The sequence below is a fragment of the Lithobates pipiens genome, unplaced genomic scaffold, assembly GCF_037356315.1.
Source record: "Lithobates pipiens isolate NorthernLeopardFrog02 unplaced genomic scaffold, aLitPip1_a1.2 Scaffold_1, whole genome shotgun sequence".
Lineage (NCBI taxonomy): Eukaryota > Metazoa > Chordata > Amphibia > Anura > Ranidae > Lithobates > Lithobates pipiens.
Genome location: NW_027507685.1, coordinates 201432059 through 201571826, shown reverse-complemented (window position 1 = coordinate 201571826; position 139768 = coordinate 201432059). Strand labels below are relative to the sequence as shown.

The following is a 139768-nucleotide window of genomic DNA, read 5'->3' as shown; positions in this document are numbered from 1 at the left end:
AAAATTATAGAGTTAAATACATATTGATAAGCCGCTGAGGGCTCATCTTGATTCGGGCGATACTGTACCTGCTAAAAGAAGTGCCTCCACTTATAAGCAACAGAGACTGAAGAATCAGTGTATATATTTTAGAACATGGATATAATGGTTGGAGATAGAAAATGCTTTTCCCCTCGTCTTCTCTCTTTCCCTGGCATGCATGGAATCGAGCAGACATGTCAATCTGATTAAATCTGATTAGGTAGCCCGGAGAAGAAGATTGGCAAAGATAAATAAACGATAACGGGATGGTAGGGGCTAACATACATCCGTAGGCCTAAGCGCGGGCCGGAAATACCTGGAGTGGGAATTCTAAGGATACCGCCACAGGATATTGATAGACCGGAGGGATAGATATGTATTATATCCGCAGCGGACAAACTGAATAATATAAGACAGAGTACCTCAAATATACAAGACACTGTGCACAATTAATAGCACGGTGGAAAATCGCATGAGTTGACTCCGTGAGTGGCCCCCAGATCAGTGCATTTTGCCCCACGGACTCCGTGCTACATTTTCCTCTTTCTCCCTTTTTTTGCCTGTTTCTCGTTTTTTTTCTTTTTTTCTTCTCCCCTCTGAGCGGTGAACGTCTGAACAAGGCCTTGAGGCCAATTTCTACAGCCGGCCCTTTAGCCCTCCTTGTTCTAGGTATGACACATTAATATGATGCGGTGTTGATGATACACGACAACATACTGGTGTGACACGGTGCTCCCCAGAGTTACTCAGGTTCCCGCCTAGGGGAGGGGTGGCGTACCTAGAGGCTTCCCATTGTACATAGGTACATTCCGAGAGGAAGGGGGATAACCTTTAAGCAAATCGGGAAGCAAAGAGAGTAGTAGAATCAGTTTGCCACACAAAGTGAGTTGTAGGAGGTAACGACTTTGTCGAGGTACAGGATCAAAGGGAAAGAGTTATTGGGGCGCTCGGTTCCACAGGAGTTTGAAATAGACTGAAGATGAGTAAATCAGCGAACAAAATGGCGAAAAGTGGAGCCTCACGAAATTTAAAGGATAAGAGCCACGACACGACCATTCAACAATACATGACACAAGGGGCAAGCCCCAAAGAATCGGGAACGGATAAAAGGCAATCCACCATTTCAGATCACAAAAAGGGATCTGGTAAACACAAGGGTGGAGGCATACAGCCAGACAGCGAGGACATAACATCACACAGTGAGTGGGAGAGTAGCAAAGTGGAAGAATCTAGGACAGAAGATCTCCCCCCCTCGAAAGGAGAAATGGCAGAGATGCTGCTAAAACTAGAGAATGCAATTAAAACAGATATTAGGGGACTTCGAGAGGATTTGGGTGGACTATTGGAAAGAGTAGAAGCTACAGAAAACCGCCTTGATCTCCAAGCCCTAGAGTTAAACAAAGTCTCAGATCAATTAAAAATGCTACAACAAACACAAAGGAATACACTATATAAACTGGAAGATCAGGAGAACAGAAGCAGAAGGCAAAACTTGAAGCTCCGCTTGATACCGGAAACAAAAGGCGAAGATTTAAGATCACTACTAAATAGCATTTTATCCCCCTATTGGGGGAATGAGACCAGAGCCCCTTTAAGGATCGATAGAATCCACAGAATTGGTAAAGCAAGACCGGGAGATATGGACAGACCAAGAGATATAATAGTGCGGTTCACATTTTTTGAGGATAGGGAGGCAATATGGAAAAAATTAAGGGGAAAAACCCCACTGGAATATGACGGTAGAGAAATACAGATATTTCCGGATGTTGCACCCGAGACGCTCCAAAGGAAAAAGCTCCTGAAACCGCTGTTAATGGAACTGCACACCCAGAATATTAAGTACAGATGGGGTTTCCCTGCTTGCTTGATAGGAATTAAGGATGGTATATCGGCAAAGTTAACTTTCCCGGAAGATCTGGAAGATTTCTGCGAGAAAATGGGTGTACGTAGGCCAGCACTTCCGGGCTGGCAAGATAAAATAATGGGTTCATCGTGAAGGAGGGGGGGGAGGGGGCGCGGGGAAAGGAAGAGGGGTGAAGGGAAAGGAAAGAAGGAAGATATGGACAAAAACATGGAAGTGGAATTCAATACCTCCCGTCCTATGGGTAGAGGCGGGAGAGGCGCAGGCGGGATACCCCAACCCACATAACAAAGAGTTTAGGAGATGGTAGGGGTATGTACGACCATCAACCTAACAAGGGCCAGAAACAGGCCAAGGGGGTTGGGAGGAGGGGGGCGGGTGAGGGGGAGAGGTGGGGTGGGTGGTCGGGGGGGGGGGGTGGGGGGTAAGGGGGGGGGGGAGGTGGGAAGGTGTAAGGCTGGGGAGGGGAAGTAAAGTAGAAAGAGGGGTTAGGGAGGAAAGAGAAAGAGAGACAGTGTGGACCACCCTAGTGAGTAGGTTGAAAAGTGCTCGTGTTGGGCTGGGGAGCCCTAGGACAAATAGATGGGTAACAGTAAAAAAGAAGGTTTGAAATTCATGTCCTATAATGTTAAGGGCATGAATACTCCAACAAAACGTTATAAGATTTTAGCTGAGCTGAAAAGGTACGAGGCCGATGTTGTATCTCTCCAGGAGACGCATATCTCCCTGGCATCAAACATAAGGTTATACTCCAGTAACTACCCGGTCTGGTATTATAGCGACAGCATTTCGGCTAGAAGCAGAGGGGTAGCGATAGGGTTTTCTAAAAACACAAGATTTCAACTAAGCGAAAAATTGTGCGATGCAGAGGGAAGATATTTGTTCCTAAAGGGTACATTAGAAGAACAGAAATGCACTTTGGTAAATTTATATGCCCCTAATAGCAACCTAATCAGTTTCTTAAACAAGATATTAAATAAACTTATGAATTTTAAAGCAGGATACGTAATTATGATGGGAGATTTCAACTTTGGCCTCAATCCGGTAGTAGACAGTTCATCGGAGGTAAAGAAGGGAAGAAGCTCGGCACATAAAAACATACTACAAAAACTATACAACAACCAATTAGTAGATATATGGCGAGCTAAGAATCCTCTGGTACGCGATTATTCCTTTTACTCCACAGTCCACGGAACGTATTCCCGGATCGACTATATTTTTATAGACCACGGGCTGTTGGAATATGTGACGGACACCGGGATAGAAGTTATGACCCTCTCGGACCATGCCCCGGTAAATTTATGTCTGAATATTTCAAGGTTAGGGAGGAAAACCTCTACATGGCGGTTGAACGAAGAACTTCTGCTTGGGGAGGAGGATAGAATAAAAATAGCGAGTGAGATTGAACAATATTTCATACACAACGACACAGAGGGAATTAAAAGCTGTACGCTATGGGACGCACATAAGGCCTACATAAGGGGAATACTGATATACATGGGGTCTAAAAAGAAAAAAATGAGAACCGAAAAAATCAACAACCTAATGAGAGAGATACACAAATTAGAACAAGATCATAAAAAAAGTAGATCACAAAAAGATCTGGTATTTAAAAAGTTAGTAACAACTAGGATAGAGTTGAAGGATCTTTTGGACCAAGAAGCTAGGATGGTGTTTAAGGGGTCAGCCAAGGAACAGTATCTATGGGGGGACAAATCAAGTAAGTTTCTAGCAAGAATGTTAAAAAAGAGAAAAGGGAGAAATTTCATTGGGGCAATCAAGAACAAAAATGGAAAAATGGTTTATTCCACTAAAGATATAGCAGAAATCTTCAGATCATATTTTGAGGGGATTTTCTCAGATAGTAATATAGGTGCAAAAAATGGAGGGAAAGAGAAGAAGATCAGGGAATTTCTAAGGAACACTATATTAACTAAAATCACCCGTGTTGAAGGGGAGATGCTTGAAAGGCCAGTCTCGGAAGAAGAAATAGTTAAAGCACTACTAAAATCAGTTGCAGGGAAGTCCCCGGGACCAGATGGTTTTACAACATTATATTACAAAACATTTAGAGAGGCCCTTGTCCCCCAAATGTGTCGGTATATGAATGGTCTGGGAGAAGAGTATGGAATGAGTAGGGAGGATCTAACGGCAACAATTACACTAATTCAGAAAGAAGGCAAAGACCCCCTACAGTGCACTAGTTACAGGCCGATCTCGTTGTTAAACGCTGACACAAAACTTTATGCTAAAGTACTTGCGGAGCGAATGAAGGACTTAATGACAACTCTGGTGCACCCAGATCAGACAGGTTTTATAGGTGGCCGGGAAGGAAAGGATAACGGAATAAAGACTCTTCTCCTGCTCCAGAAGATGAGACTGGGTGGAACCCCCAGTCTACTTATGTCGTTAGACGCGCAGAAAGCCTTTGACAGAGTAGACTGGGGGTTCATGTTTAAGACACTAGAGAAGATGGGAATAGGACCAAAGATGATACAGAGGGTTAAGGTATTGTACGACCATCCAAAGACACGTATAAAAGTTAACGGATGTGAATCGGAGGCGTTCGAGATGGAAAGGGGTACTCGGCAGGGCTGCCCGCTTTCACCCCTCCTATTCGTGCTCTCATTAGAACCACTTTTAGCAGCAATAAGGGGAGACCCTGGAATAGAGGGGGTGAAAGTGGGAAAAATTGAATACAAATATTCCGCTTTTGCGGACGATATATTATTGTATGTACACAACCCTAAGACATCTATGCCAGCATTACTAAATCTACTAGACCAATATGGGGAGGTGTCAAACTCCAAAATAAACAGGTTAAAAACGGAGATAATGAACATCAATATAAAAACGCGAGAGGCACAAAGTTTGCAACAGCAGTGGAAATTCCCGTGGAAGAGTGAACTTAAATATTTAGGGATAAAATTAGCAAAAACAGAGAGAAAAATGTACCGCTACAACTACATCCCGTTATTAGATGAGATACAGGCAGAATGTAAAAGGTGTAGTTATAGACCACTATCGTGGTTGGGGAGAATAAACTCACTAAAGATGATAATATTTCCTAAGATATTATACAGGTTTCAGATGCTCCCAATACCCTTGCCTAATGTTTACCTGTCAAAATTAAAAACCATCCTATTGAAATTTGTGTGGAAAGACAAAAAAGCCAGGGTGGCCTGGACGATACTCCGACAACCAAAGAATAGGGGTGGAGTGGCAATGCCAGACGTACAGTTTTATTATGAAGCAGTTGTTGTATCTAGAGTGAGCGAATGGAATATAAGGGACAACACAGAGAAAAGGTGGGTGAGACTGGAACACGAATTATGTAGAACACAATTGGATAAGCAAATTTGGAACCCCCCTAAGAAGAGAAGTATAGTTTTGGAAGGAAACAACATTACACGGAACACGTTGAGGATTTGGGATAAGATATATAGGAAATTTAATGGGAAATATAATTCACCACTGATAGCACTAAAACAAAACAATTTCTTTTTACCAGGGTGTCAGGAGATAGGAGGAAATTGGGTAAAGCAAGAAGTAAAATTAAAGGATGTTATGAAAGGGGAGGGGATTGCACCATATCACGAGTTGGCACAAAAAAAAGAGTTGATGACAATTGATGGGTGGAGGTACGCACAGCTCTCGAGCTTTATTAAAAGGCTCCCCCCACAGATTAGATCTGCGGAAGATTTAACCCCTCTGGAACAGCTATGTACTTTAAAGGTCTCAAAGAAAATAGTTTCAAGATGGTATAAAACGCTGCTGGAGGGAGTAGAGCTGTGGGTACCTCCGTACATCAAAAAATGGGAGAGGGAATTAGGTACACTACCAGATAGCACAATATTAAAGAGAATATATAAACTAGTGCACAGCTCAGCGGTAGACGCTAGAACGGCAGAAATGAGTTTCAAATGTGTGACGAGATGGTACTTCACCCCCGAGAGGAAAAGTAAATTTCAGCAGGATGGCGCCAGGGAATGTTGGCGGGGTTGTAGTGAACTGGGCACGATGACGCACTTATGGTGGAGCTGTCCAAAAATAAAAGCGTACTGGAACCAAATCCTAGCCTGCATTAAAGAAATTACAAACATAGAGGTGGAAGTGGACCCTTGGGTAGTGCTATTCCACGGGACAAGAACTGGACTGAGACAATATAAGGAATCAATGATACCCCATCTATTGAATGCAGGCAAAAAATTAATACCAAAAAAATGGCAAGAGAAGGAGGCCCCTGCAATGTGGGAATGGGTGGATTTGGTTGAAAAGACCCACAAGATGGAGTGTTTGAGAGGCAGTCTGGAAGAGCGGAGTAGTACACCAATGATAGAGAAATGGAAGTGTTGGGTAGACTTTAGGAAGAAATGGCTTATATCAGAGGGGCTGAAGAAGCCCTAAGATAGGTGCAGATAGGTTATAACAAGGCGCAAATCAGCGAAAATAAAATTAAAAGGCCCCATAGGATAAACAGGATAAGGTGGTCCACAGATAGGTAGGATGGGGGGGGGGGGGGGGGGGGATTTAAGGCTAGAAGGGGGATAATATGGGAGTATGACACCGAGAGGGATGAAACGGTTATTAAGTAGAGTTGTAGCTTGGAATGAATACTTTCAAAAAAAAAAAAATCTATTCTCATGGTTTTCGCCACGATGATGTGACTGCTTGGTAGGGACGCTGAGCTGTAAGCTGAGGTGGTCCCATGGTTATTAAATTGATTTCACTGAGTGGAAAAAAAAAAAAAAATCCAGTTTAAGGCTCCATGCACACTGGAGCTCATAAACGGGCATTTTTGGGAGTTTGGGTGTTTTTTTTTTTAACAGCCCATAAACTCCCCTCTATTGCCCTGTACACACGGTCGTACTTTCCGACGACAAAATCCGTCTGATTTTTTTCTGACGGATTTTGGCCCAAATTTGTTAAGCATACACACGGTCGCACAAAGTTGTCGGAAAAAACTATCGTTCTGAACGCGGTGACGTAGAACACGTACGTCGGGACTATAAACGGGCCAGTAGCCAATAGCTTTCATCTCTTAATTTATTCTGAGCATGCGTGGCACTTTGTGCGTCGGAATTGTCTACACACGATCGGAATTTAAACGATCGGATTTTGTTGTCAGAAAATTTTAGATCCAGCTTAGTGTGTCAAATTCTGATGGAAAAAGTCAGATGGAGCCCACACATGATCCGATTGCACATTTTCCTTCGGAAAATCCGACCGTGTGTACAGGGCATATGTGTCTATGCACACATGAACGTTTTTGGATGTTTATCAGCAGTGGAGTTTATGGGCTGGTTCAGGAGATGTTTTTCTGACCACAAAAAAAGCCAAAAGCTCATAAACGCTGATAAACATCGATAAACGCTGAAAAACGTGGCTCACCAGCGTTTTTAATGTTTTCGATCCATTGAAAATAAAATAAATAAATAAATAAACAAAAATGCTAACATTGAAAAACGCAAAAAAACACTACTAAACGATATTGCAAAAACGATAAAAGACTCACTGCAAAGCTACTGGCGTTTTTATAATATTATTTTAAAGTGGTTGTAAACCCTTACAAACCACTTTGACCTACAGGTAAGCCTAGATTAAGGCTTACCTTTAGGTCCAAGAACTATCTCCTAAACCTATACGGTTTAGGAGATATTTACCTGAAGACAGCCACCGCTGTCGGCGGCGCGCAGGCGCACTAGGCAAGCCGCAGATCGTGGCGATATGCCGCGAGTGTCGGCTTCCGTGCGCATGCGCGGGAGTGATGTCATCGCTGCCGTCAATCACAGCGCCGGAGCAGCGAGACCCACCAAGAAGATGGACGCTCGGAACTACAGGGGACAGCGGTGACTTCGCTGGCTCATGTGTCAGGTAATTGACACATAATGGACTACTATGCGATGCATAATAGTCCATTATGCTTTACCTTTGCAGGGAATCAAAGAGGAAGTAAACCCATTAGGTTTGACTTCATCATTTATTGAAGTGTGTATGGCCACTATAAGGCTTCATGCACACTGGAGCTCAGAAATGGCCATTTTTTGAAGTTTGGGTGTTTTTTTTTTTAACAGCCCATAAACTCCACTCTATGTTATCCTATGGGGGTCATTTACAAAATGAAAATCCACTTTGCACTACAAGTGCAAACTACAAGTGCAAAGTGCACTTGAAATTGCACTGAAAGTGCACTTGGAAAGTAAAGTCGCTGTAGATCCGAGGGGGGCATGCAAGGAAAATAAAAAACAGCATTTTAGCTTGCACATGATTGGATGATAAAATCAGCAGAGCTTCCCCCATTTTCAGATCTACCCCTCAGATCTACAGCGACTGCACCTACAAGTTCACTTTCAGTGCAATTTCAAGTGCACTTTGCACTTGTAGTTTGCACTTGTAGTGCAAAGTTGATTTGCCTTTCGTAAATAACCCCCAATGTGTCCATGCACACATGGACATTTTTGAACTTTTATAAGCAGTGGAGTTTATTGGCTGTTTTCTGAACACCATAAAATTGCATTTCTGATCACAAAAAACGCTCATAAACACTGATAAACGAGAATAAACACTCAAACGTGCCTCACCAGTGTTTTTTTTTAAATGTTTTTGATCTATTGAAAAAAAAAACGCTATTGCAAAAACGTTAAAGAAACGTTGAAAGACTCACTGCAAAGCTACTGGCGTTTTTATAATGTTATTTTAATGTCCAGTGTGCATAGAGCCTTGGACGGAAAAGTATAGAGGGGCTTTGCTCCAAGTACATGCGCTTTAAGTGCACGTGGTCTTCTGTATAGTGGGCTCCTGGGATCCAGATTCTCCTCTGTTACCAAGCAATGGATTCCAAGGAGATGTAAGCATTTAAACCAATTAGGTATTCATAAAAATGTTACCTATTACTTCAATAAATACATGAATACACCTAGATATCATCTGCTTATAATAATTTTTAGTCTGCTAAGTTTATTTTTTATTTTTATTTCTTTAAGTTTGCAGTCCGGAGTCCAATGTGTTTCTGTTCACGTGCAAATTTTTCCCTGAATTCGCACCTGAACTGGACCCCAAAAACACACAGGACCCTTTTCAAAACTGCACCACGGCCAAAATGAAAGACTCATGTGGCTTGGCATGTAATTGCCATCATTTCTTTATATATGAAAAAATGATTACTTTAGGCTCTATGCACACTGGACGTTAAAGAGGAAGTAAACCCTAGCTGATTGATATTCTACATACAAAGAAATGGATTTTGATCAATAGTTAAGATATGACCATAAGTTCTTTATCTGTTCTGTTTCCAGCATATAATCTCATTACCTGCTCAACTGAATTTTTGAGTTTGACCAAATTTGATTTACATTGATCATAAGGGAAATTATGACTTATCGGTTGTTTTCAGATTCAATAATTTTATCAAATCATACATCGATTGGATAGTAAAATAAAAGCGTCTATGGCCAGCAGAGGAGCTAACTGGCCACTGAGGCTCTTACACTGGTCTGTTGAATGGTGGTCTCTTTCATAGACCTCAATAATTAGCACTTCTGTCTTGCAGCACTGAGGTCTCTGGTTCAAGTCAGGTCACTATCTACATGGAGTTTGCATGTTCTCTCTGCCTACTCCGGTTTCCTTCTGCTCTCCAAAGACATGCTGTTTGGTTAATTGGCTCCTGTCTAAATCAACCCTATTATGTGTATGCGGGGCCCACCTTGTGTGCATGTCAGGTAAGGGGCCTTAGATTGTAAGCTCCTTGAGGGCAGGGATTGATGTGAATATAAAGTATGTAAAGTGCTGCATAGATACAAATTTGGAGGTTTGTAGCAGAAGGCTTTGAACTGGACAATACATGAACTGTAAATATATTTCTAATATGTAATGGCCACATGATCAAAATGTTTTTAATACAAAGTAAAAAAATTATACATTATACATTTTTTGCAACTGTGTAAATAAAATGGTTTTATATTATATATGTTATTTATGTTGATACTGCTTTATAGCTTTGGTAACACTTATTATATAATCAATTATTGGAGCTTCAAGGGGTGTTCCAGCTAAAAATAAAAGTAGCTGCTGGCTTTTAACCACTTAAAGTGGTTGTATAGTAAATTTTCGGACTTTTACCTACAGGAAAGCCTATAATAAGGCTTACCTGTAGGTAAAAAAAATATCTCCTAAACCTGTACGGTTTAGGAGATATTCCCCTCGCAATGCGCCGTTGACTGCAGCGGCGCATGCGCACAGGGGGTTCTCGGCTGAAAGTCCAGCAGGCGCCGGACCCTGCCGGGAAGAAATCTCCCACGCGCATGCGCGGGAGTGACAATATCACGGCTCCGGCCACTCACAGCGCCAGAGCCGTGATACCTGGAAGAAACGCTGAGGGAACATGTCAGCTCCCTCGGCGTGGATCGGGCCAGATGTCGGGGCCTCGTTCTAAGGTAAGTATTTCAGAATGAGCTAGTATGCAGTGCATACTAGCTCATTATGCCTTTTCCTTTGCAGGTGAATATATGCATGTTTTGCGTTACTCATATATGCTTTCGCTTCTGCGCGTGAGCTCGTCCGAACGGGGTGTTTGTTTTTTTTGTTTTTTAATTCTTATTTATTTTACTTGATTTTATTTATTTTTACACTGTTTTTAAAAAAAACAAAAAGGATCATTTTTATTCCTATTACAAGGTAAACATCCCTTGTAATAGAAAAAAAGTATGACAGGTCCTCTTAAATATGAGATCTGGGGTCAAAAAGTCCTCAGATCTCATGTTTGGACTTACATGCAATTTAAAAAAAAAATTGTCATTTGAAAAATTTACATTGAAAAAAATGTGCCTTTAAGAGGTATGGGCCCTGCTATGTTATAGAGACGAGTGGGGGCTTTACTCGTCTCCATACCACAGACAAGACAGGTCCCAATCGCCTTCGCCGCTACCGAGAGCTCCGGTAAGTGGTAGAGGGCGTGGGAGAGCGGGGGAGGGATGCGAACCCACTGCAGAGACCACCATTATTGTACACACGACCGGCGCCTGAAGAGATGGATGTCTCGGTTGTGGCAACAGCTGCTACCGTTACCGAGATATCCCTCTTCATAAAGTGGTTAATAAGGACACTTACCTTTCCAGGGCACCTGCGATGCATCCCTCAGCTCTCGGGTCCCAGCGCCGCCATCCTCACTAAGGGAAACAGGCAGTGGAGCCTTGCGGCTTCACTGCCCATTTCCTACTACGCATGCGCGAGTCGCTTTGTGAATGGGATGCACTGTGTTAGGAAACACACGGTTCCCAGAACACAGCATGCCCCATTACCCAGAAGACAATGCGAGGAGGAGAGAAGGCCGAAGATCACCGCGGAATAGGAAGAGGCAGATTCGGAAGACTGCCTAGCAGCAGGAGTTTCTGGTAAGGTAAAACATTTTTTAAGAATATAAATGCTGTTTTTTTTGTTTTGTTTTTTAGGGTGGCTCTAAATACCTTACACAGCCCCCTTCCTGTTTCTTGTCTGGTCATTAGCCTAGGCCAGTGATGGGGAACCTTGACACCCCAGATGTTTTGGAACTACATTTCTCATGATGCTCATGCACTCTGCAGTGTAGTTGAGCATCACGGGAAATGTAGTTCCAAAACATCTGGAGTGCCAAGGTTTGCCATCACTGGCCTAGGCTTATGACATCATGCACAGCTCTCTCTCACACTCTCTGAGTGTTTGCCAAGAAGGGAGGGGGGTAAGTCATTAGAGGGTCAATGAGAGCTGCAGAGCTGGAGGTGTGCCTCTGTGAGAATCCAGGAAGTGAACAGGCAGCAGCTTCAGCTTCCTAAAGTTAAAATGGATGCAGCCTCAGACTCATGCAGACTCAGTGGAGGGAGATTTCTACAGCATATTTGGCACAGTACAAAATCACAGTATATATAAAATAATATGCAAAGTGGTTGGAGGGAAGCTTCAGAATGGCAAAGATGTTTTTTTATTATAAATGATGTGAGCAGACTGCAGTTCCTCTTTAACAGGAGAGATATTGTTAGGACAGGATCATTATGTTCTGACACCAGGCTGTCAGTGATATGTGGTTTTAACAATGGGAACTGCATATCTTTCCTATGAGTGCACCCCACTTGGTCTCATACTTGCCTTCACCCCCAATCTAGAGAATGTCACAGTGAGGCCCCTTGAGGAGCTGAACAACCTTGCTTCATAAAATATCCTTGTCAGCTCCCTTTCCACCTGCTTATGCTGGCTGTGCCCCCATTCATTCCTATAGAGAGAGTCGTAGCAGGAATGCTGCAGGCCACCATGTGTACCCGTTCCTATAGGAATGAACAGGGCTGCACTGGATCAAGCACAAAAGTCAATATAAAACCAGGTTGGATGCATCTAGGGCAGTGATTCTCAACCAGGGTTCTGTAGAACCCTAGGGTTCCTCCAGAGGTTGCTAGGGGTTCCTTCAGCATTGGGCCATTTCTGCCTCTCTGATAAGTTCCCACCGACACCATTGATCTTTTTAGCCATCTGTAAGGAGGTAATTCTTCCCAATGACCACAAGTGTAAGGACCATTCTTCCAACTGACCATCACATCAATGTATCACAAGTTGTAGATTTCTAATTTTTAGAAGGGGTTCCTCAAGACCAGAGAACTATTTCAAGGGTTCCTCTGTGTTAAAAAGGTTGAGAGAGGCTGATCTAGGGGTTACTGTATTCAATAAAGTACCAAAGGTAGAGTTGTCCTTTAACCACTTCCCACCCAAGATACGTACCTGTATGTCCTCAGGTTTCAGTGGTTATACTGGGATGATGCCTGTAGGTATCATTCTTTTCAGCCCGTGATTCTCTTTCAGGCAGAAGTGATCTAAGTGGCTAATTAGCCACTTGATCACTTCTGCGGGTGGCGGAAAGGGGTCCCATCAACCTCCCACCACCTCGGCCAGGGGCAATGACTGCCCTGCACAGAGAGAGATAGGAACTGATGTCGTTCTTCTCTCTCTGTCACCTTGAAAACCCAGGAGCGACGAGTAGTTCATCACTTTTGGTTCCACCATTTTGTTTACCTGGCCACCAGTGGCCAGGAAAGCAGCCAATCAGAACGATCTGTGTCTGATCAGCTGCTAGGGGGGCCAGGGGAGAGATTTGGGGTCTAATAGACTCCAAATCTCTCCATTAAAAGGACCTGACACAGCCAGCAATAAAGTTAGTAAAATAAAATAAAAGTGTAAAAAAAAAAAAAAGTATAAAATAAATAAATAAATACCGGTAGTAATAAAAAAATTTAAAGAGCCCCTGTCCCACTGTGCTTATGCACAAATGTAAACGCAATATGTTACTCCTACACGCATATGTATGCGGTGATCGCACCACACATGTGAGGTATTGTCGCAAATGTCAGAGCGAGAGCAATAAATCTAGCACCACACCTACTTTCAACTCTAAACTGGTAACCTGTAAAGGCGTTTAAACCTTGCCTATGGAAAATTTTAAGCACTGTCGTTTGGCACCATTCTACGGGCAGACACGATTTTAAAGCATGACATGTTCTGTACAGGCATTCCCCACTTTTAAGTACACAATGGGTTTTATTTACTAAAGCTGGAAAGTGCAAAATCAGGCTCACTTCTGCATAGAAACCAAAGAGCTTCTAGGTTTTATTACCAAAGCTTGAATGAACAAGCTGAGGTTAGAAGCTCATTGGTTTCTGTGCAGAAGTGAGTCTGATTTTGCACTTTCCAGCCTTAGTAAATAAACCCCATTGTGTACTTAAGGCGCCTTTTCACACTGGGGCGGTGTGGGTGTCAGCGGTAAAGTGGTGCTATTTTTAGCGCCGCTTTACTGCCATTTTAGCGGCGGTATGCAGCCACTAGTGGGGATGTTTTAACCCCCGCTAGCAGCCAAAAAAGGGTTAAAACTGCCCGCTTTGCCAGCAGTATAGCCACGCTGCCCCATTGATTTCAATGGGTAGGAGCGGTTTAGGAGCGGTGAATACAACGCTCCAAAGATGCGGCTAGCAGGACTTTTTTCACTGTCCTGCCAGCGCACTGTTCCAGTGTGAAAGCCCTCAGGCTGAACCTCCGCTTTTTGGAACCCTCCTCCCCTCCGGTGTCACATTTGGCACCTTTCAGTGGGAGGGGGGTGCAGATACCTAAGACAGGTATTTGCACCCACTTCCGGGCATAGACTCCCACGGGGGTCTATGCCTCTTCCTGTCCCACCTCGCTGTCTGCTGGGACACACACGGGTCCCAGAGACAGCAGGGACCATTCGGATTGCGCTGCGTGACTCACGCATGCGCAGTAGGGAACCGGGAAGTGAAGCCACAAGGCTTCATTCCCTGATTCCCTTACCAAAGATGGCGGTGGCAGTTTCCGAGGACTGGGTGCTGACATTGCTGGACCCTGGTACAGGTGAGTGTCCTTATTTTAAAAGTCAGCAGCTGCAGTATTTGTAGTGTGTAAGGCCTGGTTCACACCTATGTATTTTTTTTTAGTGCCTTTTCAGTTTGGCAGAAACACACTACAGACCATTTAACATGACTTTATATGGATGTAGTTCACATCTGTGCATTTTATGGAGAGGGCCAGGGATTTTTTTCTGATCTTTGGTCCCATAGACTTTAATGGATCAAAAATGTGTATTGAAAAATGCAAAATGCACCTGCAATATGCAAACTGCAACCTACATAGGTGTAAGACTGGAATCACTTGTTCCATAGGAAACCATGTTAAATGGACTGTAGTGCAAATCTGCAAAATGCAAAAAGCACTAAAACTGCATAGGTGTGAATCCAGCCTAAAACCTCTCTATGTGAAATGGGTTATTTCCATTGAGCTATCAATCCTTTCTTGAAATTCAAAGACATTTCTTATTATTCTGGGAGCAGTAAAATAGTTCATTACCTCTTATTAGAAATCCCTTTCCATATTATCCCCCTAACCAAATCTAAAATAGATTCCATTAGCCTAAAGGGAAAAACCGCACTTGATCACCAGTTTCAGTGTTACGTGTACCCATAGGGGGAACAGCTGGTAGGATCATGTAGGTAGTGGACCCTCTGGGGTTGATTTACTAAAGGCAAATAGACTGTGCAGTTGCTCCAGAGCTTAATAAATGAGAGGAATCTCTGCTGATTTCCGTCATCCAATCATGTGCAAGCAAAAATTCTGTTTTTTTTTTCCTTGCATGTGATTGGGTATTCTTCGTAAAGTGAATCTTTACCTCATTTACTAAGCTCTGGAGCAATTGAACTTGCAGAGTGCACCGTCTATTTGCATTTGGTAACTCTGTGTCGCCAAGCAAATGTAGACCCTAAAGATTGCAGAAGTGAAGGTCTAAGGCTTACCATACACTATACAATCTCCTTCAGATTTATCATTGGTAGTGCGTATTCAGTGCATACATGCGGGTGCTTTACACAACCCCTGGCACAATAACTGCGTACAGCTGCATCTTCTAATTGATATCTATGGGCAGCTGTATGCAGCATTTGTGGGTTCCACTTTGTACCAATTGATATTGCAAACCTAGATATTACCATGTAAAACGGTATAGTGACAAGGGCGTAGCTAGAGCATTTGCCACCCGTGGTGGATTCTCCCTCACTGATCATGACTGTACGCACTCAGCCCCCTCATACGTGTACGCACTCAGCCCCCTCATACGTGTACGCACTCAGCCCCCTCATACGTGTACGCACTCAGCCCCCTCATACGTGTACGCACTCAGCCCCCTCATACCTGCTTGCACTCAGCCCCCTCATACCTGCTTGCACTCAGCCCCCTCATACCTGCTTGCACTCAGCCCCCTCATACCTGCTTGCACTCAGCCCCCTCATACCTGTACGCACTCAGCCCCCTCATACCTGTACGCACTCAGCCCCCTCATTACTGGTACCACAGGAAGGCACACAAAATTGAAATACAAATGACTTTATTTACAAAATATAAAAAAAATAATAATATTAAAATTGGGGATCAAAGACGGATGGCGATGGCGATACGTTCACCATCCATCCAGCAATCCGTCATTCAATCTCCCCATAGAAAACAGCGGGGCTCTGACGGGTCCGTCCCTGCATAGTGAGAAGCGATGGACCTGTCATCCACTTGCTCTGCAGCAATCCCCCAGCTGAGCTAGCGGAGTCCATACAACAGATCCGCTCCATGTGAACCCAGCCTAACAAGCCAGGACAGTATACATACCCCCCTAAATGACCTATTTTTGTAAAGTAGACAGTCTCAGGTATTTAGTAAGAGGCATGGTGAGTTTTTTGAGTTGTATTTTTTCCCACAATTCTTTGCAAAATGAAGATTTGTTTTTTTTCACAAAATTGTCATATTAGCAGGTTATTTCTCTCACACAGCATATGCATACTTGCAACTACACCCCAAAACACATTCTGCTACTGCTCCTGACTATACCACATGTGTGAGACTTTTTCACAGCCTGGCCACATACAGAGGCCCAACATGCAGGGAGCACCATCAGGTGTTCTGGGGACATAAATTACATATCTAATTTCTTGACTACCTATAATACTTTTGAAGGCCCTGGAGCACCAGAACAATGGAATTATCCACACAACGACCCCATTTTGGAAAGCAAACACCCCAACGTATATTCTATGAGGAATAATGAGTCTTTTGAGCATGTCATTTTTTCCCACACGTTTTTGGAAAATCTGATAAGAAAATTAAAAAACACTTTTTTAATGCATTTTTTAGACATTGTTTTGGCACTGACGGGCATTGATGAAGATCCACTGATAGGGTGGCACTGATGAGCACTCACTGATGGGCACTGATGTACACTACTGGACACTAATAGGGCACTGTAGTAGCATTTATGAGCACTTTAGTGGCACTGATGAGAACTCACTGGTGCCACTGATGTACACTGTAGGGCACTGATGAGACTGATAAGCACTCAATAATGGGCACTCACAAGAGGTGGAACTCACAATGCCTAAATCAAGTTCTCCACCAGATCCTGCTGAACTGCCTGAATTCAGAAGGTCCACTTGGACTACAAAGGGGATACCACTCCGCAAGCTGTCATACACTGTGAAAACACACAGCATACTTAATCCAACTCCCTTGAAAGACATTGAAAAACTGCCAAAGAAGCCAATAAATGAAGAAAGACAGCAGAAGAAGAATTAAAGTCACTTCAAGAAAATAAAACCTGGACACTCACAGAGCTCCCTCCTAATCGCAAAACTATAGGAAGCAAGTGGACTTTCAAAGTAAAGTCAAACACACAAGGGAATATCCACAAATACAAAGCCAGACTAGTTGCTAAGGGTTTCTCCCAGAAATTTGGTAAAGATTCTGATGAAACATTCGCTCCTGTGGTAAAACACTCCACCATCAGAGCGATTCTTAGCATTGCAGCCAGAAAGAGCATGCAAGTGAAACACCTAGATGTTAAAACTGCTTTCCTTTATGGAGACATTAAGGAAGATCTCTACATGGAGCAACCATCAGGATTTGAGCAAGGAGACAACCTTGTTTGGTAAAACTTCAGAAGAGCATCTACGGCAGGGGTGACCAACCTTTTTAAGAGCAAGGGCCACTTAAGCAGCTTGGTAACCAGTCGTCGGCCACAATGAGCGGAGTGGGAGGATGACAGGTCTGTGTACAATCCGCATATGCAGAGCGGACCTGGACATAGACCACTCTACTCTATGGGCCCTCCAATCTGCCCATATGGAAGATCCGTTTTGTTTTCTTTTTAGCGGATCGGATTGAAGGTATGAAGGTATGCAGGTGTAAACGGACACAAGTCTGTATACATTTGCTGCTACATAGAGGTGAATGGAGGGTCTGATTGGGTCGGACCGATCAAAGTGAGCTGCACTTTGTCATAGAATTCTATTATATCCTGCAGGTGTTGTGCACTTTCTGGAAGCGCACTAAACCCATAGGTAATAACAGAGGTCTATGGCTCAGGGCAGTTTGAAAGCAGCCCACTGCAGAACAGATATGCCCATATATAAACTGTGATTATAGTATTAAACATACCTTTAATAACAGTCTTCAATTCGGGTATCACCACCTGTTGCTGTTCCAGGCAGAGTGCATTTGGTATCACTCCGTCTGTGACAGGAGGTGGCGCTATACAGGAAGCATCGTCTTATGTGGCTCTGCTATGCAAACGGTTGCTTCCTCTACCGCCGGCTTCATTTACAACACTGATGCTCTGGGATGCCGGGTCGGGAACCCGTTATCTGGGCTTGCCAACCAGCCATCCCAGAGCAGGAGGTCGCGAGCCACATCAGAGGGCTCCGTGGGCCACATGTGACCCCCGGGCCACTGGTTGGGCACCCCTGATCTATGGTCTTAAGTAATCTGCAAGGATGTGCAATGAGAAAGTGAATGAAGTGCTTACCAGAGAGGGATTCTCAAGAAGTAAAGCAGACCCCTGTCTCTATTCCAAGAATCAAGAAGATGGATATACATCCTTATTTATGTAGACGACATTATAACTTATTTTGAACAAGAAGGGGATTATAATCAGATAGTTCACAAACTGAAAGAAAATTTTGAAATTAAATAGCTAAGGGACATTAGCTAATATCTGGGAATCCAAATAGAGGGAGAGAAGAAGATGGAAGTTATCTTCTGAATGAACCTCAGAAATTTTGGAAACATAGCCACAGCAGTGGGCATACTATACAGGAAAGTCTCAGCTCCCTGTCAGCGTGACTGGAATGCAATAAAAAGAGTGATGCAATACTTCAAAGGAACAATTCAAATAAAGTTACAGTTACCAGCAACATCAAATCCACAACTGGTAGGGTATGCAGATGCTGATTGGGCCGGTAACTGCACTGACCGCAAAGCCACAAGTGGATTCATCTTCCAGTATGGGGAAGGAACAATAAGTTGGTCTATCTTCAACTGAAGCTGAGTACATTGTAGCAGCACATGCTTGTCAAGAAGCGATATGGATTTGTCAACTTTTTGTGGACATTGGGATAGACATGTCAAAACCAATTCCCATTTTTGAAGACAACCAGGGATGTATAAAGCTTACACAATCTCAGAGAGGGTCAATCCTAGGACTAAATACATGGATGTCAGGTATCACCTATCGAGTGACAATCAAAAACAAGGTGTTATTGACTTTCAATACTGCCCATCAGAAGAGATGACTGCTGATGCACTCACCAAGCCTTTGTTGAAGGAGCGTCCTAATTATAGCCAGAAGAACCTGAATGTAATTTGACAAAGCACATGCTGTTGAGGGGTGTTGGAAAGAACAACAGCATGGTTGCTACTAAACCGACAATACTGTATTCATTATACCTATGTGTGCAGCAGGTGCCGCTGCAGCATTATAGTGTGTATTCTATGGTAAGGTAATCAGAGGAAGTACCATCCTTATTGTGTTATATGCACTTGTTTGTTGTTCTCTTCCTGTTCATGTTTCTAATGCTGTAATGCCCCGTACACACGAGCGGACTTTTCGACATCCAAACTCCGACGGACTGAGTCCGGCGGACTATCCGATCGTGTGTGGGCTGCAACGGACTTTAGCGAAGCTAAAGTCTGACGGACTTTAGAAATGAAGCATGCTTTAAATTTTCCCGACGGAACTCCGCCGGACCCGGTCCCCTTTGAAAAATCCGCTCGTGTGTGTGCTACTCCGACGGACTAAAACCGACGCTAGGGCAGCTATTGGCTACTGTCTAGGAACTTCCTACGTCGAATCCAGTCGTACGTCATCACGTTCGACTCCGTCGGAGTTTGGTGTGATGGTGTGTGGTCAAGTCCGTTCGGTCGAAAAGTCCGCCAGAACTCCGTCGGAACTCCGGCGGAACTCCTTTGGAGGTCTGTCAGACTTAATCCCTCTCGTGTGTACGGGGCATTAGACATGCATTGCAAATCCTCCATAAAAGTGAAGCCGTTTGCTGCATCCAAGAAGCTTCCAGCACATAATTCAATACCCTGCTAATAGTGATAAATGGGGAGCACTTGGAATGGTCTGGTGTGGAATGTGAGGTCCCCCAGGGTTCTGTTCTGGGACCAATCCTATTTAATTTATTCATAAACAACCTGGAGGATGGGATAAACAGCTCACTCTCAGTAACAGGGTGTGGATACCTTGCAAGAGGATCTAAACAAATTATGGGGGGTGGGCAACTACATGGCAAATAAGGTTTAATATTGAAAAATGTAAAGTAATGCATTGGGGTGCTAAAATTCTGAATGCAATTTACTCACTAGGGGGAGAACCTCTGAGGGGAAATATAGGATGGAAGACCACCTGGGGGTCCTAATAGATGACACACTCAGCAATGGCATGCAATTTCAAGCTGCTGCAAGCAAAGCCAACAGAATATTGGCATGCACTCCAGAGAAAAAAATGGTAATTCTCCCAGTCTACAAGACTCTGGTCCGGTAGGGTTGCCACCTGTCCAGGATTCACCCGGACAGTTCGGGTTTGGAATCATGAGTCCAGGTTTCAGACTGTCTGAAACCCGGACACATTATTTAGACTGGACTATGGCTTCCCAGCAGGGTTGTTGGCTGCAGTTTTCACTGCTGAGAGTGTCTGTTACACTCTCTTTCACACTGCCCAAAGCCAACACTAACAAACCATACCCTCCACACCCCCACCAACACATACAGACGGGAGAGGAGAGAGGGCTTGATCTGCACCTCTTCCTCCCCATCCCTACCCCTCTGTGTCTGCCCACACTCCAATCCCCGGCGCTATGCCTCAGAAAAGGAAATTGGGGCCGGAAATTAGAAGTCCAGCAGCCTCAGATCCATCTGAATGAGAGGTGCTGACTGCCAAGGGGTGAGTGAGCTCATCATCCATCCCTGTCTCTGAATGAAGTCTCCCCCCTTCCCTCTCCTGCCTCTGAGTGAGTACACTAAGTCAAATCAGGGTTCTCAGAGCACACCTTACATCAGACTTACCCTTTACACCAGTGTTTCCCCTTACAGCAGAGTCCTCTCCGTACATCAGAGTACTCAGTGTTCCCCATAAATCAGGGTTCACAGTGCATCCCTTATGTCAGAGTCCCCAGAGTTCTCCCTTACATCAGAGTATGCAGAGTCCCTGCTTACAGTGAAAGAGAACTCTTTCACTGTAAGCAGGGACTGTAAGCAAAAGGGGGACCCCCGAGTTCAGAGGTAAAGGGGGGACTCTGATGTAAAGGGGGGCTCTTGTTATTAACTTCATATGATTAGAAATGTTATTTAGTAGCAAAATATATGTATAGCTTATACTATAAAAAAGAAATTGCTGTGCGCCGCAAAACTGTTCGGGTTTGACTTGAAGAAAAGGTGGCAACCCTATGGTCCGGCCGTACCTACAGTATGCCATCCAGTTCTGAGCACCATTCCTTAGGAAGGATGTGCTGAAACTGGAGAGGGTCCAGAGAAGGACAACAAAACTAATAAAGGGACTGGAGGATCTCAGCTATGGGGAAAGACTGAAAGTACTGAACTCGTTCTGTCTAGAGAAGAGACACTTGATAGGGGATATAATATCGATGTACAAATACCATACCGGTGACCCCACAATAGGGATAAAACTTTTTAGGCCGCGTACACACGCGCGGACTGTTGGCCCAACCTTGTCCGCTGAACAGTGTTTGGGCGGACAGTCCGCTCGTGTGTGGGCTTTCAGCGGACAGTTTCAGCGGACAGTTGGACGGACAAGGTTTTACGGAAATTCCGAAAAACTGTCCGCTGAAACCTTGTTTCAACGAACAGTCCGCCCGTGTGTAGGCTTGTTCGTCAAACTAAGTTCCGCGCATGCTCAGGATTTTCAAGCCGAAAGTTACAATGCAGTGTATAGGACGTCGTATTTTGCGTCCCGTCGTACGTGCCGTTCACGTCATCGCGCACGGTTTCAGCAAACTGTTCGTTCGTCGTGTGTGGCCATGTCCGTCCATGCTAAGTTTGAGCGGACTGTTCGCTCAAACTGTTGGACGGACAAAGTTGGGCCAACAGTCCGCGCGTGTGTACGCGGCCTCAGTGAAAGGGAATTCAAAGACAAGCACCCATTCACTAAAATTAGAAGAGAAGCAGTTTAACCTTAAACTGCATAGAGGGTTCTTTACTGTCAGAGCGGTAAGGATGTGGTCTCAGTGGGGAGCGTCAATAATTTAAAAAAATGAATAGATGGATAACTTAACGACCACAACATACAGGGATATACAATGTACTATTAACATATAATCACACACACAGGTTGGACTGGATGGACTTGTGTCTTTTTTCAACCTCACCAACTATGTAACTGCATCAATGTGGAACTCAGTCATGTCACCAGCCTAAACGGGAACATAGAAAAGGATTAACCACTTGTGTACTGGGTAGTTAAACACCCCTTCCTGCCAAGGGAAACTTTCAGCTTTCAGCGCTGTCACTCTTAAAATGACAATTGTGCGGTCATGCAACACTGTGCCCATATGAAATTTTTATAATTTCTTTCACACAAATAGAGCTTTTTTTTGGTGGTATTTATTCACTACTGGGGTTTTTATTTTTTGCTAAACAAACAAAAAAAGACCGAAAGTTTTGGAAAAAGAAAAACTATTTTTAAAGTTTGTTATAAAATTTTTCAAACAGGTAATTTTTATCCTTCATTGATGTGTTCTGATGAGGCTGCACTGAACCGTCTTTCGGGCATAGCGCGGGCGTGAAAAGGCTAATAAAGAAGCTGCATAAAATTCTTCATACAAGTGAGGAATTAACCACTTCCGGACCACCAACCGTCATTATACTTTAGTACTTTGAAGAGGATGGCAGCGGGCTGCCATAACCCCGGTATCCTCTTCTTCAGCGGGTGGTCCGCTTCAAGATAAAAGTGGTCTCCGCGCTCCGGTGCCCTCCGTCGCTTACCGCAGCCGTCGGCATTGGTGGAGATTGGATCTTCTCTCTTGTGTGACATGGAGACGAGTGAGGTGGCCCCCTCCCACCCCCATATCATTGCAGGGCGGAAGCAACATCAAAACGTCACTTCCGCCCATAGCTCTTAACCGGTTCCCGACCGGCGCACGCCGATGTACGTTGGCAGAATAGCATGGCTGGGCAAATGGGCGTACCTGTACGTCTCTTTAAATTTGCTGCCGTGCCATCACGTGCACGCCCCGACCAGGACCTCCGGGAGCGGGTCGCGGGTCCGTGGACTCGATCACCAAAGGGGATACCCGTGATTGCCTCACGGAGAAGAAGACCGGGGAAATGCTAATGTAAGCAAGCATGTCACCGTTCTGCCTAGTGACAGTGTCACTGATCTCTTCTCCCTGGAGCGGTGTGGTGCGGGAGAGGTGATCAGTGGCGTGTCACACGTAGCCTCACCCCCCACAATTAGAATCACTCCCCAGGACACACTTAACCCTTACACTGCCCCCTAGTGGTTAACCCCTTCACTGTCAGTGTCATTTACACAGGAATCAGTGCATTTGTATAGCACTGATTGCTGCATAAATGACAATGGTGCCAAAAATGTGTTAAAAATGTCAGATGTGTCCACCATAATGTTGCAGTTACGATAAAAATCTCTGATCGCTGCCATTACTAGTAAAAAAAATATTCATAAAAAATGCCATAAATCTATCCCCTATTTTGTAAACGCTATAACTTTTTTACCAAAAATATGTAGAAAAATGTGTTGGCCTAAACTGAGGAAAAAAATTTTTTTTATATATTTTTGGGGGATATTTATTGCCATTTTTTGTCGCTTTTTTTTGTTTATAGCGCAAAAAAAATAAAAACCTGTAGGGGTGATCAAATACCACCAAAAGAAAGCTCTATTTGTGTGAAAAAAAGGACGTCAATTCTGTTTGGGAGGCACGTCGCGACACAGTGCCGAATCGCAAAAAGTGCTCTGGTCTTTGGCCAGCAAAATGGTCCAGGGCTTAAGTGGTTAAAGGACCATTTTTTTTTGTCTTTTTTTAAATGCATTTTAGTGTAAATATGAGATCTGAGGTCTTTTTGCCCCCCTGACCTCATATTTAAGAGGTCCTGTCATGCTTTTTTTTATTACAAGGGATGTTTACATTCCTTCTAATAGGAATAAAAGTGACACTTTTTTTTAATATAGAAAAACAGAGAAATTTACCAGCAATTCAAAAAACCACCACCACATCCCAATATAATAGAACCAATAGAAAAGGAGAAAAATGCCCCAAGGGATTGAATGGGTGGGGTTTATAAGTTAATTTGTAGGAAAGTTACTGCGTATATATCTCTTTTTTTTTTTGTTGTGATCATTATCTATTTTGATGTACAAATAAAATTTGTTATATTTTGTGAAGATACCTGATACAATACAATACTGAATACAATTTTTCTAATAATTAACTTATAAACCCCACCAATACAATCCCTTGAGGCATTTTTCTCCTTTTCTATTGGTTCTTTTTTTTTTTTCAAAGAACAGTGTAAAAATAAAAAATAAAAGGTAAAATAAATTTACAAAAAAAAAAACTTTTTTAAACACGCCCTGTCCCGACAAACTTGCGCGCTGAAGCGAACGCATTCGTGAGTAGCGCCCGCATATGAAAACGGTGTTAAAACCACAGACGTGAGGTATCGCTGAAATTGGAAGAGCGAGAGCAATAATTCTAGCCCTAGACCTCCTCTGTAACGCAAAACATGCAACCTATAGAATTTTGTAAACGTCGCCTATGGAGATTTTAAAGGGTAAAAGTTTGTCGCTATCTCATGAACGGGCGCAATTTTGACGTGTGACATGTCGGGTATCAATTTAGTGTAACATTATCTTTCACAATATATATATATATATATATATATATATATATATATATATATATATATATATATATATATTGGACTAACTTTACTCTTGTCTTATTTTTTAATTAAAAAAACTGTATTTTTTCCCAAAAAAGTGCGCTTGTAAGACCGCTGCGCAAAGTATTGTGTAGCACTAGCCCCCGAAGGAGCTGCTGGTTAGTTTTGGGCCTACTGTTACCTCCTGTTTTTCTCGTTGTACGTCTAGGGGTTCCCGTGGTAGATGGCCCAGTAACTTAGAGACTGATAAACGATCCACTTGAATGGATTTTATTTGCAATAAACGTAGACAATAAAACAGTCTCTTGAATTGGGATCAGAGGGCTGGAAAGGAAAGTTCAGGCACTCTAATGCCGCGTACACACGTAGCCGACTATCCAGCGGACTTAGTCTGGCGGACTTCCCGCCGGACTGTCCGTCCGACTTTCCAAACGGGGCTACTTGCCCACACACGGCACTTTTTCAGCAGACTAATACGGCATACTAAGTCTGCCGTACTATCCACCGTACTTTTGAAATGAACGGACTCGCCCACACACGCGGAGGAAAGTCCGCTCATTTCGAGCGTGTCTCCAGGTAGGCGGGGCCCGCAAAGGAGACGTCGCTGGCCTCGCCACCTGGTATGGACTTAAAGGGGAACCCCAACGCCGAAAAAAATCAGCGTGGGGTTCCCCCCAGGTCCACATCAGACCCTTGTCTGAGCATGCTACCCGGCCGGCCAGGAAAGGGGGGAACGAGCGAGCGAGCGCCCCCCTCCTGAGTCATACCAGGCCGCGTGCCCTCAACATGGGGGGTGCCTTGGGGAAGGGGGGCCGCGCGACCCCCCCACCCCAAAGCACCTTGTGCCCATGTTGATGAGGACAAGGGCCTCTTCCCGACAACCCTGGCCGTTGGTTGTCGGGGTCTGCGGGCGGGGGGCTTATCGGAATCCGAGAGCCCCCTTTAATAAGGGGCCCCCGGATACCGGACCCCCACCCTATGTGAATGAGTATGGGGTACAATGTACCCCTACCCATTCACCTGTGAAAAAAAGTACAAAAAAAAAACACAACACAGGGTAAAAATAGTTTATTGCACAGCTCCGGGGGTCTTCTGTCTTCGGGGGTCTTCTCGCCGGACTCCTCCGCTATCTTCTGCTAGCTCTTTTACTAGCAGAGGAGCCGGCTTTCTTCCTCGCCGCCAGCCTCTTCTTCCGACTTCGGGGGTCTTGTCCCCCTCTTCAGTTCTTCTGCGGGGCCACCGCGCCTTCTTATAGCTCTTTTACAGGCGGTGGCCCGGTCTTCTGTCGCCGCTGTCGTCACCGCCTTCTGTTCTTCTCTTCAGATGTTGCCTCGTCGCATCCTCCGCTCACAATGGCTCCGACACGTCGCATCCTCCGCTCACAATGGCTCCGACGCGACGCGCGGCGACTTATATAGGGACATCACCGGATGATGTCCCCGCCCATTGTGGTGTCACAGTCCCAGAGGATGCTGGGACTGTGACATCATAATAGGCGTGACATCATTAAGGAGGCACTGTGACCTTGCAAGTCTCGGCAGTGCACGGGCACTTCCTTCCCCAGGTGGTATGCAGGAGTTTGGGGACCGTTGTACCAACATGGCAGAGTGCCTTTTAAGTGTAGGCAAATTCACAGGTTTAGGGAGAGTCACATTTACCGTGATTGGGGTCTTCCGCACTCTGCGTTCCACCCCCTGAGGTTAGAGGTAGCCAGTCCAAAACATCTTTACAAGTGGCGGCTACATCGTCCCCTCCAGCCCACAACAACTCCTGAGACAATGTCCCCAAAATATCATCATCTCCAGTATCTGACAAAGATTCTAACTCCGAATCTCGATATTCCTCTGCCAGTAAATAATTCATTAAAGGTTTACTCACAGTCAGACTTTTTCCCGCAGCAACCTTCTTCTGCCGATTGGATCCAGCCAGACTCTGTGTCGGTCCTCCATGTTCGTTCCGGGAAGACTTTGTACACCCCCACTTTCTCCAAAGGAGGCATGATAATTTCAGTAATGGTAGTAGAAGCAGTGTCCATCTGCTCCAAAGTGGTTTCTTTGGCAGTCGCAGTGGTAGAAGCAGTGGCGGCTCTCTCAGGGATATCAGCAACGACAGGTGTCACCGCAGTGGAAGGCCTCACCAAAGGGGCAAAGATGGCAGACTCCTCGGTTGTCACGCCCGTGGTCCAGTCCACGCGGTAGGCCCGAGGCAAATCAGTGGGCTGCTCCACTTTAAAGGTGTACTCTCCACACCTTGCAAATGGTCGAGGGTTGGCGATCAGGCCGTCACACTTCCCGCATTAAACATGCCAAGGCCCTCGATATCTCCAGCGGTATATAGGACGAACCGCCCCTGCGGCAGCAGGTGAATGCCCGTGTCTGTGAGCATGGTACCGGGCATCTGCATACCTGCGGAACCCCTTCCAGTAGGCATCCTGGGTCCTAACACAGACTGCATACCCGGAGCACGGTACATTCTCAAAGAAAAATCTTCTCTCCAACACTTTGAGAGAAAAATCAACTGGTCTCTTCTCCTTCCGCAACACACTCTCACGCGGTGCCTTGTGCAGGAAAATAACTCAGACTCCTCCCACTGTAATGCTTGGGCTGCATAACTTCGCTGGCTTTTCGGCAAGGGCTCCTCCCACACTTATGCACCTTAGTGAAAGTCCGAGTAAAGATGGCACTGATGGCGCAGTTCAAAAACACAACCCTCTGTCCTATGCTTTACCACCTGTACAGTTCTTTGCAGGGTAAAAGTAAATCCCCGACTGCGAGCCCCCACATGTAGCACTAGCCCCCGAAGGAGCTGCTGGTTAGTTTTGGGCTTACCTCCTGTTTTCCTCGTTGTAAGTCTAGGGGTTCCCGTGGTAGATGGCCCAGTAACTTAGTGACTGACAAACAATCCACTTGAATGGATTTTATTTGCAATAAACGTAGACAATAAAACAGTCTTTTGAATTGGGATCAGAGGGTTGGAAAGGAAAGTTCAGGCACTCTAAGCCCTTGTACACACGGTCGGAGAATCCGTCGGAATGTGTCCTATCGGACCGTGTTGTTGGATAATCCGACTGTGTGTGGTATGCATCAGACTGATTCCATTGGAATATCCGTCGGATCCAATTTTACAAAATGTTGGAAATATTTCCCGGCCAACTGGTTCGATCGGACATACTCCCATCATGTGTAGAGAATTTTGATCGGACCAAGTGTCACGCATGCTCAGATCAAATTCCTACATCAAAGCTATTGGCTACTAGCCTGAACGTAGTCCCGTCCTAACGAAATTACGTCATCACGTTCTGAATGATCAGATTTTTCAACAACTTAGTCCGACCGTGTGTATGCAACAGTTTCGGACAAGATCCGACGGACAAAATCCGACGGACAAAATCCGACGGATTTGGTTGTCGAAATCTCCGACCATGTGTACATGGGCTTAGTGTCAAAGTCAAATTTGTTGAAGAACTTGCTTACTTTGACTGCATCCAGAGAATAGCCATTCACAACTGGATGATCACTCAGGTTGGACAGTCCCTCTCTCACAAGGCCTAGCAGCCAACAAGGTGCTTACTCAGGAACAAATCTCTGACACAGACATTGTTGTAGGCTATACAAGATAATGTCTCTGCCACAGATGTTGTTGTAGAACACGTAGGAAATCTAAGCTTGAAACACTTGTAGGATACCTGGATCTTTCAGCCAGCTTGGCGATATCCACAAGACCAGATTCTCTCAGTTACTTCAGCCATTCCAGGCTCTTACTTAAAAGCCAACCCGTACGTGGTCTTCCTCTGAAGAGTCCTCCTCTGGAATGCTTGAAGTTACTGGGTCTCTCCCGAACCGGAGATGACACTCAACCACCTCAGAATCCTTCATTTAGTTTCCTTGCCTCGGGCTAGCCTGCCCCGAGACATTAAAGTCGGGTGGATCTGCACCCTAGGCCATAGCCTTCCTGGGGGCTGGTCAAGAGGACCAGGACCATGAAGTCAGTACATCATTCTGGACCAGAACCCCTAACCACGTGACGTCTGCATCTTAAATACCCTCTCCCCGAAAGCACAGCAAGAGCACCACTCCCACTGGGCGGGCTCCGAGAGAGAGTAACTTAAGCACCCAACCAGACCATAGTTCCATGCCTGCCAGAATAGACAGCGCCCCCTGTGGCCAGGCTGAACATCTCCAGTCCAGTTAGATTGATGCTGAAGTCTAATTTAGACAATTGTACCCAACCAAACTGCAGTTTAGGCAAAGCTTTAACTTTGGAAAAATGCATAGCGTGTGCTCTTCAGGAGCCGACGCTACAATTGCCATTTTATTCTCTAGGGCAGTGATGGCGAACATTGGCACCCCAGATGTTTTGTAACTACATTTCCCATGATGCTCAACTACACTGCAGAGTGCACGAGGATCATCGGAAATGTAGTTTCAAAACATCTGGGGTGCCAAGGTTCGCTGTCACTGCTCTAGGGTGTTAGGGGCCCACTGACAGGTGACCACGCATACTCTATATGTCTGTGGGCTGTCATGTGGTCATCTGGGGACTGTATCACGTGCTGGCAGACATATGACTTATTGATCACTGACTGGCTCCTACTTTTTGATATCTTATAATGTCAGCCCATAAAGAGTGGATTCTGCATTATTTCCCACCAGCGGAGTCTCAGTTAGCCCCTCCCCGTGTATGAGTCACCCTGACCCTCCACAATGACTCCCGGACACAGCTGACTGCCCTCAACTTCTTCCCATCACAAGACAATAGTGCGGCTTATGAATCCTCTCCCGGCCAATCAGAAGACGCCTTTCCTTCGACTGACTCTCCTCCACTGGTTGGCCTTCCTGCTCGCACTGGAGGCTGGCCCGGCCAATGGGCGCAACCCTTCCAGCTCGGTGGGCGGCCCCACTCAAGGCGTACGGCGTTGCTGGGCAGCGAGCGCTTTGGGAGTTCGGAGTCCCCGGATGTTGTAGTTCGCAGGACAACATGGCGCCCGGGGCCGGAGGACGGTGAGGAGACTGGAGACTGCGGGAGTTCAGGTAAAGGAAGGGAGACTGACAGAGGTCCGCGGTGCCGGGCTTCGTCCTGAGTGGGACTGTGAGGTGAAGGGTTCAGGGGGGAGGGAGGGAAGACCCCTGTGTGTGTCACACTTCATATGGCTGTCATTACACATCCTGTGCTGGGGAGTTCCTGCTGTCACTGCACCTTCTTTCCAAGAACTATAGTGTGATGTATGGAGAGCTCTCAGTGTGGGGGGGACTGTCCTATGGAGCAGAATTATTGAGGGGCCTCCAATGTGACCCCAACATTTCCACAGGGACACTTACTATTGCATCAAGTTAGGCAACCCATACAAAACGAATGGCGAGAACACACCGCAACTCGCTGACAAACCGCAACTTCCAGGAATGTCTTTTTTTTTTTTTTTCTTTTTTTTTTTTTTGCAGCGTATCGCAATGTGCACTGAAGAAGATAAAGTGCAATAACCCCTATGATTGGTGCCAGAGATTGCCGCAACGACCCCCGGCGCTTGTGCCAGAGATTGCCGCAACGACCCCCGGCGCTGGTGCCATTGAATGGCGCAAAAACGGCCCCCGGCGCTGGTGCCATTGAATGGCGCAAAAACGGCCCCCGGCGCTGGTGCCATTGAATGGCGCAAAAACGGCCCCCGGCGCTGGTGCCATTGGATGGCGCAAAAACGGCCCCCGGCGCTGGTGCCATTGGATGGAGCAAAAACGGCCCCCGGCGCTGGTGCCATTGGATGGCGCAAAAACGGCCCCCGGCGCTGGTGCCATTGAGCCCCCCCCCCCCCCCCCAATACATGATGCAAGCTGTGCAATCTCATTTTTAGACTTTGCCATCACCTATGTAGTGTAAGAGCCAGCCTTGCTACTTATTGAATGAACTGTTTAGATTTGTCCTCATATTACATAGCTTTGGTGGATCTAAAGAAGTTTGAACAATCAGATTGTAATTTGTAAGGCCAGACATAGATCAGGTGTCATGGTGTACATGTTTTCTAAATTGTACCGTCATGTATTGGATATTGTTCTCTCTGCTTTTCTGATGGTACATTATGTCATTATTGTGTCTTTTTCCAGGCAGTGCAGTAGTTGTAGATTAGAGATGGGGGTTTGATTTTACTAAAGGCAAACCCACTTTGCACTACAAGTGCACTTGGAAGTTGCTGTAGCTCTGAGGGGAAGCTCTGCTGATTTCCATCATCCAATCATTTACAAGCAACAATGCTGTTTTTTATTTTCCTTGCATGTCCCCCTCGTGTCTACAGCGACTGCACTTCTAAGTGCAAAATGGATTTGCCTTTAGTAAATCAACCCTATGGTGTCCTATTGGCCTTCTTTCCTAGTAGTGTGATCGTTTATTGGGTTCAGTTTTCTAATATCTCTGTAACTTGATTGTGTATTAGATACGGTGTCATACTCCCCATATTTCCAGGTAGTCCGATAAAATATTTATTTGGTATGTGAACTCATTCGGTAACCAGAGCGAGGTACTAAATGAAGAGCACTTGGCGTTTTTCTTTCTTCACTGTTCTATTATATTTGACAGCATGATTTTTCAACATTCTTACCTCCCAGAACTTCAAAGTATAATTAAAGTCAAAACTTTTTTTTTCTTTAGTTCTGAATAGTGAAGATGGATTAGACCCCCTGTCATTTCTTTAGTGCTGTCTGTACCCCCGTTAGGGAGATTCCTCCTCTCTATTTGTCCTGTTTACCATTATCTTTGAAAGTAAAAAAATAAAATAAAAATTTGGGTTGTCCCTAGAAAAGTAATAGAGGGCTTATGTTCCCATGGGGACACTAGTTCTGGTGACCTGGGGGTCCCCAAGTTATTCAGTTTATTTGCAGGGATTCCCCCTAACTTCCTGTTTGGTTATGGGACAGAAGGTGAAGAGAAATCTCCGCAATGGGACACTGTCTGACAGAGGTTATAACCCTATCAAAATGAAGAAAAAAAATATTGCCTATAGCTCTACTTTAAGTTTACAGCTGGCTCCTGCTCTCTCAGTGCTGCTTCCCTGAAATTCTGGTCGTCACAAGAAAGCGTTGACAGTGCAGTCTCAAGTCAGTCTTTTAGCTTGGAGAAAGGAGGGGTTAGGGGCTTTGGGCCAGTGGAAGCAACCACAGCACGCAGTAGAGGACCAGACATTGGATATAGACGTGTTCCACCTACATCAGCTTCCTAAGCTGCCAACTACACCAGCCATTACTTAGTGCCGGTTCACACTAGCGCGATGCGAGAACCCTGCGAATCAACTGCGGGTTCCCGCATCGCACTCGACACGCATGGCAGTTCACACTGCCATATGTGAACTGCTGGGGAGTGTCATTATATGTTTACGACACCCCCATTTCAGATCGCATATCGCACTGCGAACTGACAGTTCGGACATGAATCGGATCGCATTCTAAGGTCCCTAGAGAGTTGAGGTTTTGCCTGATCTGACCATTTAGGCTGGATTTATACATGCATCGCAATCTGCACTGAAATCACTTTTAAGAGGGGATTGACAGGTGATGATGTGATGCCTCCTTACTGCCTGTTTTGACCCCATTTTTACAGACAAATTCATCGCAACCATGTGCATTGCATGTGTTTGCGGTAGGGCTGCACGATTCTGGCCAAAATGAGAATCACAATTTTTTTTGCTTACAATAAAAAGATTGCGATTCTCCCACGACTCTCGTGACGTAAAATCTTTCACATATATATATATATATATATATATATATATATATATATATATATATATATATGTGTATATATATTGGGCTAACTTTACTGGTTAGTTTTTTATTTATTAAAGTAATTTTTCAAAAAAAAAAGAGCGCTGCACAAATACAGTGTGGTATAAAATATTGCAACAACCACCATTTTATTCTGTAGGGTGTCTACAAAAAAAAAAATAAAAATAATGTTTGGGGGTTCTAAGTAATTTTTTTTCTAGCAAAAAAAGAAAATATTTTAACTTGAAACCAACAAATGTCAGAAGTGTTTAAGTGGTTAAACTTTTTTCACTTACAAAGTCTATTCCATTGACAATTAATACATTATTCATTCAGTATAAACGTTACAATGTTTATACTGAAGTTCAACTGATAAAGAATGTTTTGATTCTTGGCAGACTGCCCAGTTTTTCTCTTCCTTTCTTTTAAGGGCTGTGGCTTCAGAAGAGCAGAGAAAATTCTTTGCATAGAAAGAATTGTGAAACACTTTAGTCAAGATCGCGATAACGATTCTTGACGATTAATTGTGCAGCTCTAGTTTGCGGTGCTTCCCCATATGCTTGAACGGGTTGCGACCGTGTGTATGCTCCATCAGAATTTAGCTGTCCGAATTCCCGCCAGCAAAAATTTGAGAGCATGTTCTCAATTTTTCCAACGAAAAAACTTTTTGGGAAATTCCGATTGTGTGTGTGTGCAATTCCGATGCGCAAAAACTCACGCATGCTCAGATTCAACTACGATATGGAAACTATTGGCTACTGGGTATTGAACTTCCTTTTTCTAGTCCCGTCGTACATGTTGTACGTCACCGCGTTCTTGACGGACGGAATTTGGTGTGACCGTGTGTATGCAAGACAGCTTGAGCAAAATCCCATCGGAATTCCATCAGGAAAACCAAAGCTTTTTCCGATCATGTGTACGCAGAATAGGAATTTTCGTTCGAATTTCACACAATTAGTGGGCTGCAGATGATTTTTGTGCAGCAATCAAATTTGAGTAATCGAGCATGTTGGAAATTTTTTGAAAAACAAACAATATTCTAATCAATGATGGGTAATTGTGCGAGCAATGTAATAGAAAATGGAAAGCACGAGTGCAAGAAAAGAAAATTCCCGGAAAGAAAAGAAGATTTCCGGCCATGAAAATTCTTTTCTGTAGCAACATGAGGTGAAATTGAAGGCTTGGTTGGTCGAATTTCGAAAATCAATGGTGGTATCATCGGATCACAAAACGCACAAAATTTCCGAGTTTGAAAAGAAAATTTGTTCAAAATTCAAGTGTATGGGCCTGCCTTAGTGGGGCACTAAAAACACGTTTACTTTAATTTGTTGTTGTTTTAAATCTAATACTACAATTGACACTCCCTTCCCCCTGACTGACAATGCTGCTGTCTGCTGTGCCTCCTGTGCTCCTTCATCAAGAGGGGGGGGGGTACTCTTAATACTGGAGGTGTGTTACTGGCCAGATCACCAGGTGAAAACATAAGGAAAAAAGCCAAAGAAAAGAGAACTGATGCAGCCACCACATCTGATTGGTAAGCTGTCATATATTACATTTTTGGTTTTGAGTTACCTGCTTCAGCCCAGGAAGATTTTACCCCCTTCCTGACCAGAGCACTTTTTGCGATTTGGCGCTGTCGCTTTAACTGACAATTGTGTGACGTGGCTCCCAAACAAAATTGACGTCCTTTTTTTCCCCAAAAATAGAGCTTTCTTTTGGTGGTATTTGATCACCCCTGCGTTTACAAAATAGGGAATAGTTTTATGGCATTTTTATTTTTTATTATTTTTTACTAGTAATGGTGATCTGGTTTATCGTGACTGCAACATTATGGCGGACACATCGGACATTTTTGGGACCATTGTCATTTACACAGCAATTAGTGCTATACAAATGCACTGATTCCTGTGTAAATGACACTGGCAGTGAAGGGGTTAACCACTAGGGGCAGTGTAAGGGTTAAGTCCTGGGGAGTGTTTCTAACTGTGGGGGGCATGGCTACGTGTGACACCTCACTGATCTCTGCTCCTGATCACAGGGAGCAGAGATCAGTGTCACTAGGCAGAACGGGGAGATGAATGTGTACATTAGCACTTCCCCCATTCTTCCTCCCCCGTAAGACGTTCGCGAGTATCCCCGTGGCGACCTGACTCGCAGAGGTCCCGACCGGCACTCACGCAATGGCTCGGCGAATTTAAAGGAATGTACAGGTACGCTCATTTGCCCAGCCGTGCATTCTGCTGACGTACATCGGCGTGCGCCGGTCGGGAACCGGTTAAACACTGCTTTAAATATAGGGCTCTAAATTCTCTTATTTAATTAAGTAGAAACCTGCATAAATCAATGATTACCTCAAAAATGCTTGTGCTTATATTTGTGAACCCTTCACTCCACAAACACATACGCTAATCATTACCAGTATATTTCTCCCAACCAAATATAGTCCATCAATTTTAATTTCTATGTTCCTCTATTACCATCTCTCCATATACTCAAACAACTTCTCCTAATTTCACCTTCGTGCACCACCTCACTTGTGCTCCAGCCCTCTCAGTGGGATCGGAAAAAAAAGTTTATTCTCACTTTGTCCCCTTCAGGAGTTGTGTGTCCAACCTTCCCTCGGGAGTAGGTCTCCTGAATTCCCAGGCTTTTTGCTCAAGCCCAGGGATGAGCTTGGGTTTGTTTGGATAAGTCTGATCCTGCCAGGAAGCAAAGTGAACAGCCAGTCACAGGTGGCAGAAGCATTCCCCACCCCACATCTGTATGTATACACACCCCTTGCATACATGTGGCTGCAGGATGGGTCATGCCTTAATCCAGGGGTTGACAAATTTGCTTGGAATCTAGGAGCCAGCTAAAAAAGTTAGGAGCCGGGTCCGTGATGGCGATCCGGACCTGTCCCTGGCCTGACATGGAGACAAGTGAGGGGAAGATAGCCCCAAGCCCCCCACCTGTCTCCAAGTCATTGCCCCCCATAGCTCTTAGAGGGACATTTTATTTATTTTTTTCAAATGACAATTTTTTTTTTTAAATTGCATTTTAGTGTAAATATGAGATGTGAGGTCTCTCTGACCCCAGATCTCATATACAAGAGGACCTGTCATGCTTTTTTCTATTACAAGGGATTTTTACATTCCTTGTAATAGGAACAAAAGTGACACACATTTTTTTTTTTTTTTTTTTAAAGAACAGTGAAAAAAATAAAAATAAAAGTTAAAATAAAAAAAAAATATTTTAAACGCGCCCTGTCCGGCCAAGCTTGCGTGCAGAAGCGAACGCATATATGAAAGCGGTGTTCAAACCACACATGTGAGGTATCGCTGCGATCGGTAGAGTGAGAGCAATAATTCTAGCCCCAGACCTCCTCTGTAACTTAAAAAGTGCAACCTGTAGAATTTTTTAAATGTCGCCTATGGAGATTTTAAAGGGTAAAAGTTTGTCGCCATTCGATGAGCGGGCGCAATTTTGAAGCATGACATGTTTGGTATCGATTTACTCGACGCAACATTATCTTTCACAATATTAAAAAAAATTGGGCTAACTTTACTGTCTTATTTTTTTTTTTTTTATTAAATACATTTTCCCCAAAAAAGTGCGCTTGTAAGTCCGCTGTGCAAATACGGTGTGACAAACAGTATTGCAACGACCACCATTTTATTCTCTAGGGTGTTAGAATAAAATATATATATAATTTTTAGGGGTTCTGAGTAAAGGGAAGAAAGATAGGCTGGCAGACAGGGAAAATTAGCATTACATCCATTAGCATTGCTGGTTGTAATTCCAACGGCCACCACAAGAGGGCGCCAGATTACAGAAGGAACCATAGGATCGTAGAAGGCCTCAAAGCCGGGGGCTAAATTACCGGCCGGCGGCGGCGCGGCCCGACGCGATCGCGCCGGGGGGGGCCACGGAGACAGCATACCCCCAGCTGTGCTGCCCCAGGCGCCAGGTCTGGAATTCTAGTCGCAAATGCGACCGGGCGCCCGGGTTTTGTCGAGCCCTGCCTTAATCTATGATTGGCTGTCCACTTTGACAGCTTCTCGGCGGGATTGTTCAGACTGGTTTGGGCCCATGTCTGAATAATGCCTAAGCTTACCCCTAACTCAAAACATATCATGATCAAATAGTACCTTCTGTAAAAACTAAATAAATATAATTATATATTAAAAGATGTGTGTGTGTGTTTGTGTATGTATATATGTGTATATATATATATATATATGTGTGTGTGTGTCTGTGTGTGTGTGTATATATATATATATATATATATATATATATATATATATATATATATATATATATATATATATATATATATATATATATATATATATATATATATATATATATATAATTTTTTTTTTTTTTTTCATTAAACCCAGGATAAAAAAAAAATGCTCCCATTTTATCACGTACCATGACTTGTGCACTAGGATCACTTGCATTAGGTATCCTGGGATTCGGCTCTAACTTGGAGCTGAGACTCCACTTCTACAGTCACTCCTAGCTTGTCCTTGACATGTTGGCTATAAATAAGATATCCGTGTGGCACATGTGCAGAATGACCTGGACCAGTCATTGGTGAGTGACTAAAAGCTGATCATCCTGTGCATGCGCCACCTAAAGAACTTATTCAGGACCAACGTGTAAACAACAATGGTGTGTAATTTGTGGTGTTAGGGCCACTGGCTTTAGACTATTGATAAGTTGCTCTGAGCCACAGCCAATAGTTTACATGTGTTGTCAATGCTGATATGCGCAGTCTGGAAGCTCTGGTGTGTGTGTGTGTGTGTTTGTGTGTTTGTTTATTTTTACACTGCCAAATACTCCAGAACTTGTTGCTGCCCAGTGATGGTGTGAATGAGCCCACAGGTTTCCGTACTGCCACTGTATCCTGTACATGGCCCTTTTAATGACCATGTGAAGGAGCCCTTATATAGAGACTGCCTGTAAAACTCTGTATGTGTCAAGTGAGGACAAACTCTGCCAGCATTAACCACTTGTCACCCTGGCCAATTCTGACATTTCTCTCCTACATGTAAAAATCCAAATTTTTTTGCTAAATGAAACCAAAGTACCAAACTTCGGTACTTAAAAATCTGCATAGGCGACAATTTAAATTATTTATTTTTTTCCTTTACTGGTTACATGTTTTGAATTACAGAAGAGATCTAGGGCTAGAATTTTATTGCTCTAGCTCTAACGTTCGCAGCGATACCTCACATGTGTGGTTTGAACACCGTTTTCATATGTGGCCGAGACTTGCGTATGTTTTCGCTTCTGTGTGCAAGCACACGGGGGGGCAGGGGTGCTTAAAATCATTACTTGTAATGGGAATATGGCATGACAGGTCCTCTTTACAGAGAGGTATGGGTTCAGTAAGACCCCACATCTCACCTCTAGGCTGGGAAGCCGGGAAAAAAAAAAACGATCTTGGCTTTCCAGTTTATTTCAATGCAGAGGCCAGGCGTGACGTCATAACATTGCGCCCTTCCTCCAAACGATCATAGAGACTCTGGCGACCATCTAGTCCAGTGATGGCGAACCTTGGCACCCCAGATGTTTTGGAACTACATTTCCCATGATGCTTATCCACTCTACAGTGTAGGAGAGCATCATGGGAAATGTAGTTCCAAAACATCTGGGGTGCCAAGGTTCACCATCACTGATCTAGTCTACCAGAAATCTCTATGAAATCTCTCCGGGGATGGTGGATCCTGTCTCTGGTGGAAGCGGAGAGTCGGTAAAAGCATGGGAGGGAGGGGCGTCCCCTCTTGCCACCTTTAAGAATGATCATGTGGTGGAACAGCCACTATGATCATTCTTATGGTGGAGGGAATCTCTGGCTGAAAAAGTCGATATCTGATCTGTACATTTAGCCTTCTAATACGCTTTTCATGGTGCTTGACAGAGGACATTGAAGTGTTCACATCCGTCCCTGCCCTGAAGGAGCTTACATGCCTGTTACCACAAACGCACTCACTTGGTCATTTTTAGATTGAGGCAAAAAACCTACCAGTTTGTTTTTGGATTGTGGGAGGAAACCCACCCACATTACTCAACAATCAGCTGTACCGCTTGTCGAGAGCCTGGTGACTGTTATTTCCTTTGTTGTGTTATAGTGTGGAATGGGTGCATTATTTGTTGACTGTAGTCCTGACTCCTTTCCTGTTGAACTATACAGTGGTCCAATATGCAGGAGGGTTAAAATGACAGTCGCTGGTGAGGTGTGTCGGAGTCCTGTACTTGGCACAGTGCTGCTAGATTATGATTTGGGTGCGGTTTCGCCTTGTTTAAGACCGAGACAGAAATCTCTGGGAACTCTTAAATGACAGTTAAATGTAGTTTGTGCATTCATATTAAAATGAACTTTACCAAATACAGTTTATACTTTTATGTCTGGAATCTTTAAAGCGCATGTTATAACCATTTTGTATAAACTACAAGGATTCCTGTGAAAGAAACTTACTTCTGGGGAATTCTTAGTTTGGAATCCATGATGTTTTGTGTGTTCTCCTCTGAATGCCAAACACTAAGCTGGGTTCAAACGATTGCGAATTGGATGACGGTTTTTCTGCATCCAATTCACATGTCGGGAGATTGTGACCAGCTCTCAGTGGAGCCGGTTTACACATCCCCGGGGCGCCTGTGGAACGAATTGACAGGAGGTCCTGTGAGTCTTCCGGTCCGTTTCAGGTCCGAATTTAGCCAAAAATTCAGACTGAGAATGGACCTGAAATGGAGAACAGGGACAAAACCGCACCCCTGCTGTCAGCTGCTCCAAACGGCAGTGTGAACCCAGCCATAGAGATCTGACCCATGAGAAGGCATTATTTATAATGGGGCGCATACAGTATATTACACCGCAGTGGTTGCTCCACACTGTGCCATCATTTTGTATGATGTGTCCCACGGAGTGCTGCATCATGTAGAGAATAGTCTGTGATTGGAGAAGAGTGTGGCTGTGGCGCACTAATTTTCCCTTTTTTTTTTTGTGATTAATAAAAGTATTCTGATTCTGAAAAGGTCTTCACATGCACCCTCCCAGCCCCCCATTTTTTTTTTTATATTCAATTTGTTTGACTAAGGCTGCTTTCACACTGAAAGCACCAGCTGTTAGCGGTAAAGCGCCGCTTGTTTTAAGCTTTTGCGCCGCTTTTTGGATGCTAGCGGGGTGCTTTTAACCCCAAAGAATGGGTTAAAAACTTTTGTGTTGCAGTGCCTGAAAAGCGTTTTGGAAGCGCTGCCCATTCATTGCAATAGGTAGGGGCCTTTTGGGAGCACCGTATACAGCGCTCCCAAAACATCCCAAAGATGCTGCTTGCAAGACTGTTTCTAACGTCCCAAAAGCGCACCGCCCAGGTGTGAAAGCACCCATTGCACAGAATGTGAGGCAGTTTTCAGGTGCTTTACAGGTGCTATTTCTAGTGCTAAAATGCCTGAAAACTGCCTCAGTGTGAAAGGGGTCTTGGGTTCATGCACACTGGGCTTAAAAATTGCTGCTTCTGCAGGAGTTTTTTGCACTTTGCCTGTAGAAGCAGCTTAATGTTATCCTATGTGTCCACGCACATTAGGATATTTAGAGACAGAAGAAAATATACCTTTTTGGTTTGTGTTTTTGAGGAGTTTTCTGGTAGAAAAAAAACTGTATAAAAACACTTTATATGAGCGGCTTTTTTTCTGGTGTTTTTTAGGCCCAGTGTGCATAGGGCCCAAGGCTGGTAATTATACAATTTTCTTGTACAGTTTTACCTTTTTAGATTTACCAAATCCAGTCCTTCCGATCAATATGTTTCCTATCGGAAGTGCATTCCCTCTAGGAAAATTTTCCGTATATGCGGGAAAACCCATGCCATTAAGTATTTAGGAGTGCACCTTACTTCCTGATACGAATACCTATATGACGTCAATTTTAGACCCCTCTTTACATCCATTAGGTCCCTTTTGTCCAAATGGAGACATTATCCAATTTCACGGTTTTGGACGCATTGCCTCAGTTAAAAATGACCATTTTACCTAAGATCTTGTACTGGTTTTTAAACCTCCCCAGTGCCCATTTCATCTGTACAGCTCAGAAAACTTTAGATGGACCTTCTAAACTTCACGTGGAATTATAAACAACATTGAATAGCCCATTCAATACTTTATGCCTCTCGTAACAAGGGGGGCTTGGCTTTCCCAAACCTTCATTACTATTGTGCAGCCCAACTGTGAGCTATAGCCTCTTGTGTTACCCATCCGGCCTATAACCGCTGGCTCCCAATGGACAAACTGTGATTAGCCCCCATCCACCCAGAACAATTTATTATGGAACACTAATGCTGACGTTCCCTCCACTTCCCTACTATATACTATGAATCTGCTACATACTATTTGGAGACAATTAAACCGTGCTACCCCTCTTCAATCTAAGGGCTCCTTAGTCACGGCTTTTGTCTACAACCCTAAACTACCCACTAGCTTAACCTACCAGATGATTTCACCTTGGCTGCAGAAGAGCCTTTCTCATTATGACCATGTGGTGAATCCAGTAACAAGGTTTTTACTATCCTTTGAGCTTCCCCGTAATGCTTTCTTTGTTTACCTCCACAGCCTGCATTATGCTCTTACCCTCACCCCCCAACCTTCCATTCCCCACACCATCCCCGTCCTAGTCCTATCTTGTCTCACAAAACGGATTGACCTCGGACATGTATAGAAATCTAAATTCTTCTGGAATCTTTGGGGAAACATAGTTGCATGTGTAAATGGGAGGAACATGTTGGTGGAGAATTATCCTCTGAACAATGGAAAATCATATGGTCCCGTGCAGCCAAAAGCTCTATATGCACTCTTTATAACTAGAACACTCATAAGGTGCTTTTCTTTTGGTACATGACACCATCTCATCTACATGCTATCTATTCATCGGCTTCAGAACGCTGCTAGAGATGTCTCTGGTACCAGGAGAACGTTATTTCACGTTTATTGGTACTGCCCCTCTCTTCAGCCTTATTGGTTCCCAGAGGTTTTGGAACTACATTTCCCACGATGCTCAACTACACTGCAGAATGCATGGGCATCATGGGAAATGTAGTTTCAAAACATCTGGGGTGCCAAGGTTCGCCATCACTGGTCTAGGACCTTGTGAATCAGCTGTTTGAGGTGGATATTACTTTCTCCCCTAGCCTTTTTTTTTTATTGGGGCTCCTTCCTCATAAACTTTCTGGGTTAGCTAAAACAAACTGGCCACATATATTCTAACGGCAGCCAGGTGTGTAGTAGACCCTCACTGAAAAAAGCGAAAGCCCGAACATTGTCTGATCTTTATACTAGAATTAAGGATGTGGAGGTTATGGAGTCCTTATCAGCCGGCTTAGTTGATTTGGTGGGACAACATATGGCAGGATGGGAGAGTTGATACCTTTTCAGATCATCCTGATTGCTTGGGATTCCTCTCGTCCCCTGCAGTGAAATCGTTTAGAGCCCAGGAGTGAGATGTCCAGCTGGTTGATGTTATCTGTATTAGTATTTTTGTTTCTTTTTTCCTCCTTACTTTTATGGATATGCAGGACACGCGATTATAATTTCAGTATTATGTTCTCATATTTTGCGTGGATATTATCTAGCCTCTTAGGTTAACAGACTATGTCTTATCTCTGATATTTGCTGCAATCATATGTGCTATCCAAAGAAGGTTAGACTGTGTATATCTAAAGGAAATTGAACAAGAGAATTGTATAATGTATTGCCAGCTTAAGAGTTAGGCCTCATGCACACGGACGTTTTTACAGCCGCTTTTTTGAGCGTTTTTTGCAGCTTAAAAAGGCCTGTCCATGTTAGTCTATGGCTTCATGCCCACCTAGGCGTTTTTGAGCTGCAAATGGCATAGGCGTTTTTAAGCTGTAAAAAAAACCCAGGACCAGTGCGTTCCCTGGCGCGGAGCTAGAGCTGTAAAAACGCGAATCGCGGTAAAACGCGCAACATATTTTCTTTGTTTTCTGAGTGTTATATCCAAGAGATGTGTTTCTTTAAAAACGCTACTTAACGCTAACGCTAAAAAACGCGCAAAAACGCCAATGCAAAACGCCGTAAAAATCGCGTTTTTAACGCCGATTTTTCCAGGCGTCGGAGCTAGCGTTGCAGGCAGTTTTTTAAAACGTCCGTGTGCATGAGCACTTAAAGCAAGCAAGAAAAACGCTAGGCATACTTGTACGGCACATTGCTGTGCTTTATAAATGTGGTATCTGATATTTCTATAAATGGTCCCTTTTTGGTTTCATCCTGTTGCCATTGTATATAAATGATAATTAAAGCTGATGCTGATGCTAAGCAAGCTAAAGTTAAATAAAAAAAAAATTTTGTGTGGGAAACTTTGACTTTGCATTGGGTTGTACACATTTTAATATTAAACGTTTTAGCCATGCCCTCAAATTATCATAAAAATACAGATGTATACTGGTGAAAAGTATGCAGAGGAAATGTAAAATGACGTTCAAGCCATTTTTTTTTTTTTTTTTTTTAATCTAGAGATGCTTCACTAACTGTGCCCTGGCCAACTTCAGGTATGCGGGTGTCCCCTGTGCCTGATGGGACCTAGGAAGCTTTACCCAAGTCATAGACGGTTCGAGTGTCGGCCAGTTCCAAAGGGACTGGCTGAGATCCTAACCATCTATGGGCAGACTGATTGATTGTATTCCAATTCGATCCATTAAACCACTTGGGTACAACCAGCATGACTGATTTTTCCATGTGACTACCCCCCACCCCTTGCCAGGAGAACATAATGGCTCCGCCGGAGCGAACAGTCAGTGTTAATGGGGGGGGGGGGGGGGGGGTTTAAGCGAAACGCATCTTCTATGGCCTGCCTTATGCAGGCCATACACGGTCGAATTTCGAACGAATTTTCTTTTCAAAATCAGAAAATTCGTTTTTTTTTGTGATCCGATGATGCCACCATTGATTTTCGAAATTCGGCCGACCAAGCCTTCAATTTCACCTCATGTTGCTACAGAAAAGAATTTTCTTGGCTGGGAATCTTCTTTTCTCTCCGTACATTTTCTTTTATCTCCGTACATTTTCTTTTATCTCCGTACATTTTCTTACGTTTCTCGCACGATTCTCCCATCATTGATTAGAAAATCGTTCGTTTTTCTAAAAATTTCCAACATGTCCGATTCCTCAAATTTTATTTCTGCACGAAAATCGGCTGTTGCTGCAGCCCACTAATGGTGCGAAATTCATACGAAAATTCTTAGATACGATTTTCGAAAGAAAATTCTTTCGAAATTCGAACCGTGTATGGCCGGCATTAGATTGTAAGCTCTAACGAGCAGGGCCCTCCGCTTTCCTTCTGTACAAGGCGGCGATTTGCAGGCGGTTTTAACCCTTTTTTCGGCCGCTAGTGGGGGTTAAAACTGTCCCACTATAGTCGCATAGTGCTGCTAAATATAGCGCCGCTTTACCACCAGTGCCCCAGTGTGCAAATAGCCTTAGTGCTAGTTCACACCACTGTAACTTGTTATGCGACTTGACAGTTCAAAATTGCATGACAAGTCACACCCAAATTGCGGTAATGGAACTATTCAAATCATAAACTTGAAAAAGGTTCCTGCAATATTTCTGTGCGACTTGCATTGACATCTGTTAAATGAAGTCGTACAGATGTTAGCAGGCCACAGATTAAATCACTGATAGTCGTCTTTGAAGTCGTGCTAAAGTAGAACAACTTCAAAGCTGCACTGGTGTGAACCAGGGCTAATGGAGGAGAAATCTTTCAGTGTGGTCACTAGTTTTGCTGACCCTGATGACAACCAGGAATTCCCTCACTTTAGAGGGATTTACTTTCACTTCCTGTCTAGGCTATGGGACAGGAAATGAAGGGAAATCTCCCCAATGGGACACAAATGGCAAAACTGAACCTCCCTTACTCTATCCAAAGTGAATTTATTTTATTTTTTTCTTTTAGTTCTACTTTTAAGAGGTCATTTTATTTGCTTGCTCAGCACACATAATGTATCCTGGCCCCTCTTCTCCCAGAAATGATCAAGCTTTGTCCTGAGACAGGTGAGTCAGGGATGTTGCAGCCTAGTGATAGTGTGCTGTGAATGAAAGAATAAAACAGGTGCAGCTGTGAAACAGCCTCTGGATACACAGTCATCCACCATTGCAGGTTCATTCTCTCTGTTGGGGCGAGCTATAACATGCTGGAGTAACAAGTGTCTTCCTATCCACACCTGTCATTATAGCACAGCACAGCGTGGAAGTGGAAGCTGTCATCTCTGCCTTCTACTTCCCAGCTAGGTATTGCTACAGATGCACTTATGTCAGAGCAGGCAATATGCAAAGATATGACAATAAAACATTGCTGCCTCGCGTACCGCATGGGGGCCACGTGAAACCTTCCTGGCTTGCAGATGAAATCCACGCGGACTTCTCTTTAGCCTAGAGCACAAACTATATAGAAAAGAGAATGTGAAATGATTGCAGAATACAACCTGTAATAACCGCCTACCGACACTCAGATGCCTGCTTCTACTTGGATGGTGACTCCGCTAATTTATCAATAGATCTCGCATAACCAAGTCCCAGTTTTGTAGCTGCTAGAAGTTGCTCTCGTTTGCATTTTTATTTATTTTTTTGCCAGGAAAACATGAATTGCAGTAAATGAGAGAGGGCTTATCGTTTACAACTCGGTCACTAGGAGATTGAATCTTTGAAGCTTTTGGAGCTAGCTGCAATATTGTCTGCTTCAGTAACTGTTCATATTATCCAATGCAGCTGGCAGTGATCATAGCACACTAGTGATTCATAGGCCAAGCAAGCCCGCTGCAGTAGAAAATCTGGAGCTAGCTACATATATTCAGAGATTGTAATCCAAGTGATTTGTAGCTGCTGTGAAAGCATTTGTAAAGACTTATTTATTATTTTAATAATAAAAAAAAGAGAACATATTTACCTGCTCTGCAATGGTTTTGCAATCTCAGCTCCCTAACTCATATTTATGCATACACATAGTAAAGCCATAAATACTATCAGCATGTGTTTGGAATGTGGGAGGAAACCAGAGTATCTGATTGTATTATTGTTCTTTATATGTATCAAAATGTAACAGTACAGTTCATCTACACAGGATGCAGTTGACACCCTTTTTAAACATAGTACAAATGCATATGTGATAAAAATGAAATAAAAAAATTGATGAGCCTAGTTTACACAATTGCAGTGCTTTCTTTGCGTTTTAAAAAAGCACAACATCTTGCTTCTAATTGCTAAAAAATATGCTGCTAATGCCGTACAAAATGCATGTAAATGCACTAAATGTGGGCATTGCAGTGTGAACAAGCCCTTATGCTTGGTATACACGATGAGATTATTGGACGAATGGGCGTCCATTTTTTTTTTTTTTTTTTTTGCATTGCATGCTAATCTCAGATCGAACCTGAAGAGTTTACTAAAGTCACGAAAAATTCTCGTAAGATAGATTAAAAATTTGGAAGTGATATAATGTGTTGTAGTGTATTTGTATTGCATTTTAGAATGTATTTCATTTTGAAAATCGTACGATCTGGCATCATATAAAAATCATTTTTGTGCATGTCCAAATAGATTAACTGTCATGGTAGTCTCTGGAAGGTTCTGTACTAATGATCCAGTTTATCGTACGATTGCTCCAAAAGCGGTATTTTTCATCCAATTTTCTGATCGTGTGGGTACGGGGCATAAGGCTCGATTCACACTGATGCGATGCAGGAAATGCACAGGAGTTGCTGCATTTCATGCATCACACCGCATAGCAATCGCGCTGTTTTGTGTGATTTGCTGCGGCTGTCAATTAAAAGTTAGACCCCCCAAAAGTAGGTTGCTGAACGTAGTGTGTTTGCTAGAGTCGAATCAATTGGGTATAAGCACCAATGCAATTCGACTCCAGTCCGGCAAAAAAAAGGTGTCCGCACTTTTTCATGCGGATGCGTTGCGATCTAGGCCATACAAAATGATGGGCTCAAATCGCATGTGACTTGCACAGGAATGTGGTGCAATTCCTGTGCGAATCACGTGCGATGTGAACCCAGTCTCAAGAATCCATTTCTGTGTCCAGTCAGGTAGACCTTTGCACTGTATAGTTTGAGGCTTGGTTCACATTGGTGTGCTGTCGGATATTGCATGTGATTCTCACCACCCCGCTGTGCAAATCGCATGCAATGTCTGTGCGATGCGAATTCGGGCATACAGACTGGCTGAATTTGCAATGCATTCAGACCCAAATCGCACAGAACCCTTTTTTTGGTCTGCACCAGACACCCATGCAGTCCAAAATGACTGCGTCTGGGGGTGTCATTAACTTTGTATTGACACCCCCATCGATTCGCATATGGCAGTGAGAACTTCCTGCAAGTCAGGTACAATGCGGGAACCCTCAGTGGATTCACAGGGTTTCCTGCATTGCACCAATGTGATTTTAGCCTGAAGATCTGAAGGAGATTGCACAATTAGATTGTGGTGATTATGATTGGATTCAGAGTGCTGAGAATATTCCTACCACGTGTGTCCGACTATCTCCTACTCTACCTACCCTACCTTTCTCTTCAGAGAGGCCTATCCTGCCTCCACCTAACAACTGTACTTTTATTTTCTCCATCAGCTCATTACCTTTTTGGTATCTCTTGACTCCCAACCCCCCCCTTTAAGCCGATCAAAGATGGTTTAAATCTTGGTCGAAATTGGTACCATCTATGGTGCAGGCTGATTGTACACAAGTCGATTCATCAATCGACTTGGATACATCCAGCATGCTGGATTTTTACATGCGATTATTGCCAGCGGCTATGATCACTGTCTTCTCCCCAATTCTACACGCACACACGCACACACACACACACGAATGGAGGGAGTCAACAGTCTGATGGGGGGGGGGGGGGGGGTGGAATCGAGCTAATTTCTTTCCTGCAACATGTGGTTGTGGGAAAGAAAATGGCATCTATTCCTCCTGTATTGAATTGTATTGTTACTGTACTGTTTGCCTTCATATTGTAAAGTGCTATGCAAACTGTTGGCGCTATATAAATCCTGAATAATAATCCTTTGGCTTAGTCCTATGACAGCGAAGGACCCAAATATAAAGAAAGACAATAACTTTCATTTCAGCACATTTTTCTTTTGTAACCTCTACATAAACCAGTTTTCACATTTTATCCAAACATGGCAAACATGAATGGCCAAACTGTTCAGATTTATAAAAAGCTTTTGGAATCCATCTGTCCCTAGAAAATGGTGACGTGGCTCTTCTGACCTTTCGCACATAGGCCCCAGAATTTCTGTGGCTGATAACATTAGTGGGTTTGTGCAGGGAGGGAAGATGCCATTGGAATCTCCAGATACACATTTCTGCTTCCTCGTCCCACAACTGTTTGTATGCGAGAGGCAGAGAACACCGGCTGTGCGAGTGTGGGGGTGGCTGGCAGATTGGACACTGTCCAGGTTTCAAGCTGACAAGTCTCGTCTATCTCTCCTACTACCTTCTTCCATTATTTCCTGCATTGTAATTGTACAGGTATGTAATAAGAATTGATCACCGTCTGATCCCTGCAGATGTACTCATTTCCATACCTTATTTCCATTCTACCCAGAGAAGTTTGTGCTGCTTATGGCTATATTAACCACTTCAGCCCCTGAAGATTTGGCTGCTCAATGATCAGGCCACTTTTTGCAATACAGCACTTTGTCGCTTTAACTGACAATTGCGCGGTCATGCGACACTGTACCCAAACAAAATGTATGTCCTATTTTTTCCCCAACAAATAGAGCTTCTTTTGTTGTTATATGATCACCTCTGCGCCTTTTTTATTTTTTGCGCTATAAACAAAAGAGCGACAATTTTGATCTTTTTTACTTTTTGCTATAATAAATATCCCAATTTTTTTTCCTCCGATATGTATTCTTCTACATATTTTTTGTTTAAAAAAAAAAATGCAATAAATGCATATTGCTTGGTTTGCGCAAAATTTATAGTGTCTATAAAATAGAGGATAGATTTATGTCATTTTTATAAAAAAAAAAAAAAATATTATATATATATATATATATATATATATATATATATATATATATATATATATATATATATATATATATATATATATATATATATATTTTTATTATTATTATTATTATTATTATTATTAATAATATTTTTTTTTTTTTTCTAGTAATGGCGGCGATCAGCGATTTAGTTCTCATTCTGTAAAGAGCAATCACCGGGCACTCGAATCGGCTCCAGGGACACACTTTGTGCGCTTAAAGAGCTGACGTACAGCTAGGACGGCTCGCACAGTGGAGCCAACCTGCCGCTCTATAACTGTGGCAGCTGGTCCGGAAGCCGTTAAACTGATAACAAAATAATTTAAAGTGTGCCTAAACCTCAAAAACAAAAATATTATATACTGTATGTTGCAGCATACCAGTCCTTAAATGTAGTGGCTGCGTTAGTTTTAATTTTTCCTGCTTTTTTTTTTTGTTAACTTTCACCTGGTAATCCTGTTAATAACTTTTTAACTAAACCCGGTGTTCTGTTCAAAAATATCTGGCTATTGAATAGTGTCCGCTGTGTACTGCGGAGGCGCAGCGCTTGCTCAGTACGGAGCACAAGGAGATTCGGAAAATTTCCGAAGATGAACGGCGCCTGCGCCGTGAGTCTAGGTGCAAGTTCCACCATCCAAGTGGACATAGGGCTGCACATATTAGAGGGCGTCTCGCTTCGCTTGGCTCTTTTTACTCTAACTCTATGTCCACTTGGATGGTGGGGCTAGAACCTCGACTCACTCAGGCACCGTTCATCTTCGGATATATCTTCGGATATTTTCAGAATCTGCTTGCATCCGCAGTACATGGTGGACACTATCCGACGGGGGACACTATTTGACATGACACCGGCTTTCAGCCTCCTGTATTATGGTAAATGGCAGTAATCTGACTGGAAGGGGAAGGAGCAGCATTCTGATGCTTTGCCTAGTTCTGTCTGTAAACATGCTTACAAGAAGTGAGAGCAGAGGGATGAACTCATCAGTGTGCTGCTTCTCCTTTCCCCGGGGGCAGACTGGGGTTGTCTGGGACCAGGTTGTCCTGTGCAAAAAAAAATAAAAAAATATGCTGCCCGATCCTGTAGCTCTATGAAGATCTTGTGCAAATATTGACCTAAGCTAATTGTTAATACCTGTACACTGCTATGCATACAAAACGTCCCTAAAGCCGATCATAGTTGGAGCAATAATCTTTCACTTTTTTTCCCTCTCGCAGAGCTTTTGTGTTCTCCTAGCAGGGAGGCTGGGGGAAGCCATCCTGGCTGGGAGAAGACACAGTGAATATCGTTAGCGGCTATAATCGCATTCAAAATCCGACAGGCTGGTTGTACCCAAGTTGATCAATAAAGCCTGCCTATACATGGTTCTGCAGCATCCACAGGGACTGTTTCGAACCGTCTATGGTCAGCATAAGTGAAAACATTTAGGCCTGCTGATTAGGAACAATAATTGCATTATGGAAAACAGTGAGTGTACATTCATGTCCCATAAACAGAATAACTGGGATATTCAAGGGCTACAGCAGAGAATAGGGATGGGATGGTCGGGGCTAATAATCAATGTAGATTCCATCTCCCCCCCCCCCCCCTCTCTTTTCATATGGCTCAAAGAGGAGTTACCCTTTAACATCCAATTCTTCCCACACTGATAGTCCAGTTTTTTGTAGGGTTCTAAACTGAATCATATGCTGGCTTCTCCAACAGCAGAAACTTCTTATTTGTCTAGAAAATTTCCTGAAGCTGAACTCCAGGAACAGATAATTTTATTTAAATATATTCCTCAATAGCCACAAAGGATATACCGTAAGTCCACTTTGTAGGCACAAAATACCTTTGCAAACCAAGTTTTACATTGAAAAAGTACAGTGACATCAGCACTGTGCTCCACTACCCATTTCTCAACCTTTTTTTTTTACCCCGGGAGAACCCTTGAAATAATTTTAACGTTTTGGGAAACCAATTTATTGTTGGGAAGCATGCCCCTTACATTGGTGGTAAGTGAGAAGAATGCCCCCCTTACAGTAGTGGTCAGAATGTAGCCACTACGGATGGCTAATAAGCTCATTGTTATCATGCAGCTGGCTCTGCCAAGTTGTGTTGACCCCAGAACTATGCAGGCACCATCAGATGAGAAGTCTATTAGCCATCGCTCAGGGAAGCCCTACCAACGCTGGTGGAAAATAGCTGTAGGAGGGATCTGGCAGCTCCACCTACTTCACGGTACCTGTAGATAACTTCAGGAGGGGCAGATACAAGACCAATCGTCCTGCACATGGGGAGAGAGCGCAGCAGTGATCAGTCTTTATTGCAGGAAAATCCTGCACTGTCTCACACTAATTACTGCACAGATCTGGAAGAAATGCACAAAGCCCACCAAGATTCAGGTAAGAATACGCATCCATCTTGTATTTGGACTATATTTGTGTAGCCCTGATTTTAAGCTTTAAACGTATGCTTCAGTATTTCCCTCTTAGAAACTTATTGATAAGACCTTTACTTGCATGCCTCAGACATGGTACCGCTGCTAAAGCAACCCATCTGTCAGTAACTTTAGGTTTACAGCAATCTGTGCTGCTCTTCGGATCTGTCCTGCAGTATGTATAGCAGCTGTCCTGGGTAGCAAGTGCTGGCTCATTCTTGGAATGGGCAGTGCCACGTGCAAGTCTAGCACACACTATGTCTTTGTATTGTGTGGACGACATCACAGTTACAAGTCAATGACAAAGCATAATGCTCCTTGGAGCTATGTGACAATGGAGCTTTCCAGGAAGGACACTACTCCTTTCATGTCACACATGGTTATTATTACTTTGCAGGAAGGAGAGGGATAGAGTAGCTTCAGAGAGGCTATAACCTGAAAAGTCATTTGTGGGGGTCATGTTGCTTTAATAACTTTGTCTGTTAACCGCTAGTCCTTAGGCGTGTGTCTGGTTAATCGGAGGGGCTGCCAGGAGATGGTCTCTGAATCTCCTCTAACATTCCACACATAACTGCCCCATCCCCCTTATCAGCAACCCCTTCACCCCAGAGAAGTCTGTGAACTGAGAAACCCTCCATTGACACATGCAATATGCTTTACAGACAGGGCAAGCTCTGTTCTTGCTGGCCTATCCTGATCCATAGGCAAATGGAGCCGCTGTAGTTCAAGCATCACAAATTGTTAAACAGAAAGGTCACTGAATTAAACAATACAATGACCAATGCAAAATTTGCAAATGACCTTTTAACAATCGTAATTGTCAGTTCTTATAATGTGAACTTGTAGAGAGGGTGCCTGCCAACACACAGACATGTTTGAAGTTCTGAATGATACTTGTAGAAGAAGTGGTCACAATGAAAATCTTTCTATCCTTTCTAATGGCAGAGCTGTTCATTTTACAAATGTATTTAGCATTGACCCTTTCGCTGACAGTCTCCTTGCTTTTGACGGTGCCTGCCATCTAGTGTTCTAAAAGAAGCCATTATAAGAGGATGCAAACACTGTCTGTGGACACTGCGGCACACTATTGTGGATTGAATGCGGGTTTCACAGCATCCAATTCGCATGTCGGAGCCTGTGACTGGCTCTCAATGGAGCCGGTTCACACAATTCCGGGACGGTTGTGGAGCGGATTGCTCAAGGGTCCTGTGCGTCTTCTGATCCATTTGGGGTCCGAATTCAGCCAAAAATTTCAGACCAATATCGGACCTAAAACAGTGATCAGGGACGCACCGGACCCCTGCTTTGAGCTGCTCCTCACTGTGGTGGGAACCCAGCCTCAAAGTGTGTATCTGTGCTTGTAGCTTGAGTCTCAAAGGAATTGTAGTGTATTCATTAATAAACTCTCACCCCCTTTAGGAGTGTTGTCCTGGCATCTGACAGGATGCAGTCACTGTTCATCTGACAATTTTCCACCTGACTCCTTTGATTTTTCTGTCTACTTTTGTCAATCCTACTGGTGTCTTAAAGGACTACCCACAGCTTAAATTTCGACCAATTCAGCCATGAATGGCCAACTTAAGTTCACATAGACATGTAGATAATATCCTATACTTAAATTCACAGTATTGCATTGTAATAGCCTACAGGCTTTTTTGCAACCAGGGTGCCCAGGCAAAATACTCCAAAAGCTGTATACTAGCTAAGTTAGTGACTTTCTTTGATTCATTCTTTGCCGTGCCGGGTAATTGTATTGGCTTTTAAAATTGTATTCTTATTAGGCAGATATCATGATTGTGTTTGGTAGCCATTAGTGGTACCTGCACCTCCACTCTGAAACCTGTGACTATTCCATTGACCTCCATTGCTTAGACCTAGACCTTAGCCCTTGTACACACGGTCGGAGAATCCGTCGGAATGTGTCCTATCGGACTGTGTCGTCGGATAATCTGACTGTGTGTGGTATGCATCGGACTGATTCCGTCCGAATATCCGTCGGACCCAATTTTCCAACATGTTGGAAATATTTCCCGACCAACTGGGCCGATCGGACATACTCCGATCATGTGTAGAGAATTTTGATCGGACCAAGTGCCACGCATGCTCAGATCAAATTCCTACATCAAAGCTATTGGCTACTAGCCTGAATGTAGTCCCATCGTAACGAAATTACGTCCATCACGTTCTGAATGATCGGATTTTTCGACAACCTAGTCCGACCGTGTGTATGCAACAGTTTCGGACAAGATCCGACGGGCAAAATTTGGTTGTGGAATTTGGTTGTGGAAATCTCCGACCGTGTGTACAGAGGCTTAGACTTATGCCCCGTACACACGGTTGGACATTCCCAGAACAAAATCCATCAGATTTTTTCCGATGGATGTTGACTCAAACTTGTCTTGCATACACGCGGTCGCACAAAGTTGGTTGGAAATTGCGAACGTCAAGAACTATATACTAAATAACTATAACTAAATATACTATAAACGGGCCAGTAGCCAATAGCTTTCATCTCGTTATTTATTCTGAGCATGCGTGGCATTTGTCCGTTAGAATTGTCTACACACGATCAGAATTTAAACAATCGGATTTTGTTGTCGGAAAATTTTAGATCCTGCTCTCAAACCTTGTGTGTTGGAAATTCCGACGATCGGATTTTTCCGACAACACAGTCCGATGCATGTACAAGGCATTAGTCTTGGTACTGTTGCCTAAAGTGAGGACTATGGGCCCTGCACTGGGGCTTAGAATCCTTTTGGTTTCTTGTAGATTTTCAATCACAACCATTTTCTGCTGGGACTGAGCAGATAACACAGCCCTTCTTAAGAAGAAGCAAGTGTTCAGACCTCCCATTTTTTATTTTTTTTTCCTCAGCTAATCTTTCAGATGCATGGTGCATTGTAGCACTAAGATAAAATGAAATATTTTTTTTTTCTCTTTTAATATGTATTTTGAGTTTAGTTTGGGGGCTCATTCATACCAGCAACACTGGCCTTTGTTTGCTAATGCAGTCCCAATGCAAGAACAAGACAATTTGCCTCATTTTAGATTCAGTTTACACACCAAGTTGGTGCGAGCTGAAAATAGTGGGTCATGTTTCATTTTCACAACTACATTCTGAAATGAGAGAGCGAGAGGGTGTTATACACTGCGTAAAAAGGGGGGTAAAAAAAGCGGGGCAACCGAAAAATGCATGTTATGTGCGTGCCTTATGTTGTCAATAAGCCCTTAGGGGGCCTGTTCACACCTAAGGCTATTCTCACAAAATGAACACACCAGGAAATGTGAACTTCTTTTCAAATACATGTTTTGCAGCCAATGAGATTGAAATATTAGTCGCATAGCTAAATTAGCCATATCCTTGTGTTTAAAGCTGTATGCATTGAGCCTCTAGTGTGCTGCAGTAACAAAACGCGTTACGGCTCCTGCATTACTGCAGTGTTGCACTAACTGACTCTGAGCTGCAGACTGTCCAACATTCTTAGCATTTTGCCACATCTGGTTGCCAGGGAATTTTATATATTTTTTTTTTCCCCCAATTTAATGGGCTCTTGGCATCTGTAGCCTGTTGCTAGCAAGGATAGTAAATGAGAATTATTTTACAAGCAGTCTACAAAAGAGTGCAGTCTTCATGGTCATATGTCTGCATGGTCCTCCACATGACGTGTGCAGTCATAGTGAAAGGAGAGGTCAGGACTTTTGACCTCTTGGTCACAAAGATATCTGCTTCTTCTGTCTCCAAATATCCAGATTCCCTTGTGCTCTTTTCAACACTCCACTGTAAGATGTCACACTGACCTATGGTATCTTTTGTTAAAAAAAAGAAACCAGTATTCTGGGTTCTTATTCAAAGGGTTTATTAGTCAAATTTAGACACTGTCACTCTGCCCTGAGTAGAAGTGACTGTAGCTTTACATATGTCAATCTCAATACCGTGGCTTCTTTATATAGGCCTTGGTGTCAAAACAGTTCAACCCAATACAATGTCCATCTATAAAAGTCTAATGTGAAGAAATGTATCCACACTTAGGCTCAAAGACAACATCTAATATTTTTTTTATTTGAATGTTTTGCTAATGTTCCTGTCTGTATTTCCATTGGAAAGATTTCCAATTGCTTCCTGAATAATGCGGGCCCAGGCCTTCCCTATTACATCCAGTAGACTTTATCTTTGCGACCATTGCCACAGACGATCCCACCACTACAATGACTTGCTCACGATGGCACAGCTATCTCCCTGCCCATTGAACTTGGTTCTTAAATTATATGTCCCTGGTGCCCAACCTTTAGCCCTTTTGACACCTATTGTGTGGCCCAAGAAGATAGAAGTCTGAGGCCGCGTACACACGAGAGGATTGTCCGCCCAACTAAGTCCGTCCGACAATCCGACAGACAGTCCGTCCTACTTTCGAATGAACGGACTTGACCACACGCGATGAACAGACAGTCCGCCGAAAGCTTGCGCGATGACGTGTACAGCACGTACGACGGGACTAGAAATACGACGTCCAATACACTGCAATGCAACCTTTCGCCGTGTAAATCCTTTCTGAGCATGCGCCATACTTAGTCCGTCGAACTAGCCTACTCACGAGCAGACTGTCCGCTGAAACCAAGTTTGGACGGACAATATTACGGAAATTCCGAAAGACTTAGTCCGCCAGACTGTCCGCCGAAAAAGTCAGCTGAAGCCCACACACGAGCGGATTGTCCGCTGAAACACGTTTCAGCGGACCAAGTCCGTCAGACAGTCCGCCCGTGTGTACGCGGCCTGAGTTTTAATGCTTTCTCAAGCCAATAACAAAAATACTTTTTAGAGTGACTTCTTGCAGGGACATGATTCATTTTATGCCTCTCACAATATCTTAAAGTGGTTGTGAAGCTTAGAATTTTTTTTTTTTTTTTTTAAATAATGGAAAACATGGTATACTTACCTGCCCCAAACCTCTTTCAGGTGTCTGCCGTCAGTGCTGTCTGCTCCTCCTCTTCTTGATTGGCCTCCATAGCAAACCACTTTCTATGGGGGCGGGCTCAATCCCAAGCCGGGCTGTGTGTGTCCATAGGTAATGGGAATATGGGGGGCAGTGACATTTGAAGGGGCTTTTTATTTTTTTTTACCATAATGCAGAGAATGCAATAAGATTAAAAAACGTATTTTTGTTATTTTATTATAACCACTTTAACGTGTAAGTTCAGCTTTCCAGAAAAAAAGAAAAGGTGAAAAATCACCTTACACATGCTGGTACTGAGAAATCTGAACTACTCTGATCTGACCCAGTGTCCCTAGGAAGAAGAAAGTTATTTTCAGTCCACAGGGCCACTGCACTGGGCTTCGTGGACCGAGATAGTGTGCATTTGGGGATCCGCACCCGCATGGATGTCCGTGCACCAAATCCGACCCAATTGACACTAATGGTATTGCTTGCACAGGGATACAGAGGACACCTGTGCAAACAGTGCCCTTGTATATGGGTGTATGCTTTAGGCCCCTTTTAAACTTGTGCGACTTGGGACTGCAAAGTCGCATGAAAAGTCATGATTTCCAATGAGTACTATTCATATCTGTGCAACTTCAAAGTAGTCCATGTACTACATTGATCCGACTGATGCGAGTTGAGCTCCATAGACCTCAAGTTTACACAGGGATTCCCTAAAAATTGTGGCCCCAAATTTATGTGACTTTCAAGTTGCAGCAGTGTGAAAGGGGGCCTCAGTAGGCCTGTGTGAATGAGACCTTAAGGAGGCAAAGGGATCAAAAAAAATGTGAAAGCATTGACTTGTAAAGTGGTTGTAATAGCTGTGATCTCTAGCAGTCTAATGTCTCCAACAACTCCAATAGCATTGTTGCAGCATCTGATCATTGCTTGTTGCAGGTCTGCAGTGTCTGACTGTTTTCTATAACATTACATTCTCGGAATATAATGTGTTCACCGTTGGGTGGGGGGGGGGATTTTGCGCTTGAGGCCCACTATGGATGACCACCACTGTTATAGGACAGTTACGAATAATATCTAGAAATGCTCAAAGCACTGTCATCACAAATGACAGCCGATAACCCTAAAATTGTACAAGTCATACAATTAGTTGTTGTTTAATCTCCTTTTATGATAATTTTTATTAAAGATGTTCCCATGGATGGCCAAGTTAATAATTTTTTTTTTTTTATGTAGGTTAGTGCACTGTAATATAATAATATAAGCATTGGTGGCATTGTTTATAGAGCGGACAAGTCTGGTGACTGGTGTCACCGAGCTACAGATACTGCTGCTTGTAGAGCTCTGTAATTCCTTTGTGTGTGTGAGCAGTGAAAGCAGATATACATTAGCTTGTGATCTACATGCCTCTTCATTCCCACCTCCCTCCTACAGTGTCTCTTGTGCCATCCAAAACCCGCTCTGCCTGTATTTCTGGAAACCTGTGTGACTTCACATGGGTTACGTTTTGTCAGTGAAAATACTCTGTATTACCTACGTCCCTTTTGGCTTTGTGTTTCTAAGGATCATGTGCTCCTCTCTTATGAAATCTAATTTCTCCAATTATAATAAGGCGAAAAAACAGCCTAGGGCAGCAGGAGTCAGGATATCCCTGAGGAATTCAACTATAACAAGAGCCACGCTCCCAAAACAGTTGTGTGCCTCAACTTAGGTGCTCTGTGCCCAAAATTATTCCAATCAAATGCTAACTCCAAAAAATACAAAACAAAATAAATCAAATGCATGATACAGAGTGTGTGTGTGTGTGTATATATATATATATATATATATATATATATATATATATATATATATATATATATATATTGCAATTTACAATCATACTTGCCTAGGTGGTCGTTCCAATGCTGCATCTGTCCCCCGCCGCCCAAGCTCTCAGCATCGCCGATGGCTCTGTTCTCTCAGCTCCCCGAGCAGAGAGCTGCTGCCTGTCAAAGCCCAGCCGCTTGCTGTGGGGGCAGGAGGGAGGAACCTGATAAGAGGAGGATCTGGGCTGCTCTGTGCAAAACCACTTCACAGAGCAGGTAAGTATAACAGTATAAAAGACTCACTTTAAAAGAGAAGTATGGGTTTGGCTTTTTTCCCCCCATTCATACTTACCTAGGCGAATGCTGCACCTGTCCCCTGGTGTCTCTGCACTGAGAACTGAGGCACCGAACACAGCCGATGGCTCGGTTCTCACAGTTCCCCAAGCGGAGAGCTGCTGCCTGTCAATCAGCAGCTCTCCTCTCTGCTCCTCCACTCAAACTGGAGTACTGAGCTATGAATCGGTGGGCAGCGGCCGTCTCAGCAGCTCGCTGAAAGGCTGAGACAGCCATCAGTCCAGGCACCTGGCGGATCCAGACTCCCAGAGTCGGGATGACGCGGTGCCTGGACTGATCTTGGTGACATCAGTGGAGAGCAGACTTCCGATCACTCTTTACTGAAAACTGGTCACAGGAGTGCAAAATGAATTGTTCTCCTGTGATCCATAGGCGAAGCTCAGCCAAACGAGCCCAGGCTGGACTTCTCCTTTTAAATATGAGTGTAATGTGTAACAGGCTCCAAAGGGTAATCTTGGCTGTTAAAGACACATTGATAGTTTGCTGATTCCAGGCAGGGTGACCATGTCACCTAATGGCCTCTCCTTCTTTCCCAGGTATACTGGTACAAATGCCCACTCCTTCACCACCTAGACTTCATTGTAGGCTTCTGGGTATGGGACAGCATGTGACGTTTCCCATATGACAATGCTTGTACCAAAGCAGCCAATCGCCAGTCCTGAAAAAACACAATTGGTGAGCATACCTTGAAAAGTCAGTGTCTCTTTAAAGCGGAGGTCCACCCTAAAGTGGCGCCACAATTGGCACCTTTCAGGGGGGAGGGGGGTGCAGGTACCTGTACAGTACAGGTATCTGCACCCACTTCCGGCGTAGATTCTGCAGAAGCTACGCCCCTTTCCGCAGAATCTACGCCCCTTTCCGAAGGTCCCCCGCTGCCTGCTGGGAAACACACGGATCCCAGAGACAGCGGGGACCATCCTTATTGCGCACCGCGACTCCCGCATGCGCAGTAGGGAACCGGGAAATGAAGCCGCAAGGCTCCACTTCCTGATTCCCATACCCAAGATGGTGGCGGCAGCACCCGAGAGACGATCGAGAGATCGGCTTCGGGTGCCGACATCGGGGGCACACTGGGCGGGTAAGTGTCATTATTTTAAAAGTCAGCAGCTGCAGTATTTGTAGCTGCTGGCTTTTAAAAAAAAAAAAAAAAAAACTGCTGACTCCCGCTTTAAAGCAAAACTCCAGGTAGATTTTTTTTTTTTATGACTCTATAGATATCCTATTCTCCAGGAATAATCCATACACACAAACTACTTTAAAGCGATTTTGATTACCTGCAGGAAAAAACCCCACAAAAAACTGTAAGACAAAGGCATAATGAGCTAGTATGCACCACATACTGTATTAGCTCATTATGAAATACTTACCTTAGAACGAGGCGTCTGTATCTAATCCTGGTCCACGCCAGGGGTGCTGACATGTTGCCCTTGGTGTGTCTTCCAGGTTCGCAGCTCCGGCGATCTGAGTGGCCAGAACCGCAATGATGTCACTCCTGTGCAGGTGCTTGGGAGTCTTTTTCCTGGCAGGTCCGGTAGCGCCTGCTAGACCTTCAGCCGGGCATTCACAGTGCATTCGCTGCTGATGTCAGAGGCTGCATGCAAATTGAATATCTCCTAAACCGTACAGGTTTAGGAGATATTCATTTTACCTACAAGTAAGCCTTATTATTGGCTTACCTGTAGGTAAAAATCCCAAAAATTAGTATACAACCACTTTAATGGTCCTGTAATCCCCTTTTTTTTTTTTTTTTTTTTTTTAACTATTTCTTACTTTTTTTTTGTGTTTTTTTGTTTTTTTATGTTTGTTTTTCTTATGCCTCCATGTAACGTCCTCTTGTAAACGCCTGAATCTCTCCTTTCCCCCCACACTCCCAACCCCCTTCCGTTTACTTGGAACGAGCAATGCACATTTTGTTATAGTCTTGTGCATTTCTCTGCGCAAACTGCAAAACCCATAGTCCCTAGTCCATCTTGGGAAGAATATAATGCAGTCACTGTTCAGGTATTCTGGCAGCCGCTGAAGCTGGCTGACAGAGAAGGTTTGTCTAAAAATGCAGTGTAGCCTGGATGGAGAACTCTTAGAATAAGTCTGTGTATGGCCAACTTTCCACACTGAATGGCAAAAGCAGCGAGAGAGATATGGAGACTATCATTGCTGATCGATTGTGTGTGGGCTCCAGCGGACTTTTTCTTCCCAAAAGTCCGGCGGACCTAGAAATAAGACTGGCTTCAAATTTGTCTGCCAGACTCGGCTTTTAGCGGACAATCCTTTCGTCTGTGTGCTAGTCCGACGGACTAAAACCGTCGCTAGGGCAGCTATTGGCTACTGGCTATGAACTTCCTTATTCTACGTCATCACGCTCGAATCCGTCTGACTTTTGGAGTGATCATGTGTGGCCAAGTCCGTTTGTTTGAAAGTCCGGCGGACCTCAGCTGCAAAGTCCGTTGGATTGTCCACCGAACTAATGCAGGCCATACACGGTTGAATTTCGAATGAATTTTCTTTTCAAAATCAGAAAATTCGTTTTTTTTGTGATCCGATGACGCCACCATTGATTTTCGAAATTCGGCCGACCAAGCCTTCAATTTCACCTCATGTTGCTACAGAAAATAATTTTCTTGGCTGGGAATCTTCTTTTCTCTCCGTACATTTTCTTTTCTTACGTTTCTCGCACGATTCTCCCATCATTGATTAGAAAATCGTTCGTTTTTCTAAAAATTTCCAACATGTCCGATTCCTCAAATTTTATTTCCGCACGAAAATCGGCTGTTGCTGCAGCCCACTAATGGTGCGAAATTCATACGAAAATTCTTAGATACGATTTTCGAAAGAAAATTCTTTCGAAATTCGAACCGTGTATGGCCGGCATAAGTCCATCAAAGTTCAGTCGTGTGTATGTGGCATTAGAGTGTCTTGGTGACCTAATGGCTTCAGTACTTTTGAGTAACTCGCCCAGAACAAGTATGTGATCGGGAGATTTTCTTTCTTGAATGGTTTAATTGAAATACAATTGAAGCTAGAAGTAACCAGGCAGCTAGCATTTTCAGAAGGATGTCAGGTATAGAGTCTCCACTTATCTGTCACTACAAGTTTCCTTTAAAATCTTGCCGTATCGAAAATGTGTCCAGCTCATCCCAAGCAACTCTGTTCTCCAGATCTTCTAGATGAAGTTCCTAGCAGAAGGAGGTCTTTTAATTGATGTACCTAGTCCTGGTTGATCTAATGTGTTCATCACAAATGTACTGGCTGCTAATATGAGAGTGTATTGTAATCCAGGCTTTTCCTTCAGCATCTCCTCCCCTCCCCTCCTCCACCTCCCTTCCATGGGTTGGGGAGGAGCAGAGCAGTCACGTCATGAAACTGGCTGGGGCAGTGAAAGGGCCTGAAACTTCCCATGAAACAGTCCTAGTAATTCTCATCGTGCAGCCAGTGTGTTGTTCTCCTGGGTCTCTATGGTGTCCGGAGCTCAGAGCGATGCTAAGGGTAAGTGCCCATGCTGCAGCTGTTTGGGTTTATTGTACATTTCAGGCATTGGGGAAAGTTTCTCTACTCTGGGCTGATGGGTATCAGTGCCTCACCCAATGTTAGACTAGTCCCACCTGCAGGGCAGAGCAACACCCGTCATTTGGTGAGAACTGTTGTGACAGCACTTGTTACATACAGCGCTATGCTTTTGGATTTAGATCACTGCTTGAACATGAGATGTGTGCTTGGCTACAGGTCTACCATTTCTAACTTTTCATGGTCTATTTCCCGTATTTAGATAATGCTGACATGTTCTGCAGTAGTACGTAGAAACAATCACATCAGTTCCTGCTTTGTGAGGATCAGGACAGGTTAACGTCTACAACATTCATACCATCACACAAATACACTGGGGCTCTTTTGTTCAGATATCAGTTAACTAACAAATGTGGGAGAAGAGCCATACAAGGGGAAGTCCTACAAACTCCATGCGTTTTAATATTGTACCAGGTGGGAAATTAAACCCCTAGACCTCATTGAGTGCCAGTCTGTTGGCTACACATTTCTTTTGAAGATTTATATTATTGTTTTATATAATTGTGCTATTAAAGAGGAAGTTAAGGCAGTTGAAAAAATAAAATAAAAAAAAGGAGCCTGCAAGGCAAAGGCACAATGAGCTAGTATGCATGGCATACTAGCTCATTATGAATAACTTACCTGAGAGCGAAGCCCCCGAAGCGGTCCTCCGTCGTCTTGTCCGCCGCTGCCATGGATCCCAGAGTGAATTCCGGGTCTCGCTGCTCCGGCGCTGTGATTCGCCGGAGCAGTGATGATGTCACTCCCGCACATGCGTACGGGAGCCGACACTCGCGGCATATCGCCGCGATCTGTGGCCTGCCCAGTGCGCCTGCGCGCCGCTGTCTTTTTGTAAATATCTCCTAAACCGTATAGGTTTAGGAGATATTTCTTGGACCTACAGGTAAGCCTTAATCTAGGCTTACCTGTACGTTAAAGTGGTTTGTAAGGGTTTACAACCACTTTAAAGTGGTAGTAAACACAGTTTAGTGACTTTTATTCCTATAGGTAAGCTCTCCTAGATTGTAAGCTCTAACGAGCAGGGCCCTCTGCTTCCTGTACTGAATTGTATTGTAATTGACAGTACAATTACAGTATCCTACTGTTGTAAAGCCCTGTGCAAACTGTCGGTAATAATAATAAAACTAACCTGTAATCTCCAAATACAGAAAGGTTTCTTAACCGTAAGAGCTGTGAAAATATGGATTAGACTCCCTCAAGAGCTGGTTCTGTCCAGCTCACTAGATTGCTTTGCCACTTCAGCTCCGGAAGCATTTGCCCAGTTCCTGACCAGGCCTTTTTTATTTTTTAATATAGATGGTGCAGCGCAAAATACAAAAGTCCACACGTATTGGTCATATATGACAACAGAAGAGCATGTAGAGCGGGAACAGCACGTGGAAAGACCGCTAATTGCTTGTATGTGACACTCCTTCCACCAGTAGGAATAAACTCTTACCAGCTCTGATGGACCCCATTTTCAGATGGTCAAATGCGCGTGTTCACACTCTCGGTGTGCAGGAGTCTTTATTTCCACATGCAAATAGAGCAGTAGTCCGAATCCTTTGATCACATGCAGCTGACTCCAGAAAAAACCCCAATGGATTCACTCCAGATGTAAGTAGGTAGGTATATGTGAACAGAAATTTTTATTTTTTATTTTTTGTGATATGGCACTGCATTGCGTTAACTGACAATTGCACGTTGTGCAACGTTGTACACAAACAAAATTAATGTCTCCCCCCCCCCCCCCCCCACAAGTAGAGGTGGTATTTGATCACCTCTACGATTTAATTTTTTGAGCTATAAACAAAAAAAACACAAATTTTGAAAAAATATATATTTTTTACTTTCTGCTATAATAAATATCCCCAAAAATATACATAAAAAAAAAAATGTATTCATCGGTTTAGGCCAATATGTATTCTTCTACATAATTTTGGTAAAATAAATCTCAATAAGTGTCTATTAATTGGTTTGCGCAAAAGTTATAGCGCCTACAACAAATGGGAAAGATTTAGGGACTTTTTATTTTTATTTTTTTATTGTTTTTACTAGTAGTGGCAGTGATCTGTGATTTTTTTTTTTTTTTTTTTTTTGTGGGATTGTGGCGGACAAATCTGTCCCCAAGTGACACTTTTTGGTTACCAGTGACACCAATACAATGATTAACACTCCCTAGGGAGGTGTTTCTAACTGTCGGGGAGATGGGCTCACTGGGAGTAGAGAGATAGCACTGTTTCTGATCACTAGGAACAGCTGATCGCTCTCTCTCTTCCCCTGTCAGAACAGGGATCCACCTTGTTTACAAAGGCAGATCCTCGTTCTGCCTCTTTCCCACAATCGCGGATGGCCGGCGGACTTCGAGTCCACCAGGACCCCCGGGAGAGCTCCCACAACGTGCAGCAGGCACACGCCCTGAAAAACTAACGCTGGAGCCAACGTACCATTACGACGATTCACACAGTTGAGCTAACTTGCCGCAGTTTAACTGCGGTGGCTGGTCGGCAACTGGTTAAAGGCCTGGATTCTTTCCTAAATGTACATAATATAACGAGATGCTAACATTTATAGATAAAGTTGATCCAGGGAAAATCCGATTGACTCTTGGGGATCAGGAAGTCATTTTTTTTTTTTTTTTTTTTTTTTTTCCCCTGCTGGAGCAAATTAAATCATGCTTCGCTGGGTTTTATTTTTTTGCCTTCCTCTGGATCAACTGTGGGTATAGGATTGTTTATATAGAATTAAATAAAATAAAAAAAATTCCCTCTCCCCTTTTATTGGTTGAACTGGATGGAACTATGTGTAACTACAAGGAATATCTCCTAAACCTCCATGGTTTAGGAGATATTCACTATTTCTGCAGCCGGTGACAACACCAGCGCATGTGCAGTGCCCTCTGAAGGGACAGCATAGAGGATGGAAGGAAAATACTCCATTCCCCTATCCATGATAAACGGTGTAGATGAGGGAATCTCATCTTCCAGCTATTATATTCTGACAACTGGCACTCATGGCTGTCAGAATACCCAAACAATGACTGCATCTGAATAGATGGCAGCTGCTGTTAAGCCATACATTTTCTTGACTCATTTGGTTATCAGATCGAAGGATGGCGACAGGGCTACCATGTCTTCAATTTGGTCCGGTTCTTCGGTAGCCGGCTGAAATTCACTCCATATATGACCGGCTCTAGCATTTCTTTTTGGTTTCTTCAGGTATGTTGTTTGTTTCTGTATATGTTCTTGTGCACAGGTGGCAAACACAAGGCCCGCTAGGCCATGTCGTGCGGCCACCGGATACTACCTCCTGTAATCGCCAGCTGCTTTCCGCTCTCACAGAACAGGTCTCTTTGGCAACAGGAGTAAACGTGCTCTCCTTCTCAGTCTCCCCAGCGGTGCTGTGTGTGTGTGTGTGTAGCTGAGTGCATGCGCTGTTGGTCTGGCAAAGCCTGTCAGTGGCAGAGGTACCTGATGACTCCGGCGGCTGTGTGTTCTAATATACATCCAGCGGCTGCATCTTGAGGGCGGGCTTTTGAAGACTTAGTGGCCATGAAAGCATTCTTGCAAATGCCATCAGGTAGGAGAGAGTACAGATATGAGGTTTGCTGTGGAAGGTGAAAGGGGGAGGAGGGCTGTGGAGGTGTGTAGAAAGATGTGTTTAGAGGTGGGGGGGGATGGGGGCAAAGTGCTGGGTGCAGAGATCAGAATCCAGGAGGGGGGGTTGAAATGAGATGTTACAACGTACCTCTGAACCCCTGCACGCTGTACGTAGGGCACCTCTGAACCCCTGCACGCTGTACGTAGGGCACCTCTGAACCCCTGCACGCTGTACGTAGGGCACCTCTGAACCCCTGCACGCTGTACGTAGGGCACCTCTGAACCCCTGCACGCTGTACGTAGGGCACCTCTGAACCCCTGCACGCTGTACGTAGGGCACCTCTGAACCCCTGCACGCTGTACGTAGGGCACCTCTGAACCCCTGCACGCTGTACGTAGGGCACCTCTAAACAGCTGTACGTAGGGCACCTCTGAACCGCTGTACGTAGGGCACCTCTAAACCGCTGTACGTAGGGCACCTCTGAACCGCTGTACGTAGGGCACCTCTGAACCGCTGTACGTAGGGCACCTCTGAACCGCTGTACGTAGGGCACCTCTGAACCGCTGTACGTAGGGCACCTCTGAACCGCTGTACGTAGGGCACCTCTGAACCGCTGTACGTAGGGCACCTCTGAACCGCTGTACGTAGGGCACCTCTGAACCGCTGTACGTAGGGCACCTCTGAACCGCTGTACGTAGGGCACCTCTGAACCGCTGTACGTAGGGCACCTCTGAACCGCTGCACGTAGGGCACCTCTGAACCGCTGCACGTAGGGCACCTCTGAACCGCTGCACGTAGGGCACCTCTGAACCGCTGCACGTAGGGCACCTCTGAACCGCTGCACGTAGGGCACCTCTGAACCGCTGCACGTAGGGCACCTCTGAACCGCTGCACGTAGGGCACCTCTGAACCGCTGCACGTAGGGCACCTCTGAACCGCTGCACGTAGGGCACCTCTGAACCGCTGCACGTAGGGCACCTCTGAACCCCTGCACGCTGTACGTAGGGCACCTCTGAACCCCTGCACGTTGTACGTAGGGCACCTCTGAACCCCTGCACGCTGTACGTAGGGCACCTCTGAACCCCTGCACGCTCTACGTAGGGCACCTCTGAACCCCTGCACGCTGTACGTAGGGCACCTCTGAACCCCTGCACGCTGTACGTAGGGCACCTCTGAACCCCTGCACGCTGTACGTAGGGCACCTCTGAACCCCTGCACGCTCTACGTAGGGCACCTCTGAACCCCTGCACGCTGTACGTAGGGCACCTCTGAACCCCTGCACGCTGTACGTAGGGCACCTCTGAACCCCTGCACGCTGTACGTAGGGCACCTCTGAACCCCTGCATGCTGTACGTAGGGCACCTCTGAACCGCTGTACGTAGGGCACCTCTGAACCGCTGTACGTAGGGCACCGCTGAACCTCTGTACATAGGGCACCTCTGAACCCCTGCACTCTCTGTATGTAGCATAATCCTGACGTAATCCTGAACTCTGCACTCTGTACGTAGTGCGACCCAGATACGACCAGCCCTTTGAGGACAACCGCACTGCTGATGTGGCCCGCAATGAGATTGAGTTTGACACCCCTGTTCTAGTGCATGTTGTGTATGTACAGCTGCCCATACACTATGAATTTCAGTCAGTTACTTAGGAACTGGCTGAAATTCGCTCAGTGGTTGGCCCTGTCAGTGTATGGCCAGCTGAAAACCAAATGATTATCTCCTTTTAACATATTGTTTAATCTTTTTAGAAATGTTATGCAGAAGTGTCCTTGGTATAGTTGACGGGTACATTCCTTTTTTAATAGGTACTGAATATACCTTTGAGAATGCTGGCATTCGGCTCTGTGTACACAATTGCAGATGAAAAATCCGTTTTTAACAGCATTGCCAGTATAATGAAAGGTCTTTCGCTTTGAAGGACCATCATCAGTCCTAATAGGAAAATGCTGGCAGTATGGTGTACCTCCTGAGAGCATCTCAGCACAGCACTGATGTGTGCAGAGCCATTCCTTGCAACTTTAATGTGCTTGAAGCAAACCGGGCATCCAGTGTGGCTGCACTATGGACACCTAAAGCTGAACTCCGGGAATTTAAAACACAATTTGATGCAGCTCTGGATTCAGTATTACATTATAAATGTTTAAATGCAACCAGTGTGAGTACTTGAATTCTACCTGCTATACCCTCTTTTAACACATCAGAGTATAGCAGATCCCAGACTGCGAGAAGCAGTCCGAGGTGCCAGCCAGTTGTGATGTAGTGCTCATATCCTAACAGGGAACATGCTAATAGAAGGCGAGAGCAGACTGCAAGAGATTCAGTATGTTGCTTTTCCTTATAAGCCTAGTACACACTAGTAGTTTTTTTTTTTTTTTCGTTCAACGCAGCAGGGCTGAATAGACAAAAAAAACTATCCAATGTTAGTACAGCAATCTCCCTGCTGTTCTATTGTGTTCTGACGGGGGGCGGCCGGCGGCCCCCCTCCAGGATACAAAGCTCTGCACTCTCAGCCATTGGCTAAAAGTGCTGATCGGCAGACCTTTTTTCGCTCATGCCCCTTCGACACAAGCCGGACGAACAGGCGACTTCTGTTGGACCGACTCCAGTACACACATGCCAAATGTCAGCTGGTTTCAATTGAACCGGCCGACTGTTGTATTCTGATAGCTATCAGAATACCCAAATAGTGCTGGTACCTCATGTGACACTGTTTGGCTGACAATTTTCCTGCCAACTTATTCGATTTTTCAATCAAAGGATGTTGGGTGGAGTGGTGCTGAGAGGAATACCCACTGCTCAAAATGAAGTACATTAGGAAGCAGATGAAATTCGCTCATTGTATGATCAGCTTTTGAGAAGAAGCTTCAGTGACACACATTGAAGGAGTCTGTTGGAGTGGGGAATAAGGTATATATTACATCTTTTCCCTCTTCCCCTGGATCTAAAATAGAAGTGTGTGTGTGTGTGTGTGTGTGTGTGTGTTGTTCTTTTCAGAATCATACTTACCGCAGTGGATGCAGCATCGGTCCAATGTTGTATCTGTTCCCCGACGGCTATAACACTGAAATCCGAACGATCAAACACTGCCGACCGCTTGATTCTCGGGACTCCCAGAGCAGAGAGCTGGTGACTGTCAGTCACTGCTCTCTCTGCTCTGCCCCCCACCTACTCACTGGAGCGCTGGACTGTGGCGGGGGGTGGGAGAGGCATGTGGGCGGATCCCGATTTTCATTGTCCCCATCTTGCTTGATCCTCTGTGACCTCAGCTGACAGTGGGCTTCAGACCGCCGTCTGCCGGAAACGGGTCACATGAGTGCAGAATGAACAGAATACAAATGAGCTTCGGCTGTTGTCTATTTATTGAGCATTTCAGCGTGGTGTTTTTTTTTTTTTTTTGTTTTTTTTTTCTCTGGGGGGGGGGGGGGGGGGACAGGGGTGGGAGATGAGCTCAACTTCTTTAGTGCCCAAATTTGTCTCTATGTCAGTCTCCTACACTCAGGTAGAAGAAGATCCAGCTTTAAGAGCCAGCCAGGATCTGGATATGGTGCACATGTGCTGGCTAGGGATGAGCTCAGGCATATTTGCATGGACCACGCGCAGAGCCCGCCAGGAAGTCGGCGCTGCGCTTATCACAGACAGTGAGACATTTCCCGATCTCTGCAGCCGCACATCGGGGCAATGTTTCACTGCCTGTGATTAGCGCAGCGCTGCGCCGACTTCCTGGCAGGCTCTGCACGTGGTCCATGCGAACACGCTTGAGCTCATCCTTAGTGCTGGCAAGAGCAGAGAGTAGAGCATGCAGAGAAATTGGCCTTTGATGCTGCTGCGTCATTGGTCATTCATCAAGATGGTGATGTGCCCTGACCTAGTGGTGATATTACTCTGCTCTGCTGCTCCAGGGTTTTGCTGTCTGGATCATAAAAGTGGCTGTGCAGCATTACAGATCCTTATTTTTAGCAGCTAAAATGGCTTCCATATCTATATTTCAACTCTGTATTTAACTGCTTGGCTGGAGTTCAGCTATAAACTAGTCTAGTTGCCTAAACATTTAAAAACCCACAATGGTCCTTCAAAAAGCTTTGGTGCAGATCCCTTCAGGGACGACAGCACGTTCACAGCGCTCCCTGGTACTTGTTGTCAGAGCCTAGCAGAGACTTGCTCTTACTGGAGGCAGGCGAGAGCGAATCCCTCTTGTGGAAGGAGTTGACTGTATGTGGCAGTGTAAAGTTGCTGGTTCTTTTTAATTTAATTATTCAGCTCAGCCCAGATTTTTTATTAAGAACAAATCATTGAAAAGGTACAACATTTTACTATTCATGTTGTGCAGCTTTATAGCCGCACAGATTAATGGTGTATTTTAAGGGCTAGTTCGCACCAAAATTCCTGTGCGTTTCCCTGTTGTGCGATTTGGCAGTCCATTCATTTGAACAAACTGCAAATCACATTAGACCATACAAACAGTAGTGCATACACCACACCAGATCTCATGGCAGTGTGGTACTATGCAATCTGGGGCTCACAAATGCACTACGTTTGTGATCTACATTTGGTTGCCGTTATCAATGTACTGGTACTTGCAGCAAATCGCAAAGGCAGTGTGTTTTGAACCTGGTGCAGGAAATATGCATGGAACGGAACTGATTGTTAATCTTGATCGTTAGAGAGCTGTGTGCTAGATCATTTTTGCCACCTGTTGCTTTCAATGTAGCAACATGTGCATTCATGTGTCTGAAGCCTGAGTTACCTTTTTCCTAAACACGGGCTTGGATATATTTCCATGTTAGGGGTATACATGCCGTTTGCATCTCTAATGGATTACAGTACTTCCCCGACAGGGCCTTCATCTTCCTTTTCTTCTCAGCAGGCATCACAATCTTCTTTTTTTTCCCCAAGTATCATTCAGGGTCAGGGTTTACCTCCTGGACCATTTATTAGTGTTGGTTGTCTTCAGAAAGGCCATCCCAGGGACCACACTGGGTTCTAATCCCTTCACTAGCTGCTCTGGTGAAAATCGGAATGCAGAGCCTTCACCTTGTTTATAGACAATTTTTTTTCCTACATGTGAATCTGTTAATGCTTTACGATTCGACTTGGCCCTTGTACACACGGTCAGACATTCCGACAACAAAATCCGACGGATTGTGTCTGCAACTTGTGTTGCATACACACGGTCGGACAAAGTTGTCGGAAAGTCCGATCGGACGTAACGTGACAACATTATTTCGTTACAATGGGATTACGTTCAGGCTAGTAGCCAATAGCTTTGGTCTAGGAATTTGATCTGAGCACGTGGCACTTTGTCCGATCGGAATTCTCTACACACACAATCGGACAAAGTCCGATCGGATCATGTTGTCGGAAAGTTTTATAGCCCAGCTCTAAAACTTTGTCCGTCGGAGCCCATACACAGTCGGATTATCAGACGACACGGTCCGATCGGACGTTTTCTGTCGGAATGTCCGACCGTGTGTACAAGGGCTAAGTCTGCACAGATCCTAACCTTCATCTGGTGCCCCCCACCTGAATGCTCACGTCAGCGCTCTCAGCCCATTGGCTGAGATTGCTGATCGGGAGCCAGTCAGCTACTGGTTTTTCAGCATGCTTCTGTTGGATCCGTTGCCATACACACAGGTCAAATGATGAGGAAGGCCATAGATTATGCTATTTTCTTTCCTTCTGACATGGGTGAAAATTGCTTGATTCTCCATTAACTCTGACTGTGTTTATGGGGGAATTAAACTATTTTCTCTCTTGCAGGAATTCCTCAGGAGAGCCGACAGTACATTGTTGGTAAAACCCCATGGGCTGGTTGTACATAAGTTGATTGATAAATACACCCAGGGTGTCGAAATTTGGCTGGTCCCTGCTGACCCGGCTGATTTTTGATGTATAGCAGGCTTTAGTGATATTCGGATCTACCTCCCCTATGTGCATCCCTGTCACGGCTGTATGGCTCTGTAGTGTTGGTAATATACAGCTTTATTTCTCCTTAGTCGTGTTAATGATGTGCACGTTCTACTGCTCCTCTATGACTCTTCGGTAATAGTCATATGGAGCCCTCACTCACCTGTATAGCTTCATACTGTTGGTCATACATAGTCATACCGCTCTGGTAGTGCTCTCCAGGATTGTTTATGTACAAACTTATCTGTTATTTATTGCTCCTCAATGTTGGTGATGTAGAACTAGTCACATAATGCATAAGTGTGTTTAGGGGCAGAGTATTGCCGGCGATGGCCCTGCCGCTCCTCCTTGCCGGCGATGGCCCTGCCGCTCCTCCTTGCCGGCGATGGCCCTGCCGCTCCTCCTTGCCGGCGATGGCCCTGCCGCTCCTCCTTGCCGGCGATGGCCCTGCCGCTCCTCCTTGCCGGCGATGGCCCTGCCGCTCCTCCTTGCCGGCGATGGCCCTGCCGCTCCTCCTTGCCGGCGATGGCCCTGCCGCTCTTCCATTGCTCCTCCTTGCCGGCGATGGCCCTGCCGCTCTTCCATTGCTCCTCCTTGCCCGCGATGGCTCTGCCGCTCTTCCATTGCTCCTCCTTGCCCGCGATGGCCCCGCCGCTCTTCCATTTCTCCCCCTTGCCCGCGATGGCCCCGCTGCTCTTCCATTTCTCCCCCTGGCCTGCGATGGCCCCGCCGCCCTTCCATTTCTCCCCCTGGTCGGCGAGGGCCCCGCCGCTCTTCCATTTCTCCCCCTGGTCGGCGAGGGCCCCGCCGCTCTTCCATTTCTCCCTCTGGTCGGCGAGGGCCCCGCCGCTCTTCCATTTCTCCCCCTGGTCGGCGAGGGCCCCGCCGCTCTTCCATTTCTCCCCCTGGTCGGCGAGGGCCCCGCCGCTCTTCCATTTCTCCCCCTGGTCGGCGAGGGCCCCGCCGCTCTTCCATTTCTCCCCCTGGTCGGCGAGGGCCCCGCCGCTCTTCCATTTCTCCCCCTGGTCGGCGAGGGCCCCGCCGCTCTTCCATTTCTCCCCCTGGTCGGCGAGGGCCCCGCCGCTCTTCCATTTCTCCCCCTGGTCGGCGCGGGCCCCGCCGCTCTTCCATTTCTCCCCCTGGTCGGCGCGGGCCCCGCCGCTCTTCCATTTCTCCCCCTGGTCGGCGCGGGCCCCGCCGCTCTTCCATTTCTCCCCCTGGTCGGCGCGGGCCCCGCCGCTCTTCCATTGCTCCCCCTGGTCGGCGCGGGCCCCGCCGCTCTTCCATTGCTCCCCCTGGTCGGCGCGGGCCCCATCGCTCCCTCTGGTCGGCGCGGGCCCCATCGCTCCCTCTGGTCGGCGCGGGCCCCATCGCTCCTCCATTGCTCCTCTGTATCAGTGAAATGCGGCCTTGCCTCTGAATTCTGCAGTGTTTGAATTCCTCTATAGATCCTGCCGAGTTCCCTGTTCCTGGCAATTCACTCCTTGCCTGTGGCTCATTCTTCAGGAAGGAAGTAAACAGTGGTTTGTGTATGAAGACTGGTTTCTTCTATTGAAACACTTTCTATTTTCTTGCCTTTGTTAGTGAAGTCTTTGAATTTTTAGCCTTGCGTTTATTTTTTCAGTGAGAACATGGAGTACATGAGCAAGGGAGAATCTTGATTGTATTAACCCTTGGAGTATGCATTCTAACAGCTAAGTAATGTTCACTGTAATAAAAGCAGTCCTTTATTTGTCTATGATTATTATTGTTACCGCCTTTAAAAACCAGAAGTAGAACTCCGGGTTCATTATAAAAAAAATAGCCCTTTAGGCTGCACACACATGGCCGTATTCATATAAAGCCATTTACGCTGGATCTTTCTACCAGGAGCTGGCAAAAAAATAAAAATAATCCAGCATAGAAAATTCTTGGTGTGGTGAGTACATGCGCATGTTGATGCTTGTAAAGCACATGCACATAATTTCATTCTAGTGCCTAGAATATTCATTTGTTCTAGCCATTAGGCTGAATGATTTATGCCAGTATTTGGGGCATTTTTTTATGCCCCTAAGCACTGTTCTAAAATTGTAATCTAACCAAAGCAATGTACATGGACACATTGGATAATATAGAGCTGTGTTCAGAAACATACGGAGGAAAAGAAAGGGAAAAAATGCTGTTAAGCTGCTTTTTTATTTTTTATTTTAATTTTTTTTCCCTTCTTTCGCTCATGTTCATGAGGCTTTAGTCTTGTATTTCATAAATGTATGGTCAAGTATAGCTTGTACAAATGCCCAGATTTGTCTTTATGTTGGCACCTTGTAATCGCCCATAACGAAGAGAGGACTGGTCTGCATTCTGAGCTGATCAGGTTTTGGTATACCTAATGCTGTCAGTCTGTCATAGGGACTGTGCTTACAGGAGGAAAGCACACAGGGAAAACTTTGCGAGTGTACTACTGCTTTTTCATTGGCCATTTAAAAAAAAAAAAAAAAACTTATTGTCGCATATAGTTATGCTAAATGCTCAGATTTGTCTTTTTTTATATTGGCTCGTGATCACTTGTACCAGAGAAAAGAATGCTCAGGTACTGGTATACCCGAGGCTGTCAGTCTAACACAGGGAATAAGCTCACAGGAGGAAAGCTCTCAGGGATGACCTCATCAGTGTGCTGCTGCTATTTCATTGTCCAATCAGCCTGGAGCAGGAAAGGTGACTAAGCAATCAGGAATTAAACAGTCACCCTTTGCTTAACTTAAGAAATTGCAGCACTTTTAAAAAATTGTTCACTTATAAGACTTATAAGTTGACATTAAAGGGGTTAAAGTTAAGTCCAACTATGAAACTATGAAACTAAAGGTATATGCCATCATGTGGACTTGTCTTTTTCATTTACGGTTTATGTTACCGAGCCCTGGGAGCACCGTTCTTGCTGTACTTATGGTGCTCTGATACTGGATCTTCCCATCTCCAATCTTGCAGCCGCCCTGTTTGCCCCTTCTTCTCCTTTACAATTACAGATGGCTTTGTATTATGTGAACCCATTCACAAAATAGAAAGTATTCCATGAATAAACCAAGGCAGGAAGGGGCTGGAGGAAATGCTGCTGTGTAGCAGAGCGCCTCTTGTCAGAACTGGGAGTATAGTAATGGTTGTACTCCCAGTGCTCAGAAAAAATGCAAATATTAAATAAAAAATGTAAAGTCCATGATGACAAGCCTCTGCTGGCCACAGCTACTAGCGGCTCTTTACACAGCCAGCGACTATATCGCCGCTGGGTGCAGTTTGTGTAGCTGCTGATTGCTGTCACTACAGTTCGCACTGGACTAAATTGTTGGTGTGAATGTAGCCTTAAAAAGTCCATTCTATTGCCTTGGTCTCCTCCATATTCCATTTTTCTTGCAGCTGTGGTCTGACTTCCTGTTGGAGGGTGGCTACGTTCCTTCACCATGTTCTGCCATCTCTTGCTCTCCCTGAGATGGATTAGGGACTATAGGATGTGTATTGTGTCTAGAGCAGTGCACATGACCATAACTAACATGCACTGCTCATCCCAAATAAAAAAAAGTCGGGGGGTGGGGGTAGAGGTTCACAAAGAGCTGGGTGTGTGGAATATTTTTTGAAAATGAGACTATCACTTTAAGTGTCTCTTCAAGTCTACCTATCAGAATAGTGATTTCAAATGTTGTAAGAATAAGGCCCCATGTCACACTGGCAGTTTTTAAAACCCGTGATTTATAGCAGCTACAGAAATGGGCTCTTCTGCATTTTTGTTGCTGAGAATGAAATGCAATTCCATCAGCAATCGGTAGAAGTTCCAAACAATTTTTTCTCAGTCACCGAGCGATAGGCTTACACCAGGGGTGTCCAAACTTTTTTCACAGAGGGCCAGATTTGATGAAGTGAACATGCGTGAGGGCCGACCATTTTTCCTGACATTCTTTGAACCATTAAAATTCGGTCGAAGTTTGTTCTTCCGAGCATTAAGACACTGCCCAACAAGTATTCTCTTGCCTTTGTGGCGGTATGGGGTGAAGAGATGAGCTTGGGCGTGTTATTTGGATATACTGTATTTATCGGCGTATAACATTCACCTTCACTTTAAGAGGGACTTTTAGGGGAAAAAAAACTTAAACTAAAATTTTACATAAAGAACTGTGAAGCAAAAAAAGGGTCAATGCCCATCTGTAGCCTCACAAGTGCCGTCAATGTAGCCCCACACATGCCACGGAATGTAGCCTCCCACCGTTGGCACGTAATTTCCGCCCCCACCCCCCGGTGGCACGTAATTGCTGCCCCACCGTTGCCCATCTGCAGCCTCGTAGGGATGGGGCAGGACAAGCGCCAACAGATTGCATCAAAGAGGCCACCGAGAAAACGGATTCTCCTCCCACCTCCTATTACAGAGGCTGCTGTGTAAACGGGAAATTCTCCTGTATGTATTGCACTCGCCCCACCCCCCTCCCTGTCCCCTTCAAGGCAGCCAGCATATATATATTTTGTGGCCCCCAGCACTCGGGGATTCATTGGGGGCCACAAAAGATGTACATGTTCAAATTACCAGGCAGCCTTTCGAAACTGGAACACAGGCCGCAATTGCCCCATGGGCCGGACTTTGGACATGCCTGGCTTACACTAACATCTGGAGGTAGTGACATAATTGCCAGCTTCAGTATTTACTTGTGTTGTCCAATGTAGCTGTACATCTTGGCACTACTGCAAAGACAGGGATTGTATCCAGCTACGCATTACCAGAGAAAACAAAGCAGAGAGATTTGTAGCAGCTATACAGTTGCTACACAGTTGCTGCTGTGCCATGAATCCCAATGGCTCTTTTATAGTAGCCCTTGCCACCTCTGTAAAAAGCAAATTGTAGTGGATCTCTTTTCAGAGGCCATTTCACAGGTGACTGGGAGACCGTATGTTGCCTCCTTTCTGCCTGTTTTAACCCTGTAAAGCAGGGGTCTCAAACTGGTGGCCCTCCAGCTGTTGCAAAACTACAAGTCCCATCATGCCTCTGCCTGTGGGAGTCATGCTTGTAACTGTCAGCCTTGCAATGCCTCATGGGACTTGTAGTTTTGCAACAGCTGGAGGGCCGCCTGTTTGAGACCCCTGCTGTAAAGCTCATGCCACATATGTGCGCTTTGCACACAATTGCAGGGTGCTTACAGCTTGGCCATATTCACCTGAATGAGTCGCATTTGGCGGTGGAACAGCCCACCAAATGTGACGGTGGGTATAACTTTTGCTGTGGCCATGATGCTTTGCTTTGGCATGTGTACAGGCTCCTCCAGCCCCTGTCCATGGCTCAACCACCTATTTTTTACTTTGTGGCTCTCCAAGGGCATTTGCATTGATACGCCCCGTGTGAATGAGGTCTTAAGCTGATGTTGGATGGAGGATAATGTCCCTAGCAAATATCTGCAGCAGCAGGTTTGTTAAGGTGAGCTGCGGCATCGCTAATAGGCTGTGTGATGATTTTGTCATTGGTGGCAGAATCACCAGTCTGAAATCTGCCTAGCACTATTGTTTGTGCAACATATCATTAAGATCATGTCAGCAGAATGTTTGTCTGGATTATTGTATTGACATCAATGGCTCGTTTACACAAGTCTGTCCATCTAAAGAGCGGTCAGTGGTGGATTGCTTTTCAGAGGGTGCTTGACAGGTAGTGGGGAGGAGATACGTCCTCCTCATTGCCTGTTTCAATCCATAAAAGCTCGCAACCATACGCATTGCAAATGGTTGTGGAGTGCCCGCATTCAGTGGAATAGGTTGCATTTAGTGGGTTGTGAAGCTGAATGTGATGAGGGATAATTTTTGCCATACGGGGATGCAGAGTGCTGCTGCGTGTGTATACGGCTGCCTTTGCAGTTTGGGGGTGGGGGCAGCAAAATTGCGGTTCAACTGCTTGTTTTTATGGTATCTTGTTGACTTTTTAGCTTTGTGATCAATCAGAGGTTCCAGATCTTCCTGCCTGGCACCACAGCGGGTCTTCTCTTCCCTGTTATTTTTAATTTTTTTGCTACAGGGAATGCAGTAAGAGTAATGAGAGCCAGAAACTACGTCAAAAAGTGGTTGATTCAGCCTCTCAATATACACCCAAGTCTAACTCTGCACTTTGTCATAACATTTATGTTACTTTGTTCTGCTTTTACAGTTTTTATTAGTCCTTTAGTAATTCTGTTTAATAATGTGGACATGTAATATACCACAAGTGAGTAAGGATGCCTAATGTCATGAAGAAAACTACAAACTGCAATAAATAGAAACGTGCTTTCTTTCGTCATAAATGGCCAGACTATAGTTGCCGGTCTCTGCCAACTGAAAGGGTGAAGCTGTCTGCTTGGCAGCACTAAACTGAGAGCTCACTCTAAAAATGAAGGCTCCTTCACAATGTTGCCTTGCTCTTTGAACACACCACGGAGCCCTTTATGTTAAATGGCATCCTCCCCCCCCCCCCCCCCCCAAATCCATCGGTGTTACGGTGCATCACAGTGACTACTGTGTGTTGTGGTGCATCATAAAAGAATTGCCCGTTTTCATTTTTCTCATCATTGTAGTATGTTGATAGCCCATCTAAATATGATGTTATATATGCTACGTTATATAAATATAACATGTTTCTAAAAATTAAAAAATGTGCCTTTATTACAATCACTTTTTTAAGTTAGTGTTACTAAACCCAGGACCCTGCATTCATATCTGGTCTCCACAGTACACAAAAACATGGAAATGCATTCATTTTAGTAAATCTAGACGGCTAAATACCTTTTCTCATCAGCAGTCTTGTGACTTCTATCAGTGTCTGGTTAAAGCGGGAGTCCGCCGTTTTTTTATTTTTTTATTTTTTTTAAAAGCCAGCTGCTACAAATACAAATACGTCACTCGGGTGCTGCCGCCGCCATCTTGGGTATGGGAATCAGGAAGTGGAGCCTTTCGGCTTCATTTCCCGGTTCCCTACTGCGCATGCGCGAATCGCGCTGCGCAATAAGGATGGACCCGCTGCCTCTGGGATCTGTGTGTTTTCCAGCAGGCAGCGGGGGACTTTCGGAAAGGGGCGTAGATCTACGCCCCTTTCCGCAGAGAGCTATTCCGGAAGTGGGTGCAGTTACCTGGATTATCCAGCTAACTGCACCCCCCTCCCCCCTGAAAGGTGCCGATCGTGGCGCCGGAGGGGGGGAGGATTCCAATGAGCGGAAGGTCCACTTTAGGGTGGACCTCCACTTTAAAGCTTGTAGGAGTTTTCATTCTCCCATGATTGTCCTATCAGGCTGCAGGAGCCCTGACCCTCTGTCTGGACAGTGCTGGTTGGCCCTGTGCCAATCACATGCACTCTCCCAAGACGAAAAAAAAACTCTTTACTCTTCATTAATATTGGTAAACAGGACAAACGGAGAGAGTGCATCTCCTTAAAAGGGGGCACAGACAGCCATAAAAACTGGCACACGTTCTAATCCCTTTCCTCTCTATCCTAAAAAAAAACAAAAAGTTTTGCCTTTAGTTCTACTTTAAAGTGGTTGTATAGTCATTTTTGTAACTTTTACCTACAGGTAAGCCTATAATAATAATTGCCTGTAGGTAAAAAGAATATCTCCTAAACCTGCACGGTTAGGAGATATTCCCCTCGCAATGAGCCGCTGACTTCAGCGTTGCATGCGCATCAGGGATTCTCGGCTCAAAGGCTGCCGGGAAGAAAACTCCCACACTCATGCGCGGGAGAGACGGCATCGCGGCTCCGGCCACTCACAGCGCCGGAGCCGCTGCGGTGCATACTAGCTCATTATGCCTTTTCCTTTACAGGTTTAAAAACTCAGCGGTTTTACTGCCACTTTAAATCACTAACATTAGGGTTCTGACTTCATTCTAAATTTTCTGATGTGCTTTGTTGCAGGTCCTTAGCTCAAACTTTTGTCGCCATAGACAACCGAGCAACCAGTTTTCTCATACATGGATTGAGAAACACAGATTTGATTGAATATTTATCAGAACCAGTGGGTTATGCTGCCCATTTCTAGGGGGAAGACATCCTCCTCCTGGAAATGGACGGTATAAACCATTGGTTTGGATTTGATCTTCAGTCAAATCCATGTTTTTCAATAAACTCTGCAAAAAATGTACGGTCAGTACAAAAAAATTCAGTATTTAAGGAGCTTGGCAATGGCGCCCTCCATATTTTTTAGGTTGGCGTGGAGAGCCCCTTCTAAACCAATTTCTTTTATTTTGTTTTCTTGCCCTTTTTAGATTTAGTGACAGTTGAAATGAGCAAAGCCTAGAAGGGCATTTTGTTGGCTCGGGAAATTCTTCATCTGGACATGGAAGTCATTACTGGCTGTGTGCTGGTGGCAAGTCTCTCAGAATTAACCTTCTGTCATGCTGTGAAATGAATGCACTGACCCCCATATGTCATGTTTTCACATCCCATATTAAATGAAAGCTTTGTGAGCATTGACAAACCAATGTCTAAGGCATGGGCTTTGTACTGTGAGCATTAGAGAATATGACATTGCTGTGAGGAGATGAAGCCATGCTTTTGATTTAATTACAACTGTCTTACATTTTAATAATTGTGGACATAAATGTATGTTGCTGTGCGTTTTGTAATAAATGAATCTCAGGAGTGTTAAGATTTGAAGAATAAGCCATGCTTATTTCTGTACTCCTGTGACCCAGATTAAGCTGACAGCAGGCTGAAGTCCGCTGTCGGCTGATGTCACAGAGCTGGTCCAGGCTCTGCAGGGATCTCGACAATAATGTCAGGATCAGATGCCTGACTCAGCTACTCAGAATGCACTTTAATTGTGGATTTACACTCTTTAATTCACATTTATTCTTACAGAATGAGTTTTCCATTTCAAATTACTTAAAGTGATATCAAGCTCAAAAGGAAACCGTTATTATTTTGCAGCTTAGTAATTCTTAGATGTGGTGGCAGCATTAGTTTTTCTTTTTTTTTTAATCTTTCTTTCCTTTATTTTCACCTGGTGATCCTGTCTGTCCTTATTTTAACAGAACAAACTGTTCTGCTGATGTAGCCGTAACAGGGTTGACACAAACCTCTACTTACTGACAGTGGTGCTTACAATAATCAGCATTTAGTTATGTAAAATCTTTATCCCAAAAGGGGGAAAAAACTTTGCTTTAGCTGCTCATAAAATGTTAGCTGGGGTTCACCTCCAATTTGTTAGTGTATTTGAATCTGCTAGTACATCTAACACTCACTTTCCCCTAATCTGACATTGCTGCTGTCCAAAGCCCTGTGCTCCTTCATCCAGAGTGAAGGCACTCTAATACAGGAGGCATGTAATTGGCCAGATCACCAGGTGAGAATGGGGGGGATAAGAGCCTGAAAAATAAATCTCCAGCTGTTTTGAAACTACAAATCCCATCATGCCTCTGCCTCTAGGAGTCATGCCTGTGATTGTTAGGCTCTTGCAATGTCTCATGGGACTTGTAGTTTCAAAACAGCTGGTGTGTGTGTGTGTGTGTGTGTGTGTGTGTGTGTGTGTGTGTGTGTGTGTGTGGTCTTTTCTTGGATAATAGAGGAAACGATTATAACCTCTGCAATTTTATTGCTTTGTGTCTTTGCTGGAGACATTTTCTTTCACACTCTTGATCAGAGGTACAGATGTAAATATAGTTTGCACTTGCCGTGACCGAAGGGGAGAGAAATTGTAACGAGGATAGACCGCAGTAGAACCATGACACAAGATTCTTATGGTTTGCCACAGTGAAAACTTTCTCTAGAGTTTTCAACAACTTACTAAAAGCTGACATCTCTAATAGCACCAGTGGATATATTGTCTTAACCTTACAGTGATTCTAAAGGTTATATTACACAAAGCAAGATTCATAAAGACATGGATGAGTGAGTTTGGGGTAGACTTGACTGGGCTGCACAAAGTCCTGACCTCAACCCAAAAGACCTCGCTGGCGGTCCTGGCTCCACCCCTCTGCTGGGTGCCTCCAATAGCAAGCCTCTTGCTATGGGGGCACTGTAGCAAGCACGCTCCCAAACTGCTGTCCTGTAAATAGACATTGTCCATTCACACACACATTGCAGCTTGGCCCCGCACCCTACTGTCGCCTCATTGGCTCACTGGCTGTGATTGACAGCAGCAGGAGCCAGTGGCTCCCACTGCTGCAAGGGCCAATGAGGAGAGAGAGACCTAGGATAGCTGCTGCCCTCATGCACATCGCTAGCTAGAGATGGGGCTCACGTAAGTATAAGGGGGGGGGGGCGAGCTGCACCCAGAAGGTTTTTAACCTTAATGCATAGAGTGCATGGCTTATTTATTTATTTTTACAACCCTAATTCCAAATAATTTGGGACTCGGTGCACTGCTTTGTACTTATCAGAGCCTTATTATGGGAGTCCTATCTTGATATAGCGCTTTGCCTGTCTGCAGCAGTGCTGGTCTCTCTAGCCTGGGGGTGGGGTCAGGCTGTGTTTGTCAATGGATTCACACAGCCCGGCTTGGTAGTGAGCGAGCAAGCTGCTTGCTATGGTCGCACACGGAGAAGAGGAGAAGCAGCCAGCACCAGAAAGGCCCAGAAGAGGAGGTAAATAAAATATGTAATTATTTTAATACAACCCCAGTTCCAAAAAAGTTGGGACTGTAAAATCTACATAAAAACAGAATCTAATGATTTTCAAATTTCATAAACCCTAAATATTATTCACAATGGAAAATAAAAAAATGTATCCAATGTTTAAACTGAGAAAATGTACCATTTTAAGAAAAAATAAGGTAATTTTGAACTTGATGGCTGCAACGCATCCCAAAAAAGTTGGGACAGGGCAACAAAACGCTGACAAAGTAAGTTGTACTAACAAGGATGAGCTGGAAGAACATTTTGCAACTAATTAGGTAATTGGCAACATATCGGTAACATGATGGGTATAAAAAGAGCGTCTTAGTCAGAGTGTCTCAGAAGAAAAGATGGACAGAGGTTCACCAATCTGGAAAGCTGCATCTAAAAATGTTCCTCAACCTAAAATTGCAAAGACTTTAAATCCTCATCCACAGTACATAATATGATCAAAAGATTACGATAATCTGGAGAAAACACAATATTCGTGGGTGATCTTCGGGCCCTCAGGTGGTACTGCATTAAAAAACATTGATTCTGTGATGGATGTCCCTGCATGGGCTCAGGAATACTTCTTCCAAAAATCAGTGCTGTGAATACAGTTTGCCGTGCCATCCAAAACTACAATGTAAAGTTCTATCATGCAAAGAAGAAGCCAAATCTGAACATGATCCATAAACACCACCATCTTCTCTGGGCCAAAGCTCATTTCAAATGGTCTTTTGCAAAGCAGAAAACTTCAGTGGTCAGACAAATAAAAATTTGACTTTCTTTTTGGCAACCATGGGTGACATCTTCCAGACTAAGAGGAGAAGGACCTTCCAACTTGTTTTCAGCGCTCAGTTCAAAAGCCTTTATCTCTGATGGTGTGGGGGTGTATTAGAACGTATGGAATTGTCAGCTTGCACATCTGGAACGGCACCATCAATACTGAAAGCTATATTCTGGTTTTAGAGCAGCATATGCTTCCATCCAGATGTGTGTTTTTTTTTTTTTTGTTTTTTTTTTTTTTTTTTTTTAGGGAAGGCCTTGCATATTTCAGCAACACTATGCTAAACCACATACTGTATCTATAATGGCATGACTTCCTGGTAGAAGAGTCCAGATGCTTAAGAGTCCTGCCTGCAGTCCAGACCTTTCAGCAACTGAAAATATTTTTGGGTGTCGTGAAACAAAATATGATGAAGATCCAGGACTTGAGCAGTTGGAATCCCCATATCGAGCAAGAATGAGACCACATTCCTTTAGCAACTGATCTCCGGTCCCAGGATTTTAGTGGTGTTAAACAAGAGGGGATGCTACACAATGGTAAAAGTGGCCCTGTCCCAACTGTTGAGATGTGTTCTGCCATCAATTTCAAAATTATAATTTTTCTTCCTTTTAAAGTGATACATGTTCTCCGTTTAAACCTTTTTTTATGTTTTCTATTGTGAATAAAATATGGGCTTATGATATTTTCAAATTTTTGCATTCTGTAAATATGTAGATTTTACACAGTGTCCTAAATTTTTTGGAGTTGTATAAATAATCATATTTGATTTGCCTGCTCTGTGAAATCGTAACCCTCAGAGCCATTCAGAAACCTCCTCTTCTGGGGTTCCCCACTGGTGCTCACCGCTCCTCCCCTTCTGTGTGCCACCATAGGAAGTAGCTTGCTCGCTCATTCCTGGGCTGTGTGGGTGCATCGACAAACGCAGCCTGACTCCACCTCCTCACAGGATTTGATTGACAGCAGCAGGAGCCAATGATTCCCGCTGCTGTCTCTTAGCCTGTGAGGAGAGAGAGGGAGAGCGCGCGCAGCATTGCTGCAGACGGGCACAGCGCTGGATCAAGATAGGAGAAAGCAGTGCAGACAGTTCACATGGTGCCAAAACTGCCCTAATGGGTTTCAGTCCTCATAGTAGCTTAGTCTATGACCTCATGACTAAGCTCCTATCAGGATTGAAACGCATTGGGGCTGTCTTTGTTCGAGGTGAACGGTCTGCGCATTGCTTTAATAAATTAGAAGTTGGCTTTTAGAGTGGGCGACTCTCCCTTACTTGTTTGGGAGTACCAAAGAGCAGAATGAGTGAAGACTGAGGTCATTTTGTGCCACTGCTGATAAGGCTCTTTTTATGTTTACATCTCCTTGCTTGTCTTGAATGAGTCATTAAACAGGCAGCAGCAGAGATGCAGAATGACCTCGGCTTTCAGCGATTCTGAATGACTAAAGTCTTAGGTCATTCTGTGTCGGTGCTGCTGCCTAGTAAGTGACTCATTCAGGGCCAGGGGAGATGAAGACCTCAACAATGTCATGTACAGAATGCCTCCAGGTTGCCAAATTCTACTGACCTTTTTTTGACCGTTTTAGAAAATCACAATGACTTCAAATTAAAATGGACAATAATTTTAAATAACATGAAATAATAAAAGGCTTGTGTAGCAATTTTATATGCTATATTCATTTTTTTTTAATGATAGTAGAGTTCTCCTTTAGTCATCGCTTTAAGCTGATTTTAAGGCTATACAGTCAAAACGCATTAGATGATTTGTTGGTTGCTGTCGTCTTTGAACAATAAAATGTTATATATTGAGCAGAGTCATGTCCCAGCTTCCATCCTGAAATGTCACCACCGGATTTTTCTGCTCCTTAGCATACTAAGGACATGAAAAAGCTGTAAAACATGTACTACAATAGATTTTTAAAGCGTGGTTATACAAATGTTTATTGCATTTTTGGATGAATCGGGAGTTCTCTTTTCACTGTCTTTATAGCTTTAGACGTCTTCTGGCCCAGAAGTTGCTGAGGAGCTACAAAAGCCAGAAGAAGTAGGACAGGACTTGATATCCCTCAGTACCTTCTGGCCAGAAGCTCTCAAAGTCTGTGAGAATTTGAAATACATTTTTTTTTTTGTAATGGTTTTATGCTCTTTTTAGGTTTAAATTGTCCTCTTTCTGCAAGTCGGTTCAGAAGAGTGCTTCTTATATTTTGAAAAGGTCCAAAATGCAGTGGATTACAGGCACGTTGAAAGCCGCCTTTGCATACAAGCCTTTAGCTTGCTCATGACAAGACATAGTGCATTGGCGCTGACTGTAAGCCTGTACTTCTGTGTTCTGCATGACTGCACTGGCTTCCAGTTAATCAGTTACTAATTGGGAAGAAGAGACCAGTTAGCGCTGCTGGGCCCTGTGGGGGGAGTGTGGGAGTTCTTGCTCATTCTTTCATACCGCACAGCTAACCTATTAACCCTGCAAATATTACACTTGTGTTTATCGGATATTTAGTAACTTAGATATGCATGGGACTGTACCTTCCCCTTCTGTAATCTTATGTTTGATCATTCAGTGTTCTGTTGCAAGCATGCTCACTTTGCTTCCAAGAAATGTGGCATTACCAAGCTTTCAGATTTTTTTTAAACAATGACTTGGAGTAACAGCTTAGACCAGGGGTGTCCAAACTTTTGACCTTCCTGGGAAAGTCCTATTTTTCTATCCGTCTGCAGAGCGTATCGGATGAACACGGACAGACGGTCCGTGCTCATCCGATCCCCATAGAGGAGAGCAGAGAGCTGACAGGGCGGTCCCTGCACAGTGTGCAGAGACCGCCCTGTCCGCCGCCGACTCAGCGGGGATAAACAGAGCGATCCCCACTGAGCGGGCGGATCATCACGGGGCGGATCATTACTGTTCCGTCCCGTGTGAAAGGGGCCTTACAATACAAATCGATACAAGAGGGATCAGAGGGCCCTGCTCATTAGAGCTTACTATCTGGCTGTGTAGAGAGCTGCAAATAGGTGTGGCTGATGGCGCATTGTCATTATAGTGGATGAGGCTGGCAGCCGCACCTACCTGTTGCGAGCACCCCCTAGATCTGGCCATACTTGCCTAGAGCCCCTGCATTCCCTGTCCCGGCATCCCTCCAGACGTACATTTGCCTGGCTTGTTATTGTAGGCTGCTGTGGCTACTATGCTTGCATGGCATCCCTGGGTCCCTCCAGAAGGGCCCGGACTGCATGATAAACACTCTGGGACTGCATGTGGCCAGTGGGTTGGACACCCCTGAATTAGACCTTGCACTTTATAGATCTAACCCCTAATTATCATTGCCCTACACCCAATGCAAAATTGCTAACTTAAGCCATTAAATAACATTTAAAAATATAAAGTACAAGATATTTTTGACCTGGTCATTTAGATGCCTAAAACATCACTTGGTCTTATGGAAGCCTCCTTGGATAGCCGAGGATCCAAAATGTTGCAAGGACTCAGTCCTGCAGTGTACATTTGAGCACCAATGCCTTTTCTTTTCTTCTGGCATTAGTGATTTTTGTATAGGTGACTGAGGGGTTAACAGACAGGTATTAGATTATTTAGGCCGCTTTTAATGTTTATTTCTTTTTTTCGAGCAGTCAGCTGATGCTATCCAGAAAATATTACAACTATGCTAAAGTCAAGGTTCCTTCAGTTTACAGATTTCTGTAATACACTACAGCCAAATATCACATGTGGGGTGTCTTGTAATCTACTCTGTATAACTGCCTCTGTCTCTGCTTGATGGATCCTCAAATGTGGTTGCTAGTTCTGAGAAGCCCACTAGTCCTGACTCCAACCTACATCAGGCTTTTACTAGAGGCGATTCAGTTCGCATTGTGCGCTATATAAGTATTTCATTCATTCATTCATTCAATGTGAAACACAGCAAGGACCCCACTGTGGGTGTGTGTTTTTAGATATGGCTGTTTTTGGGGATTCCTGTGCATATAAAGAAACCATCAAAATGTGTTCCCAGATCAACAGATGACTTCCATAAGTGAGAAGGTGAATGGCGGCTATGTCTAGGTTAAATACTGAAGATCCAAAAATGAAGGCTGTGTTCCATGGGGAGGGTACCCAGCGCAGGATTCGGTATACAGACCTGTCCATCTCTGCTTTGAGGCAGATGCTCTGCTGCAACCAACTTCAGCAAGAATTTGCCAAGTAAATTGAATGTAATATGTGAAAAATAAAAATTCACACATACCCAACTTCTTGCCTTCTTAAAGCGGAGGTCCACCCTAAAGTGGACCTTCCGCTCATCGGAACCCTCCCCCCCTCCGGTGCCACAATCGGCACCTTTCAGGGGGGAGGGGGGTGCAGTTACCTGGATAATCCAGGTAACTGCACCCACTTCCGGGATAGCTCTCTGCGGAAAGGGGCGTAACTTACCTAGTACATGCTCTCTCAGCTTGCAGAGCTTGCATATACAGCCTCATGCTAAATAACTAAGCACCATTTCATGCTGAATAAACTAAATAATTATTAATCTATCTTAAATAGTAAACTATCTTTTAGATTTTTACTCCAAAATCATTTTATTTAAATAAAAATCAAAAAAATCTATATTTATTTTTTAAGCATGGATTTTTATCCACCCTGGTTGCGGCACACTGCACCACAACGTGCTGTGATTCATAAAGTTGGATGAAAAAAAAAGTTTGACATATCAATAAAGAAAAAGGTAAACCGTGCAGTGTTTTTGTAACAAAGCATCCCGTTGCACTGCCACTTCATAGCACACTTCTGTGGGCGCATGTTGTACAACGCAATACTCATCCACTGATCTGCATCCAGGGCCGATCACTCGCATGTGATGGCTGCATGAGTGCTTATATGTGAGTGATGGCAATTATCTGCAGGAGCTGGCAGCTTCCCTTTGCTTTCAATGGTGCTTCCTCCTGCATCCAATTACAGGAATATTCCCACTGGGGTTCTCACATCTAATCAGAATGTGGGTGCATTCCCAGCTTATGAAATGCATCCTAACAGTTTGGTTCTATAAGTTGTAATAGGAAACTTTATCTGTGTATTGAAATTGAACATGTAAACCCTATTTGATGGTAAATCTGTCATTATGACTGTTGAGCTAATGTCCCTATTCAGCTCTGGTGCCCATCTAGCCTAGCAAAGGCCTCTCCTCTTTTGGGAATGTCTAATTACTGTCTGTGCTGGACCATCTCCTCTGCCCTTCCCAGTTGGGGATGGAGCGGATGGTATTAAAATAGCGTCTCACTCGAGTGAGAGCTCTGAGTCTGTTGGTGCCCAGCAGCAGTTTTAGGCCTTTAACCACTTGGGATCCGCGCTATTGCAAAATGACGGCAATAGCGCGGACCCACATTTTCGGGACTACGTCTATTGACGTAGTCCCGGTTACGAGCGGCCTGCGCGCCCCCTGAGGGGCGCGCGCGGCGCGCTCTGTGATCGGCGAGTCCGTGAGACTCGCCTGATCACCGATCCGTGTAAGGGGTCGATCCCGACCCCTTATCACGTGATCAGCTGTCAGCCAATGACAGCTGATCATGTGATAAAACGGAGCCGGTAATCGGCTAGTATTCCTCCTCGCGCTGACAGCGCGAGGAGAAAAAAAAAAAGCCGATCGCCTGCGGCCGTGTTCGGGACATCAGTCCCGATCACGGCCAGCAATTTAAAAGGACACCTGCCCCCTGCCAGTGCCCACCTGCCACCCGCAGTGCCATCCTGAAATAAAGTAAGTGCCCCCCTGTCAGTGCCACCCAGCAGTGCCCATAGTGCCCACAGTGCCACCCAGCAGTGCCCACAGTGCCACCCAGCAGTGCCCACAGTGCCACCCAGCAGTGCCACCCACAGTGCCACCCAAAATCTGCCTCAGGTGCTGCACCCCAGTGCCGCCCATCAGTGCCCAGCAGTGCCGCCCATCAGTGCCCAGCAGTGCCGCCCATCAGTGCCCAGCAGTGCCGCCCATCAGTGCCCAGCAGTGCCGCCCATCAGTGCCCAGCAGTGCCACCTATCAGAGCCACCTATCAGTGCCACCTATCAGTGCCATCTATCTGTGGTACCTATCAGTGCCCATCCGTGCCACCCATCCGTGCCACTTATCCGTGCCACCCATCCGTGCCATCTTATCTGTGCCCATCTTTGCCCATCAGTGCCGCCTTATCTGTGCCCATCGGTGCCGCCTTATCTGTGCCTATTAGTGCCGCCTTAACTATGCCTATCAGTGCCCACCAGTGCAGCCCATCAGTGCCCACCAATGCAGCCCATCAGTGCCCACCAATGCAGCCTATCAGTGCCGCCTAATCAGCGCACTTCAATGAAGGAGAAAAATGACCCGTTTGCAAAATTTTATAACAAACTATTAAAACATGATTTTTTTTTTTTTTTTTTTTTTGCATCTTTTTTTGTTTGTTTAGCAAAAAATAAAACTCCGAGCTGTAACTAAATACCACCAAAAGAAAGCTCTATTTGTGGGAAAAAAATGATAAAAAATTCATTTGGGTACAGTGTTGTATGGCCGCGCAATTGTCACTCAAAGTGCATCAGCGCTGAAAGCTGAAAATTGGTCTGGGACTGAGGGGGGTTTAAGTGCCCAGTAAGCAAGTGGTTAAATAACATTCAATGCACATTTAATCTCGGTGGGGGGAGACTTTTTTTTTTTTTTTTTTCAAACTGCTTGTCCAAAGGACTAAATTGGGTTCCCAAGCTACTTGTCCTGATAAAAAACATCAACCCTTCATATTTTTTTTTTTTATTAGGCAGAGGAGCGTTTGAGAATGTTTGGGGCTTTTAAAAATGAAAGGGGCTTTATGGCGACTCAAAATTTTTAATGTTTTTAACATTGCGCTGTTTATCTCCTATTCACCTCCCTGCCTGTCTCCAGCACCACAACCGGAGACTAGCAGGGTGGGGAGAGACTTTGCAGTGTGACGCCCATCTGGAAAGGGGAGTATTGGGCTCTCTTAAACCCTTGCCGTTTTTTAAGGTGAAAAACCGTTTGTGCTGCAGCAGCGCCCCTGAGCCCTCCTTATACTTGCATGAGCCCCGTAAATCCCATGTCGTGTCCTGATTGGATAGATTGATGGCAGTACAGCCACTGGCTCCTGATGCTGTCATTCAAATCCAGTGGCGGCGGGGGCGGGGCCGAGTCCTGCTTTCTGTGCAAATAGAAGCAGGACACTGGAGTGTGCTCGCACGGGTGTCCACAAAGGAGAGCGTTTCTCCGGGGCATTTGAGAAGAGGAGGAGCCAGGAGCGCTGCTGAGGGACCCCAGAAGAGGAGGATCGGGGCCACTCTGGGCATAACCAACTGCACAGTGGAGGTAAGTATGACATGTTTCTTCTAACGCTCAACAGAAGCACATCTGCAGAAGGGGTAAATGAGGTGCCGGTGTTCTATCGAATAGTGCATTTAGTCAGATAATGCCTCTGACTGTCTGCTCATGCGCAGTACGCAACGTCACTCCAGCTGATATGTTGATCAACTGGCTTGACGTCAACCCTGCGCAGATTGTCAGAGACATTCGATGATCTGCAAAGGGAGAATGTAAAAATCAGATAACCAATATGTCAGTTGGCGTGACGTTGCGTACTGCGCATTCGCAGATAGTCTGAGACGTTATCCGATGGGGATACACTATTCGATAGATCATTGGCCCTAGTGAAAAAAAATGACTCTATTTGTTCAGGTTACCCTTGCACGTGGAAGCAATTGGGTGCTCAGTACAAGGGCATGCTGAGCAGCCAAATCGAGCTCCGGTGTCCGCTCTGTTAGGCACTGCTTGCCCAAAACAGGGGTAAATATAAATAAAAAACACCTGCCCAGCACCCAGAACTGTATGTTCGGGGCGTCGGCCGATATGATTTGTGCATCCCTGTAATCTTATTGGAAGATTTTTGTTGAAAAGAATAGTCTGGAGACAGTGTCTCTTTAAGGCCTGATTCACACCTATGGCATTTTTAATGCTTTTTGCATTTTGCAGATTTGCACTACAGTCCATTTAACATGGTTTCCTATGGAACACGTTCTGTAGTGCAAATCTGGAAAATGCAAAAAGCACTAAAAATGCATAGGTGTGAATCGGGCCTAAAACGAGCACAGGTTCACTTTAAGGGCAAAACAGAAGTTTCACCTTGCCAAGTTTCAGTGAATCGGTGACACACTTCCGCTAATCAGTACAGGCTCAGAAAGTACCTTTGCTGTCTGTGACGGCCCGAGGAGCTGTTTACTAAATGTTCAAAAGAGCGTTTTGCCTTCAGTTCCTTGTTGTGTAATCGCCTTCCAGCTGCATTACTAAATATATTGCAGAGAACTGACAGCAAAAACGTGGATTTTTTTTGATGCTTGTCATGCTTCTAAAAGTCATACTTGTAGAGGTTTGGGTGCTAAACACGAGATTCAAATTATTTGTAAGAGGATACACCTTGTTTGTTCCTTTTTTTTTTTTTTTTTGCATCATTTAAAAGTGTGCAAACCTTACATAATGGTAAGGTATTTAAACAATTAATGCTCATTGAGCTAATGGTTTACATGAACCATTCATTAAAAATAGGATAGGGATGTGTTGCCAGTGGAGAACCCCCAACACATATAAGAAGTTGGTGGCTTGGTTTACTGAGGGAATAGAGGCTGTTCACCCATGTAGCAAAGGTAATCAGAAGGGCCAATTTAAAAAGGAGAGCTAATACCACTGTCCTCTCCCATCGGCACACCACGGTATTCCGCCACACCGCAGTATGCATTTTGTGTCCCATTCATTAAATACAGATGACTTTGTAGAACTTGTGCTTTACCATTGAGGTAATTAATGCTGCAGAGAGAACTCTGTGATTGGAGGAAAGGCCAGTCTCTTGACTTTGACATGTCATGTGACCAACCTGCCCTTCTCCCAGGCCCCCACCCAATCTGCTTTCTTTGGGCTGCCTAGGAAGCAGTGCACAACGCACATCCCTAAAGTGCATGATTGGGAGAGATTTATTAAAACTGGTGCACACAGAATCTGGTGCAGCTGTGCATAGTAACCAATCCGCTTATATCTTCAGCTTGTTCAATTAAGCTGTAACAAAGAACACCTGGAAGCTGATTGGTTATGATGCACAGCTGCATCGGATTCTGTGTGCACCAGTTTTAGTAAATCTCCTCCATTTTATCTATTAGGCGTCATGGGCTCATGAGGTCGTATAATGTAAATTGCAGACATATTTCTGCACCTGGGATATACAGTTGCGGCATACAAATGGCCATAATAATGACCATAGCTCTTTGCTCTGCCACATAGCGCCGTATGTCCCTGAACACAGGTTATCTGCATCCAGAGTTTCTGCACGCCCTTACACTTGTGTGGATTTACACAAGTAGTGGCGCAAATCCAGGTACAGCTGCATATAGCTATACATTACTATGATCAACTGGGCATGAAAATACACCCCCAATGTACTTTATTCACAATTTACATTATATGGCCTCCTATGTTGCTTTTTTTTCTTTGAAAATGTAAAAAAAAAAAAAAAAGAAAACAGGATTGTTTAAGCTAAACACAGCTTTACCTTATTCACTAAAGCCCGGTACAGACAGGCCGAAAATTGTCCGGTTCAATAGGAAGCTGCCCGCTTTCGGTTTATATGTACAATAGTCTGTTCAACAAAAACTGTCTACCAGCGGGCTGCTGTCAAGTGGCTATGCAGGAAAACCAGAATTTGATCAGCTATTTATGAATGGAGGAGTTGGACCTCTCATTCATCTGCTCCATCCTCCATTTATAGTTAGACGTTTTCATTTGTGGAAAGCTGTAGTAAAGCTTCTATGAATGGAGGGAGATGGGAAGGCAAGGCATAGTGAGCACTCAAGTCTCTACAGAGGTCCATTGGCTCTATTAACCCTGTCCCACTGGAAGAATATGGCTATGCAGAATGGGAGAGTGGCAGAGAACTGCTGGCACCAATTGTATCATCCCTTGTGCTCATTTAGAAAAAAAAGACGTTTTTACATGTTAAAGCATAACTCCGTGATGTTTACTGCACTTTGCATAAAAGGCATGGTAATGCACATTTTTCTATTATTATGAATGGTGCTGTTCACTTTATATCATGCCTCGATATACCCATATTTCAGAAATTTCTGCTTCAAGTTTCTTCACCAACTAGTTTTATGAGCAGATGAATAAGCAGAGCTGCTATTTGGTTATCTCAGCCTGTGTATCAGGGTCTTATACAGCTAAAATGGCATAGCCGTACATACATAGCCAATGTTCGGGATTTTGGTCAAATGACTGGCCTCCATGAGGGCAAAGAAGAGAACATGGGAAGTTTTTTTTGGCTATAGGTCTGTTTTTAATGTGATTTCTCACATACATGCTTAAAATCTGCATATTAAATGGTCCTGTTAAAATGCAGTGTACTTTTATAAGAATGTCTGGTAGGTTAATTGCAATTAATGGGGTTGTTTTACTCACTCCTCCTCCCTTCTGTGATGCTGCAGCCTTCTCATCTCAGCTTTCTTATTTACTTGTTACAAAACATACTGGGGTTGTTTTTACTAAAACTAGAGAGTACAAAATCTTGTGCAGCTTTGCATAGAAATCTGCTTCCAAGTTTTAGGCCCCTTTCACAGGGGCTATCCAATCAGGTCTGCCTGTCAGTTTTTCAGGCGGACCTGATCGAACCATTTAGTCTTCTATGGAGCAGTGGATGTCTGCTGACACCCGCTTCCATTCGATCCTTTCCACCAAAAACAGACAAATGGTGGTACTATTCCCCATCCGTCTGGCAGATCAGATTGCATGCCATTGGATGGAAACAGACATATGGTCTGTTTCCATCTCATTTCCCTGATAGAGGAGAGCTCTGCATAGCGGAGAGATCCCCCTGCTGAGCAAGCAGATTCCGCTACATTGAGGGGCTCGTGTGAAAGTGGCCTTATAGTCGAGGCTTAAGGCTGGATTCTCACTTGTGCAAATTGGATGTAAGTTTCACTGCATCCAATTCGCGTGTCAGGAGACTGTGACCGGCTCTCAATGGAGACGGTTCACACAGCTCTGGGACAACTGCAGAGCGATTTGCAGAAGAGTTCTCTGCATCTTGTTGTCCATTTCAGGTCCGAATCCAGCCAAAAATTAGGGCCTGATTCATCCCTGAAATGGAGAACCGGGATGCACCGGACCCCTGCTGTGAGCCACTCCACACCGCAGTGTGAACCCAGCCTAATTGAAAAGGCTGAAGTTAGAAGTTGATTGGCTACCATGTGCAGCTGCACCAGATATTGCGCTCTCCAATTTTTGTAAATCAACCCCACTGTGTGTTTTCTGTGGCATTCAATTATTTTGTAAATGTACATTGTGAGGAAGAAAGAAATTCTGATTGATTTCTGGTTATAATACTTTTATTAATAAAAAAAAAAAAAAAAGCCTAAAATGCAGACCCCAACAATCTTCCTACATATTTTATATTTGGTACCTACAGTTTTGGTTGTGGATGGACCTCCCAAGTTTTCAGTAGACATTAAATGTTACATTGACTACCGCACCCGCCATTAAAATATATTTCCCTAATGCAAGCTCAATGGTGATATGGCTGGAATTTCCTATTCAGCTGGATTTATTTTAATTCTGGCACGGATGTTCTATGTTTTTACCACCATACTATGCTCCAATAGTGTCGTCTAAAACCAGTAAAATGTAAAACTGCTGGATGAATGACATATATTACCTGTATAGTGTATTGTTTTTTTTTTTTTTTTTTTATAATCGCACGTTGATGGAGGTTCCTTTAGAACAGCATGGGATCCTAGCAAATACAGAGTTGATTGCTTTTGTGTTGTGCATGTTCATGAAATACTAGCACGTACGTCTTTGCTGTTATGTGATCAAACAAAAATTGCATGGTAGATTTATTGTGCCTGAGAATCTTGAGACTTTCCAATGTACATAGCCAACCAAAAAAAAAAAGAAGAAAAGTGCAGTCTGTCACTTGTGACCTCCGCCTAAAAATGCATGGCTTGACTTTGCTGTCTTGCTCATCCTCTGCCTTCAGTACCATTGGTGATCCAGAACAATTATTCAGATTAAGTGTTCTGACTTCACTTGCTGTTTGTTTATGTATATTTTTGTGGGGTCATTGACTGATATGTACTGAAGCCAGAAGAACAACATGATAGCCAGGTGACTAGAATTTCACTAAGAGGTCAGCAAGGGCATCCAGTCTACTTCTTTTTCTGGCAAATGTCTTTAAAGACGACTGCTGGTGCAAACAAAATGGTTTTTAAATTGGCAGAGCTTTTTAGATCTCTGAAAGTGCTTGTTATCTGTTTCTGAAGCTGGAAAGGCTCCTGTCATGCCAATTAGCTGATCTTGTAAACAAGAACCCTTGACTAATATGTGGTCTATACCAAAGCTCTTTCAGATCATCAAAAGTCAGTTGGAGCTCTTTCATGTCTGTGTCGTCCACCCCATCATTAATAGTTGTGATATGTGCAGGAATTTGATTGGCCACAATTTTCAGAACTTGCATTGTGGTCATGTTATGGGTTCAATCCAGATGCAGACAGGGCTTAATGTAGTTCTTTAAAAGCCCTGGTTAAATATGTATCCCACAATCGCTTGAACAGCCTTACGATAAGTATAAAGTGCCAAGACTCTGTGTTCAGGCTTGTTTGCAGAAATTCTGGCTTTTGTTCCCTTCTAAATAATTATTCCTGCTTAGAGCATTATTAAATACGGAAATGTTTCCCCACTGCTGAGCACACTGATCTTTTCTAAACTGGCAGCACTGTGGGCACATCTGTCTCCCTTGCAGCGCTGTATTATGCGTGATGGGGGCTTATCTAGCAATGGTATAGCAGTACCAAAGGAGAAAACTGTAAAGCGGAAGTTTTATTTATCTGGTTATTATACCATGTAGTGGGGGATTTCCTATGCATAGTATCGCTGTATTGCTAATGTTTCTGATCTTTAATCTCTCTTTATTACCCAATCAGGTCACCTAGTCACCATGTTCGCTAAGAAGAAGAAGCGTATCGAGATCTCGGCTCCCTCTAATTTTGAGCATCGTGTACACACTGGTTTCGACGAACAGGAGCAGAAATTTACTGGCCTCCCACGACAATGGCAAAGTCTGATCGAGGAGTCAGCCAAAAGACCCAAGCCCCTAATAGATCCAGCATGCATCACAGCCATCCACCGTGGTCCACAAAAGGTGTGTGTGTGTGCGCGCGCGCACGTGCGTATATACTAAAGGGTTGCCTTTCAGGGTCTTAGACTGACCCACTAAAAGTATGGCATTTTTTTTTTTATTCTACATTTTCAGGAGATAGAATTGTGTGCTGCTTCTAATATATAAAATAACTACTGAATTTTAAAAAAGCCTTACTGAATATTGATTGAGGTGAAATTATGTGGTTGGAGTGTGTGTGCTCAAAGCGAGCCTGTTTTGTTCCATGGGCAAAGTGTAATTTTTCCCATCTATGTCAGTCCTTTCCTTTTTTTACATCATTAATCTGGTTGAAAAAAGAAACCAGTCCATCCAGTTCAGTCAATCAAGAAAACCAACACACAAGTAAAAAAAAAAACCTCCATACATACTATCCAATACCCACAGTTGACCCAGAAGAAGGCAAAAAATAAAGCATGATCCAGTTTGCTCCATTGGGGAAAAAGAATTCTTCCTGATCCCGAAGGGGCAATTAGATGTTCCCTCGATCAACTTTACCTATAAATATTAGTATCCAGTTATATTATGTAGGGCTGCAAATAACGATTATTTTAAAAATCGATTAGTTGGCCAATTGTTGCGATTAATCGGTTAATAACCTTAAAAAAAATTGTGGTGTGTAATTTAGTTAATATGTAAAGTTAAAAAGAAAAAGGCAATTTTATTCTTAAATATCTCTATGCAGTGGTAAATATAAATAACCAACTATATGGTTAGGGAGCAAAATATCTAAACCACTCTGAGAATAACAGACAGAAGAGATGCATACTGTATATACTATTAGAGGAGATATACTGTATATACTATTAGAGGAGATATACTGTATATACTATTAGAGGAGATTTACTGTATATACTATTAGAGGAGATATATACTGTATATACTATTAGAGGAGATATATTATTAAAGGGTGAATCTGGTAAATATCAGACTCAGAGATACAATTTTTTTTTTTTTTTCATTAAAAAAAAAATGTCTTCCTTAAAAAAAAAAAAAAAAATTGTAAGTTGTTCAGTTTTCTAATCGTTAGTGGGGTCAAAATCGACGTTCATTTTCTACCACAATGACGGGAAAATGTGGAAATAGAAAACTTCTTGGTCAAAGGTTTTTTCAGACCGTGTATGTGGTTTTTGTTCAGAAATTACATTTTTTTTTAAAAAAAGAATGTTAAAAACAAGCGAAAATTTCAAACAACATTCTTTCAATCAGTGAATGTACAAAGATTTTTCGTCCTAATATTCTCGTCTGAAAATTGCTCCGTGTCGCTAGCATAAGGCTCGGTACACACCTATGCAGTTTGCTTTTGATCGCTTTCTGCAGTGCTTTTTGATTTTTGCGCACATGATTTTGCTGTGATTTGCATTTTTTGGCCAATTTGTTGTTGGACAGATTAAAAAACACAAATTTCTACAAAAATGAAGTATTCTCCATTGAAGTATACTGAACCAAAAAAAGCACCGTTTTGCATTAAGAAAAAGTCCCTGACCCTTTCCAAATATGCAGCGGCTGAACAACACATAGATGTGAATGTGTCCCATAGGAAACCATGTAAATGAACTGTAAAGCGTTTCTGCAAAAGGCACCAAAAAAAAAAAAAACACATAGATGTGAACCAGGTCTAAGGCATTTAGTAACATAATGGGGTTAAAAACCTAAAGTAGCCCTTTTATAGTAAAAAAAAAAAAAAAAAAAAGCAGATAATTGCTACTGCAATGGGTTCATTTTTTTACTGTAGAACTGTGAAAGTAATATTTTACAGTAGCAATTATTTGCTCTTTTTGTATGTTACTGGTCGATTAATCAATTATGAAGATAGTAATCGAATAATTTCATAATCGATTGGTTGTCGATTAATCAATTAGTTGTTTCAGCCCTAATATTATGTGTATCGATGAAAGAATCCAGGCCTTTCTGAAAATAATCTAATTTTGACAGAACCAGCTCTTGAGGGAGTTTAATTCCACATTTTCACAGTTCTTACTACGAAGAAGCTTTCTATATTTGGAGATTTAATCTCTCTTGCTCCAGATGCAAAGAGTGCCCCCTTGTCCTCTGTGATGACTGTAAAGTGAATAACTGAACACCAGGTTCACTATATGGACCACTTATGTATTTATACATGTTGGTCATATCTCCCCTTAATCTCCTCTTCTCCAGAGAGAATAAATTCAGTTCCTCTAATCTTTCCTCCTAGCTGAGTTACTCCATGCCTCTTATCAGTTTGGTTGTCCTTCTTTGCGCTTTCTCCAGTTCCCTGATATCCTTTTTGTGAACTGGTGCCCAAAACTGAACTGCATATTCCAGATGAGGTCTTACTAATGATTCGTACAGGGGCAAAATGACATCACTCTTTGGAGAGCATACATCTTTTAATTCATGAAAGGATCTTGCTTGCTTTACAGACAGCAGCTTAGCATTGCATGCAATTATTAGGCTTATGATCTACCAGAACACACAGATCCTTCTTTACCATTGAATCCCCTAGTATGTATGATGCATGCATGTTTTTTAGCCCCCAAGTTCATAACATCACATTTATCATTAAACCTCATTTGCCGCACAATTACCCAACTAAACAGTGCAAATCCTTGTCTAACCATTGTCTGTCAGTCTATCACAGTCAGGTTCTCTCAGTAGTCCAAAACAGCGGACTGCTTCAGAGTGCCTCTGTAATGTGATCAAATGGTGAGACATTAGTGGTTTAATGAACGCAAAAAGCGTTCAGAGGCTGATGTTCGGCAGGCCATCGTGTCATCTTATAGTTATGTTTGAGAAAAGAGCTCAGATTTACCCGACTTTGCTGGAAGTATGTTTGTTACTGAATCACGGGGTACAGAAGTCTTGGCCCAATGATATCTCAGGAGCTAAAAACTTTTAAAAAGGGGTAAAAGTATGGCCCCAGGTTTCTAAATTTACAGGTTTCCCTTTTAAGATGAGATTATGTGATCAAATGCCTCCAGTGGTTTTTTTTCCCTCCTATCTTTTTTTTCTCTTATCTGTAAAGGAAGTGTGACAGGAGGTTCAAGCTAGAGAGGATCCTTGATTGAATTTACAGTGGTCCACTTTTACATTCAGTGTAGGGCTGCACAACAGATGTTGAATATCCTATTTTTATTTAAATTTCAGTACTTTTATGCTGTATGTCTGTGAAATGTTTTTACTAGTGTTTGCATATGGATGTTTTCAGCAAAAGCTATGTAGAAAAGCTACTCTGTAAAAAGGGTCAATACGTTTTGTTTTTCTAGTGGATTTTGTTCTGTGTGAATCACCCGTTGTGGTGGAATCTTATTTAACTTATTTATACTTTTTCAAATGTGTCTGATCTGTAATTTCCATTCCCCAGACGATCGTACGTGGGAACAAGCTGTCCCAAGATGGCTCCTTGGCATGGCTGCTGGATGAGTTTGAGATGATGTCAGTGTGTCGCTCTAACTCCTTACGCAGAGAGTCTCCTCCTTGCCCTCCTAGAGAACAGCGTACTCCTGTGGAAAATGGTGTGAGTGATGGCCGAATGAGACATCCACGTGATAATGGTGGAAGAATGCCAGAGAGGAGCAGGACAGAGCATGGAAGGGATAGGCCAAGGGAAGAACAGAAACCTGCTCCCCAACAACCTCGGGGACAGGAACCAAGCATCAAATACAGGCCTCCACCACCAGACTATCCTAAACCTTCAGAGAACAGATCTGTCCGCCATAATGAGAGGCTGGATGGAAAGCGAGATCGCCACCAAGTGGCAGATGCTGACTACAGTGAACCAGCGGATAGGGTGGTAAGGAGAGAAAAAGAAGAAAGAAGGCCAAAATCTGCTTACACTGGAGGAGGGCAGGGTAGCCCACAGTCACCTAGGGACAAAAGACCACTCTCGGGGCCTAATATGCATACCCCAAATAACCAATCTGCTGAGGGAATGGGGAAGCCTACACAACAGGCCGCAAGGCCTTTTAACACTTATCCACGTGCAGACACTGACCCGAACAGGTCAACACAGCAGGTGAGTGGGTTTTACTTGGAAGGGTGTTCATAAATCGTAAAGCATGTCACCCCCGTTAATGCCTCTGGGCTACAGTGCATGATGCATCATCTTTGTTTTGGTTCTGTTAAAGCTAATCTCCATAAACTATCTGTATTGCATATTTACATTGGTCCAGCTTGGTGCAGTGCAAGTATGGATATCTCATACTTGATATGCCATTGGGGAAGTTGAAAATCACTGTAGTAGTCGGTACTACTGCAATCTTCTTGATCTGCTGGTGTTCTGTGCAAGCAGATTCCCCTCTGCATACGGACTACAGGGGAGGGTGCTTGCTCAGGACTTGCACCTTTCATGGAACGCTCTGTATTTTTTATTTATTTTTTTGTTCTCTGATGAGATGAGGTGAAAATTGATGTCACCACCCCTCCTCTCCGCCTCTTTCAATCAGGAAACTTCTTTTATATAGCGCCAACAGTTTGCGTAATGCTTTACAAGGGCAAATCGTACAATTACAATACAATTCAATACAGTAGGAGTCAGAGGATCCTGCTCCTAAAATATACAAGGTATTTTATGAATGGCTGCAATGCCGAGCAGGTGACCCCCTGGGGTCAGACAGGAATCTGCTTACGCAGAACCCAGAAGGTCACTACTATAATATGCAGTAGGGGTAACCACTACAGTGATTTTCAGCTTCCCCAGCGAAGCATCAGGTATGAAATATGCTACATACATTGTGCAAAGCTGCAATACAGATGCTTTTTATATTTCAGCTGTAGTAATTGTGGGCTATTTCAGTTTGTTAAAACTTTTGTACCAGAGCTCAGATAATCTGGGAACCACATTGAGTTATGTTAAGGAAGTATGATATTTATTGCCTTTAAAGAAAACTGTCCCAAAACCATTAAAGTGTATGCATATAGCCTGAGCTTTGTCTTTTAGTTTTGGATAGAGTAGGTTAAAGAGGAAGTAAACTCATCAGGAAGTAAACTCATCTTCGTTATCGTGGATGCCACGCTCAGTGCACCTGTGCGCCGCTGTCTACGACAAATATCTCCTAAACCGTATAGGTTTGGGAGATATTTCTTGGACCTACAGGTAAGCCTTAATCTAGGCTTACCTGTAGGTCAAAGTGGTTTGTAAGGGTTTACAACCACTTTAAGAGTATTCACTGTGAGAAACCTGTTACCTTTCCAAAGCTGCCCAGACACTGATCAAGTTTTGACTGTTTTTGACAAATGGGAAGGAATTCAAGTAGGCCTTGTTTGCATCCCACTGCCCAACATGCTTTGATTTGAAAATTGAAGGAGCTGGGCATATAATTCTTGGACAAACCGTCAATCGGCTGCAGTCACTGTTTAGCAGCACCCACTGTATTCTGACACCCGCTGGCTGTGATAATACAATATTCTGTGGGGTATTTGTCTATCTGCCATGTTTAGGGTGGATGGATAAATCTTCATTTTTATTTATTTCATTCAGCTCAGAGGCTGAACCAAAAAATCTATTAAGGTGTGGGTAGCCCCTTTGGTTGAACGAGAATTTATAAATGTATGACCAACCTTAGCAAGAAGATGGTGATCCTGGGACACACTCTTTTACTGAAGGCTGAGCCCCACCTCTTAAACTAAACCCCACCCACCTTTGCCCCAACATGGAGGTTCTCCCTTTAAGACAGTGGTTGTCGAAATACAAGGACTGGGAGCCTCAGCCCCTGACAGCTTCACATAATATTCAGTATACAACAGAAGACTGTCAGATACTTCAGACATACTAGTGGAGATTAGAGATTGCAAACCTAAAACATGGGTGCTCGGAGAGTGACTAGACACTACAGGAGATAGAGACAGGAGACATGCTACATTAGAATACTAGAGATCATGGTCAGTAAAGCCTTTTTACAGATGATTGCTTCCACTACCAACTGCTGGGTCCAACAAAGGGCTGCAGGTTGGGCACTAAGTCTTTAAAACATTATTAAACATTAGGCTTTCTTTCCTTTTTCACCTGGTGATCCAGCCAGAAAAACAGTTTTACAACAGAACGAGCTCTCCTGCAAATGTATCAGTTTGAGTGTTAAAGTAATTGTAATGTTTCTCTCTTTTTTTTTTTTTTTTCTATTAAAATAACATACCTGTTATACTTACCTGCTCTGTTGGTTTTTGCACAGAGCAGACTCAAGCCTCCTATTCTCGGGTCCCTCTTTGGCTCTCCTGGCCCCTCCTCTCCTGTTGAGCCCCTGTCCAGCGGCGCATGCGCACAGGGGATTCTCTGACCCTGCCGGAAAGAAATCTCTCGCGCGCATGCGCAGGAGTGACGATATCGCGGCTCCGGCCACTCACAGCGCCGGAGCTGCGATACCCGGAAGAAATGGAGAGGGAACATGTTAGATAGAGATATATATATAGATGGAGATAGAGATATATATATATATATATATATATATATATATATATATATACACATACATTTCTCAATAGCCGCAAAGAATTTAAATCCACTTTGTGCCCCAAATGCCTTTGCAAACACAGATATTACCTTGTAAAAGTAGCAATAATATCACTGATTTACACATAGACTGTGCACAGAACAAAGCTGTGGGATGGAACACAGCAGGTCATCCTATTACAGGCTGCAGAAGTAGGAGAGGGGGCGGATACAAGACCAGGGGGAGAAGCGGCTGTCAGCTGCTTTATTGAAATCTATACAGGGAGATTGGTGCTTGTAAACTCGCCGCACCAATCACCCCTGACTGCCCATGTATCGGGTCAAGCATCGGATCGTTTGCACGAGTACAAGTACTAAGAATACACGCGCACCATGGATGTAGACAATATTGGAATGCCGCTTTTAAATATGTTTTTGTTACGGACATAAGTTACTGCTTATTGGTGCTAAAAATTATTATACTTCATTTCCTCTCTCACTTAGTAAAGTTCTATCAGGCTGGTAAGACTGATTGCAAGCAATGCTTAAAATGATAACCTGCTGATATGAGACCATTTTCTAGGGAACTGCAAACATTGCGTGGCTTCTTTATCACAATGACTTTCAAAAGAACTAGAGTGCTTTCCTTTCTGTACCTCATTCTTAATACAGATGTGAATCAAATTTGCTGTATGACAGTTCATAAAGCAGAATCAGATATAAAATACACAAAGTCCCCCCTCCCCAGTTCCCTCCCTACACAATCCCTAATGATTGTAAGCCAGAGGCAGTATCTGTATAGGAGGAAGGCACTGATTGGCTGCTAGCGTGTAAAGCCTCAAGTGGCTTAAATTTGAAGGGTGGCCGAGCCTTCTACCAAGTAATTAATATAGGGGGCTAAATGGCGCACTGCCATAGAGAGCAGTATGAGGAGGCAAGGAAAGAAATTGTATTTTGGGTTAAGGTCGTCTTTAGGAAAAACACCTAGATAAATGATGCTTATGCGCCCTGGTTTATTTAGTAATTGTATTTCACCATTATTTAGAAGATGCTGACCGCCCACACTAATATACAGGTAGCTGCTTGAGGTGATGGAGTAATGCAGGCATGCCCAACCACTGGGCCACATGTGGCCCGCAGAGCCCTCTGGCATGGCCCAGGACCTCCTGCTCTGGGATGGCAGTTGGCAAGCCCAGATCACGGGTTCCCAACTCGCCATCTCAGTGTGTCAGTGTTGAGAATGGAGCCGGCAGTGGAGGAAGCATGTGGTTGCAGTAGAGAGTAGAGCCAATGCTTCCTGTATAGCGTCTGGGACAGCAACAGCCAGCGATACCTGCAGGGTGATTCCTGAAGTGAAGATTGTGTTTTAAAGGTCATTTTGTTTTTATTAAAATCACATAGCAATGGGCATATCTGTTCTAGTTCTGCACTGGTTACTCTGGGCTGCTTTCAAATTAATCCGCAGGTGCAGAGCAGTGCACCTGGGGGGTTACCTGCACTGAGCCATAGACTTCTGTTATTACCTGCAGGTTTGGTGTGCTTTCTGAGAGCGCAATTCAGGAGGTTTGGTGCGATTTCAGAAAGTGTACTATGCCTGCAGGAAATAATAGAATTCTATGGCAAAGTGCAGCTAAGTTACAGGTGCACTGCCCAGCATTCGCGGTGCTGGTAAATCGCAGCACATCAGTGTGAAAGCATCCTTGGGCCCTTTCATACGATCGGCCTGATCTGTTCCACCTGTCCCACTCATTTTGGACCCTCCATTCACCTCCAATCCGATCCACTAAAAAAAGCAGAAGGGGATCCGTCCCCTTCCGCCTGGGTGGATCGCAGGGCCCATAGAGTAGAGGGTGCTGTGTCGCTGTCTGCTCTGCATATGCAGAGTGGACATGGACCTGCCACCCACTTCACTCGTGTCCTGTGGCCGGTTACCAAGTCGATTAAGTGGCCCTCGCTCTTCAAAAGGTTGGGCACCCCTGGGTTAATCCAAAAAAATGCTCTATGAAGTGCCATCATGATTATACGGAACACACAAAACCTGTAAATACGACTCATATCAAAGTAATATTAAACCTTCAGAATTTTATCTCGACACAATAAAGTGATACTAAATTATTTTTTATTTTTTGGGTTAAAAAGATGTTCTACCTACCTGCTCTGTGCAATGATATTGGCACAGAGCTGTCTCTTACCTTCTCTTCTCTAGTCAGTCCCCTGCTGGTGCTGTCAGTAAGCCATGCCCCAGCTCCCTTCTCACAGCAATGTCTACTGTGAGTCCAGGAAGTGAAAGGAGCCGTGCTGTAGCCTAGAGGGCCTCGGAGCCGTGACAGGGCTCAGGTATGTATATAGGGATTGAGAAGGTGGAGGAAGGACAAATATTGGGGTGTTTTTCACCTCAATGCAGAGAATGCATGAAGTTTAACCACTTCCCGACCGCGCGCACGACGATGTACGTCGACAGCATGGCACGGGCAGGCATATGGGCGTACATGTACGTCCCTGCCTTCCCGCGGGTCGGGGGCCAGATCGGGCCCCCGCCCGGTGCCTGCGGCGGTCGGTATCCATGCAGGAGCGATCGGTGATGAGGAGGCGGCCATTCATTCATGGCCACCCCCTCGCGATCGCTCCTGACGAATGGGAGTGAAGCATTGCATCACTTCCTCTCCTGTAATGTAAACACAGGAGAGGAAGTGATGTAATCTCTCCTCCGTGTCGGTATTTTTCGTTCCGGCACCGAGGAGAGAGCATCGGTGAGTTGCACAAGCACTACACTACACAGTAGAACATGCCAGGCACACTCACACCCCCCCTTTACCCCCCGATCACCCCCCCCCAATTACCCCTGCCCCCCCCCACTCACAGTGACACCAATGCATTTTTTTTTTTTTTTTGCATTGGTGTCATTTGTGACTGTAATAACTGTTAGGGCAGTTAGGGTTAGCCCCCTTTAGTTCTAATGTACCCCCCTAACCCCCCCCAATAAAGGTTTAACCCCGTGATCACCCCCCGTCGCCAGTGTCACGAAGGCTGGGTTCACATTGCAGCGGTTTATGAGAACGGATGTGATTCGCACCGCACTGCAGTGCAAATCACATCCGATCTCTGCGATTCGAGTTCAGCCATTCGCCGCACCCGCCGCAAATTCGCACGGGACCCTTTTTTTGGTCCGCAGCAGAATCGGATCGCATGGGTGTTCACACCATGCGATCCGAGTTTGCAGATCGCACTGCGATATGCAAACTGATCTGGGGGTGTCATTAACATTTCACTGACACTCCTAGCAGTTCGCATAGGGCAGTGTGAACTGCCGCCGGGAGGCCTGCGATGCGGGAACCCGCCGCGGATTCGTGGCGTTCCCGCATCGCTCCAGTGTGAACCCAGCCTAATAAGCGATCATTTTTCTGATCGCTGTATTAGTGTCACAGGTGACGCTAGTTAGGCAGGTAGGTATTTAGGTTCGCCGCAGCTTTTTATAGCGCCAGGGACCCCCATATACTACCGCATAAAGCCCCCTGATTGCCCCCTAGTTAACCCTTTCACCAGTGATCACCATATAACTGTTACAGGTGACGCTGGTTGGTTAGTTATTTTTTTTATAGTTTCAGGGCACCCGCCATTTATTACGTAATAAAGGTTTAACCCCCTGATCACACAGCGGGTGTCATTTGTGACTGTAATAACTGTTAGGGCAGTTAGGGTTAGCCCCCTTTAGTTCTAAGGTACCCCCCTAACCCCCCAATAAAGGTTTAACCCCGTGATCACCCCCCGTCGCCAGTGTCACTAAGGCTGGGTTCACATTGCAGCGGTTTATGAGAATGGATGTGATTCGCACTGCACTGCAGTGCAAATCACATCCGATCTCTGTGCGATTCGAGTTCAGCCATACAGATAGTATGGCTGAATTCGCGTTGCACCCGCCGCAAACTCGCACGGGACCCTTTTTTTGGTCCGCAGCAGAATCGGATCACATGGGTGTTCACACCATGCGATCCGAGTTTGCAGATCGCACTGCGATATGCGAACTGATCTGGGGGTGTCATTAACATTTCACTGACACTCCCAGCAGTTCGCATAGGGCAGTGTGAACTGCCGCCGGGAGGCATGCGATGCGGGAACCCGCCGCGGATTCATGGCGTTCCCGCATCGCTCCAGTGTGAACCCAGCCTAATAAGCGATCGTTTTTCTGATCGCTGTATTAGTGTCACAGGTGACGCTAGTTAGGCAGGTAGGTATTTAGGTTCGCCGCAGCTTTTTATAGCGCCAGGGACCCCCATATACTACCGCATAAAGCCCCCTGATTGCCCCCTAGTTAACCCTTTCACCAGTGATCACCATATAACTGTTACAGGTGACGCTGGTTGGTTAGTTATTTTTTTATAGTTTCAGGGCACCCGCCATTTATTACCTAGTCTCACTAGTGTACCCGTAAATTTAGGGGTGTCTACTTTCCAAAATGGGGTCATTTGGGGGGGGTTTGTGCCATCTTGGCATTTTATGGCCTTCAAAACTGTAACGCCCTTAGAAAGCCTGAAGGCGGTGCTTGGTTCTCGGGGCCCCGTACGCGGCTAGGCTCCCAAAAAGTCCCACATATGTGGTATGCCCGTACTCAGGAGAAGCAGCAGAATTTATTTTGGGGTGTCATTTCACATATGCCCATAGCATGCGTGAGCAATATATCATTTAGTGACAACTTTGTGTAAAAAAAAAAAAAAAAAGTTTGTAATTTTCCTGCAACTTGTGGCAAAATATAAAATATTCCATGGACTCAACATGCCTCTCAGCAAATAGCTTGGGGTCTCTACTTTCTAAAATGGGGTCATTTGTGGGGGTTTTGTGCCATCTTGGCATTTTATGGCCTTCAAAACTGTAATAGGTAGTGAGAAGTGAAATCAAAAATTTATGCCCTTAGCCTGAAGGCGGTGCTTGGTTTTCGGGGCCCCGTACGCGGCTAGGCTCCCAAAAAGTCCCACATATGTGGTATCCCCGTACTCAGGAGAAGCAGCAGAATTTATTTTGGGGTGTCATTTCACATATGCCCATAGCATGTGTGAGCAATATATCATTTAATGACAACTTTGTGTAAAAAAAAATAAAAATGTTTTGTCATTATTCAATCGCTTGAGGCAAAAAAATAAAATATTCAATGGGCTCAACATGCCACTTATCAATTTCCTTAGGGGGTCTACTTTCCAAAATGGGGTCATTTGGGGGGGTTTTGTACTGCCCTGCCATTTTAGCACCTCAAGAAATGAGATAGGCAGTCGTAAACTAAAAGCTGCGTAAATTCCAGAAAACGTACCTTAGTTTGTAGATGTGACAACTTTTGCGCAAACCAATAAATATACAGTTATTGACTTTTTTTTTTTACCAAAGACATGTGGCTGAATACATTTTGGCCTAAATGTATGACTAAAATTGAGTTTATTGGATTTTTCTAATAACAAAAATTAGAAAATATCATTTTTTTTCAAAATTTGCGGTCTTTTTACGTTTATATCACAAAAAATAAAAATCGCAGAGTCAGTCAAATACCTTTAAAAGAAAGCTCTATTTGTGGGAAGAAAAGGACGCAAATTTCGTTTGGGTACAGCATTGCATGACCGCGCAATTACCAGTTAAAGCAGCGCAGTGCCAAAGTGTAAAAAGACCTCTGGTCATTTACCAGCAAAATGGTCCGGTCTGAAAGTGGTGGACCAGTTCACACCACATGCAGTCCAGTGTGTTTTTTTTTTTTCTGCATCAAAAACGCATAGAAAGTAGGTTATATGTTTTCAGTAGCATATTTCTCACCCGTGCTTGCAGTTCCAGTGCATTCCAGTTCCAGAAAAAAAAGTAGAACATGTTGCATTTTTCCCGCACTGGTCTGTACTGGAACGCTATACAAAGTATCAAAAACTCATGGGAATGCACTTTTTAAGGCTAAGAAAAAAAAAAGGGGGGGGGGTGGATTGCACTGGACTGCATCAAAAACGCACAAGCGAACAGTATACAGCTTGCTTCTGCTATCAGTGCTGCTTCCCTGAACTTTCAGTCTTTACAGGAAAGTGTTAACAGCTGACATTGCAGTCTCCAGTCAGTCTGTTAGCTTGGAGGAGGGAGGAGCAGGGGAATACCTTGCAATCTTAGGCTACATGGCTGTGTGTTTCTATTGATACACTAAGTGTAGGGAAATACAATTAAAATCCCTGCATGCAAGGCTAGTTCCTTAGGATGCTGCAAGTTAAAGTAGTTGGAGTGAAACTGTATACATGGGCAGCCGTCCTGGCTCCATCTTAAAGTGGCTACATAAAAATTACTTTCAGGTAAAAATTGTCTAAATGCTTTTACATTTTTAAATGCAGTCTCCTGAAAATTATATTTCTTGGCTTCTTCCAGCTTTTTTTTTTTTTTTTTTTCTTCTTTGAACCTAGAACAAGCGTAGAACATTTGAGAGCCGAATCTACATTCTGCTTTAAGGCCAGTAAATCGGACAGAATTATAGCAATTTGACCTGCATGACAGACAAGTAGCTAACATTTTCAGAAGAGGCAGCTCATGCTTGCAATGTGACCTGCCAGCAAGCTTTGTTCCCCAGTCCCAAATACAAGCCACATTGAAACTTCATCTGACAAGCACATGTCTCTGTTTTGAGACCTGAATGCAGAGCTTGTTCATAGATCTGGGGTCAGCATGACCTAACCAAGCTTGGTAATGAGCAGCGTGAAGTCTACTATTTTTATTATTCCTCCGGAAAGGAAAGATAAAGTGGCTTACGCTATTCTGTTTGGTTTGCATATTCTTCTTTTATGCTGGTGCTTCTTCCCGGGAGCCAAATATAAATAGCAAGCGTTTTTTGTAGTCGTCTCTGGGGCACAGTGTGCTAGCTCTTGATGTTGATAACAAGTCCTGCAATTTACATAAAAAAATCCTTGTAACGCTTGAAGTGGTCCTAAAGGGATAAAGAGAACAAATACAAACGTGTTATATTTGCCTGCTCTGAGCAATGGCCTTGATCCTCCTCTTCTCAGGTCCCCCGCTGGCAGCCCACTTAGTGCCGGTTCACACTTGTGCGATGCCAGACATCGCATGTAATTCGCAGCGAACTGCTGTTCACATTACATGCAATGTCTGTGCGATACAAATTGTATGGCTAATATCTCGCCGCATTCGGTCCAAACACGCACAGGACCCTTTTTTCTGTTCGGACCAGAATCAGATTGCATGTGTGTTCGCACATATGCGATCCGATTCATGTTCAAACTGTCAGTTTGCAGTGCGATACGCAAGCTGAAATGGGGGTATCGTTAACATATGACAATCCCCAGCAGTTCGTATATGGCAGTGTGAACTGCCGTGTGTATCGGGTGCAATGCGGGAACCCGCAGTGGATTCGCAGGGTTCTCGCATCGCACAAGTGTGAACCGGCTCTTAGCGAGCCATTTGCTATGGGGACACTTGTGCATGTTCACTACCGAGCCCTGCTCTGTGTGTCCACACACTGAAAGGACTCAGCCTTTACAACCTCTTTAAAGCCTTTCCTGCCTGAACCTCAGCTCTTAAGTTTTCACAATTTTTCATCCTCAGAACCTATAACCCTTAACACATAACCTCATCCTATCACTTAACCCTGAGGTGGACCCATAATATTTAACCTTCCCTTCAACACTTAACCCTACAAGTGTAAAACCTAGCAATGACCTTAACATTTAAACAAGACACCCTCCTCCTTGACCCTAACACAAACAAACATAAAACGGTCCCTTAAACAGAGTCTAGGCTTTAAAAAAGATGTGTTTTTTTTTCCCTCTCTCAAATCATACTTACCTCGGTGGATGCAACATCCGTCTGATGCTGCATCTGTCCCCCGCTGGCTCTATGGCTGAGAACCGAGCAATCAAATACCTCTGATCACTCAGTTCTCAGAGCTCCCTGAGCAGATTCTGTTATTGAGCCTCCTGGGCCTGGAATTTATGTAACTATTAAACCCCATTCACACATGCAATTAGGATCATACAGCAGATTCATGGGGTAATAATCACTGGTATATTTGTACTGTGGCCATATAGTCTGTACTAAAGAATACTAGGCTGACAGAGGCCGCATTGATATGTGAGTGCTATATAGCTATAGAAAATAACATACATTTTTTTTTTTTGGAGGCCATATATTCCTGGTGATTGTTATAGGGTTTGATGTGCCTTTTTTTTTTTTTTTGTGAACATTTTATATTTATAGACCTCTACAACATTATATGTATAACCAAATATGATGCAGTGTGAGCTTCTCCTATTCCTTACAGCCGGTGGGCATGACAAGACAGTAGTAGTAGCATGTGCCAGGGTTCAGTATACATGGAAGTCTAAGAACATTTACATTTGTGGCCTTTAAAGCTGAAGTTTAATCTGCATATATATTTTGCTCCCTCCCCACTTTTTAGATGCTTATGAAATGTTTCTTTCCATTTTTCATTACATAACCTATTGATGACCCAGCGATATCAATAGGTAATTGTGCTTCTTTCTGCAATGCAGGTAGATCATGGTTGCTGTGAGGGGCTGGCAGGGTGCTGTACATGGCTTCCTGAAATCTTTAGAGCACCCTGCCTCAGTCTTTTTCTGAAGAGTCCTCAGCCCTGATGCAAGCAGTGGGCAGGATCTTGGATAGAGTTATGTAGAATTCAGGAAACCATGATGAGTGGATGTCGGAAACCATGATGAGTGGAGGAGTAGGCATTTTTTAGCCAAGCTGAAATATCATGAAGATGCTGAGCGCTCGATGATTGAAAGAACTGAAGTACAGTGAATGAAAGGATCAGGGACAGTTAGGTTGTGGAGGAAATGGTTAGATCATGGGGGCTCAACCTGTGGCCCTCCAACTGTTGTGGACATACAAGTCCCATGAGGCATTGCAAGGCTGACGGTTACAAGCATGACTCCCAAAGGTAGAGGCATGATGGGACTTGTAGTTTCACAACATCTGGAGGGCCACTGGTTGAGCACCCATGGAATCTACAAACTACGGCCCTCCAGTTACATTTTTGGGTGGAACTCCGCTTTAATGACTAATTTTTATTGCTATAAAGGCAGTTTTTGTGCTGTGTTTTTATTTTTTTTGTGTTGTTTTTTCTTGCTGAATATATTAATTTTGATAATTCTTCTTTTTCCCTAGATCCAGGATTCCCGATCCACTGTACCACTTGACCCTAAAAACCCTGCAAACAGAGGATCTTCTCGGCCACAGCCGGGCCAGGCCAAGCCTAAGCCTCCAGAGAAACCATCTCAAGCCAACCTCTCCCAGCACAGCTCTGACCCACAACTTTCTCGCCCACCACAGCAGCCGCAGCACTCTGCACAGCCTCGATCGCCACAGAGGGAGCCTCAGCGCGTGTCACATGAGCAGTTCAGAGCAGCACTGCAGATGGTGGTAGACCCCGGAGATCCAAGGTCTTATCTGGATAACTTCATCAAAATTGGGGAGGGCTCCACGGGGATTGTTTGTATTGCAACTATCAGGAGTTCTGGGAAACTTGTTGCTGTCAAGAAGATGGATCTGCGCAAGCAGCAGAGGAGGGAGCTTCTGTTTAATGAGGTAAGCCTTTAGACTTTTTACCACTTCCAGTGCGATTATGTAATATGACTTGGTTGCGTTTTGGATTTGGTTTGCATGTGAACCAGGCCGTACAGTTAGGAGCTTGTTTGTACAAAGAATGAATTTGCTTCCTAGTCAAGATAATAGATAAATCTTGCATAATATCAGGTCATGTGCTCTTCTGTGGGTTTTTTTGTTGTTTTTGTTTTGTTTTTTTAGATTCAAAGTTTCAGTATAGATAGAACAGATACCAGCAGAATTGCAATTTTGGGCAGTTTTTTGGAATGGAGGAAGATTGAGTCCACACTGCACAGAGGAAGGACTGGCTTCATTCATGTCTCAAGCCCAAAACTTTGTAGTGTGGGGTTTTTTTTTTTTTTTTTTTTAAACTTTGGTCAGGAATAAAACTGGATTTGAGGCGCTGATTGATATAAATAATTAATTTTGTAGAAGGATGTTAGAATTTCGTTGTTTTTGATGCTGCCTAAGACAACAGTGACACCTGGTGTTTTTGTTTAGAACTGCACTGGAAAGCTTTTTACATTGTAGTAATAGTGCGTGTGTTATTATATTGGCCATTGGAATGAATGAACACTGAACATTTAACATCTAACATTTTTCCAGCTCCTGAACACGCAAATGATTTTCCTGCCTCTAAACACCTGTGATCGCCTATGTGGGGATGGACACACAGGCTAATATAGAGGGGAGTTTAGAGGCAGAAAAAAATAAATAAAACCCCTCTAGCACAGTGTTTTTAATAGCCTATGTGCCTGAGGCCTGACATTGAAGAAAAAGCCAACATTTGGTGCAGGATGTGGGGGGAATCTTCCATTGGGCACAACTGCCTAAAGAGCATTTTCCTTAATATTTGAGAGATTTCCTTTCATCTCCCCAATAGGACATAATGGATAAAAAACAAGATCGGTGTATTCTTCCCTGAAAAAAAGCACTGCTATATTTTGTAGGCCAGGTTTACTTTAAGGCCCCATTCACACCACAGCATTTTGTAGCTCGGAGCTCCAAAACTCTGGGAAAGAAAAAAACCTCTATTCTCTATGTAGATTGTTCACATCTCCACTACAAGCAACCTAAAGCCAAATGCCTGGAGCCTTTTTTGCAGCTCTAATTTGTGCATTTTTTAGGCGTTTTTTTCTTTTTTGTTCCTTGGAAATGCATTGAACCACTTGATTTGAGCGTTTTAGTTAGTTTTATTGTGCTTTTTTTTTTTTTTTTTTCTGTCTCTCTGCTCAAATGCAATAATTAAATGAAAAAAATAATAATGCATAAATAAAAAAACCCTAACCCCAACCCTTAAGGCTGCATTCACACCTGAGCGTAGCGTTTTCAAGTGTTTTTTGCAGCGTTTTTTACCGCGATTTGCAGCATTTTTCCCGCGATTCGCAGTGTTTTTTACCGCGATTTGCCGCGAATTTGTGCAGGGCAAAAGGTCACCAATGTTTAAAGAAGAAAAACGCCCGAATCGGCCCGAATCACGCGACAAAAAAGGGTCCGGAACTTGTTTGAGCTTCAGACGTAGGGCTTCAGGCGACTTGGAGTGGAGATGTGAACCATCTCCATTGAGAATAATGGATTTTTTCCCCTCCAGCGTTTTGTAGCTTCAGGCGTCAAGCTACAAAACGCTCAGGTGTGAATGGGGTCTTAAGGATAAGTTCACCTTTTACCCATATTCAGAGTGTAGCATATTATAAACGGATCGGTCCCCACACCTCCCCAATCCTTGATCTGACCGCTAGCGGGCATTTTTGGTGCACTTCTGTTGAAATACATTGAAAACGCAGCAAGAACGCATCAATAACACACGTGTTATGTTTTTGTTGTGGCATTGAGTCCCATGACCTATGAAAAACAAACCATATGCACAGTAAATATCGCAGCAAATTGCGGCAAAATCCTGTGCGTTTTCGGCACCATTATTGCCATCTTTTTCTCTTACCAGCAAAATATAAAAAAAACATTTTCGGCTGATGAAATTTTGGTGCATCTCTAATGGCAACTAATGATGAAATAGATAATATTTTTCTCTATTGGCTAATTTAAAAACGCCAAAGCTCAAGAAAGCTGTACACAAACACTCAAAAATGCACATGCAAACGCCCGAATAATACTCAAAAACACGCCGCTTAGGTGTGAATGCAGCCTAATAATAGGTAAAGATTGATTGCAAGAAAGTGTGTTTATGCATTATTCTTACTGTATCTGTGTTATGTATTTTGGGTTCATTTTATATTTGTTTGTCATGTTTTCCATTTTTTATGTCAATTTGTTTACTTAAAACATACCCATTTGTTAGTAAATATGTAAAAACTGGTTCCTTTGTTAATGGCTAAATACTGTATGTGAAACATCAGTTAACAATTTTCTGTTCTCCGCAGGTGGTGATAATGCGGGATTACCAGCATGAAAATGTGGTGGAGATGTACAACAGCTACTTGGTGGGGGATGAGCTGTGGGTAGTTATGGAGTTCCTGGAAGGGGGGGCCCTCACTGACATTGTCACACACACCAGGTGAGGCCTAATCTAATTTTTCCTTCTAGGCTCAGTTATATACTTTATTTTGGTAAAAATTACTGTTTTCCTGTATGTATAGGGAACACCCTGCACAGCTTTTCAGACTATATAGAAGTATTCACGTTAGTTTCTAAAGTGCCTACTACAGTTTATGCAAAGTAACCAAAGTCTTACTAAAATATAATGTGTAGTAGAGATGTGTTGGCATCTCTACTACCTTGGCTATATGGTGCCTATGTTGCAGTGTACCCGCTCTATCATGGTGGCCTCTTTATGCATTGGGGTATGGACTTGTTGATGCAAATGACACACTTTACTGGTTCAGTTATTGAACAGAGCAACAATGTAAATGTTCACACCATCAACCGGAAACACTGAATGACTTGTTAAATATTTTAATGATAAATAGAATGCTTTAAAAAAAAAAAAAAAAAAACATATAAATCGATGTAACACTACAAAACACTTTGCGCCATAGTGGTTAAATATGGCGTTTTTCAATATTACAAGTGCAAATGGCAAAGTGCAAATATGAAAAAATAATTCGCCAATCTGGTTCTATAATGCACTGCCCCCTTCCTAACCCTATCCCCACTACACACGTTTAGGAGATATTCATTTTACATACATTGTTATTATAAAAATGATCAAGCAGGGTTCACTACTGCTTTAACTCTAAATTATATGTAAACCCTATAAAATAACTTCTCTTATTTGCACCTTTTTTGCTCTGTTTATTCGGACCTTCCACTTACTCAAGTTGCCCTCTTCCCTAAAATGTTATATAAAAGTACCTGTGGGGAAAAAAACGTCCTTCTGCGTTGGGTAGATGAGGATAACATCATCCTTTCTGATCTCAGAACTTCCTTCTGCAGTGGGTAGATGAGGGTAATGCAATCCTTCCTGATCTTAGAACTTCCTTCTGCAGTGGGTAGATGAGGGTAATGCAATCCTTCCTGATCTTAGAACTTCCTTCTGCAGTGGGTAGATGAGGGTAACGCCATCCTTCCTGATCTCAGAACTTCCTTCTGCAGTGGGTAGATGAGGGTAACTCCATTATTCCTGATCTCAGAACTTCATTATGCAGTGGGTAGGTGAGTGCAATGCCAGCATTCCAGATCTCTACATTGAGTAGCCAAAATCTTGTGAGAAGAGGATCCTATGTTATGCTGAGTGTCTTCTTGCAAGTTTTGAACTACTCCTCATTGTCAGAGCTCTTGTCAACAGCAGGATCATGCTACCCTTTGCACTATGGAAGTCGAAAAAAGGTCCGTATATTATCTATTTTTCATAAGTATTTTAGGAAGGATGATGGGGGCACCTTGAATAAGAGGATCTTGCCACAGATTTGGAAGGTCTGCTTTAAAAGCTTATTTCATATTTTCAGAAAAATAAAAAATAAAGTAAACTAATACCATCCACCCCTCCCCGGTCCCCACTGTACTTCATGGGTAATGACCTGTCGGTGCCCATGCAGCTGGTACAGCGGTCTAGGGATTTGATAGCCCTGCTCTTCTCCCTCTTTCCTCAGCTCTTCTGGGACAGATCAGAGTGATTTTGATTGGTCAGCACCAGCACAGAGTATATTATGCCTTCACTGTCTGTTCTGTGCTGTGTTGTGCTGAAATAAAGAATTTACATTTTAAAATAAAAATCAGGTTCCGTTTTTTTCCTTTAAGGACCAGATATTAATGGACTCTCTCTGTTTTCAGAATGAATGAAGAACAGATCGCCACTGTTTGTGTGGCTGTACTGAAGGCTTTGTCTGTACTTCATGCTCAAGGAGTAATCCACCGGGACATTAAAAGTGATTCTATTCTACTGACACACGATGGACGGGTAAGATATGCTGTTTGTGTATATTAATTGCACAGGGTGGTGTTTAGTGTATGGCTGGAATTGGTACACCAGCCCTGTTTTTATTTTTTATTTTTTCGTTTAGTGTTGCTCTGTTCAAATGAAAGAAATCTTTGAAAACCTGACAAATTTTTAACTACTTTATCTGAAGATTTTGACTGAGCTTCCACGTAAAGTTTTATTTATTATCTTAAAATTTCTAATAAATGGAGGTTATTGAAACCCAATGAAGCCTTGTTTCACACTGAATCCGACTTTGAAATTGTGTGACTTCACTTGAACTTGACTTCAGGTGCGAATCTGAATGTGCAATACAGAAATATTCAAGAAGTACAATGCAAGGCAGGCCTCTCCCCCTCCCACTTATTCAAATCAAGTTCAATATTCTTTTTTACCATGCAAGTAAATGGCCCTCTCAACACAATAACATGTGGGTTAAAGAAGCAGGGATAGCAATTCCCCATAGTGCTTATTGTTCCATATATGGCCATGCCCCATAAAGCCATTCATATCCTGTAATTGTCGAACTTTATTCCACACTTTTTGCATCAGGACATATGTGGGGAAAAGTTTATTAGGTTTGGCAAGGGATAAAGCTTCCAGCCCAGAAGCCACAATGTATGAACCCGTAACATGCCACAAAAGGGCTGTAGTTGGATCTTCATGATCCCCCTCTGTATAAGACTCGTTGGGCATAGCTCAGACAATATTTTGTAGCTGGGCAGCCAAATAATAGAGCCAGGGAATAGGAAGAGCCGTTGCCCCCACATCATTAGGGTTCTGAAGTTGTTCCAACCTAATCTTCGTGGGTTTATTACGCCAGATAAAGGCATACAGCAGGGAATTAAAGTGGTTGTACCATGTATTATGCATAATGTACAAAAGTTGTGGCGTGAAAATCATCTTGGTGAGATTTACTCTACCTACCAATGATATTTTTAATTTGGACCATATTTTAGTTTTGTCCCAAATACGGCCTAGTAATGGGGAAAGATTAAACTCCCTGGCGGTATTCCCGAGTCTGGCTTGGGGTGAGATTTCAGTACCAAAAGCGGTTACCCCGAGCCAGACTTGGGGGTCACATAGCAGGATCCATGTAGAGGGTACTTGCCTTGTCCCCTGGATCCTGCGATGTCTCCCCGCCGTGATCTGCGAGCCGCTGTGTCTCACTCGATCTGTCACAGTGCCGAGCTCTGTTCCCTGCGAGCGTTGCGACGCACGGGGACGGAGTTCGGCGCCAAGTTCAAAAAGTAAAAAACAGTATAGATACAATACTGTAATCTGTAAGATTACAGTATACTGTATCAAATAATTACACATCCCCTTTGTCCCTAGTGGTTTGTCCAGTGTCCTGCATGCAGTTTTATATTATACATACTATTCTTTATGCCAGGAAACTGGAGATTGTCCAAAGTAACCAAAAAATGTCTGTTTACATCAAAAATGCTTTTAGACCAGCTAGAAAACGGCGATAATAAATTAGAATCACTTGCAGAATTGAACGATAGTGATTCTTGGGGAAATTCATCATCAAACACTAAAAGTAATGACAGTGACAATTCTGCAGCTGAGCAAATTTCTGTGTTTTTTTGATTTGATTACATTATTGAAATATATATATATATTATAATTTGTTTTGGTATTTCTAACTTTATCATACCCGGGATGTCTACTAGACTCTTGTTTGGACAGATTTAAGTGAGTTATTTCTAAGAATTACAGTCCTTCAATATAAAACGCCAAATTTCCATGCAAAATAATGGTACCGCTTTCAGCACCTAAAATCCAAAATAATCATACCGCCAGGGAGGTTAAGGGATACATAATCGCATGGCTGTGGAGTGACATAGACTCCCAAATATTTAAATTTAGGTGACACCAGAATGTCATGGAGTGTAGGGCCCTGCAGGGACAGAATCTAATATCATTGAGTATATACTCCAACTGATCACTAGTCCTGAAAATGATCCAAATCGCTCGATAACCAACATGGCTTCCCCTAGGGGCCCTGACATGTCTCCCAGTAGTAACACAGCATAATCAGGGTAAAGCATGAGTTTTTCATGTATCTGCTGGTATTTAAAGCCAGTTATTAAAGGGTTAGAGCGAATCAGGACAACCTGCTTCTCTAATTACCACTGAGGGGGAGTAGTTATACCCTGGAAAGAAATTCAGGTTCAAACCCAAACTTGCTCAGTGTAGCCCAAAGGTATTGCCACTCGATGCTATGGAATGCCTTGTGGGCATCTTACTATAACACCCTATCACCCGAGTTGTCAGCCTGGACCTGTATATTAAGAAATAGTCAGTGTAAATTAATGGCCGTGGATCTCCCTGTTATGAAGCCTGATTTGATCTGGGTGGATAATGGAAGAGATTACCTTCTTAAGCCTTAGAGCCAGCACCTTTGCCAAGATTTTTATGTCCGTCTGCAAGAGTGAGATCAGCCTATATGAGCTTGGAGCCAGCAGATCTTTCCCTGGTTTAAGCAGTAGAACTATACTGGCTTATATCATGGGAGGTGCAGGGATTGCCTAGCTGAGTCTTTTAAGCAATTGAGATAATGACACCCCCATACTGTTTTATATACCTCAATCAGTATACCATCATCCCCAGGTGCCTTAGAGTTAGGAAAGGAGTTGGTGGCTAGTTGCATCTCCCTACTAGTTATGGGGGCATCTAGTAGATGTCTCTGGGGCCCCGGTAAGCAAGGCAACTTAATGCCATGTAAGAATTCCTGTACTTCCCGTGGTGAATGTGTCTGTTTAGATTGATATAGATCAGAGTAAAAGTCCACCAATTCCTGCATAATTGTATCCAGAGTCTTTCCCACTTTATGTAAAGCCCCAACAGAAGGAGAAAGCTGTTGTGACTGCACTATTTTTGCTAGCAACTTCCCCCCCGTCTGTCCCCCCTCCTCATTAAAGGCCAGTTTATTTTAAAAAAAAGTTTATCTGCTTTGGAAACTTCTAAGCGATTAACTGCATGCTGGGCTTCTAACCATGATTCCCTAGCACCGTCTCCTGAGTTGGCAATATACTCCACCTCCGTCTCCCTAGCCGGGCAGCCGGCTACCTTTGGGCAGAGGTGTTTTAAAAAAAAAAATTTTATAACATTAATTTTTGATATAAATAGACCCCTCATGAATGCGTTAAATATGTCCCAAGTGGCATTCAAGTCAGAGTAGTTAGCATGCCTCTGCCAGAAGTCTGAAATTTAATTTGCAATTTTGGTATGGGAGGAAAAGAGATTTAGCCAGAAGGCATTGAATCTTTGCTCTTGGCAAAGTAGTTGCCGGCCTAACAGTTAAATGGACCATTAGAGGGGAGTGTTCCATACTTCTAATTAAGTACTGCGCTTCTTCTATAAGCGGGGAGGTATATGTTGTACATAGACACACATCAATCCTGGAAAAGGGATAAGTGAGTTTTGGAGAAATGCGAGAATTGCCTTTCTCTTGAGTTTCAGAGTTGCCAGGGATCCATCTACCCCACTTTCTCTACAAATTTCGCCAAGGCAGATCTTGCCCTTTGGAGTTCCACTACAGGAGGGGGGTGTCTATCCAGCATTGGGTCTAAAATTCTGTTAAAGTCACCCACTAAGAGTGAAGGAGTATCGGGGTTGCCCAAATGGTCAGACAACAGGTCACGTAGGACTATAGGATTAAAGGGGAGTTCCACCCATTTCAAAGTCAGCAGCTACAAACAGTGTAGCTGCTGACTTTTAATAATCAGACACTTACCTGTCCCATGATCTAGGGATTTGGGCGCACAAAGCTCCGTTCCCCCCCCCCCCCTCCTCTCCGCGGCACTGGCATTCTGACTGTGGGCCCCCGCGCTGTGAATGGCCAGGCAATATTCTGGGACCTGTGACGTGTCCCAGTAAATTGGAGGAGAGGAGGTGATCTTCCTTCCGGCGCCGTGGCACCAGGGGAGGAAGTGGGAGCTGGGTGCCTCTAAAAACAGAGTACCCGCCCCTCCAAAAATGACATGCCAAATGTGGCATGTCAGGGGGTCACCAGCACTTAAACCGGAAGTTCCAGTTTTGGGTGTGTATACAGCTGCTAGGATAAACGTCAACTGAGAAATTCTGAATAACAGAAATGCATGTCTTCCCTCTGGGTCGAAAACTCAAACATCTAAGGACCGATGTACCAAGATACTCACCCCATGCCAGACATTTCTGCCCCTAAGAGCTGTTTAGATGGCGTTTGAGCCTCCCATCCCCAAAAGGGCTCAGTATCCACAGTAAAAGGGGAAAAAAGACAGTAACAACTGCTGGGTATAAAAAGTAACCTATCCTGGTCTCCGTAGCAACAAGCAGGTAGAAACCAGCAACTTGATACATAAATTGTAATCCAATGATCGTCTTGGTCGCATAAAGAATGCTTGCGCTCATTTCTAGAAAGAAAAAGGATATGTGTCTGAGTTGTGTAAACTGACATTCATATTGTAGAAAGGGTGTGAGTCATGTAGATTCACGTCAATAGAGTGGTGGCTGTTCTCAGGCGCAATGATCATTCTTCCTCATCCACAGGCCTTCTAGCTTGGAGAAGCAGGTGGTCATTTGCATCCAGCCACGCAGAGTTCTCCGCTGCTGATTCAAAGAATTGGGCCCGACCCCCAGTTATCACCTAGAGTTTGGCATGTTATAGCATAGCATAGTTGGCCTGGAGGCGCTGGAGCCTCTTCTTCGCCATCCAAATTTTGTCTCTACATCTCTGTACTTCCCCTGAGAAGTTGGGGTAGATGTCCACCCTCACCCCATTAAACTGTATATTGTGCCACTCCCTGGCCAGGCGAAGTATAATGTCTTTATCTTTTAATGTTAAGGCGTTTGTCCAGGAGAGTGCGGGGAGGATGACCCAGTGGAAGGGGTCTGGGTGGGACTCTGTGTGCTCTTTCCACTGAATAGAAAGGGTTGAATGCCTCCTTGCCAAATACCCCAACTAGCCAGCTTTCCACAAATCCTGTGTGGTCCCTGTCCTTCATTTTTTTTTTGGGGAGCCCCACAATGCTCCCGGCTTCCTCGGCTCCATCCTCCAGTGGCGGCAGACACACTACACCCCACACAGCTTGGTACAACGTTGGATCACTGAGGTCAGTTCCAGCCATTATCGCAGCCAGTGTCTCCCTGCTTACCCTGTGTATTCCTCTGGATTCTTGCAGTACCCAACCTCACGTCAGAAGTAAGAGGCTGTCCATCACCCCACTTTCTTCCTTCGGGACAATACTGTTCCCCACACGCTTTGGGATGACCTCTCTCCACATGTGACTGGCGAGTCTCCTAAAAGCATTTAACCCCTTCTCATCCAGACATCATGGTGGTACAGTTTTTAATATAATATATTTACATAGCTATATGCTTTTTACTATCTGCTGCAGTCTGTACAAGCACTAACAGCCTTTTGTAATTTGCTGGGTAACTGTCTACAGTGCAATAAACTAATTTTTAATCCAGTCTTTGGTTCATATACATATATCATTTTGGCTCCTACCCATAGAGCGCTGCTTTTTTGTCTTTTTGATTCCTGCTCCCCATTTTTCCAGTGGTTGGCAGCTGCACTGGGTATCAGTTTTATCCACATATGACTGACAGTTCCTAGCCCTTCAGGAACTTGTTGTTTGTCAGTCTTTAGAAGAAAACATGTTAGAGTCTGTGAAAGACTGGGGCGGAGATTCACCTTCCAGCGGGGCAACCCCTAAAAATACAGCCAGAGCTACAATAGAATGGTTTAGATCAAAGTATATTAATTTGTTAGAATGGCCCAGTCAAAGTCCAGACCTAAATCCAATAGTTGAATATTGCTGTTCAGACGCTCTCCATCCAATCTGACAGAGCTTGAGCTTGTTTTCAAGAAAAATGGGCACAAATGTCACTCTCTAAATGTACAAAGCTGGTAGAGACATCCCCAAAAAGACTTGCAGCTGTAATTGCAGAGAAAGGTGGTTCCACAAAGTATTGACTCAGGGGGGCGGAATACAAATGAGCGCCACACATTTCAGATATTTGTAAAAAATGTTGAAAACCATTTATAATTTTCCTTCCAGTTCACAATTATGTGCAACTTTGTGTTGGTACTCTATCACATAAAATCCCAATAAACTACATTTAAGTTTTTGGTTGAAACATGACAAAATGTCAAAAATTTCAAGGGGTATAAATACATTTTCAAGGCACTGTATCTGTAGTGTTTACTTACCTCTCGCCAAAGCTTTAAGTGCCATTTCTCTCTGGTGCTTCATTCCTCTGTTTAGCATGATTTACTTCTGGGAAGTTTTCCTAACACATGAGATACATTTTGTGTAGAAAGGAACAGAGAAGAGAGGTCAGAACACAGCTTGTGTATTCACAACACAATTATTCTGCTGTGTGAAGGGATGTGTGTTCCTTATCTCCAGTCAGCTCTCACGCAGTGTAACTGCAGCCCTCCACCCTCCTCTGTGCTCCTGACAGATGAAGAAAGATTTGAACACTTTTCTGCCCTTTAAGATGTGTAGAGAAGACTGCAGATAAACAAGTAAAACCTATGTAGGAGGATTTGTTTTGTCTCTATGTATCATCTGAGACTGTTCACTTCACTGGGTATATTTGAGGGTTTACAACCACTTTAAGTATTGTAAGTTAAATGGTGGGGCCTCCATGGATCAGCCTTGTTTTTCCCTGCACATCCCACAGATGCTCGATTTGGATTGAGATCAAGTCATCACCTCACACATGTTGTTAACCTCAAACCATTCTTGAATTCATCAGACCAGACCACCTTCTTCCATTGCTCTGTGGTCCAGTTCTGATGCTCACATGCCCATTGTAGGCGCTTTTGGCTGTGGACACGGGACAGCATGGGAACCCTGACCAGTCTGCAGCTATGCCGCCTCATATGCCACTGTGTGTTGACACCTTTCTATCAAAATCCTTGTCAGAGTTGCTCAAATCTTTATGCTTGCCCTTTTTTTTTTTTTTTTTGTCAGCACATCAACTTCAGGGACATCATGTTTACTTGCTGCCTAACATATCCCACCCACTTTCACATGCCATTCTAACAAGATGATCACTGTTCTTCACTTTACCTGTCAGTGGTCATAATTTTATGGCTGATTGGGGTAGTTCCAGCATTATAGTGTGATTCAGTTGTCCTTGCACAAGATTTAATTTATATAATTACAATGATCTAGCTGTGCAGTGTTATTTTACTATTAATGTATAATACTAACCTTTTACTTATATTTGTTATATGTGTCTCACTACTTTTTTTTTTTTTACTGCTTGCAGGTGAAGCTCTCCGATTTTGGTTTCTGTGCCCAGGTCAACAAGGAAGTTACACGTCGAAAATCCTTAGTAGGAACGCCCTATTGGATGGCCCCAGAGCTCATCTCAAGATTACCTTATGGGCCAGAGGTGAGGCTAAGCTCTCTGCATGGTGATCATGGATTGCATTTTTAAAGAGGAAGTAAACCCTGATGGGTTTACTTCCTCTTTCATTCCCTGCAAAGGCAAAGCATAATGGACTACTATGCATCGCATAGTAGCCCATTATGTGTCACTTACCTGACACAGGAGCCAGCGAAGTCGCCGCTGTCCCCTGTAGTCTGCCGCATCCATCTTGCTGGTGGCGTCTCGCAGCTCCGCCGCTGTCATTCGGCGAAGCCGCAATGACGTCACTCCCGCGCATGCGCACGGGAGTCGACACGTGCGGCAGCTCCATTCTTGGAAATGCCGCGCTCAGTGCGCCTGCGCGACGCTGTCTACGGCGCATGCGCCGTAGACAGCGGTGCCCGTTTTTGGGCAAATATCTCCTAAACCATATAGGTTTAGGAGATATTGCTTGGACCTACAGGTAAGCCTTAATCTAGGCTTACCTGTAGGTCAAAGTGGTTTGTAAGGGTTTACAACCACTTTAAGGAGCTTTATGTCCGATTGTGACAGCTGTCATTGTTTTCCCTCAGGTGGATATCTGGTCTCTGGGTATCATGGTGATAGAGATGGTGGATGGAGAACCTCCTTATTTCAATGAACCTCCACTAAAGGCAATGAAGATGATCAGGGACAACATGCCACCTAAACTGAAGAATGTGCAAAAGGTGAGGCCTGTGGACAGCTAAATAACCCATTACAGGAGTGACACTGAAGAATCTGTATTTTTTATTTTAAAAGTCAGTCCATTCAAACAGGGATTTTTTTTTTTAGTAATGCTCAGATTTTGAAAGGATCCTTCAAACACAGACTTCTTATATCTTTCAGGGATTCAAGTGGGGGTTTCCTATCTGGTGGTGTTCCCCCAACCTGAAGTCTTTGTTGGCTTAGTGACTTTAATGCCTGTTATGCTGATTACTTAGTATCAAAATTCCAGAAAGATGTAAAATATCAAATTTGAAGGAAATCCTTTTATTTATTTATTTTTTCTACTGCGAAGCCATGCGTTTGGCTTAAAAATATATATATATATTTGATCACTTCACCTGCACAGCTTCTATTCCTGGAAGTTCTCAGAAATGCTTGGTGCCACAGCTAAATATTTATTGCTCTGCAGTATGTGTCACCTCTGTCAAACCTCTAATCAAGAAGATAATGCCAGTGTGGTCTAGATATGGTTCCCCCAAGAGCGCCATAGAATTTTGTTGCCTTTTAATAATGTGTATCAGTCTTGTATAAATAGGTGACGGGTTACTCTGATATGCAGAATATCTGGATGATGTGGTTACATCACTTGAGGTTGGAACAGCAATATGGGTCATAGCAACACATTCCTGAACCTATATGACAAGCTTGAACAGTGATGTCCACCTGTGTGTTTTATAAGATGGGAGTGGCCCTCGTGCACACGTGTTGAAATGCTGTAGATATTAGTCATGGATTCTGAACAGGACACACAACAGCTCAGCAATATTTTATTACAAGCTTTTTGAAGCTCTGGATATCGTGGTTTCATGTTCTATCACTTCAAACATCTTAATCCCTTTAGTCAGCAGCCATTGCAAAGATCAAAACTGGTCCAACAAGGTCTCATCAGGAGGATGTTTTGAAGAAAAGTATCTTATTTGTATGGATTCATACATGTGTGCTTACATACAGGCAGGTTACGAACAAGATAGTCTGTAGGTTTGTTCGTAAGTTGGAACAGGTAAATTTTTTTAAGTGTAGCTCCAGCCAAAAAAAAATGTATGTTTTTTGGATAGCATAAGGAAGGGTTAACGCCCCTGTAACATTTGTTTTGCTGTCTTCCTATTCAGAAGATTTCACCTCACTTTCTGTTCCTATGAAAATTGGATTTTGAAAATTTTGATGTTGTAGAAATGAGCCTTGGTGATAAAACTTCTTCAGTGGCGACACCTTTTTTTCCCATGATAACTCTTACAAGAGAGACTTTCCCTTCCTAGGGGTGGATTTCCTCTCACTTCCTGTTGTCTCCCTCCATTTTTAAGTAGGGTCGTTTGTAACCCGGGGACCGCCTGTATATAGGCCTCATTTAATTTTTGTTTTTTACATTTTGGATACATCGATATTTGTGACCAAAATTGTGTATTCTTGACATTTATAATATAATTCCTTTTGGCTACCTGGCTTCAGTGAAGTGTCCGAGAGCATGTGCAAAAACAAAATGCTTTGGGGAGAACAGATCATGAGAAGCTGTACTTTTTTTATTTGAGTGATCAACTATTTTTGATATCTTACATTAATTTATCAGTGAACATTTTGGCCTTTCTAGTATGTATTATGTAGAACCAGCTACAGCAGTCGTTTTGTGGCATTAGCAGCCACAGCAGTCGTTTTGTGGCATTAGCAGCCACAGCAGTCGTTTTGTGGCATTAGCAGCCACAGCAGTCGTTTTGTGGCATTAGCAGCCACAGCAGTCGTTTTGTGGCATTAGCAGCCACAGCAGTCTTTTTGTGGCATTAGCAGCCACAGCAGTCTTTTTGTGGGATTCCTACACTCTTAGGTTCCTACCGTAGTTGTATAAACAGATGCACATATGCAAATTAAATCATTAACCAGCTAAATAGACTGTGCTGGGAAAAATAAAATAAAATTCTGCTGGTATAAAGTGCAGCTACCTAATGGTACCATACCTATAGAATCCATTTATGCCCAGCTTTTGCCATTATATACCTAGGTATTAAGCAGAGCTCCATTGCTTCTTGGTAGTGTCAGAACTTACCACCATTTTCTGCTCCTAACACACATTCCTGTTGGCTCACCATCCATCAGCTGCCTTATTAGCCAATAGGAATGTACAGGAGGAAGGAAGGGGTGGGCAAGCTTTAGTGCTTTCAGGAAATGACAGCTTTTCTTGTCAGATGGCCCTTCATTCTGATGTAAAAGCAGGGTGTTAGGTGCTGCTGCAGTGCAATTCCCTTTTGTAATGCTTGTTGGACCCTGTCAATTGACCAGTTTAACAAAAAAGCTTTTTATAATATTATATGTGAATTTAAAGTATTAACTTTTTTTTTAAGTTTTGGCTAGAGTGGAGAGGGAATAGACCCCCTGTTAGGTTATTACTGCTACCTGCTGAGTAAAGCCATCTTGCATGTGATGTCAGCAGCCCCAGAAGACTCAGAGCTGTCACTACAATTTAAAGTAGAAGTCTGGTCAAAATCGGACTAAGCTTAAACCTACTCCCACCCCCACTCTAAGCCCTATGCTATTTACCCTGTAAATAAAAGCTGTATATACTTATCTAATTTAAGAGTGCTTCGGTCCAATCACATGATCAGCTCCCAGCATCAGCTTCAGTGTAGAGGAGGTACGGTGGATAACAAATGCTCCGTATAGTAAGTCTATGGGTGATATCACCACCCAGGCTTTGCAGCCATTGTCACTGCCTCTCTTCTACACCGAAGCTGGCCACTGGGGAGATCATGTGACCAGACCGAAGACCCCTTAGATTAGGTAAGTATGCACCTCTTTCATTTTCAGGTTAGCTAGCATAGGGCTCAGAATAGAGGAGGGAGTAGGTTTAAGCTTAGTTAGGTTTTGACTTTCACTTTAAAGTGTTCCCTTTCACTCCTTGCCTGGTAGTGATGTAAAAGGTTATGTAGGGAGTTGAAGGGAGAGGAAGATGTTCTGAGTCGACAAGGATTGTAATTAGAGACAGAATAAAAAGGGCTACGAAGAGTAGAGGGCTTTGGCATACAAGAGTAGGAGGCTGTGTTGGAGATTAGCTCTCCTGGAGTAGTCATATTTTCTAAAATGTTCAAAGGCACCAAGCAAGTGAATAAAACATCATTTATGAAAATAAGAACATTGCAGGTAAGCACTGAGCTTTTACCAGCAAATGTTTTAAGTTGGTGACCAGGCCTCTAAAAGCTACCAGTAGATTTTTGGGCTGTGAGTAAAATATGAGTGGTCAAAAGGTCAAGCAGATAATGTCCTGGAGGGCCTTGAACCCAACAATGTGAAGCAAACATTAGTCAGAAAATGAAGTCCTGCTAGATCACTTCAGGCTGGTCCTTTTTGCAGGTATAGCTACGAAAACATTAGAAATACGTGCCTATACTGTTTAGACTCCAGTAATACATGCTCAGTAATGGAGGCCATACATGGGTCGAATGCTGACCTAATTTTCTTTTAAACATCGGCAAATGTGTGCCTTTTTGAAATCCGATGGTGCCACATTTGATTTTGAAATTTGAACAAACAAGCCTTCAATTTCACCTCCTGTTGCTACAGAAAAGAAATTTTGTTGCTGGGAATCTTTTTTCTTTCCAGGTCACAGCTTATGCACATTTATTTTTCGATTATATTTATCACAGGACTCTCCCATCATTAATTAGAAATTTGTTAATTTTTCAAAAAGTTTGCAACATGCCCGATCACTCAAATTCGATGGCCGCACAAAAATTGGCCGTTGCTGCGGCCCACTAATGATGCAAAATTTGGATGAAATTTCACAAGATTTTCAAAAGAGAATGGCCGTTCTGCTGACAGCCTTAAAGCAGAATTAAACCTTCCTATCCTTTACAGCCAAGTAAGCTGCTTCTGTTTGATCTGCAGCTGCCATGGTGCTGCACATGTGATCAGTTATGACACCAGCCATTTGATGGTTTGACAGTTTGGTTGACACAAGCAAATGTGACAGTTAGCAATCCCGACATTCCAGGAATGTACCTGTTTTTTTTAAACCATTAAATTGGTGGCTTTAGTTCTGCTTTATTATTTACTTCTGCTCAGGGGCTCTGGACTTCAGTAAAATGGCCGCCTCCAGCAAGAAGAAACGGGCGCAATGCTGCAGGCAATTTAAAGCAAACACTAATTTTGGTAGCAGAATTATTAATGTGGAATGTATGTTCATCTGCTAAAATTTTTATTTTTATTTTTAATGCATCATGGGACACAGATTCAAGCTAATATTTATTACCTGCTGGGTTATACTCCATCATTAGGTGAATGGACACTGGTAAACCAAAGGTCTTCAGACAGGAAGTGATCTCCTATATAACCCCTCCCATACACAAAGTCGTTTTTTACCAGTGTCTGCAAGGTGGATGGCATGGTTTGTCTACAGTCAACGCTGCTGTTTCACCCTTTATCACTAAGGATGAACTGTCCTCAGCCCTAGCTGGGTTAGAGCACAGGATTACCGGCAGGATTGCCTCAATCCTGCAGGGTGGCAGCAAGCGTGACAGATCCCCCTCCCTGGAGTCTCCTCGTCTGGAGCAGGAATGGGTTGAGGATGGTTTTTGATCCTGACTCTGATGGAAATGGTTTGTTCTGCCTTTAAGTTGCCCCGTGCAAAGGTGACTGAGCGCCTCCCCCCCCACCCGGTCCTCTTTTGGATCTCTGAAACCTTTTCAGGTCTCAGACTTTCCTGCTACACCCCCTGTTGGAACAGGCGGTGTATGCTGATTGGGAATATCGCAGGACTTTTTTTTTTCTTTTGCCTCCTAAAAGGGTTTCCCTTTTATATCCCATGGATGAAAAGTTTGTTAAATGCCTGGACATAAAGCTCCTCCCTTTAGGGTGAGAGCTCATTCTACCAGGGGTGTAGGAACCTCCTGGGCTTTTTGCCATCAGGTATCTGTGGCTCAGATTTGTAAGGCTGCTACCTGGTCTTCAGTGCATACTTTCACAAAAATGTATCAAGTGGATGTTCGAGCAGCCGGGGATTCGGCTTTTGGCCGCAGTGCACTGCGGGCTGCCGTATAAGTTCTGATGGCTATTGTTTGGCATGGTGTCTTCCACCCCTCAAGGCTACTGCTCTGGGATGTCCCAGCAGGTAATGAATATTAGCCTGACTCTGTGTCCCATGATGTATGTAAAAGAAAATAGGATTTTTACATCATACTGTAAAATACTTTCTTTGAGTACATCATGGGACACAGAGACCCCTCCCCTCTTTTTTGAGGATTTAGTGCTTGCTACAAAACTAAAGTACTTCCTGTATGGGAGAGGTTATATGGGGGATCACTTCCTGTCTGAAGACCTTTGGTCTACCAGTGTCCATTCACCCAATGATAGAGTCAGGCTAATATTCATTACCTGCTGGGTTATACTCCGTTTCCCATGATGTACTGAAAGAAAATAATTTTATAGGTAAGTATGATGTAAAAATCATATTTCATTTTTTATTTTATTTTTCCAAGTTGTTATGGGTAAGGTTCCAATTTAACCACTTCAGTTTTCTCTGGTAGTGTTTACTTGCATTGTTACTTACGAGAAATGTATTGTTTTGTGTTTTGATTCTTCAGGTATCTCCCCTAATTAAGGGCTTTCTTGACCGGCTTCTAGTGAGGGACCCCAGCCAGCGAGCCACTGCTAATGAGCTTCTGAAGCATCCCTTCTTAACCAAGGCAGGGCCTCCATCATGCATTGTTCCACTGATGAGACAGAATCGCATGAGATGAACAGTAGAAAGAAGGACCTTTCTATCCTTTGACACAGACCACCAAAGACTGACCTTATCTGGGGGGGGTAAGAAGACTGCTGTGGCACATTGGCTTCCTATTCAGTATTGTTGCACCAGGAACCCTGGATAAAAACTACTGACCAACACCTCTCCCAGAGCTTCCTCGAGGTCTTGATCTCTCTGCCCCTTCCACCACCCAGGCAAGCTAGTGACTATGGATGCAATGTCTCTGGCTCCAAGGTGACCCCATAAGCATCTCACCAGCCTTAGAGTGCTCAGGTAATTTATTTGATAACAATACACAACACAGGACCTTGAGAAAAGAAGAGTCCAGAACATTGCTTTGGACCAGAACATCTGTTGTATTCAGATGTAATTCTCAGAAAGCACTTGGAAGGACACAGAATGCCTCATCTGATACCTGGGACTTAACACTGGAAAAATGAACAGACTTTGACTCTAGTCAGGGGACAACTGGAATATGTTTGCCTGGAGGTGACATTAGTGTATTTCCTGTGTGATTACAGATGTGTGTCACCAGCGGACAGATTATCGGTTTACCATTGTTAAACTAGACATTACCCAGTAAGAGCATCATTTAGCAATGTTTCTATCTAGATTGCCCATGTCATCTGTCCCTGCATAGAAAACGTGATGGAAAATATGAAACCCTTTCAGGCTCACCCAACAACATCAAACAATCGTTCACAGTAATCCAAAGGACACTGATCAGAACTGACCTGACAACACTAAAATCTGATTGGTTGCCATGGGATTGCTGCATATCATTAGTGCTGTTTATATGCTTTATTAAATAAGCTGGCACATTTACAAAATATGCGCTAAGGCTAATGTACTAAAGACATTGAGAATGTTCATAATCTAATGTATAAAGAATCCCTCCAATTATCCAATCATGAAAATAAGTTCGGAGGGGTATTATCTTTTTTCCACGATTGGATGATTGAAGTGAATCTACATTCTGTGAACATTCTTAAATCATTTAATAATCTGGCTCGTATATAGGGCAGTGATGGTGAACCTTGGCATCCCAGATGTTTTTGGAACTGCATTTCCCATTCTCATTCACTCTGCAGTGTAGTTGAGCATCATGGGAAATGTAGTTCCAAATTATCTGGGATGCCAAGGTTCGCCATCACTGGTATAGGGTATTACTGTGCCTCTGCTTGCCATGTAAGCAGAAATTTGAGTTTCTCTCCATTTTGTGTAGCCACGTAGGTCTGAACCAGGAACAAAATCTCTTTAGCTCTGTAACTGCCGTTTCCTAGTCTCTCCTAGCTGTGCTAACACAGAGAACTAGATTGTGACAGTTGTAAGTCCTACAGAGCTGCTGATTCGTACTATCTGCTCCCTGAAACTTAGTGATTGTATGATCTTTATTTTTATAATATCCTGCTTTTCAAATAAATTGATGTTTGTTAAGGGATATCACATGCCAATAATGAACAGTTGAAATACATATAGTATAGGTAAAGTCATTTTAAATCTGTTCAGCTACTCCTCTGATTTACACACCTCTTCCACGCTGTACTATTAGGAAGATGTGCCCATTATTTCCTATTTTTCTGCTTTGTGTCATCTGCCTGCTTTTTGAACCCAAGGTGAGGATGATTAACTGCCAATCAGCAAACTGTAGGCAGAGGAACACTGGAAGCTGTAAAGGGGAGCCTTGATGGAGTGTCACCGTGATTGTGCAGTGTGGTAAAAGGTTGTAAATACTGAAAGAGAATTATTGAATAGTATTACTAATCCATTTAAAGGAGCACACGTTTTTGTTTAGCTGTTTGTCTGTGATTCTGCTTTAATGGAAGTGAGCAACTAAGACGAATTCCAGTCTAGTTACCAGGCAAGGACGTTTTAAGGAGATGAAATTCACAAAATGTACCCATTTAAAATTTTGTACTGGAATGGAACTATATTTAGTTTAGAATAAGATTGCATCTGTAGCCATCACTTCACTACATCCAGTGCTAGAACAATGACCTTTAGCAACCAATGCAAAAAGGTCAAAGAGCACCCACCTCTTCCTGTAAGAAAATCTGTAAGGTGACCTTACACTGGACCCTCTCCCCACCGCTCCGGTCCCACTGTACTGTGGTCCCGCAATCCTGCTCTGTCAGGGACCAAAACGGCACTTCACCGGTTTGGGGATTTGAAATCCTCACAGCATAATCTCCTTTCCTTACCTCTCGGCGTGTGCAGACAAGAGGCATTCTAATTGGTCAGCACCATCACTTGGATGGCACTGACCAATTAGAATCCCTTTTGCTCATCCTGCCGGAGATGCCCGGAGTATTTCAAATCCCCAGATCGGTGAAGGGGCAGGATTACAGGACTAAAGTACTGCGAGACCAGGGTATGAGGAGGGGGTCCAGTGTAAGGTCACCTTACAGATTTTCTGTGAAGGGTTACAGGTCCTGCCCTTTTTGTGCCCCTTGCTGCTGAAGCACCCGAGGAGACTGCATCTTCTGCCTACCCCTTGGCCCAGCAATGCCTACATCAGGATTATTGACAGCATATCTCACATATGTGAATACTCTGTTGCATGAGAAGGGCTAAGCATCTTTCCTCTGGTTCCAGCCTTCTCAGCCATAACAGGCAGAAAAGCAGTAACTACATATAATACCCCATTATGTTTGCGTTCTTGCACATGTGTGACTTTTAGAGGCAGAGGGACCGTATAAACTGTTTTTTTTTTTTTTTTTCCCCCGCAGAATGTTATTAAAGAGATACTAAAGGCTTTTAATAAAGAGGTTTTACTTGCCTGCTCTGTGCAAAGATATTGCACAGAAAGGTCCCTTATCTCCTTTTCTGGCAGTCTTCCACCAGTGCTGTCCACTGTTCTTTCCAGGTTCTAAGGAGGCACCTGTATTTGTACTCTTTGCGGTCAAGCTGTGTACATCCATAGACTCGCACTGTGTCCGTGAGCCACTCCCCCACTCCCTCCTCACAGGAGTTTGACTGACAGCAGCAGGAGCCTATGGCTCCGCTGCCCTCAGTGTCTTCTATGTGGCCAGGAAGTGAGGGGAGCGCTGCAGCCACAACAGTGCTGGAATGGCGACAGGATTTAGTTAAGTGTTTAGGGATGGGGTTAGGTAGAATAACTAGTGGGGTGTTTTTTTGTTTACCTTAACGCAGAGAGTACATTAAGGTTAAAAACACTTTGCCTTTAGAACCACTTTAAGAACTGGGAACAAGTTAAAGTGGTTGTATAAGTAACATGATTCTTACCTTAAATGCATTCTCTGCTTTAAGGTAAAAATCCAGCGCTAACTATATCTGTAGCAGCACTTCTCCTCTGTCCCACAAGCTTAGCTGAGAGTAGTGGGAGTAATTGGTTATTGCTGCTGTCAATCAAAACCTGTGAGCAGAGAGTGGAGGATGACACGGAGCTGGGCTGTGTGTCTGAATAGACTCAAACAGCCTGGCTCGTGATCAAGCATGCACGTGTGCCCTCATAGCAAGTGTCTTCCCATGGGGGCATTCAGTGAGTGGGGAGAAGACAGAAGCACCATCGAGGGACCCAAGAGGAGGAGAAGGAGGAGGTTCAGGGGTTCTCTGTGCAAAACCACTGCATAGTGGTAAGTATGATATGTTCATTATTTTAATTTTTTTTTTTTTTTTTTTTTTTATGTAAAGCTTTACAATCACTCTAACGTGTGGACAGGTAATAGTGCTTAGCTTGGTTCTTTGTGCTTGTGGGACTCTAACGTCAAGTCTCATAAACCAGTGACCTAATAGTTCATATATTTCCCACATCTTGCTGACTAGATTATGAACACTAAAAATATCTAGCTCAAATAAGTAGCTTTAACAGGTAGTTGGTAAATTTTGTGTTTTCTGTTTCTATGAAGCAAAGGTGATCGGATACTAATTCTAGAAATGTAGCAGACTGCTTCCTACTCCATAGACGGGATCATGCTGCCTTGAAGGCACTTTTGTGGTCTTTCATACAGAAGAACGTTACATAGGGCAGCCCATATATGAAAGTAATGTACTTACCCTGGCTAGAAAAAGACTTTCCTGTCACCTGATAAACATCTAGTCATTTTTTAAATCCCAACTGCAGGCTCCCCTTCCTCCTCTGCTGTATTTTATTGCATTTCTTTTTGATAAATTTTCATGTCTTCAAACTTTTCTTCCCTGGATACTCTTAGTAGGTGGACCAGTACTTAGAAGTATGGGATTCATTAAAACGTTATACTTACCTAGGTGAATGCAGTATCAGTCTGATTCTGCGTCTGTCCCTTACTAGCTCTAAGAGCAAGAACTGAGTGATCAGCTCTCTGACAGTCATCTGCTCTCTGTAGGCTGATCGATCAGTCACCGGCTCTCTTCTCTGCCCCTTCCGTGCTTACTGGAGCACTGGATTGTGGAGGGGCTGGCTCAGGCTCTCAGTGGATCAGCCTGAGAGCCTGAGCCAATTGCCAAGCCAGGCATCTGAGTGGATCCTGACTATATAGTCTGGATCTTTTCAAAGCCTGAGCATCATCTGACAGCGGGCTTTAGCCCTGTGTCAGCTGAAAATGGCTCACAGGAGTGCAGAACGAACTTTACTCGGAGACGTATAGCCAAAAAAGCTTTGGCTATACTTCTCTTTTAATGATGCAGAGAAAAGTGCTCACCTGATGACATCGGCACTGCTTTTTGCATTATGTGTCAGTGCAGGGCACCGTGGTAATATTACTTCAAGGGGGTGGGTCCTAGACATCCTACACTCAGGATATTCTTAGTCTTCCAGATTAAATGACAACCACTGTCAATCATCCTAGTAGAAAGAGAATAAAAAAATGTTTTCTCTGGAGTTGGGCTTTAATAAAGTGAAGAAAATTGCTTACTACTGTAAAAAAATTCTCTGTAAAACCTATTTAACTCATAAAAGGTGAAATCTTATTGGTTGCTGTAGGTAACTATTGCTCTTTGCATTACTTTACATACATGTCTAGAAGCCATTGTAAAGGCATTCAGTGGCTAAAATGGCCAGTGTTGCTATTTTAAATGTGATTATGAGAATTTAGCAGCTTTAAGAATTGTAATCCCAGCAGCCAAAACCCCTCAATGCACTTAGGCAGGGATTTGATGACACTAATAGTAGCTTGGGTGGCTGCTATGAAATACATAGCGTCCAGTGGTCCTTGCTGCTTCAATTCCTTCCCAACGTGCCAGTGGAGATTGTAACTGCCATGGCTGTAACCAGATATTTCAATAACCTATCCACATTCTTTTATTGGAAGCCCTTAAAAGAACACTCTGCTAATAAGAGTTCCTCAAATTGGTGAGGTTAGTTTGATTTGTAACCTAGGCCTTTATGATGTCTATATTGAAAAGACTCTTCCAGACAGCTCTGCATGGGAGGCAACAACAATGTCAACTGAAGCCATTCACCAACTGGAGAAGAGAATAATGAATAATCATAATCAACTGATCAGCTGGTGGCTTCTGGTCACATGGTTGACTGCCACAGAGCTGCTTTGATGGGTATCGGAGTTGCATCGATAACGAGTCTGGTTTCCTCAATTCTGCATATCCATCAGCCAACTCAGAGTCAGGCCCAAACTATTTCTGAAAAACATCTTAGAGCCTAAAGGTCGCATGTGTTTAAATCTGATCTATTGATTCTGCAGCACGCTCCTTTTCTTGACCAAGAAAATGTGATTGAAAGAACATAATATGGTTGGTGTGGTCAGCTTTGCACCCTACATCCATGAAAAATGTTCCCAGATAATCCATTCAGTGTCATCCAACTTGTATGAACACATTGAAGATTATGGGACCCATACTGCACATATTTAAATTCTAGTACAATAGAGAACTAGAGAACATTTTACAATCGGATTGTAACCAATGTGGACCATTTAGGAATAAAATTGTGCAGGCTTTTAGGATCACAGGAAAGCAATTATTTTAGGATTTATTAAAATAAAAAAAAGGAAAGGTTGACATTTTTCATGTTATTTTATAGGATTTTAGCAGGTGTTAAGATTTTTTCATAATTTAAGCCTTTAAAGTTGTCCTTAAAATGAACATGTACTTTGCTTGTTAGCCTGCCCCCTCTGCTACTGGTGCTTACCCTCCCTGTGCTCCCCCACAATTCTATTTGTTCGCTGGCTGCCCTGAGAACAAGCCCTGTGTAAAGCCGGCTATAGATAGATCAAATTTGGGTTGGTTCAGCAAGGACTGGCCGAAATTCGATTCATCTATGGGCAGGCTGGTTGTACTGAAGTCGACCCATCAATCAATTTTGGTACAACCAGCCAGTCAGTTTTTTACATGCGATCACTGCCGGCAGCTATAGCTGCAAGCAGTTATTGTGTTCTGTCGTCGACCTCACATGATAGTGCTTGGCTGTATAAATGGGTGCTCTTTGTTGCTTAAGAGGCCCATCATGAGAGGAATTGGAGAGAGTCACATGCTCCCCTACACCCAAAAGTTTTGGGTATTTAACAAGAGTAGTGGAGGGTGCAAGGACAACAAGCATGGGGAAGGGGGGTGGGACATCAAGCACACTCATTCGTTTAATCCTAATGGGCCATGTGCAGGTTGGCTTTAAAGGGCTTTAAGTGAAAAATTGAACATTTAATAGAATAACGGTTCAAATGTGTGTTCTGCTCTCAAAATAGATTACTTTTAGCTGGGATGGTTGTAAATTGAATGTACCAAGAACCAATCCAAAATTGATGAGTGTATGGTTAGCACTGCACAGGGAACTTCAGGGTGGGAGGAAGCAAACTTTTTTGGAGAAGGAAGGAGCATAGGTAAGCCTTTGTGGCTGGACACATCACAGGAGCCAAGTATTTTGGTCAGTGAAAGCCCTAAAGGTTCCTCCAAGCTCCTAAAATGTACTACTCCTCAAATGCTTTAATAATTTGATCCACCCACCCAGAGCTTGCTCATCTCGCCCTTCACAGAACTTTTCTCTGTTACGTTCCTCTTATATTTTTGGCTCAGAAAAGCTTAGTTATCCCCCCCACATATAGAAGTATCCATATGAAGTACACCCTGATTTTGTTTAATTTTTTTTGTACAGCTACATCTCACTATATGTATAATATCACTACAGATCCTCTATAGAGTTGCCTGCAGTGGGATTGCCATTGCCTTGTGTTTGCCTGCCGCTGTAGGTATACTAGGACTGTCTTATAAATGCAGTGTACAGTTTTATTCTGATTGTAGAGAGGATGATTACTGCACTAGAGCATAACGTCTGTCTTTGTGTGTCGTGTTTGGCTATATATTTTGGAATACTGCCTTTTACCTATGCTGCCCCACCTGTTCTCCTTTTCTCCTTCCTTCATGAAAGGCAATAATTGTTCTGACTAGTAAGTCATAGCTATAGACATGGACTAGCACCCTAGTTAAACTGAAGGAGAGAGAATTGTTGCTTCTGCTATTGATGACATGAGGTTCAAAATGACAGAGCTTTATTTAAAAGCAGAAAAAATAATTGCGTGCAGTAATACATCACACCCAATCATATTTCAGTTGTCTACATGAAGCTGCTGATTGTTCTTTTATCTGCTAGCTATGGGTTACTGCTCAGCACTCCTATTTACATTTTAGTAGGCTTTGGGTAACTTGTTAATATCTAGAACCAATGGCAACTACAAGATCCAGCATGCCCAGGTTGCTTGATGCCCCTCCCCATCATGATGGCAAGGGCTTTTTGGGACTTCCTTGGCTTGGATAAGCTTTCACCGTGGTTTGAACTAAACTTCATATATATATATATATTATATATATATAATATGGTAATGATAATGTGCAGTAGCCAATAGCAGATGGTGATAGTTTGATTAGTGTAAAACGAATCCAGTTGCAATGGACTCTGCACTTTGTACTTTAACTTTGTGTTTGTTTGATTTTATATATATTTTTTTTTTTTATCAGCCTGGTAATGAGTTACAAAGTGTGGTAGCTTTACTGTAAAACCTGTCTTTTGTTTGTCTTCAACATGTGCAATGTATATTTCACCTTTTTATATAGGACAGTTCAGCCATTTGTTCATTAGAGTGTTATGTCCATTACTATCAATAGTGCCTTATGCATTGTATCCATTGACATTCCTCAGCCCATTCGAATGACAATCACAGACCGTTCACTCAGAATTCTCAACAATGTGAGCAATATTAGTAGTGCTGGGAGATCGCTGACCCCCATCCCCTCCCTATCCTTACCTGAGTTACTACTGGTTATAGTTTTATATATAAATATATATTTATAAATTGTATGTTTGAAAATTCTGCAGTATTGCTGCATTTTGGATCTGGAGACTGAAATATGCTGTGACTCTGAGGGACTTGAAAAAAAAAGGAACTCTGCTCTTCAATTGATTTGTACAAATAAATTCAACTGTATTTTGCATTGGTTTGGACAGAGCTGAAATAGATTAACTACTAGTTTTACAAATACAGTTTTGGACAAAACAAATCTGTCTCTGTGTCTTTATTGATACACACACACACACACGTACATACATGGGGGAATCCTATTGCTGTACCTTTTTGTATTTGGACAATTCCCTGTCAACGTACAGGTGCATCTCCTAAAAGTAGAATATCATCAAAAAGTTAATTTATTTCAGTAATTCAATTTAAAATAGTGAAACTCATGTTTTAAATAGATGTGTTACAAACAGAGTGATGTATTTCAAGCATTTTGTTCTTTTAATTTTGATGATTATGGCTTACAGCTAGTGAAAACCCAAAATTCAGTATATCAGAAAATTTGAATATTAAATAAGACCAATAATAAAAAGGGAAATGTTGGCTTACTGAACAGTATGCCCATGTACAGTATAGTATACACTCAATACTTGGTTGGGGCTCCTTTTTTTATTAATTACCACATCAACGCAGCGTGGCATGGAGGAAATCAGCCTGTGGCACCACTGAGGTGTTATGGAACCCCAAGTTTCTTTGATAGCTGCCTCCGGCTCATCTGCATTTTTAGGTCTGGTGTCTCTCATCTTCCTCTTGACAATACCCCACAGATTCTCTATGGGGTTTCGGTTAGGCGAGTTAGCTGGCCAATCAAGCACAGTGATACCATGATCATTGAGGCTGAGTTCACATATGAACACGCAGCAGCTCACAACAGGAGTCCAGTGCTTCCTCGTTCACCATTTCCGACTTCAGCCTGAATTTTTGGCCGAATTTTGGATCTGAAACAGACCAAAAGACGGCTCCTGTCCAAATCGAAGCTGCTGTGGAGATGTGAACTGGCCCCATAGAGAGACGGTCATAATCTCCTGCTGTGTGAATTGGATGTGGAGAAACCCACATTCTATTTGCGCTAGTGTGAACCCTTCCTAAACCAAGTATTAGTACTTTTGGCAGTGTGGGCAGGTGCCAAGTCCTGCTGGAAAATGAAATCGGCATCCTCATAAAGCTGGTCAGCAAAGGAACCCTGAAGTGCTCTAGAATTTCCTGGTAGAGGGCTGCACTAACTTTGGAGTCAGCACCGGTAACCACAGTGTGAAACGCATCAACAATCTTTTTTATCCTTTGTATGGACTGACACTAATAAACATATATTTCATTGGGTGCGGCCGCCCGGATTTTTGCTTTCCTTTGCATGCACTGACTTTGGACTTGATAAAACACAGTGGACCAACACCAGCAGATGACATGGCTCCCCAAATCATCACTGACTGTGGAAACTTCACACTTGATCTGATTCAACTTGGATTCTGTGCCTCACCACTCTTCCTCCAGACTCTGGGACCTTGATTTCCAAATTATTTTTAGGCAGCATAAATGATTCATGACCGGATTACCCCATCCACTTAATCCTACCATGTGCCTTTTGTATTCAGACAGTGAGGTGAGTTCCCCATGAACCAAAAATCCGATAGAATGGTTGTACAGAAGTCAATCAGTAGATCAACTTTGTATAACCACCCTGCATGTCCGCCGAAATGCAAGTCCGGCGGGAAGATTGGCGTGCAAAACTTTCTAAGTCCGCCATACTTTCGGGTCAAAAAAGTACGCCGGAGGCTACACACGGGGG

The 139768-nt window shown here is 43.7% G+C and overlaps 1 protein-coding gene across 2 annotated transcripts; it reads left to right on the top strand.

Annotated features, from left to right (window-relative positions):
- Positions 1-29548: 29548 nt before the first annotated feature.
- PAK4 (p21 (RAC1) activated kinase 4) lies at positions 29549-138187 on the top strand. 2 transcript variants are annotated; one of them, XM_077480083.1, is made up of 9 exons: positions 29549-29664; positions 95304-95521; positions 98880-99530; positions 111087-111506; positions 113903-114036; positions 115752-115878; positions 123169-123294; positions 123843-123977; positions 129582-138187. In XM_077480083.1, exons 2-9 carry the CDS (start codon positions 95318-95320, stop codon positions 129735-129737), a joined length of 1953 nt encoding a protein of 650 aa, XP_077336209.1. In that variant the 5' UTR covers positions 29549-29664; positions 95304-95317; the 3' UTR covers positions 129738-138187. The 2 variants fall into 2 exon arrangements, with proteins under 2 accessions (XP_077336209.1, XP_077336199.1); XM_077480073.1 differs by lacking the exon at positions 29549-29664 and adding an exon at positions 61289-61428.
- Positions 138188-139768: the final 1581 nt, after the last annotated feature.

Excerpts from the sequence above, each read along its gene's own strand:
- PAK4 (XM_077480073.1), top strand. The coding sequence starts at position 61,398 with ATGGTGTCCGGAGCTCAGAGCGATGCTAAGG. Across the intron at positions 95,522-98,879 it reads TCCACCGTGGTCCACAAAAG|ACGATCGTACGTGGGAACAA; the intron begins GTGTGTGTGTGT and ends TCCATTCCCCAG. Across the intron at positions 123,295-123,842 it reads GATTACCTTATGGGCCAGAG|GTGGATATCTGGTCTCTGGG; the intron begins GTGAGGCTAAGC and ends GTTTTCCCTCAG.